Source organism: Acipenser ruthenus, chromosome 1, assembly GCF_902713425.1.
Source record: "Acipenser ruthenus chromosome 1, fAciRut3.2 maternal haplotype, whole genome shotgun sequence".
Taxonomy (NCBI): Eukaryota; Metazoa; Chordata; class Actinopteri; order Acipenseriformes; family Acipenseridae; genus Acipenser; species Acipenser ruthenus.
The window spans coordinates 107,701,514-107,837,470 of record NC_081189.1 but is presented as its reverse complement, the minus strand read 5'-3'; the positions used below and the strand labels follow the sequence as shown (position 1 = coordinate 107,837,470).

At 38.6% G+C, this 135,957-nt stretch overlaps 2 protein-coding genes across 3 annotated transcripts in view; both read right to left on the bottom strand.

The window, feature by feature from the left end:
• Positions 1-5,832, bottom strand: part of pcdh18a (protocadherin 18a) — a 5,904-nt gene extending 72 nt beyond the window's left edge. Inside the window, exons 1-4 of one of the 2 annotated variants that reach the window (XM_034034190.3) lie at positions 2,777-5,832; positions 2,326-2,381; positions 1,919-2,088; positions 1-1,261 (exon numbers count right to left, since the gene is read on the bottom strand). The exon at positions 1-1,261 is cut by the window's left edge and continues 72 nt beyond it. In XM_034034190.3, the coding sequence (XP_033890081.3) occupies positions 600-1,261; positions 1,919-2,088; positions 2,326-2,381; positions 2,777-5,266 (3,378 nt within the window). In that variant the 5' untranslated portion in view covers positions 5,267-5,832 and the 3' untranslated portion in view covers positions 1-599. Of the gene's footprint in view, positions 1,262-1,918; positions 2,089-2,325; positions 2,415-2,776 lie in introns of both variants that reach the window. The other variant, XM_034034189.3, reaches the window with a different exon arrangement.
• An 8,760-nt stretch (positions 5,833-14,592) lies between these two features.
• LOC131737052 (uncharacterized) lies at positions 14,593-92,490 on the bottom strand. The gene is made up of 3 exons (XM_059023476.1): positions 91,503-92,490; positions 88,096-91,151; positions 14,593-14,682 (listed from the first exon to the last, which is right to left on the bottom strand). The coding sequence occupies exons 1-3, from the start codon at positions 92,488-92,490 to the stop codon at positions 14,593-14,595; spliced, it is 4,134 nt and encodes a 1,377-aa protein (XP_058879459.1).
• Between the last annotated feature and the right edge of the window lie 43,467 nt (positions 92,491-135,957).

The following is a 135,957-nucleotide window of genomic DNA, read 5'->3' as shown; positions in this document are numbered from 1 at the left end:
TTTTTTTCAGTATTTTGTGTTACAATTCATGTGCAGTGTTTTATGGTCATTTCTAGAAATTCCAGCTTTCCACTGATTCCCATTTAATATAAATTTTTAAATGACTTTGTACATACAGCAAACACTTTGATACCAATTAAAATGATTGAGAAACTGCTCATGCTTATGTATTACAGAACAACATGCTATTGGAATCACACTCACTGAGTTCAACAAAGCTAACTCCCCTGAATCAGTTGCCTGTTATATACATTAATTTACAAAAACCTTTAAAAAGCAATGTAACTTTATTTTCTGAACATTTTTAAAATCAGGATATTTGTTATCCTTTACAACATGCAATAAGAATATAAAAATAGACTTTGATTAAATTTATATAATATAAATATAAGAGTACAAATGTATTTTTAAAATACAGAGATAATTACACTCACATTGTGTACACTGTGTACAGAACAAGAAAATACAACATATTCCAATAATTAGCATTCACATACACATTTACATGATAAATGCAACTGAATGGTAATTGCAGTTCTCTTTTGTTTTCCGGACTCCCATAAATATGGAAAAACATTTAAAAGGTTCAGCTGTCATGTCTAGCTCTGACGAACATCTTGTAAAAGTTTGTTAATTTCGGCAACCAACTCACTGGCATCCATTATTTCATGTCTACTGTCACTCCTGCTCACCTGGAGCTGGTTCAGGACGTTGTCAAAATCATCCTCTTCGTAGTTCTCTGGGATTTCCTCCATGGCTGGCAGCCACTTGGAGGGGGGCTGTGCACTCACGTGATTCACTTGAATCGGCCCCGTACTGCTTCCCGGGTTTTGGAAATGAGTGTTAGCTGCCCAGGCTGCCACCCCTTGAGGGTAGGCTAAAGATTTCCCTGGTAAATGCCCCTTTTTGCGCTCCAGGGAGCTCATTCTCTCCACCTCGTTGCACTCTGTGTAAGAATCCAATGACGGAGGTAGTAAGCGCTGGAAGACACTGTTCATTTCTGAAAGGAGAGAGGTGCTGCAAAGGTCTCCTGCCTCCTCGTTGCTGCTATTGGAGTCTTTGCCAAAAGTGGAAAAGCTCTTCTTTTTGTCATTGGAATCTGTGGACTGGCTGTCCTCTTCTACCGGAGGCTGCTGAGGGTCCTCCCCAGGTATAAACATGTTGCTTCTGTAGTCAGATGAAGCTGGAGAGGGCAACGGTGGCATCCAGCACTGGTCGGAGTGCCCGAGCACCCTGCATTCATCTGTGCAGAACTTCATAGCTTTAAAAAAAAAGAAAGAAAGAACAGTTTATGCACTTGTATTTTTCAAATAAAGAATCCAAATGACAGTATTAACCCTTTTGTATGTATTGCCATTTTCAAAGATAAATACTGTAGAAAAGCTTAATCAGTATCCCACAATTTCCAAATCAATGTTTACTCAATGTTTAACTGTGCTGTACTATTTGCCTAATCTCCCTGTCTAGCATCTTCATTTTATATTAAGAAACGTTTCAAGGAAAAGGCGTTTGATATACTGTAGAATACATTTCCACTGTGCTACTGTGCTTTACTTTTCTGAACAAAAATAGAAATTAATCTGCGACTGGTACAAGTAAAAAATAAAAGAGAGATTAAAGAGGCTAATTTGCAAATGGGATTTTAAAGAAGAGATGGTAATTGAAAACTGAATCCTATCTAGTTTCAGAAATAATTAACTTAACACATGATTATTCAGTCTTTTTTCATTTTCATTATCAACCACTGATAAGCAGCCTCAGAATGGTTTGGAAATGATCGCCTTATAATAAATGGTATCTGCCAAAAAAAATAAAAAAGCACAGTATTTAAGTTTTAGTACCATTTTGTATGCTTCATGTATTGCAGCCCTTTATGTTTTAAGCATGTTGGTAATGGTTGTATAGGAGTTTGACATACCTGGATGAAGTCTGTGATGGCCATCTGTCAGGAAAAGGTCACTGAATCCTTCACCAAGAAGTCTGTCAATTGGAGAGTCTCTGCCTAGATCATAATCGCTGTCCCCAGCCTCACTGTCTCCCCGACCACTGTCCTTAAGACTGAACTTGTCCATGTCTTGAAGGGCATATCTGTAAAAATACAGATATGAAACATGTATATGTTCATTTTATGTTGGCTATAAAACAAATTTCAAAAGAAAAACAAAATACAGTTTTGTTATTTTAGGTTGGCAAGGTCTCGGATTATTAGTCAAACAATGTTAACTTCATATTCCCAGCAATGGAGGTAACATCTTCTACCTGGCAAAAATGTATCACACAACAAAGCAAGCAGATGTTCGGGCATTTTCTTTAAATGTATCTTACCTGTAGCTTCTTGAATATTTATTCCCACGGAAACTTGGTCTTGGCTGGTACTGGCCCTGATGAAGCATGGACAGAAGCTGTGAGACTTGCTATATCAAAAATAAAATAAAATAATAAATAAACACATAAACAGGCAAACAAACAGACAAATAAACAAATACATAAACAAAAAATACTAACTTAAAATAACTTAAAACAACAGGTTTAATGACTCAACAGGCTACATGAAACTACACATACACTCTTCTTTCTTCACTGCAAAAAAACACACAGTATTTTAACAATGCCCATTATGAACAATGCATATACATGGCAAAGAAATGCAAAATGAAAAACAAATAAACAATAAAATTGACATTTTCTTTAAATGATACATTTTCACACACATATAGAGTTTCACACACAAATGCATTGGTTTTTTTTTTTTGTTTTGTTTTTTTAAGTTTCTTACCTCAACTGGTTGGGTGGTGTGTGCAAGTTCCAGTGAGAAATTCTCTGGTATGTGATTGGAAGAGATGGTCACCAAGCTGTTCAGTGATTGGCGGCTGTGATGGCTCTGTCTGCTGCTCATCTGGCCTCTCTCCATGGTTGGTGATGATGAGGGTGACCTGTGATGAGATCTTATGGGCAGTGTGCCATTAACAGTTGGCACTAGAGTGATGTCTCCTTTGTGTATCTGCCTTGATGGTTTCTTGGGATGATTTTGATAAGTGGATTCAGCCACCCTGCAGTTATATGATCTTGTATCTTTCTTTTCTCTGTTGCATTTGGTAGCAAAAATCACCATTATGACTAAGAGGACTGCACAAATGGCTCCTAAAGAAATAATGATAATCATAGAGACATCAAGAGTAGGCTGGCTGCTGGCTGTTGGTGTGGGCTGGAAAAGAATATCCAGGCTTTCATACAAAATACATTTAAATGTTGCTTTGGCATTAAGCTGTGGGCTTCCCTTATCTTGAACCACTACCACAATTTCAATTTCTTGGTGGGGAAAGTCTTCCATAGAAACATTGGTATAGATCTCACACTTCTTTGGGTCCATGGTGAAGATGTTATCTTCATTGCCATTTACAATAAAGCAGCTCAGTTCAGAATTAATACCAGAATCCCTGTCAGTGGCCCTAATGGCTGTGACTAGGTATCCAAGCTCAGCATATTTAGGTATGGAGATTTCGGCAGTATGATTGCGCAGTGCTGGCACAACAATAACTGGTGAATTGTCATTTTCATCTATTACTGTGAGGACCACTGTGGTGTTGCTGCTAAGCTGGTGGCTACCTCCATCTCTTGCTTGAACAACAAAAGCAATTCTGTTGATGTCTTCATGATCAAATGTTCTGAGAGCATAAATGGCCCCATTGGAAGGGTCAATGGTTACATAGGTGGTAATGGAGCTCCCCAAAATAAAGCTTTCCAAAATTGTGTAGGTAACATGTCCATTTTCCCCAAGATCTGGGTCACTGGCCATCACTGATGTGATATAGACTCCGGGGGAATTGTTTTCAGACATGAAGATCTCATACCTGTTTTTCTGAAAATGGGGTGGATTGTCATTTTCATCCAGCACCTGGACTGTAAAGTGTTTGATTGTAGAGAGACTGGGGATCCCTTTGTCTTCTGCAATGACAGTCAGACTGTATTCAGATCTCTTTTCTCTGTCTAATGTAGCATTGGTCAGAATCATGTAGTTGTTTTCATAGGTCTTTTGAAGCTTAAAGTGACCATGTCCATGTAGCTTGCAGACAACTTCCCCATTCAAACCAAAGTCCTTGTCTTGAACCCTTACTAAAGCCACAAAAGTGTCTTTGGCTGCCGCTTCAGAAATATAGGCCACTTCCTCCTTCCCCTGGGTCATTAAGTTGATGCTGATTTCAGGTTTGTTATCATTGATGTCTACAACTTTTATTATAATCTTGCAGTGAGCTGGGATTGAGTTCGGTCCCAAGTCTTGAGCCTGGGCATCAATCTCATAAGTCTTGGTGACTTCAAAGTTGAGTGGCTTAAGAAGAGTAAGGTGGCCATTCTCCGTGTTGATCTTAAATGTCTCCAGAATTTTAGGAGACACATGGCTACTGAAAGAATACACTACTTTCCCATTAGCGCCCTCATCTGGATCTGTGGCATTGAGATCTAGCAGCAAAGATCCCACAGGCGAGTTTTCTTGTAGATGGATAACATATGATTGCTCTTCAAAAACAGGACTGTTATCATTTGAATCAGAAATGCTGATTTTAAGAAGAGTAGAGCCAGATCTGGGAGGTACGCCAGTGTCAGAGGCCAATAGTTGGAGCTCATAGCTGGCCTGGATCTCTCTGTCCAGTTCTCGAACCACAATAAGTTCTGCATACTTGGCCCCATCAGTCCTGGTTCTTACTTCAATATCAAAAAACTCATTTTGAGACAAGGAGTAAGTGTGAAGGGAGTTTTCAGCAACATCTGGGTCAGTCGCACTGTCCAAGGGGATCCGTGTTCCCACAGCTGCACTTTCCGAGATCTCAATAGGAATAACGGACCTGGAGAACTGGGGGGAATTGTCATTAATGTCCAGAACCTCGACTTCAACGTGGAATAGCTGCAAGTGCTCCGTTGGCAGTGTAATCACGTCAAATTCGATTGTACAATTGAGGTTTTTCTGGCAGAGCAGTTCACGGTCAATTTTCGCCCCAATGCTGATCTCCCCGTCTTCCTCCCGGACCGAGAGCAAAGGGGTGCTCCCTCTCTGCATTGCTCGGAAACGGACCGAAAAGGGGCTAGGTAGTTTAGATAACACGTCAGCCACATCTTCCTTTAGTCTAGCAATCACAGTGCCCACTCTCTGTTCCTCGTATACTTTATATTTTAAAGTCTTACCTGCAGCATCCTGGGTTAACAGCATAACCACCAGCAGTACATTCAGAACAAATAAACACACATATATGTTTCCTTTTTTGCTGCACATTTTGATTCTGCTTCCAACAAGCGTGTTGTAAATGTTTCCTGGGAAAAGCTTAAACAAGTTGATTAAGTCTGTCTAGCACATATTAAATCCGGCAAGTTTGCGTAGTTCCCTGTCTGTTGAATCAGCTTCACTCACAGAAGTGTTTTCCTCAGAGTTTCTTTTAAGTTAAATTAACTTCCAGCACTGCAAAAGTCCCGTTTTCCCTTTACAGATGTGTAACAAAATCAAAACATCCAGCTGAATACTCTTATTGATTGAAAAGTATCTTAACTCGATTTAGAAGTATTGATAGCGCAGCCCAATGTGTTGCAAAACCTCATTCACAGAAGCATCTGTCTGTAGCAGGACTGCGGATTCTGTTAGCGCTTATGTCTTGTGTGATGCCTTTCTGCAGACTGACTGTCCCAGATCGCCCGCCCCTGCCTAAAAACTCTGCCGCACAGACAAAACGCTCCCCAAATCAAGTGCTGCCCCTCTAGCCAGACTCAGTGACCATTCAAAACAAAGCAGCTATTGATTTACAAAAGAAAGAGCGCAGAAAAAAAACCCGCCTTTCTGCATTCACTTTCAGAGTGTGCCTTAACAAAAGCTAAGACAAATTACTCAAGACCAACTTTTATTTTAGACCCATTGACGTTTTTTTTAATGATGTCTTCTGAAAACAGGGTTTACTCAAATGAAACACTTCAATGCAGTTTATTTGATCTTTATAGTCGTTATGATCGTTATTTTTATTCTTGGCATAAACCAGATTTGCATGTTTGGCAGTAGTCTACTGCATGGAATTAATGAGTCAACTTTTCATAACTTTGTGTTTGCTCTATTTTTTATTTTTAATTATCAACATGTCTTTTTAAGACATTTTCTGCCCAAAGTTTCTTTCCAGCTTTCATTCTCACTTGATCTCGCTTATGCAAGAATAACTAGATAATTCAATAATTAGATTCCACTGTAAAAAAAAAAGAAAAAGAAAAATCTCTGCATGAACTCTTCTTTTTCTTCAGACATTAGTATGCGTTTTATATGCCATTGTCTCTTCAATCTGAATCCAGCCGTGTGTCTAATCGCAGTGAAAAGAATCCCTCTAATGAATGTATTTAGTACTGGGTCACGCCGATGAACATTCTGTCACCACGAATAATACTGTTTTACAACTTTGGAGCCCTTTCAGATTCCTGATCCCTGAATTAGCATCCTATATGCAGGCTTAAAAAACAAACATGAGCAACTGGAGCTTTAGAATACCATGGCCATCTGGCGTGAGTCTCCAACAATCCAACCCAATAATTACATCAATTCAGCTTTGAGCAACCCCCTTTAAAACACCAAGAGAGAATTAGTGCCCATTGAGAGAGTGATTCAGAGATAATCTAATTCCATCAATTCACGCTCTGTTTCCAAGAGTTTTGATAAATCTTCCCAAAACACTTTTTGTAAACTTCAACAGCAACTTCTATTTAGCTCATAATTTAAAGAAATGGCTATTTTAACCCAAGTGTCATAAGATGACATTAACAGGATTTATTTTCACTGACAGCAACATGAGTGGAAACGGGATGTTCAGAAAGAGCAACCCCGCCTCAACTGGATTGTGTTTCCTTTATAGATACATACAGTAGTCCCTACAAAGTGTGTGACCATCATCAAGACTGCAGGTTTCTATAACTGAATAAAACAGTCTCAAATCACTCAGTGAGAAATAGGGCATATATGTGGTGTAGAGATTATTAACTGAATCTGTATTGGCTATTTCCCATTCTAACGGAAAAAGAATAACAACTAAGTGTGTTATGCTTCAACGGCTGGGACTTTCTAAGAACAATACCTTTCTAACAGTTACTGTTCCGAAAAGATAGAATTGGGGAACAACTGTGTGCTTACTCGAGCCATTGCCACCTTTGACACGGCAGACTTCAGCTGGACAAAGAAAATGGAAAGTACCACACGCGCAGCTACGTAGGCTTAAGATAAATGCTTTATTGCGCTTTCACTCAAGGCACGTGAGCGTTTCTAACTTTCTCTAATGCACAAGAGCTACCGCCCTGCTCCTAAAAGCACCCTCCCGATAAGGAACCTTCAAAGCATTTTACTTCACAGCACCAACGTCTTAAGTGCTTTCTTTTTGTATTCTAAAGCAAACCATATCCTTGCTTTTAAATGCACAAACCCTTCCCTTGGAGCCATAACATCCAATTACTGAAAATCCCACTCTGTATGCTGCTGTGTTTTGCTTCAAATACAGAGCAGTACATGCAATTCAATTACAAAATGTCCTCAAAATAATATTAAAGGGTATTAATACAATTTTCCCAGACATGCCCCCTTTAGCGCCTATTTCATAAAAAGGTACATTTATACGAATAGCTAGGATCTATCTATCTACCTAGCTATTACTTTGTAGTGTTTTTTGTATTATTTGAATTTACAGAGATGTACCAGACCACATGTTATGCTTGGCAAATCTTTCTTTATCATTGCTCAGGCATCACTTTCTTTAAATAGCGGGCCACACAGCTACAATACCGGAGCCTTCTGCTACAGTCTGACTCCTCTTTTCATACCAGCAAACTTGGAAATCAACAGCCATCTCTGATCAAACTTAACACAGTTAGATACGGACTGATGGTCTGAATCTTTCACATCTTGCCTCTAAAGCTCAGCGCGCTTGGAGCAGTAATGCAATTACTTTAGGAGCTGAGCGCTAATCACATTCTCCCCACAATTAACCAAAAATCTGCATGGATTTAAACAAGTTAGACAAGGTTTGGGACATCATTGTCCCCTGTTTTTGAAAACGTACGAATTTAAAACTTCTAGAGGCAGATGCAGTCTTAATACATTCAGACACGGTTCTCTCCAAATCAACGTTGTCCTGATCGATTTTCTGTGTTCACACGCTGAAAATGAAAAGGAATATATAGGCTAGCTTGTAATAGGCAGTACCGTTACTTTTTGCGAGAGCAGGTGCAGTTTCTAAATATGTTGTTCATTATTATTATTATTATTATTATTATTATTATTATTATTATTATTATTATTATTATTATTGGTGGTGTTGGTTTTGGTGGTTGAAGTTGCAGTAGTAGCTTGCTTGTGTTACCGTAATACACCGTATTCAAAGTAAACACACGTATGCTCTAACACGTACAACACAATGATTTGTGTCTGATGTAATCTGTAATACACGTCATCCTGGCTACAATAACCATTGTGGAATTTATGACCATAAACCGACGTTTTGAAAGACACTGAAGTTAAAAATAAATAAATACGCATATTTATAAATGTAATTAATAGGTTTTTCGTAGCCACCGGCTATTGCACGTTTGGTAACGTTACATTTCAGTGAAACGCTACAGCAGTAGAAGTGCAAGTTTGTTTATGGGTGGCTATTTCCTTGAAATCAGGTTTTCAGAATTACTAGTGTAATGTAAAACAGCAAACCCGTTATGAAGATATTATGACCGTTATAGGCCCTTCCCTTTATTATTATTATTATTATTATTATTATTATTATTATTATTATTATTATTATTATTATTATTATTTATTTATTTATTTATTTGTTTGTTTGTTTGTTTGTTTGTTTGTTTGTTTGTTTGTTTGTTTGTTTGTTTGTTTAAACTAACGTGCACGTTTCGCAGTTTGGCTGTTACAAGTGTTTAATTTTGACGTATCAGATCGTCCTTTGAAAGAACAGATATTTCTTTGCTGATGCCATAAAGTCAACCGTAGCAGGAGAACTTTGTTATGAAAACGATTTTTTTTTTTTTTGTCAACAATAGATCTAGCAGGTGGTACGTAGCTAAGATGCTGTTCTTTCCAACTGCAGGGTGCCAGCACATCACTCAGAGTTTGTGTTGCTGGAATGCGTCGATAGGATTGGTGTTGTAAAGGCACGCGAGCATCTGCTGCCTTGTCTGTCTCATTATCATTCATTCAATTAGCTCCTGCGGATCTCGAGCTCGGCAGAACCATTCACTCGCACTGCCCCATCGTGAGCCGACAACAAAGCTTATTGTTATTCATCCAGGCAACAACTTTCACTAAACTTGGTAACGAGAACGTTTTATTGGTTTATGGCACGTGTAGGACCCAAAAGTTCTTAGTGATAAAATAGTAAAGCATTTGTTTGGAGAGTTGTAACATCTGAGGAACCATCATTGGAAAGATGCCTTGCCAATTTGCTACCATATTTAGGTCACACGTTTATAGAAGACATTTTCTTTGAACCAATCTTTAACAGCACAGGACAGAATACAAATGATTACATCATGGTATTTACCTACAGCAACACCTAAGAAAATACAGCAATTATTTAATGCACTGTTCTATAATAGATGTTAGTAAACTTCCAACAGCTACTGCAGTGTAGTGCAATTATTTGCCATAGGTAGGTCACCGTGATTGTTTGGAATCCTTTAATGCCTGACTTGATAATGTGTTAGGATCAAACAGCTACTGAGGCATTTATAGCAATTGACCTCAGTATTTTTTTTTTATAAGGACAGTCTGTATTTGATTAATTACATATTCTTAGAACAATTACTTCATTACAATAATGGAAACTATTACAACAATTACTTTCAAAATAAAGTTTAAAGATTAAATACAAAATAATAATAAAAAGCCGCACCTTAAAAAACAAATTACTTTTCTGGTGGTATAAATACTAAATAGCTATTTATCATATTATTGGTATGAGAACTAAGGGTGACTTCATAACACACCAGGGCAAAAATGACAAGGGACACAACATATTAATAGATAGCATGTTACATTTACATACATAAAAAGGAAAAAAAAAAATTAGATCACATTTCATATTCCTGTTGGACAACTAAGGAATGCTTTGTAAGTAATACGGCAGTACATACTGAAGAGTCCATTATACTACATGCAATTTACTTCAGTACATTTCATAGTAAATTTTTGTAAGAGAAGTGTCCCCCCCAAATAAAAAGACCAATACAGACTAAATGTTCCCAAAGAAAGGAAATAACCTTTTCACAAGAAGTCAGACCTCTAGTTTAAGACTTGTTTCATTGTGTTTGTTTGGCAAACTTTAGTGAATTTGACAGCTACAGCTATTATACAGCGACAACTGTAATGTTCTAGCTTCATAATATATTTTCTGGAAAGTTAAGTGATCTTGCATACAGTCAGATCTACTTTCAAAGTTTCATTCTCTTTATAAAAACAAAGCTCGGATTGCAAATGTTTTTCTTTAACGTTGTATATGGTCTTTGAATCATAAGTGTAGATCAGGTTTTATGTGGACGGGTGACATTGCAAAAAGAGATGCATGAAACCCTAATAGGGCCTGTTATTTCTGATTTTCCCGTTTAACATATGTTTGACAGATATTTGATAACTTCTCTAAAGTACGATATCTTCTTTCTCTATTTTCCTATTATTAGATCAGATGTCACTTCTTGTGCACCATATTAATAACTGATACTTTCCTCTTTGTAATATATTCCTATTCTTTCAAGAGGATAACTGAAGATCGCCAACAGGTGCTAAGCAGAGAAAGACAATGGCAAGTAACATTGTGCATAAGCCTTCATCAGTCTTCATAATATCAAATAACCATATATATATATATATATATATATATATATATATATATATATATATATATATATATATATGAAAGAAAAGGTTTTTAAAAAATGTACACAAAAGGTTTAAAAGGTTAAAAAATCTTTTATTTTCAGGACGTTTCGGGCAAAAGCCCTTCTTCAGCTGTTTAAAAAGAAAAAGCAAACACTGCAGTAAACTTGTTGTTCTTCAAGAATTCTAATTATACAACAATTCTGTGGATGGTGTCATGATTATTAGAATAGAATGTTCATTCCCAGAGGTTCCAAAGTTCCCAGTTTGAAGAAAAACTCTTGTTTCTTTTTTTTCTGAGCAACATTTGTTCCATAGCACTGATTGATCACACAGACTGTGATGTCTTCAGCAGTGTGATCGTCACTGTTGAAGTGATGGGCTATTGGAAATGCAGTGGTGTTAATGTGAATGCTTCTTAAGTGTTGTCTGCTAAACGCCTTTTAGTTTCCCCAATATACAGTTTGTTGCATTTCTTGCAGATAATGCAGTAGACTGTTCCTTTAGAGGTACATGTAAAATGTTCATGAATGTTGAATGAAGATGTAATGCCTCTAATCTCAGTTTCAGAATGAATGTATTTACAGGTATTACATCATGGTCTATACATGGAGATGTGTCTTTCAAAGGTTCCCCAGAAGGACGAATAGCACTGTGTACAACATCTTCTCTTATATTCTTGTCTCTTCTATATGACATCAAGGGGAGTCTTGAAAACAGGCGCTGTAGATGGGTCTTGTTGTAAAATTGTAAAGTTTCTTTGCACAATTGTCTGGATCTTTCTGTTGGTCGGGAGGTAAGTGAGGACCAGAGGGATTCTATTATCTCTGTGTTGTATATTGTTATTATATAAAGCTTTTATTCTATTTATATTTGAAATGCAGGATTTAGCTTTAATGACGATCTTGTCGGGAAAGCCATAATTTCCAAAAAACACACACATTTCCTCACTTTTGGAGAAGAAATCTTGATCGTCGCTGCAAATACGTCTGAGTCTTAACAGTTGTGAATAGGGAATCGAGTCATGGCAAGCCTTAGGGTGTGAGGAGTCACACCGCAGATATGAATGAGAATCAGCTGGTTTGTAGTAGACAGTGGTGTTAATGGTGGAATTCAAAACAGTGATGGAAATGTCTAAGAAAGATATACTATTGCCTGTTTCTGGTATGTTCCATGTGAAATCCAGGGCTGGGTGGGAATGTGTTCCTGACTGAATGAACTGTTTTAAATCCTGACTGGAGTTGGTGGAAATTCCAATGATGTCATCAATGTACCTAAGATATAGTTTAGGTGTGTTTCCATTGTATTGCTGTAAAAATTTGTTTTCAACTGATCCCACAAAAACACAAGCATATGATGGTCCAAAATGGAAGAAGGGCCGTTGTCCCAAATTGGACAGCCCCTGGGTGGGCCCCTGCCGGATCCTAGAGCAGCTGGGCGAGGTGGTGTACTGGGTCCAAATACACCTCATAGGATGCTGCCTGGTCCTGCACCGGGACCATCTCGCCCCCTACCAGGTACCCAGCGCACCCCAGGAATCCAGCCAACCAGGGCAGGAACCTCGGCATTCTCCATTGGGGGCCCACAGAGGGAGGCCCTGTCATCCACAACAGTGGCCCCTGTGGCGGCATTCCACCGCTGGCCACGAGCCTCTACTTCCCTGAGGGGCCCCCCATCCCCCCAACCCAGCCGTCTCGCCTCTGACCCAAACCAAAGACCCCGCCTCCAGGTTCAGCCACCCCTCCGCTTCCGGGAAAGAGATTGAGCTTTCCGAGGGGGGTAAGCAGCAAGACGGGGGCAATGTAGCGGTGGGGCGGCTATCAAAGACTGATGCGGACTGGAGGGGGGGAGAGAGGGAGCGTGGGATAAACACATAGTTAGATGCCTTGTATTGTGTAGTATATTAGTAAGGTATGATTGGTGTGTGGGTACAGCTGGGTACAGCAAGATGTTTATTTCACATGTAGATGCTATGAGACATTATGAGTAATTACACAGTGTGCTATATTCTGATATTTCAGTGTACCCATAACAATTTAGTAACAGGACAATGGATTGCTCCCTGTCAACTCCTAGCCAAAATCGACAACTTGCCGCAAACAGGAAACGAACGATGATTGCATGACTCACCCTGCACTCCCAACGGTAATGTTTCTACGAGGTTAGTCACTGGCGTCTTTTTTATTTTATAAAAAATTAACTAGAACAAGCTTTGGACAGGCTCAAACGTTTGGTAGAAAAAAACTAATATTAACAAAGAAGAGCCAGAAAACATGGTAACCTCAAACGAGGAAGTGTTATAAACTACAAGGTGTTGACAAAAAACAACAAAAGCAGAATCGACCAAATAGAAAAGCTCACAAAAGAGAAAAGGGTAATACATTAAATCATACCTTGTATTATCTGATGTTTCAGAGCCCATAAGTGATATATTTGCCAGAATTTATTTTTATTGGGCCTAAGATTTAACAGCTTCATGATGTTCTGACTCCATCTCAGAGTGCCACATGTTTCCAATTTCAGTCTATTTCCGTAGAAACTTAAATAAGCTCAGGGATCAGTTTTCACTTTGCAGAAGAAAAACTAACTTTCATTATTTTGGTGTGGAGCACCCATAATGAGCTCAGTGCCTCAAATACATTTGCGTTCACTGCCTTGTTGCATTCTACAGTTCTTTATTTTGGTAACTGACTTGAGGTCAGTCACACTGATTACAACTAATATGGATCGAGAAAATCAAATAAAAGATCCACAATGTTTTCTAAAAATAAACAAGAAACACATGGTCAGCAGTTGAATATATTTGTAAATTACGCATTAAAATATAATAAAAAATAAGCTTTCCTTGTACTTTCTTAAAAGGGAAATTAATATATAACTGCTCACAATGCACTATGGAATAATTGCAATACATTTTCACAAGTACAATGAAACATTTTAAAAGACACCATATGGCATAATATGTATTTTAAATCAATTTTTAAAATATGTGGGTTTGGTTTATAAGTTACTGATCAGCTGCCCCTTTAATTTACTTTATACAAATGAAGTGTGCACCGCAACTGTTTACAAGCAGAAAAGCAGACATTTAAAAAAGAATTACACAGTCCATTTTTAGTCAGTTACAGATGATTTGGGGTAATGATTCAATTAATTAATATCAGTACTCATCTGAAAAAGAATGCACTCAACACTTTTGTTGAATAATTTTCAAGCCAAAGACATTTTATGTACAAACATTTCTTCAAGTCCCAAGGGTCTGCATGAGCATATTGATGTGCTATTCAAATGTAAGATGTTGCTAATCAACAACACTGTTCATTTACATTATAAAGTCAACATATACTTGCACCCTGTATAAATCAGTCCTTAGTGCATTTTACTTTTTTCATAGACCTATTAAGGACTAACTTTTTTTCGTCATAAAACAGAAGAGCTTAAACTTATAAATGTACACAGTGCCCCTACTGTCTGTGTAGGAATGTAGAGGTCAGTTTTCCCAAAATCAACAAATGACAACATTGGTGCTGTATTATCTAAATTTTAAAATGCAAACCTGAAAATGTACGTCTCACATCTGTAACTGTAGCTTATAATTTGGATTCTGTCTTGAAAATATGAGCGTATTAAGTCCCTGCCTTGTAGCTACAGTATGTTGTATGTTTTGACAGGAATATTTAAGTTAAGGAAACACATACTTAAAGGAATACTCAGAATTTACATTTGTTACTGTTTCTGCCCTCCTGGGTGTTTGGAACGTTTAACAAAGTCTTCAGCATGTTGTACTTCTGGGGCAGTCTCTGGAAAAAGGTAGAAGCCAGGATAAAACAATATGATCTTGCAGGAAAGGTGATAGCGATCTAGACCGGAAACATTATATTCAAAGCAATAGTAACAGAAACACTGTGCAGAACACCTAGTCAGTTACATAGATACCGGTAGTTTAATGAATACATTATACATGAATCTGATGGTGATAAATAATCTATCACCCTTGCAAGCATTTAACTCAGTCAGTTGCTTTTCTATTAGATTAGTGACAGATGATGATAAAGCCACAACACTGCCACATCAGTGGGTCAATCAATATCTCCACTACATGCTAATCAACCTCATAATTACACATGCCTACATATTGGAATGACCAATCAACATTTCTCATGTATTATACAATTCTCAGAATTGAACAATTCTTCAAGTATACAATGGTGATTTGTTATCACATGTTGTTATTATGTAAAACAATACTTTGGACTTTCTTTAAAGACTTTAATGAAAATCCATCATTTTGTTATTGTTTGTCATGATTGCAACACGTTATTAAGGTACCTTCACTGATTAGGTTAATCTGTATAAACTGATGATGCTGACAAGCAGTGATAGTTGTTATTGGTGTTGCGGTTGAAGAAATGATGTCCTTGTGTAGTGGTAAATGCAATATTTATCACTTAACACTCAAAATAACAATGATGACCATAAGAATATTCTGATTTTGGAACATTTACTTTGCAAAGACAAAATAAACTATGCAAACTCAAGCAAAATTGAAATAAATGCTTCTTTTCCATTCTCTCTTAAGGCCATCTCTTTCAATGTGGCTGATTAACACTTAAACAAAAGCTGAAGATGTCATTGCTCAGTGGTGTTTTATCATTGTTGATATGATTCTGCTGACTATGCTAATCAGAGCAATGTGCTGGCCACACTTTGCGACGTTGGGTGATGTTTAGGCCTTTGTTACAGCCTGAATGATCTCCTGACCTCTCCAACACTGGAATAATGACAGCAGAGACACTGAAGCAAAGGCAGCCTGAGAGGCATAAGTCTGAGCAGAATCAGATAACCTTTTCTTGGTGGGAGGTAGCACTTCTCAAACTCACTAACATGCATGTCTGTGAAAGGTATGATTAGGAACCGTGTTTAAATTAAGAAGAAGAATATTATATGACTTTTGAAACTTAAATCACTTAACAAGTTTATGAGCACCTTTTCTCAAACTTGTGAATAATCTAAGTCTTTAAATGCATCCAATTAAAGGCTTTAAATAAATCACTGACGCTTTGTGCATATGACCTTATTTGTTTGTGGACTTGTTTACTTCCAAATTTTGGAAAACCTTAAAAGAAACTACTAAGTGAAAACATGTTTATTAAAATCTGATGAATTAACTGTTCTGATGAACATACTATATTGCAGTTTTCTTCAATTGACAGACATACATGAAAATTGTGTGTGGAGTTCTTTCTTTGATAGTGCATGTTTTTTGTTGTGTGGAAAGGGAATTTGCAGTTGGGCTGGAATATGAAATAGTGACCCGCATCAACAAAACTGTGTACTAAATTCCCTACTGTACTGGAAATAAAAACATTGGTCAGAGAACAAAATTATATAAATATGTATTTTTTATGACCTGCAGGGGAATGCATATTCCTGGCAACAGTGACCTTTGTTTCTTTCACATGACTGACACCTAATTGGCTTATCTTTTGAAGACAATACCTTAGGGACTGATTTCATCAAACTATGTGTGTAGGTCATGGTAACCTTGTTAAATCTATTGACACCTGTAATGTGATATTTATATCTTTAACAGTAGATATTTATGTAACTTACATACCTTGTTTCCTTTGTGAGAATGGAGAAAACATATATTCACAGTCTGAAATTACACTCGTCATTTAACATATTGGGCTTGCTTGATCCTCTGCTACTTCTCTCTGAGGCATTTGCTGACTGACTGCTGTACACCCACGAGTTGCCTATTTTCCAGCCCAAGCCTAACTGCTGATTTTAACATTCCTACCCACACAACAGCATGCAGAATACATTAAAAAAAACACTGTTACTCTCACTTCCGCAAAATCTGCTACGGATTTCAACATGTGTGCCAACTTATATAAAAAAAAAAAAAACTATTCTGAGAACTGAAAGACAAGCAACAAGACTAACATTTTATAAAAACCTACAGAATTTAGAAAGTGCTATGACATAAAGGTACTTAAATCCAAACAAAATAGATTATCAATGGCTTTAATGTACAGAATAATTGTTTTGCTGTATGAAAATGTGAAAAGTCCAGCAAAGAACGTTACCAGGAACAGTGATAAAACAAATTAAGAAACAACTCTGGGATTGAATTAACCTAAAGAATAGAGAGTCAGATAAAGGGTTCTACCTCAATGTACAGAAAAAAAATCCCTCTCTAAGATAAAATAATTGGAAAATATTATGTAAAGTATGAAATGCCCACTGCTACAATACCATACAACATTGGCCTTTAGAGTAGAAAGAATATTAAAGTAATAAAATAAAATAAACAGTATATATATATATATATATATATATATATATATATATATATATATATATATATATATATATACTAAATAATTGACTGTGGCAATAGTTAAGCATCCTCAGCTGGAAGCAAGGTCAATTAATATTTGGCAGAAAATGGCCACTGTAGAATGCATTCATGCTGGGGTTGCCAGTCTATGTCTTTGATCCAACTGTGCCCTTAATTATTAAAACTGTATAATTAGATACTGTATAATTAGAAGCCCCAAAGCATAATAATTTATTTGTGTCTGGAGTCTACCTTTGTATTGTCAGTAAATGTTTAGTAAGATGTTGAGAGTTTAGTGTGTGTTGACACTACCTACACAAACACTGTTGCATGTCTAAATAGTATTCTTGTAGGCTAAAAAGTAAACCTGTTAGAAGACAGAAAAGTCCTTTCTGAGATGTTTAGGTAGTCTCTTCAGAATTCACATTACTGGAAATTAAAATAATATTTAATTCTTCCAGTGATTTTGTATTTATGGTGCAGAAGAACATAGACTTGAACCATGTCAGTATTTATACTTTGTTCACACCTTTGACTTCAGTGCTACAGGCAATGGCTGATGCAGAAGAACACCAAGGTCTTAGGCTTGATCACATTTAAGATGACTTAATTGGGTCACAATCCTGTCAGTTCAGAATGGAAGGTTCCTTCATCCCTGTAGGTAGAGGTCTGACCTGTACAGATCAATATAAAACCTAGCATTGATTTGTTTGTCTGACCACTACTATGTTCTCCAGCTATACATTTGATTCAGACTCATCTCTCTATACCTACAGTGCGTTTTTAATGTCTGAAACTGCCTTGTTGGATTATGCTAAAATAGCAATGAATTTGGAAATACTTTCTAAAACATACATACAAAAAAAGACAGGAAAGGCATCAATGCAGAATGCATACCTTAGACATAGCTAAATAGAGAATTATTATTATTTAATGTGCCCAATTATTTTACCCCTAATTTTGTCCCCAATTTGGAATGTCCAATTAGTTTTCCTCCTCCCCGCAGCAGTTCCCCACATTACTCAGGAGACCCGAAGGTTCAGTGGGCATCCTCCGATCCCACGACCAAGCCAGCTTCCTCGAGGTCAGCGAGCTACTAACCTCTGGAGGACAAAAGCCAGCCCAGCAAGTGTCCGCTCTGAGCTCACTGGGTGCCTGGCCAGCAGGGTTCGCTGTATTGCGATGAGGAGAAGCAGTCCCTGAAGGTTTTGCCTCCCTAACCTGCGGGAGCACAGAGCCAATGCGATGCTCCCGTCTGAATCCCCAGGACACAAACCTGCGTGTTTGACTCATCCTGCACACCACACGGCTGTGCTTTTACCAAGTGTACCACTCAGGACTAAATCGATCATTTTGACAAGTTCTTGTCTTCAAAACGATGCAAAAGATTTCAAGTTTATTTGACTGACTCTGCAGTAATGCTACAACAACAGGGACACTTGACACCTTCATTAACACTGTCTGTCAGAAACATGGCCAAATCAGCAGTAGCAGCAGCAGCAGCAGCATGGAAGCCATGTTAACTTCAACTTACTTAGTTAAAAAAAAAAAAAAAAAAATAAATAGTTATATAGCTGGGGTTTTAGTTCAGTCCATTCAGCAAATAAGGTTCAAACACATTTGCTTTATTTATTTATTTTTTTAGTTATCATTTTTTTATTTCAACAAATTTATCTGGAATGTTTTCCTTTTGTCACATCACACTGAGCTTGACCATCAGGAACATACTGGATTTCAGCTGAGACTCTAGGAGAGGGCTTAGGGGAAACAATATTTGCAAAATGCTGATAAAACTACAATCACAAAATGTTTGGTAATTAGTTATTTATATATTTAATTCATAGAAGGAAGTGAACAAGAAGATGTATGTCACAGTGATTTCTTTTAATCTAGAAACACATTTTGAGGCTTTTTTTGAAGCAAGTGCAAAGACAAATTTAAATGATTTGACAATATAAAACTGCCATACAAACAGCTCAGAAAAGTAATTTAACTGAGTGCTTTTATACCTAGCAATTGTTTTATTCTTCATGGATATTGTGCCAATGCATTTGCACAAGCTTCAAATTGAGTTGTCAAGCTGTACTACTTTTATTCAAATTCTACTTTTATTAAAAGCCTTACTGGTGTACACATAAGACACACATAAAAATAGGAATTCACAAAATGACAGTCTTTATTTGGAGAGAACAGAGAGAATTGTGAGAAAGAGTAATCAAAACCCCACTGAAATGAAAACAAAATATGTATTGAGCTCAAAGATGTAATAAAAAACAAGTTGATGATGGTGGTTTGATAAATGGAAATATAGAGAACCTTACTTGAAAGCAGTTGGAAATAGTTTTTACAGGTGTATGTTTAGTTCCCTATTGTGGCTTTGTTTAAATTGGTCAACAAAACGGCAGCATTTTAGTAAGTTAGAGCTACAACACAACAGTTAAGCTGGCTTTTTTGTAGTACTATTAATTATTCGGTACACTTTTTCTTTAAAAGAAAAAAAAAATCTGGAGGGCTGTTCTAAGAACAGACTGTTGGCCTGGCTCAGCGAAAGGTTTTATATTTCAACTCTCCACCCCCTTCTCTCTCAGTGAAAATAAATCAATTTCATCTGCTGCGGCTAGTTTGATTTTCTTTCTCTTTACTTCCATTGTGGGCCCCTGTCACTGGCAGGCCATATGGCAGCTGAGAGTGGACTGGGGCGTGATATGGGGTTTCACCTCCTAACAAAAGAGGCTGAGCTGTCAAAGAGGTTCATGAATACATGGGACACATTCGTGTATAAAAAGCAACTCCAATCCTGTCAGAGTTGACTTTTGGGGGAGGACGATCCACATGACATCACTGGGAGTAAATAAAAGGATGCAATCCCTCTCCACTGACCATTCCACCCCCCACCACCTACCTTTTCAGATGCTTTTTGGTCCCTTGCCAAGTGCTCATTAGCTTAATTTAAAAGCAAAGTCCAAAAGCATGTCAGAACACAGCAACATAAACTTAGTTCTCAGTTTGTTTGATAAGTAGCACTGAAGGCAAAAAGGATCTGGAGAAAAACATTTCAATCAACAGTGATTTATAGATTCTCTTGCTTACAAAAAGGAATAAACAAAATAAATTGACAACACATGGTGTACATTCCCCCCACAAATACAGTAATATATTGTCTACAAATAATAAATGTCCTTTATTCTCTACATAGATAGGTTTGACACCTTCATACAAAACTTATTTAAAAAAAGGAATTTGACTCATCTGTTACCATTTTCTCGACATTTCCCAGTGACAGCACAATTAAAAATGGTGTCTGTCCTTGCAGAAGTTGCATCTTGATTTTGAAAAGGATGGATATGAAAAAACAGGTTCACTCATCAAATGAATGTCTTCAAAGGGGTAGCAACTGATTTATATTTTCACTTTATACTGTATGAATTTTACATTGTTATTTAGTTTGCAGTGTTGATGCTGTACTCAATAAAAAAAAAAAAGTTTGTACATACAATAGATTGAGCTATTAAAACAATGCGTCTCAGTACAGGGTGCTATGAAACCACACTTCTGAATACATACTTTTCTATTTAATATCTAATTCTACAGCGAATAAATTAGATTGAACCAACTGCAGTTTTTTTTTTGCTCCATTGGATTCACTAGTGCCTTTCAGATCAAAGTAATAAAAATGTAGTTAACAGCAAAATGACAAGTTTGGATCCGGAAATTGCTGTTTCATAAACATATCACGTGATATGTTTTCTCATCTTCATTGGGGACCTCTGCTATGGCAGTTGCTGATCTTTTGTGCTTTTCTGCTAGAACACCGTCCCACTATTCAGAACAAATACTTGTCCAGGCTGTACTTGGATAGTGTTCTTGGGTATCAAATTGTATCTGACATCATGATGACATCCCTGTCTTTTTCTAGTTTTGCCATGTTTTATTTTCAACTGTATCTTTGTTTTACATGATCTGATCTTTCCCAATTTTTGTGTGTTCTATTTTTACCCGGAAATGTCTGTAGTGGTGTTTGCAGGGTGTAGAGCAGAGAGCAGTAATTATGCATCCCTCAACAGCTTGCAAGCTGCAAAGAAATTCTGTGCCGTGCATATTTACACAATAAGATCCTCTAAAGCAGGCAACACCAGCTGGTAAGTTCACCATAAGTAGTTTAATACCCAGATGTAACATAGCAGGACACTATAACAGTACCTTTGTTTAACTAAAATGACACTTGCAGTCTTAAAATAATAATAAAAAAAATATTTTACAGAAAATGACTTTATGGAATCTACTCTAAACGATTGCAGAGTTCTCTATCAGCAATTATTATATCTAGTTTATCATGACTTATACAACCTGTATTATACCTAATAGTATACTAACATACAAAATGTCTGACATGTTTTAAAGCTCCTAGTTGCAATATACTATTAAAACGAACTGCCTACAAAATTTTTTTTTTTTAATTAGAATCAGACAGCTGATTAGGCCAACTTGTAGTTTGACTGTTGGATTATGTGGCTGAGGTTTTGCACACACAACACATTTAATGTTATATGATATAATTTAGGCTAACTTTTCCTTAATTTCTTTTGCATTTGCAGTGGCACTACTATGGCAATGCTGTGGTTGTAGAAAAGGGGCTGCTACAGTGGAATGCATCATTGATAGAATGATACCAAATTTATTGGCATACAATTAATTAATTCACCATGCTTCCTGTGCTTTGCCAATGCCATCACTTTCACTAGAAACACTATACTATACTACAGTTTGCCACATTTTATACAGTTGTTATTTTTTCCAAACTTGTATGCAACTGCATATTGCTTTTTATGTCTCCCTAATGCTTTAAGTTCACAAATCCGATTTTACCATTCAATACCTGTGGGGAGAAAAACTATTTTTTGGTAATGCAGAAGTTTTGTAACTTGTAGTTGTAAATTAAATACAATATTGTTTAGTTACAGTTTAACTCCAGCAACCAATGTTTTAACTTTGCCCCAAAAACTTTGTTTTGTCCCAGAAGTAAAAGACAAGGTGTCTTTTTAGAACACTAACCCACACTACCAGAGTCTGACTTTTTACCCACTGCGTTTAGGCACCACACAGGTACATCAGATGCTCTGAAATACAGGTTTATCATGTAATGCATTATTTTATTACTGAGAGAAATGAATGCACTGAATACCCTTCTCCTTCTCTTCTTTGTTTGAGTAAATCTACCAACATCTGTACAATGCCAATGCAGAGCCAAATTCCTTTGTAAGAGCCCACTGAATTCAAGACGTCCCAAGGGGAAAATATAAAGTCAAATGTTTCTGTTGGAAAGAGTTGAAGCCAAACACTGTCTGGCTTTGTTGGCCTATGGCAGCCACCCTTATATCCTGAAACCGGTAGTTTGCCTTATTTCAAACACAGCCTTTGGAGTATGTAGCCGAACAATACAACCATTCACTCCCTCCTCTCTGAAGCCACATCTGTTTACATGGCCTGTGTCCACTACCCAGAGCCCAGGCCTCCCTCCTGTTTCTCAGCTACACAGTGATGAAAGGCAGTGATGCTGAGGCTTTTGTTGAGGGAAGATCTTAAATTATAATCTATTTTATCATGCACAAAACATTTAAGGACTATCTAACAACAACAGTTGGCCTTTTTTGTACTCTATTTCTTTTGAAATTCCTTGCAGGAGGAGGACCATGGCACATTGTTTTCATAGTAAACTTTTGCTTTGGTGAACCTCCTTAGGCAGTCTTGCAGAAATATGGGTGTCATTTTACTTTGATCTGTAAAGTTTTCAAAAGTGTTATGAAATACACAAAGACAATGGTCTGTTGACAATTTTAAAGAATGACTCATTATTCTAATACAGTATAACACAGATTTAGGTTACATAAAGAGAATATTGTTTGTATATGGCATTAAACATATTCAGGCAATATGACCTAGTGTAGGTGCTACTAGGCCCAGGCTTTTATATTTATACTTTTCAGAATAAAGACCCTTAAGAGAAAATCTGATGCCAGGGCTCCAGTTGTATGATGTATGGTTTACATTTATTGTGTATTTATAACTATAAAGCTACAATATTGTATCAATTGGGATGTCTGTAATGAGATATAGATCAGGTAACTTAGTCTGATAATTGATAATTATGAACGCTTAAATGCAGTTTGTTTTAATTTTAAACACAAGTTACACTAGCACTTTTCTATTCATGGAACCTTGTTGAAGTGGATCCCACCACAGAAGGCTTCAGATGCCTATACATTCTGAGACTAATAAAATAAAATACCAACCTTCAGGGGACAGATAAAATCAGGGATAGCCCTTCTTTGGCTTATGCACAGTTGATTGACAGATCTGCTAGGCATGTGATGGCAAAGAATGGTCCTTCTACTCAGAGATGCAGTAATGGAGTGTATAATCAGGAAGTATAGCTAGAAATGTCTCTGAAATGTCTTCTTCTCTGCATGGAGCGTCTTTTTAATTTAACATCAATTCGAAATGCTCTGAACAGCTCAATGTTTTCCACTCTACAGGTACTGCAGTGTTATTTACTTCTGATTGCACAATTACACTATCATAATATGTAACTTTATTCTTTGATCTTAGAAAGCTGCATCACTTCACTCTCCTCAAGCTTGTTTTGTGGATTTTTTCATTACACACACACACACAAAAAAACCCCAGATACCATGATATATTATTGCAATATCAGAGTAATACCCTGTAGAACCCTCAGACCAGTTTAGCTTGTGTTATCATTGTTCCTACAGTAAGTACAGGGCCACTGCATTGCCTTTTTGTAAAGGTATGGAATAAAAAAAAAGCTAAAATCATTTAAAAAAAAAAAAACGTACACGTTAAAAGGGAAATTCAAAACATATGTCGGGGAAATAGACTAATTGGAATAAGGCTGGTCCTGTATTCTAAAACAATCATGATATAATATATGTGGTTTGTTTTGTTTATCAGGAATTAAAATGTACCATCTTTGTAATGCTGCAACAGTAATTCATAAATAAGAAAAGTTGTCTCCAAGGAAACGACATTGAGAACAATGTTTCATTATGGCATTGGTCAGCAAGCAAAGTGACCTTCAAGTTAGGTAGTTAACTTAAGATGGATGATTCAGTGCAGTTTTCAGGTTTTATGTTTTTTATAAATTCCTGCAAGCCTTAAAGCCTGGAGTTTGGTCCCCAAAGGTTAGAGCCGTTGCTGCTGAATGTAGCAGAGCAGCATGAAATGTCTGACTTCCTGTCTTTTGTTTGGATTAGCTTGCCTGTGCCGAGGCCTAGCGTGCCGTGGTTTGGCTGTTCTCAGAAAGGTCTCTTAACAACCCAATGTGAACCATATGAAAATGATAAAGATGTGGCAAGGGGCCCAAGCGCAGACGAAAGGCATTGCTTTCTTTTGTTTAATTATTATTATTTAGGTTTGCTGGCAAAATCAATCCTCCTTGGAAATATTAGAAAATTCACTAACATTATAATTCTTAATAATCCCACTTTCTGATTTAAACATGGCTTTATGGTGAACTACTTTACCTTGAGTTGGTTTAAAAAAAGAGAAAGGAAAGTTGTTTAACAACTACACTGTTGTGAAACTTTAACTTAGACATTGGTGGCTTCTTAAGACAGGTGGCTGTTTATTTTAGGTGCCACTTTAATCTATGAAAACCTGTTTGGGATTTGGCTGGTAAGTGCTACTTAAGCCACTTTCACACACAAATGCTGCTACTGAGCCCTCAGAGATGATTTAAAAAATATATATTTAAAATACCCATTTACACAGCATGCAATTGCACAATCTATGCAGGTATAATACCGTCATAACCCTTTCACACAGCCAAAGGGATCATGTGAGTACAACTTTCAAACCTGTCAGTCAACAGATCGTTTTCATGGCAACAGCGATTCGCCCATAAATTACAGCATCATGCACTGTCCCTTCTATTTGTGAATTCACCTCCTCGCCAGCCTGTAAAGTTGACAATTCCTTAACTTATTTCAGAGCAATTACTACCTTGTTCTTGATCAGCCATTGCGTTTGACAAAAACAAAAGCGTGTAACACCGACAACAAAAATACCCAACACGTCTGGTATACAGTCACGTGGGATGTTGACTTTTCAATCTTTCAGTCCACGCCTACTATAGTGCTTCAGTGCTGGCATAGCATTTCACACAGGAGTTAAGAGGGTTCAGTGCCACCGACGGCATAAATATGACGGCTCTGTGACGGTATAGGCAATTTACACAGACCAAAATGCTGCATCACTGCCGGTTCTGAGCCGTCATAACTGGTCTGTGTGAAAGGGGTATTAGGGTACAATACAGAGTTTACTTTTTGAATTAGCATTGTAGCAACCTTTCCAAAGCCATCTGATACATTAACTTATAGTATTATGTTTCCACATCTTGAGAAAACAACAGTGACCTGGATATATACTGTATATTTTGTGTTCTGCATTTTCGGTTTTAATCTTTAAAAACAATTCCGGGAATTTTTTATTTTACATATATTAAAATAGGGATATAATCAATTAAAAAGTTTTTAATTGAAACATCGGTAAAAATTGGGGTAAAGAAATCTTGTATACACATTTTACATGTGTAATATGATGCGTAGCAGATCTTATTTCTGATTAAGTTTAATGTCCCTGGCATGTATCATGAAGCAGAATATGTGTAAGTCGAGGCCACATTTTCCCAAGTTAGCTGGTACTTTGCGAACGTTTGGGCAGTCGCTGTGCTGATGGAAATAGTATCTACAGAAGGTATGAACATGACATCAGCACAAAACAAGCCAGGTTTATTTGCCTTGAAATCATAAAAAGAAAAGAAAATTGACAGAACTGGGTGGTGCAAGCCATTGGGAGATGAGTCAAAAATCACACTGGACATTTCCATCAATGCATTCCATAAGTTTACCCACTAAAGCATCACCATTTTCTGTCAAATATTTACAATTAAGATTGTTGGCGTTTTAGCTGATGGACAGTACTGTCGCACGAAGTTACCAATACATACCTCTCTGCAATAAACAGTTTCAGTTTCTAACAGTGACAGAAAGAGAAAACATAACTGAACAATGTCCTTTTCCAAGTGCTGGGACTTGACTGAGACCCATCTGTGGTAGTGTGACAGGACGTTAGTGTTTTGTATAGACCTTTTGTTTTGGCCCTTGTGTCATTTTATTTTGTTGATGTGTTTTGTTTGTGTCCATTCTGTTTAGTGTTTTGTTTCTTGTATTAACTAAAGTGTGCATTAGCATGGTTTGAAACTGCAAGTTCTGTGTCTGAGTCTCCCTTCCTGGTCAAAACAACATTGCCAGTGACGCTGTCCTGTCACACCACCACATAAAGAATGTGTGCACTGATGAGAAGTAGATCATTGCCAGCATTTTTTTTTTTGTTATTTAGCTTAAGGACATTTTTTTGGGCCTATATTTAGAGCCCTTTCAGTTAACAGGATAATAGAGCCGTGTGTTTTATTTTTTCTGGTTTGGGAGTGGGGGAGGAAATTATTCTGTTAAATCCCACGACCCCTAAATCTCCAGTGTCTGCTTATTTTCCTGAGAGTTTATTTGGGGTTACTCAGAACACAACTTCCCATTGCTGAGGCACCTATTTTAATGAGCTTACTCTTTTGTAAAGATTCTAGCTGTTTGTATTTAAAACGTCTTACTGGGTGGAGTAGAAGTTACATTAATATTGATTTTGAAGAAAATATGATAAATAATTTAATAATGACAGGAAGAACTTCCTCTGTTGGGGATGAAGTACCTCTGTTAGGGGAGTTATGTAATGTAAAGTCTGTCATGCCCTGCCCACTCCATTCAGCAATGCCATTTTCAGTGGCATTTTAACCATGGCTCAGCAGGAGCACCAATGTTTTTTTTATGACACCAACTGCAACCAAAAATCCTTTCTGACTTATCTTCAGGTCTCTTCAATTTTCTCACACTGGGAAATGTTCCATATGATAGATACAAAAGTAAATTAGTAGCCACCATACAACAGGGATAAATAATGTGTTTTTTCTTTAGTGTACTCTGTATAACTATGACTAATGTATAGATTGTAGGAATGCAAGCATTGTTGCTGTATTCTCCACTATTGATACAGAGTACACACAAGAAGAAGAGTGTGGTTTGTGGCATTTCAGGTTGATTGTGTCCTCCCCTAAAGCAGACTGCTATAGAAAAGGTTCTCACCTAAATACAGTAAATTAATCAGACTAACTTGGGTGTCCTGCATTATTCCCTTGCTGCTAGAGTGATCTGAAATAACTAAACTCCTGAGTTGGACATTCATTGTGACAGTCAATCACCGCAAGACCTTGATTTTCCCAATTCAACTTTCCTAAAGCAAGTTGTTTTTATTGAGTTAGGTGCAAGACAATGGAGGCTGGTGACAAGAAGAGTACTATGTAATTGTCAAAATGAGCATAACAGTAAATTAGAGTATAACATTTAGACAGACTTTACAATATGTGTTACATTAGCCCCATGTTTAAAATGTTTAACAACATCAACATGTTTGTGTTTTTCAATTATGTTTCTAAAGTGCTTAGACGAGAAATAACTAACAATTTACTTTATTTTTACACCAACCCAGGCTGAATATCGAATAACAGCAAAAGAAAACTACTCTTCTAATCATCTTTACAGAATTTTTGCTTACAATTACTTTCTGTATAAGCTATGTGTTTTAGCTATTGATTATAAGAATAATTTTTATATTGTAATATTAAAATCATCAAAGCAAATACTTTGATAGACAGCTTATGCAAAACGGGTACTTACCGGTACTGTTACCACCATCAATGATCACAGGGGTGATGACCGCAGCATCAGACATAAGGTTTAAATATATTGCATTTCTACTTTTGCATTCCGAGTGTTTAGCTTTTGTACCTAAAAATACTTGTATGAAAATATCCATTTATTAAATTTGTATATAAGAAAATGTATAAATATTTTAATTGAGAAAACATGAAGAGTTGGAGTCCTTGTTTATTTTCTCTCAACTCAGCCAGCACTTTAAAAGTCAACCTCCTTGTGGCAGACCCACATCAAAGCAGCAGTGTCATTCCTGAATTATGTAATAACCATTCATCATGCAATGTTTCGATCTTTCTCACACAATAAACAAGCACACATCTAAGCTTATGAGAAGACGAAGAAGAAGAAACCGGTCACTGTCACTATAGTATATTCTTTCTTTGAGATAAAAACTCAAAAAAGAGCCCGTAATTAAACACCACCGACACGATGAAGCTGGTAATCGAAACCACCGGAAAGAAAACCCGACATGAATTAGAAATCTTTCCAAAGATCCAGTTTTTTTTCTATCTGGATCAACACTGAGCAGGACATTTACAGGTAGCCTTCTGAGCACAGCATGGGTACTGCAACTCAAAACAAACATCCTATGATAGTTAATATTATTGGCATATTGAAATGTTCAAATATGACAATTCAAACGCTACTTTTAGGATGGTTATATCCAGCAGTCCAGATAAGCTGCTTACCTGCCGCTTTTATACATTAAAACATCTGAAATACGCACTACATTTCTATGTAATGCATAAACATATGCATTCAACTTAAATTTAATGTGTAAAAATATGCATTGTAATTTTGCTGCACAGCTTGGATGCCTCCCCTCCCACCTCCCTTAAAACCTTCACTAACAACTACATCTCCCAGAATACAATGTCTTCAGTTACTAGGAAACTGTACACAAGAAAAACCAACCCGACAAACATTATCCTGGCTAGCCCTGCTGTCTTTGCAGCCAATCAGTAAGAATAAGAAAAATTCTACAAACCTACACAGGTTGAAGCGTAAACACCCCAGTCCTTCTACAAATCCAACTGGAACCATCGTCAGAGGCAACCGCTAAAAAAAAGGTGCCTATAATATTAAACAAACTGTTTCATAACTTATTAATGCATTTCCTTATTTTATTGATCTGTATGGCTTTATATTGAAGTTTTAGCATGTTCACTGAGTTTAAGAATTGTTTGTTAAAATATAAGTAGCATAATTAATTTGCAGTCAGTGTGATACCTCAAAAAAAATTCCATGAGCTGATAAAGAACCTTGTAGAACATATTATTTATTTATTTATTTATTTATTTATTTATTTATTTCTTAGCAGACACCCTTATCCAGGGCGATTTACAGTCATAAACAAATACATTTCAAGAATCACAGTACAAGTAATAATACAATTAAGAGCAAAATAAATACAATGACTTTGGTTCTAGCAAGTACAAGTATGACAAAATACGATTCAGTAATGGAGCAGATAACAGTGTCAGTGATAGTTGCATCAGGATATAATTAAATACAAAATACTACAGATTAAATAACACTTGACAGATTACAGTAGTCTAAAGTACAGGATTAAATGCAGTAAAATAGGGGGCAGATAAGAGCAAGTAAAGCGCATTTAAGGAAGAGTGATAAGTGTCCAGGGGGGAAAAAAGAGGAGTTCTACAGGTGCTGTCTGAAGAGGTGAGTCTTGAGAAGGCGCCGGAAGGTGGTCAGGGACTGGGCAGTCCTGACATCTGTAGGAAGGTCATTCCACCACTGCGGGGCGAGGGTGGAGAAGGAGCGGGCTCTGGAGGCAGGGGAGCGTAAAGGAGGTAGTCTTCTAGTGCAGGACAAGCGGATTGGGGTGTAGGGAGAGATGAGGGTCTGGAGGTAGCTGGGTGCAGTCTGGTCAAGGCATCTGTAGGCTAGTACAAGAGTCTTGAACTGGATGCAAGCGGTGATCGGGAGCCTGTGGAGTGAGCGGAGCAGTGGAGTTCCGTCGGAGAAGTGAGGTAGTGAGAACACCAGGCGAGCAGCGTTCTGGATGAGCTGGAGCGGACAGGTGGCGGACGCAGGGAGGCCAGCCAGGAGGGAGTTGCAGTAGTCTAAGTGGGAGAGTACCAGGGCCTGGACCAGGAGCTGGGTGGCGTAGTTGGTGAGGAAGTGTCGGATTCTTCGGATGTTGCTCAGGAAGAATCGGCAAGTGCGTGCCAGAGTGGATGCGTGGTTGTACAATTCGGTGGTTCAAAGTAGCATTGCAGTTAAAATGCAAGGCTCTTTTTTAATGCCTACCCCATTACCATTAAATATTGTACAGTATTTATCGAGATTACTCATGACTTCATACCTAGTTTGTTTATGAAGATCCGATTTAGTATTCACTTGCAAACAAACTAAAATGTTGCAATTTTGCTTCAATTGGTTTCACACTAAAAGATCTCAAACGAACTGCATTTTTTCTCCGAGCGAGTTCAAGTTCCCCTTCTCGACTGTGCTCACACCAGAATGCTTGTTTTCACACTGCAAAGTGAATCTGATTGTCTGGATTTGTGCACATGACCAAAATGATACCTTCCTGTTAATGCCCAGACGGATGTTCCTTACTAAACATTGAGGGTTCCGCCCGTGCAAGGCCTGCGATATTAGTACCATGTACATACATTTTGTGTATTCAACATCTGCTGGTAGAATGTTGTCATGAAAGCCGGATAATAAATATTGTTGAGCAACACCAATGTTTTCGTGCTGCATTATGTGCAATTATATATACAATGGGTTATGCAGTACATCACCACCAGTCGGTTCAGTTTCCGTTGCATTGTGAATTCTAACACGATTGCTTGCACACTGGATGACTTTGAGGGGGAAATGCATTACAGTTCCCCCTCAATTGAGCCAAGACCACCCTTTCAGGTGAATCCTAGTCCTCTTCTTTGGTGCGCACTCTGATGCGAAACTAATATTTTTGACGTTTCACACCTGCACAAATGAAACAAACTTTGGTGTTAACTGAACTGTAGTGCGAATTATCCTCTCCAAACAAACTAGGTGTGAAAGGCCCTTTAGTGTTAAAATTAGAGGGTAAGTTACTCCCAGACCCAAAACCTTATCTGGAGCACTGGTTATACCAGTTGTAATGTAGTATGGTAGTGGCTCCCATATGCCCCTTAATGTCTTTCCACTACCACTCTCCCAATTATAGCAGAAAGGGGTAGCGCATTAGTTTTTTGCTTTTCATTCCCCTCCATAACTCACAATGGAAACAAAGTATTTTCTTCTTCTTTCAGATTTCAAATTGGCAGGTTTCTTGTTAAGTTATCTTGCCCAGCTTTCCTCTCTCATGCTTACATCCTGCAGCGCTAGCTCTGCATTATAAAAATCTCAGGTTGTCATATCTCTCAAAATCTTCCCTTTACCTGCCATGTCTCATGTTTAAATCCTGTCGCTGCTGGACAGACTGCTGCTTCGCTTCATAGAAAGTGCCTGAGGATTTACTTAAAGAGAAGCAGTCATGGATGCATACCTGACTACAGATAGTTGCATACCTACCTTTGACAAACAAAAAGGCTTACATCCATTGCCAGTGGTGTCCTATTTAAAATCCAAAAGTGGCAATTCTTGTTGACGCACATTTTCACTTCCTACTTCATACTTCTTACTTCTTTTTAAACTAACCACTATATTCGTCTATTGATATACAGACGTGCTCAAATTTGTTGGTACCCTTACAGCTCATTGAAATAATGCTTCATTCCTCCTGAAAAGTGATGAAATTAAAAGCTATTTTATCATGTATACTTGCATGCCTTTGGTATGTCATAGAATAAAGCAAAGAAGCTGTGAAAAGAGATGAATTATTGCTTATTCTACAAAGATATTCTAAAATGGCCTGGACACATTTGTTGGTATCCCTTAGAAAAGATAATAAATAATTGGATTATAGTGATATTTCAAACGAATTAGTTTCTTTAATTAGTATCACACATGTCTCCTATCTTGTAATCAGTCATTCAGCCTATTTAAATGGAGAAAAGTAGTCACTGTGCTGTTTGGTATCATTGTGTGCACCACACTGAACATGGACCAGAGAAAGCAAAGGAGAGAGTTGTCTGAGGAGATCAGAAAGAAAATAATAGACAAGCATGGTAAAGGTAAAGGCTACAAGACCATCTCCAAGCAGCTTGATGTTCCTGTGACAACAGTTGCAAATATTATTAAGAAGTTTAAGGTCCATGGAACTGTAGCCAACCTCCCTGGGCGCGGCCGCAAGAGGAAAATCGACCCCAGATTGAACAGAAGGATAGTGTGAATGGTAGAAAAAGAACCAAGGATAACTGCCAAAGAGATACAAGCTGAACTCCAAGGTGAAGGTACGTCAGTTTCTGATCGCACCATCCGTCGCTTTTTGAGCGAGAGGGCTCCATGGAAGAAGACCCAGGAGGACTCCACTTTTGACAGAAAAACATAAAAAAGCCAGACTGGAATTTGCTAAAATGCATATTGACAAGCCACAATCCTTCTGGGAGAATGTCCTTTGGACAGATGAGTCAAAACTGAAGCTTTTTGGCAAGTCACATCAGCTCTATGTTCACAGACGAAAAAATGAAGCTTTCAAAGAAAAGAACACCATACCTACAGTGAAACATGGAGGAGGCTCGGTTATGTTTTGGGGCTGCTTTGCTGTGCCTGGCACAGGGTGCCTTGAATCTGTGCAGGGCACAATGAAATCTCAAGACTATCAAGGCATTCTGGAGCGAAACGTACTGCCCAGTGTCAGAAAGCGCTGTCTCAGTCGCAGGTCATGGGTCCTCCAACAGGATAATGACCCAAAACACACAGCTAAAAGCACCCAAGAATGGATAAGAACAAAACATTGGACTATTCTGAAGTGGCCTTCTATGAGTCCTGATCTGAATCCTATTGAACATCTATGGAAAGAGCTGAAACTTGCAGTCTGGAGAAGGCACCCATTAAACCTGAGACAGCTGGAGCAGTTTGCTCAGGAAGAGTGGACCAAACTACCTGTTAACAGGTGCAGAAGTCTCATTGAGAGCTACAGAAAACATTTGATTGCAGTGATTGCCTCTAAAGGTTGTGCAACAAAATATTAGGTTAGCGGTCCCATCATTTTTGTCCATGCCATTTTCATTTGTTTTATTATTTACAATATTATGTTGAATAAAAAATCAAAAGCGAAGTCTGATTTCTATTAAATATGGAATAAACAATGGTGGATGCCAATTACTTTTGTCAGTTTCAAGTTATTTCAGAGAAAATTGTGCATTCTTCGTTTTTTGTGGAGGGGTACCAACAAATTTGAGCATGTCTGTATAAATAGAAAGCAAAGCGTGAATATCTGTGTAATTACATTGTAATAATTCGGTAAATACCGCTTCTTCCTGCTCCTACTTGATAACTGCTATGCAATGTTAATGGTCTTGCAAGCAGGTTGTTACCAGATGTAATTATGAGGTGATTTCCATGTAATTATACACTTATTCCACCAGTAAGTTCCCATGTAGAATCAGAAACCATGTCTAGTTAACCAGTTATTACAATGCTACGGTGTGGTTATGTATGCTCTATGTATCCTGTATTTAATGCTGCTGCGCCTTATCAGCCCAACATATGATATATTTATTTGCAGTAGTATAACTTGTACCACATATTTCAGTCACCTCTAAGGTGTCCATATTAGGACATCGTGATTTCTCACGTCTCAGTCTCAGTTATCAGGAATTTCTTTGTCATGGATCATTTAGATTTGTTGATCAGTCGTCATTTCTCAATCATTTTTTCTGTCATCCCTCGTGTTTTTTTTATGTCAGCCATTATTTGTATCAGGTATCATTTGTATTTTGTGTCCGCCGTCACTCGAATTTCGAGTCATGTGGCAATACTAACATTTACTTCAAGTTATTTTTTTTGTCTTCATATTTTAAATTCATGAAAGAGGTTTAAGCTAGGGTATTTGTATATATTCAAATATATTAGGCTTGTAGCAAACAAATAAATACATAAAATACAACCCACAGCTAATAACTAATCCCCTCCACGTGTAGAAAAGTTTTTGTTTTCAGTTGATTGACATTCGCAGTAGCCAATGAAATTATAGGATATGCAAACTTAGAAATGTGATTGGCTGTTACGTTAAGTCCCAGAAAAAATGCTGTCTGATGGTTGACAGAGAATTTCATTAACAGAGGTTTTCCATGACTCGAAATTTGAGTGACAGAGGTTTTCCGTGACTCGAGGTTTTCCGTGACTTGAAATTCGAGTGACGGCGGACACAAAATACAAATGATACCTGATACAAATAATGGCTGACATAAAAAACACATGAGGGATGACAGAGAAAATGATTGAGAAATGACGACTGATCGACAAAACTAAATGATCCATGACAAAGAAATTCCTGATAACTGAGGCTGAGACATGAGAAATGACGATGTCCTAATATGGACACCGTACACCTCTTTGCCAAATCAATTCCATTTTAATGTAATTGACTGTATTCATTTATATTCTGGAGATTACTTTTATTACTCCAATTATTCTTATTCTCTGCACTGAAGGTCGTGAATATCCCTGTGTTACAGAAAGTTTATTGGATATGGTTCTCCACTATCACGCTCTGCCAAGGATTGCTTTCGTATAATTTGTCATTGTTAAAAACTGTGAGGCCTTCTAGATCTATTCTGGCCAGAAAACACAATACATTTAGGAGCTGTTTATCAAGAGAACCCATATACATGCTCCCATATTCAGCCCCCTATTCTATACTTTTTTTATAATCATTAAAACCTTAAAAAAGAAGAAAAAATCATGGCATACAATAGCTATGAAACATCTAGCATAACTCAGGCTGCCTTCCTTGCTTGTGTTATCTCCTTGTACATGCGATACAGATTGGAGTTATTGCTTAAGTATAATTTATTTTGAATGTATTTTTTAACAATAAACAGAAAACAACAGACAACAAAAATAAACACATACATTAACAAATACACACCAATACAATCTCATCAAAATTATAATTTGAATCTCTATTAAAGGCTGGATTGGTACCATATTACATTAGGCAGATTTAGATACCTAATCTGGATGTTATACTGGTGTAACATTTAGTACTTTTAATCATTTTAGTATTTTAATAAAAGTTTAATAATCATTTTAATTGTCTAATTTTTCTCTCTTCTGAAATACTATAATTGTGCAAATAGAGTACCGGATAGCCACAAATGGGCTATTCAGTGAAAAAGTATAGATATGAGCTTATGGAAACTGGCTGTCTTTGATAATTCTCATGCAAGGAAACATGTTTTTGTGAAACTTGTATATTAAACCCTTAGAGTCGAGGGCGATGCACAGTAGAAGAGGTAATGTTTTTTGCACAGTAGAAGAGTTACTGACTGCCTGCCAAGTCAAAATAGGCTGGAGCATATTCAAGGTCTATTTTGGAGACAGGAGAGATAATAAATGGTACATTGAATAATGGGAATGTGAATCTGGAGAAATAACTGAAAGGTCACTGCAACCCGCTGCCACCTGTTGCTTTGTCCCAGCCAATATAGTGCCTGAGGAATGCGCAACTAAGACAGAGAGATGGGAGATTTGGGAAGAATTGAACACTTGTCCACCACCTCCATTCCAGATAAGAAGGAAGGTGCTTACCACTGTGCTCTCCCGCCTATAGACTGGGGTAACACCATTTTATGGCGTTATGCTTACTGCTAACATAGCTTAATTGTTTATGTGAAGAGTCAATAAAATATTGTAATTTACCTGAGACCTGTTTGGGTTTGTGTTCACACCTTCGGCACACCTTTGGCACACCTTTGGCACCCTTTTATACAAACATAAGGTGACGGTACCGCTTATGTTACAATCTTACACAGGGTAATTATAAAGTCAGCTGGACACTTTGCAATGCTGTAGTGGAAAAATCATTCATTGCCAAGCAATGAAACTTGGCAGGTGGAGGCAGCATGTAATTTGGGCGCCATTTGTCTCAAGGAAATTTTGATCAACAAGAAAACATTGAAAACAGCATTAAGCAGCACACTTCCTCTTGATGGATTATAACCTTTAAAACTAATGTTTGTTTGCTTGTTTTTCTGTAGCAGAATTGCAAAGTGGCCAATTGACTTTATCTTGCAGCTCCTCAGAACACCCTTATTCATTCAGATTGTTCATTCACCTACTCAGGCCATATTAAATATTGAGGGATTTTGTACAAACACACATCACTGACAAATCTCAAATAAAAAACTGCAAGTTAAAAAACACACGTTATTGTTTTTTTATGCTTTCCCACAACATATGAACACTAACCTTGAATTGTTCGTTTTGTGTGATTTATATATATTTAAAAAACCAATATTGCTGGTATTGGAGCATTGTTTTTAAAGTCTCCAGTGAATAATGTATTGCCGTTCTTTCACAAATTAAAAAAAACATCCCACACAACCATTTACCTAGGTAAGAGACTAAATAACTATGACCATATTTAATTATTTTCTTACAAAAGTGTTTCAGAAAGTCATCTTTTTAAAGATCAAGAAAGAAGCATTTCTAAAGATCAAGAAGGAAACATTGTTTCATTCCTTTAAGATATATTACACTATCTGCATTCGATACAATATCATCTTCCTAATTGAAAATCTTAAATCTCAGGTGGATCTGGATAAAATAGTAGTAGATTTATTTTATATAGCACCTTTCATTACAGAAATCTCAATGCACTTTACAGAAAGATTAAAACAAACCTAAAAACAATAAACACATTTCAGCACACAGGCAATAAAAATCTACATTATAAATACCATATGGGAGATACTGAAATTGAAGAAGGAACCTATAAAAATGATCTAGGAGTTTATGTTTTCTCAGAAATGGCTTCATCTAGACAATGTGGGGAAGCTATAAAAAAGGCCAACAAGATGCTCTGATATATAGTGAAAAGTGTTGAATTTAAATCAAGGGACATAATGTTAAAACTGTACAATGCATTAGTAAGACCTCATCTAGAATATTGTGTTCAGTTCTGGTCACCTCGCTACAAAAAGGATATTGCTGCTCTAGAAAGAGTGCAAAGAAAAGCGACCAGAATTATCCCGGGTTTAAAAGGCATGTCATATGCAGAGAGGCTAAAAAAATGAATTTATTCAGTCTTGAACAAAGAAGACGACGTGGCGATCTGATTCAAACATTCAAAATCCTAAAAGGTATAGACAATGTCGACCCAGGGGACTTTTTTGACCAGAAAAAAGAAACAAGGGCCAGGGGTCACAAATGGAGATTAGATAAAGGGGCATTCAGAACAGAAAATAGGAGGCACTTTTTTACACAGAGAATTGTGGAAGTCTGGAACCAACTACCCAGTAATGTTGTTGAAGCTGACACCCTGGGATCCTTCAAGAAGCTACTAACGACCAAACGAGCAAGATGGGCCGAATGGCCTCCTCTCATTTGTAAACTTTCTTACGTTCTTATGTTCGTAAAAATGCCAGTTGATAAAAATAAGTCTTTAGTCCAGATTTAAAAGCCTCAATGGTTTCACTGTCCTTCAAATGTCCAAGCAGGTTATTCCAGAGGTGAGGCGCCACAGAACAGAAGGCCCGATTGCCCAGAGTGCGCAGCCTTGTCCTGGGCACAAGCAGTTGGGCACTACTAGCAGACCGCAAACTTAATGACAGAGCATGTCCTTACGATAGATTGGACCAAGGCCATGTAAGGTTTTAAAAGTCAGCAGGAAGATCTTGTAATCGATTCAAAATTTTACTGGCAACCAATGAAGAGATGCTAAGATTGGAGATATGTGATCATGCTTCCTTGATCTCGTCAAAACCCGTGCAGCATTATTTTGCACATACTGCAGCCTATGAATTAGTTTTGAAGAAACAACAGTAAGCAGAGCATTACAATAGTCCAACCTTGATGAAATAAAGGCATGTATTAGTTTCCCGACATCAGGCACAGATAAAGATTATCTAAGGCAAGCAATGTTTCGTAAATGAAAGAAGGACACTTTGAAGATGTTCTTAATGTGAGCCTCAAAAGAAAGGGTAGAATCTAGCCTCACGCCTAGTTTAGTAACTTCCGAGGTTGGACTAATCTCACGCCCATCAATAACCAATTTAAAATTACCAGCTGTGCTAACCTGATGGGCAGAACCTAATAATATGACCTCTGTTTTATTACAGTTTAATTGCAAACACTGTTTTTATATCAGCTAAACATTTATTGAGTACAGAAACAGCCAAAGAAACATCAGGTTTAGTCTGTAGATAAATTTGTGTGTCATCAGCGTAGCAATGATAATGAATGCTGATTATTTGACCAAGTGGAAGCATGTAACTATTGAATAATACTGGTCCCAGAATGGAACCCTGCGGAACATGTAGACAGAACTGACATCAGACTTAAACCAACCTAAGGTAACAAACTGCTTTCTATTAGACAAGTAGGAAGTAAACCACTGAAGGACAGTACCAGAAAGACCAATAAAGTCCTTTAAACGATGTTAAAGAATATAATGGTTAACAGTATCAAAGGCCGCACTCAGGTCCAACAAAACCAGAATAGATAGTGAACCTCTGCAGCCATCAATAAGTCATTTACTACCTTAACTAAAGCAGTTTCAGTGCTATCTGCTGATCTAAAACCAGATTGAAAAGGTTCATGAAGCTGATTAAGCACTAGATGAGACTGAAGCTGAGACTACCATCCGTTCTAAAAATTTTACCAAGAAAGGTACATTTGAAATTGCCCTTTAATTACATAAAGCTTCAATATCTAGATTTTTTTTTTCAGTACAGGAGTAATAGCAGCCAATTTGAGAAGTGAGGGCATAACACCAGATCTCAGTGATTCATTAATTAAGCTAGTAACAAAAGAACACAAAACTGAGAAACAAGTCTTAAACAAAGGGGTTGGAACACGATTAGAGAACTGGTGGTGGAATTCATTTTAACAACTAGCTCAGATAAACATAAAGGAGTAACCTCTACAAAATCAATTAAAACAGTCCCAGTAAAGACAGCAAGATCAGCAGTTAGAGCAGCATCCATTTTCTAATATTGTCAATTTTATTTTGAAAAAACTCCAGGAAACCATTACACTGGTCAATAGAGGGTGGTAATGAAAGTGTACATGCTGGCTCTAACATACGATGAATAGTAAAGAAAAACAGCCTAGAATTATCACTACCTCCTTCAATAATGATGATCTAGCTAATTTCAAGGCAGTGCCATAGGCTAGTTGATGTTGCTTATAAGATTGAAAATAAACAGTTAGACCTGTCTTCCTCCACAAACGCTCAAGCTTGCGTCCTACTGCTTTCATTGTATGTAACTCCTCAGTGAACCAGGGGGATGAACGGTAGAATGACGCAAAGCAGTTTTTTTCAGAAGCAAAATAGTCCAAGGTGTCACTCAAAGAGTGATTGTATGACTCAACCAAATCATCCAGGGAACACAGCTTGAGATCACATAGAAGTCAAGCAGCAACTACATCCGAAAACACAGCTGTATTAATTGATTTTAAATTACAAAATTTCATGAGACGCTTAGTGTTAGACATAGGTAGAGGAATAATCAGATCCAATAAAACAACCATGTGATCAGAAATGGCAAGCTTATGAACATGAAGGTCAGAAACTGGCAAGCCACCAGTGATAATGAGATCTAAGATATGTCCATGATTATGTGTAGGGACATTAACATGTTGAGCAAGACCAAAGCAGTTCAGTAAACTCAAATAGTCAGCAGCAAATGTACAGTTCGTGGAATCCACATGAATATTAAAATCATCTAACAAGACAATTCTGTTAAAGGTCAGGCACAAAGATGTAAGAAGGTCAGAAAACTCAGTTAAAAAAAAACTATTAGGTCTAGGAGGGCAATAAACTAAAATTACAGCGAAAGGATGAGAGGAACTACATTTAAAAACCAAACACTCAAACAAGCTCACATCAGGAACAGGGACTAAGCTCAGTTCAATATCTAAATGATAAGACAGCTAGACCCCCACCCCGACCAACTGTCTGAGCTTTTTCCACATAACCATAACCAGGTGGCACTACTTCATTTAGAAAAAGATAATCATCTTGTTGATGCCATGTTTCTGTTAGACATAAAAAGTCAAATTTCTTATCAGATATAAAATCGTTAAGAATAAGACTCTTATTTGTTAGAGATCGTCTGTTAAAAAGAGCTAACTTCACAGATTTTAATAATGATGAAATCCTAGATTGCATTGCATCTTGAAGGTTACTCAAATAATTTAAATCAAAGGTAATTCTAGTATTACTAGTAGTAATCTTATAAATGAAACCACATCCAGACACCATATGTTGGTATGTATGCCTACTTAATATTCCAAACCTATGGCAGAGGTCACGTAATTCTTTAGAAACATTGAAATGTCTTAAACTTATTAACTGAGAAGCAGAATAAATCAACATGATCAATATAATCAAAACAGACCGTCCTTTCCACAAAACCTTTTACTGTACCGTCCAACCGCTAAATATTTTACACTGTAGCCGATTCCACACCAAGCACACGCAACTCCCAATCCGCAACCCAATAATCCCAATAATCTTCCAGAGGTATTTTTTGTCATAATGTACAGTGTCTAACTTATCCTTTAATGGAAAGTATTACTTCAATGTCCCTTATAAGTAATGTATTATTATTGAATTAAATAAACCTCTGACCAGGTCCTATTAAACGTGGTACTACAGGACTAGAGTTCCCTGCCCAGAAGTCATTAGGAACTGGACACTGAATACAAACTCCTCTATAAAAATATTATTTACATTAAGCAGGGTTTAATGATGTATGTAATAGAGATATCATATTCCTTGTTTTCATCAGGCACTGGACACTGGGAACTGGAATTAATTGGAAAAGGGAAAATAAATACATAAAAAGCAAACATCTAGGAACTGAAATAATTATACTGTCAGGGAAATGTTATGAAACGGAATTAATTTAGAAGTGGCCATTGTACAAAAAGATGGTGTTCTTCATCCTCTTAAGCTACAGGTAGTCAGCATTCCACATCAGAAAATGAAAATGAAGTTTGATTCTGGAAACAGCAGAATGGCAGGCAAAAATATCAAGTAGTAGGGCTCACCTTTTCTCACCCTTCATCACCCAATTGGAGATCCTGTCCCAGAAGACAGTTAATGCAGTCATTACCTTAAGATGAACTAGAAGAGCAAAAAGCTTCCCTGCTGTGTCATGCCAGTCCAGCTAAAGATGTTAGCATAGCTAACATTAAACTTGAATATATGAGATTTGTTGATGGAGAAAACCTGTAGCTCAATAGTTCAATAGTTCATGACATGAGTGAATATGACAATTGTTTGAAACTTAAATGATTCAGAAACACAGTTAACAACTAGAATCAATGCCTTAACAGCTTTTTTGACTGTATGTTCATGGTGTTATTTCTGCTATAGTCAATCCTTTATTTATTTTTTTTGAGTAGCGTATGTTTCAAATATATCAAACATAAAAACTTTCCATGTGCTGTTCATTTTAATGAATACTAAATCTCTGTTAAAATACAGATAAAATCAGCTAAGCTTCTAATGTTATAACTAAACAGACAAAATAGGAACAATTTCTACATCTGAAAGTATATAGCTCAGAATTAAAATTGGCAAAAATGAAATTTTACTCTGACATCATTGTAAAGAGTCAGGGTAATCTTTGTGTTCTTTTTAATACTTTTGACAAGATCTCGTCTTGCGTTCCCATGACCTCTGATCGTTGTGAGGAGTTTGCCTCGTACTTTAGTAAAAAAAATTGAAATTATAAGGACATCATTTCCATCAACAGTGAACACCTCTGATTCATAAATATTGTCTGATCCCGTTATCTCTGTTCTTTCAGATTTCTCACATGTCTCTTCCACAGATACATGCGGGTTGATCACTAAGGCCAAAGATTCCACCTGTTATTGACCCGTGGCTCACAAGCACTGTTAAACTTTGTGCTGATACTCTGTCCCTTTACATTACTAATATAATTAATCTGTCACTTCTCAAAGGCTTTGTCCCTACTGCACCAAAACAAGCCATTGTTAAACCAATTCTGAAAAAAAGCTCTGCTGGATCCAGCAATGGTTGGAAACCTTCGTCGTATATCAAATCTCCCTTTTCTGGCTAAGCTACTTGAGCAAGCTGTTGCCAACCGGTTGCTTTCTCATCTCTCACAAAATAATGTAATGCAAAAATTTAAATCTGGGTTTAGAACATCACATGAAACTGAACTGCGATGATTAGGATTGTTTTTTTTTTTGTTTTTTTTTTTTTTTAGTCGTCGCCAATTATTTATTTTTTACCCCGGTTTTCTCCCCAATTTAGTATGCCCAATTATTATCTGTATCCTCGGCTCTCCGCTCGCAACCCCCCTGCCGACTCTGGAAACAGTGGCTGGAACACGCGTCATCCGAAACGTGCTCCTGCCAAGCCATCATTTTTCGCACTGCAGATCCACAGCAATGCCACCAGACCTATAGTGCCGGAGGACAACACAGATCTGGCGGCTCCACTGCAGAACCACAGGCGCCCTATTGGCCACAGGGGTCGCTGATGCGCGGTGAGCCGTGGATTCCCCTGCCGACCTAAGCCCTCCCTACCCGGGCAGCGCTCAGCCAATTGTGCGCCGCCCCCTAGGAACTCCCGGTCACGGTCGGCTGTGACATAGCCTGGATTCGAACCTGCGATCTCCAGACTGTAGGGCACATCCTGCGCGGAGCGCCTTTACTGGATGCGCCACTCGGGAGCCCCGATTAGGATTGTTAATGACCTCCTTCTTAATGCTGATAAGGGTACTCTCTCCATACTGGTTCTTTTGAACTTACTGCTGCATTTGACACCACTGACCATCACATTATCCTGAAGTGTCTTGAAAATCTGGTAAATGTGAGGGGGACTGCTATCAAATGGTTCCACTCATATTTACTGGACTGACATCAATATGTCTCTTATGCTGGCTATAATTTCTCTAATGCTCACCTTGTTCATGGAGTTCTGCAGGGTTCTGTCCTTGGACCTCTCCTTTTTAACATTTATATGCTGCCATTGGGTGATTATTATTATTATTATTTATTTCTTAGCAGACGCCCTTATCCAGGGCGACTTACAATTGTTACAAGATATCACATTATACATTATTTCACATTATACAGATATTACATTATTTTACATACAATTTCCCATTTTTACAGTTGGGTTTTTACTGGAGCAATCTAGGTAAAGTACCTTGCTCAAGGGTACAACAGCAGTGTCTCCCACTGGGGATTGAACCCACAACCCTCCGGTCAAGAGTCCAGAGCCCTAACCACTACTCCACACTGCTGCCATATGACAACAAGAAGTCCACTTCCATTCTGAAGCAGTTGTATCTCTTTGTTTGGCAGATGTACAAGCTTGGATGCCAAATCATTTTCTGAAATTAAATACTTGAGCTGTTGATAATGGGATCTAAAACCCAGCTCTATTCTTTTCCTAGGTTTTGTTTTCTTGCTCTTTTGTTGATTTCACTGTTGGCGCCTCTTCGGTTGTCCGCAGTTTAGGTGACCAGCTAGACCCTAGGCTATCATTTGAAAACCATATTTCTACAGTGGTAAAGGCAGGGCTTTATCACCTAAAGAAAATGTCCAGAGTTTGTTGTTTTCTGTCTCCCAGGGATGCAGAGATCCTCGTGCATGCCTTTGTAACCTCTCAATTGGATTACTGCAACGCTCTTTTTGCTGGTCTTCCTTCTCGTTCTCTGAATTGTCTTCACATGGCGCAAAATGCAGCGGCAAGGGTCTTGACAGACACTAGGTGGACAGAACATATCATCCTGGTCCTTATGCATTTGCATTGGCTTCCTGCTCATTCTCGTGTTGCCTTTAAGATTCTGTTACTGACATACAAGGCTTTGCATGGTCAGGGTCTTAGTTACATTATGGACCTTCTCAGCCCTTACATCCCTGGAAGACAGCTTAGATCGTCAAAGTCTGGACTTCTAAAGCCTTTGGTTCCAAGATGTGTTGCTTTTGGTGGGCGTAGTTTTAGATGTGTTGCCCCTTCTCTCTGGAGCTCTCTGCCCGGCTGCATTTGAGATTCCACATCAGTACTGATGTGGAACCTTTTTTACAGTGATTCTGTGGACTTGTTATTAAAACTTTTAATGTTTTTTTTTATAATTATTGTTTTTATGATCTGGGGAATTGGTTTTTATTTGTATTTTACCTGTTTTTAATGTATTTTTGAATTATTATTATTATTATTATTTATTTCTTAGCAGACACCCTTATCCAGGGCGACTTACAATTGTTACAAGATATCACATTATACATTATTTCATATTATACAGATATCACATTATTTTACATACAATTACCCATGTATACAGTTGGGTTTATACTGGAGCAATCTGTGTAAAGTACCTTGCTCAAGGGTACAGCAGCAGTGTCCCCTAGCTGGGGATTGAACTCACAACCCTCCGGTCAAGAGTCCAGAACCCTAACCACTACTCCACACTGCTGTCTAATTGACTGTTTATTGGCTGCTTTGTTGTATTATTGTTGTTATTACTATGTTCCTGATTTTGTTTTTTCATATTGTGCAGCACCCTGAGACACCTTGGTGTGAAGGGTTCTATATAAAATTGAAGTTATTATTATTATTATTATTATTATTATTATTATTATTACATACCAAAAAAAAAAAAAAAATGATAAACTAGATTATATACATATAGAAATATTACCAAACAATACAACCTTTTCACATGGGAGAGAAATAAGAAACGCTCTTGGGTACATGCAAAATTGCTAAATAAAAGTAGCCATTTATCTCCCTTGAAATGCAAGGGAGATATAAAGACAGCCTTGATAAATAAAGAAGAGATAAATGGTCACATTCACTAACTCCTTGTTTACCCTCACCATACACTGAGGTGCATCCCAACCTATTTATCACATGGAACTAAAGCAGCTAGACATTTTCACAGGAGCTGACACGGTCAATATGCTTTATGAATCTTCCTCACAGTAATAAAATTAGACAAACATTCAACAAAACATTCTGTGTCAATGGGGCAATTTTCAAAGTGTATTTTTTGCTGCTTTTTTCTTTTGTGTTTCTTTTTTTAACATGGATATACAAACAATACATCTCTGTTGCAGTGGTGTTGTTAACTAATAATATTTAAAAAATAATAATTTTAAGAATTTTATTTTTTGTTGCAACAAGGTTCTATTGACAAAGCAGACAGTGAGTTTCTCTGTTTCAAACATGTATTCAATCTTAAAGTAATGTACATAAGTCTGGTATTAATCCAGCTGAACAGGAAGTATAGTTTAGGAGGCCTGTTTTTTATTTCGCACTGAGGCTGTTCTATGTCTGGACTGCAGATGTGCCTGATTACGAAGGCCGGATACCAATAATAGTCTCCTGTCTAAAACACTATTTAAGGGGCATTATTTCATTTTTACAGCAGAGATCATGAATTATTCCAACTCTTGTGGGATTTGTTTTTATTTTTTTTACTTGCTGTACCAGGCTGTTAGTTCTATACATAAAAATGATCAAAATTCGATACAAAACATATCTGTCCTTTCTGTACTAGGGTCACTCTCTATCAAATACAAGAGGTATACACAACTAAATTAGAAAGATGGTTGTTTTAAAGTAGTTGTGATCACTTCTCTATCAGGACACTCCCATAGAATTCCAGAATCCTTCAAAAGCTTTTGTTTTTCTTGCTGTGACTTGCTGTGGTGACATGATGCATGGAGTCATGCAGCCCATTGTCACTCATTGCCCGAAGAAGAGAACACTGCAAATGTCGCCAGCTGCTTAAAGGATTGTAAATAACATACTCTGCTTTGGGTCTTGTAATGCTTGGATCCTTTCTCATCTATGATTTATCTACAAGGAACACACCCAATGACCAGTGCAGCCAGAGTAACAAAATCCACCCTCAGCTTACAACCTTCATATATAAAAATGAAAAGGATCATGTTGATTTATATAAATATATGCGATGAACCCCTTCTGAATAGAGACTACTGCATCTGAGCTTTACTTTATTGCTCTACTTCTGTGCTGGGTATTATAAGAGCAGATGAATCTCTCTGCCATTCACTTTCATTGTCCTTCCAAATCCTGTTATCCTGTGATAAAAGAACACAGTACACTTTGGACGAACACATCCTCTTTTTACATTCTAAGGCCCTGTACACACTACATAATCAATCTCGAGAACCATGCTCAAAAACGTTTGAATCAATCCAGCTCAAAGCATCCACACTAAAGTGCTGTTTAATGTTTAGCTGGGCTTGATGTGTACAAACACTATTAAAATAGTTTGATTACAGTTCCTAGCAGCGCAATGGACTCTTGGACTTAATATGACATTATCCCACCATGCACTGTATTTTCAGTTTACAACCTGGCAAATATGTATCCGGTGCCGATGGAAGACATAGCACTTGAAGACATAGCACTTGGAAGACATAGCATGAATGTTATGGCTTTGTTTCTTAAAAACACAAGGTACATTTTATTATAATGTGTGCATTTCGTTTTGAACTCGGAAGTTCTCATTGACCGATTTAATCGCTCCAGATATCAATGTGCCTTGATTTCGGCATCTGATCACGTTGCTCCATGATCCACCATTTTACAACAAGCTTCAGAAATTGTTTACGGTACAGCGGTATTGATAGTTGTTCTCAACTCCTTCAGGCGCCTGTTCTGAGTACTGTATTTGTAATCTCAATGCGCCAAAACATATCAGAGATATTGGAGGATACACAAAAAATGTATTTCGGTACTACAGCAGTCCAGACTTCTGACAATCCGCACTACCTGACGCAATCTAATTTAGAACCGGACTCGAGACTACCCTCTGAGGTGGTTTTGAGTATGGTATTAAATGCTGTGTAGTGTAGACGCTAAGCGTATTTAGCACTTTTAAGCTGGTTTAAAGGCATAATGGGGACAGGACCTAAATCACCTTCATTCCCTAGTGAACTACAAAGTGTTTACTGGTATAATTAAATTACATATGAAACCAGTCCAATCCAGATCACTGCACCAAACATAATCTAATAAAGCTGTGATTGAATCCACCAAAATTACATTCACTAACTAGTTTCAGGCCTACTAGAAATGTCCAATGACAGCCTAGCCACAGCAGCCTGTTACAAAACCGGTTGACTAAAAAAGCTGCATGCTGAATTTTACAATATTTAAAATTTTTGATTAAAAAACAGGACCTTAAAAAAGGAAAGTCCAAAACAGTTGTCATGTAATAGCTATAACCAGAGGACACATTGTGTATGTCATGTAAATAGCTAGCATAAAATCTGGTCTAGAAATTTAAACAGTTATCTCATTGTAAAGCGATGAAAGCCTGTAGTTATGGCGAAAATATACTGATGCACAAAAGAAACACAACAAATGATTTGGAACAAATAATATGGGGCCGTGGTACTACAGTAGATTTACCAGTGTGCATTGGTTCATGCCATACAGTACATTTGGAATGTCAACATATCACCATAGTAATATTACCAATGATTTATACCATAATAGCTGCCCTGATCGGAAACTGCAATTATTGTAAACTTGTGTGATATTCAGGGGGCATGAGCAACGGCTCCTCCCAATGACATCTGCTAAATCCCCTATTTAAGCCCCAATCTTTGAGTTGCTCTCCGTCTTGCGTTTTTTGTTTCTGCCTCACTACTCAGCCTGCAGACTCAAGAGTACTGACCTAAGACTAATCTTTGAAAAATGACTACTTACATCTGTCCTCCCCATCGGAATTCAGAATTTTCGGATCACATCAGCATTTCGATGCTTCCACCCACCATTAAAATAAGGAGAAAATGTCTGAAAAAATCCAACCATCCTACTGCTCCGTCTTCACCCGACAGCGTCACTGACCCATTCATCTTGGCCTCCATTGAACCCGTTGCCTCAACCTCCGCTGATTTCACCATGCCTGCTTCTACTGCTCCAGCTATCCACCAGCCAACCCACCGCTCTAAACGCCTGCATTCTAGAGATAGTTCTCCAGCTCATCCTTTTCTAAAAGACTGGCCCATCCATACACTTTTGAAAGCTCTATTCAAAAAAGGAGTTCCAATACCAGCAAAGAGTGATCGAAATTCGCTGTTTAACTTATATTGCCAAACGATGTCATCAGAGCCTGTCTCTCCTCCATGCTCAACAGCCACAAGACCCAAAAGCACCAGCCGTCGTTCCACCCCTGCTGTAACAATTCCAGAGCCAGCTCAAGCTACTCACCTCTCTATGCCTGCCGTTCTTTCTGAACCAGCGGCTCCTCTCGACTCTTTTTCCGACCTGCGTCTACAAATAGCCAACGACATAAAACATCTTATTCAACCTGTCAACTCCACCATTTCTTCAGTCTTCGTCACTGTTTAGTTCACCTGAAATTCTTCACACTCGCATCAGCTACTGCTCCCGGCCCTCTGCTTCAGGGATCCATAGACATGCAACATCATTGAAGGTAAAGACGTTAACTTGGTCTCACTTCTAAAAGCATTACAGTGGCAAACTCTTGTACCGTATGTGCTTCCACCACCCACTCTGCATCTCTCTGCCCCAAGGCCGACGCCTCTTCGTCATCTTTGAATTCTCCATTACCGGCTTCCAAGACACCTCCCCACTTTAAGAACCACATCTCGGAGCCATTCACTACCTCCAACTACTTCCACTGTCAAGGATATAATGGGCTGCCCAATGAAATAGCATTCAAGTATATCATAATTTCAATGCTTCATTCTGCACAGCCAAACAATGCCGGTTCCTGCACATATGCAGCTTCTGCGGTGACGCGCACTCCTGTTCCATCTGCCCGATTTTCACCAAATGTCAATCAACATCCTCATCTTATCCCAGGCGCTAAAAAAACACCCTGATTACAAATTAATTTCCTACCTCATATCTGGACTTTCCAGTGAATTCTCTACTGGTCTAAAATACATTCCATCACCCTCCTTTCATTGTAGAAATCTACTCAAAAGGAATCAGAAATCGTTGACTCCCTCATTGCTTCAGAGATCACAAAAGGATTCATGGAGGGCCCCTTCCCGCAATTCTGAATCAATACTATCGGTGTTGCCACAAGGAAAATTTCAGGCAAGCGACTTATAATTGACCTCTCTGCCCTTCATGGCACATCAATCAGCAGCATTAATTCACTCATTCCCTCTGACCAGTTTTGTTTGCATTACATCACCATTTCTGATGCTTTCCATTCCATTTAATCATCGGGCCATTGATCCTGGCTATCCAAAGCAGACATTTCAGATGCATTTAAAGCCATGCCCATACATCCCTCCCTCCACCATCTCTTCAGGACCTGTTGGAAGGGGAAATTCTTCTTTGCTACTCAGTTAATGTTCGGCTGCCGCAGCAGCCCCAAGATTTTCGATTCGTTCTCCGAAACCCTCTGCTGGATTTTGCTCAACACATACCGAGTACCCTTCCTACTGCACCGACTGGATGACTTTCTTCTCATTTCCACAATCAATGGTCCTCCAATACATGGCCTCAGGCAATCCAACATCTCGCCCATCAGAGTAAATCCACAGCACTCCTCGAGCTATTTCCTATTGTGGTCTGGGCCCCCTTCTGGCGGAAAAAATCCATCTTGTTCTTCTGTGACAATCAAGCCGTTTGTCATCTCCTATTGTCCGACTTTTATGGATATTGGTTACCAACAACTTCATTCTGCAAGCTCGGCACCTCCCAGGTATCAACAACAATGCCACTCTTTCTTGCCTACAGACTCCCAGATTCAGACAGTTGCTTCCCAAGGCTCATCTATCCCCACTGCCAGTACCTCAATTCTGCAACCTGATTTTCAACCGAATACAACTGAAAGTGAAGCTTACTTCCCAACCTTAGAAGCCCAGCCACCACTGGATTCTTCCTCCGCAAGGAAAGTTCTATATTTCTATATCTCTATATTTTTTACTTAACTTTAAATTGATGGTGTTTGCACATTATTTTCACATTTGTCATATGCATTATTATTATTATTATTATTATTATTATTATTATTTATTTCTTAGCAGAAGCCCTTATCCAGAGCGACTTACAATTGTTAGAAGATATCACATTATTTTTACATACAATTACCCATTTATACAGTTGGGTTTTTATTGGAGCAATCTAGGTAAAGTACCTTGCTCAAGGGTACAGCAGCAGTGTCCCCCACCTGGGATTGAACCCACAACCCTCCGGTCAAGAGTCCAGAGCCCTAACCACTACTCCACACTGCTGCACAGTTAAATTAAATAGTCTGATAATATGGCTCACATTGGGGTTTGCTTGGAACCTTGCAGGTCTTTGTGTTGCTTTTCTTTTAACCTGGCTTGCCTTGTTTTAGGTCTTTGGTATGTGAGGTAGGGGCTATAAAAGAAGTTCGGAACATGGCATCTGCTTGCAGGATGGAAAGTTGCAGGCCATGAGCCTATGGATAGAGTGGGTATTTTGGAAGGAAGGAAGGAGAGGACGTAAGGGCAGGCACTGCAAAATAACTATGTTTCCCCTAACAACAAATCATATCAATACTACAGCAGCCAGAACTATAATACATTCTAGTTTTTCATGTTGTAAGAAATATAGGAAAAGATATTCAAAAAGTCTATAAACTGCAGGCTACATATTTACTTACAAACTACTTTTTGATAAAGTTAGAGAAAAACAAACCTACTATTATTATTCTAATCATCATATCTAAATAATTGACCATAACACTAACACCACATGTCTAGGTCTTAAAAACCGCTCACCCAATTTTCAAATTTTCATTAAACTAATAATTGCCATTTCTTATTCTGTACCATTATTTTCATATTAGTGATAGCTAATTAGATTTTTCTTTAGATTTTAAAGGCATGGTAAGGGATGTATATTACTCACATAGGTATTAGATCAATAAAAATGTTTGGTGCATTAATGCTTTGAAAACTGGGTTGGGCTGGTTTCAGATTGAATTTGAGTAGTGAAAATGTCAGGCAGCACTTTGTAGTTGACTAGGAAAGGAAGGTGGTTTTCACAGAAATGGAGAATACTACATCAACTCTTTCAGTTCTAAGTACCTTTAGAATGATAAATTAGTTTCAGTTTCAATATCTTTAATAAAGAATATAAAAATGGGTATACACAAGATTAGGTTGAGTGTTCTATGACCTCTACAGAAGTCTTGAGTTTGAAAGAGTTAAAAAGTTTGTGATAACAAGGTGAACATTCTCTAAATGGTATTGTTGTTTTATGATTTCAAAGGGCAAATAATTTTTTTCAGGTCAGTTGCAACCTTTGTTACCCGTATAAACCCTTTCCTTTTCCAAACACAGCCTTATTTATATTCATAAGAAATTAATATTTTATTGAGACAACTGGCTGGCTATCCTACAGGGATAATCCTTTTTACAAACATGTTCTTCACTAAACCCAAAGAAAAAGAGCACACTTGTCACACTGATGCTTTTAATCTTATAGGTAACGGCAGCAGGCCAGTTACAATTAAAACAAAGTAAAGAAAACAATGAAGAAAGCCAAACAACACAGCATAAGTAAAAAAAATAAAAATAAAAATCTTATCAAACAATGGCACTCTAATTAAGATTATAATGATAGTTTGTTTGTGAGGAAAACTAAAATAACCTTTACAAAGAATGCAACATTACAGATCGGATTAAACAGAAACAAATGGCTAAGTGCACCACATGCATATTTGTCAAATTATTAAATAACGTATTCATTAGACTCCGGAGCCAAATAAAGTTGGCCATTTGTGCATATTATAGTTAGGATAATTGAGACCAGCTGTTGTTCTTCAATATTTCTGGACAAGGTCCAATACTGCGCATTAACCAGACATAGATACATGGAGACACAATGTAGAATTCAAGGCTTGTGTATAAACCAGTCGCCAGCTATGACTCCTCAAGCTGCTCAAGGGAACAGTTCATGATTCAATACATGTCCAGCATTGATGGCAGTCCCTGACAGCAGTGAGTCAGCTGCAGCTGAAAAATCCCCTGAAAGAAATAGATTTTGCTTGAGCTATGGAAAACAGCCACAGCGCTTGCCAAGTTACTTGATGAGGTCCGTAAAGATGACAGCAATGTAAGAGGTTGTCGAGTTGAAACAGAAAATTACAAGCAGGAGAGCTGTTAGTAATTCAAATTCAATAAATGATTTCCAGTTACTATGCTTTTGGATGCTAATTTAGAGTTTATCATGCTGTACCATACTTCTCGGTGATTAACCATGCCTCCAATATATTTTATTCATCTTTTAGATGCTTTATTTATGTTTCCTGGGAGTCTATTTTAATGGTCTTTAGGGATGTTAATAAAGTACACCCCTAGCAGAAAACACCAGCACGATTAATATGGAGTATGCAGTATTTAGATCTTCCTGTCTATATCGTTAAAATAGTCACCTTACATACATTTTACTAAAAGTAAGAAACAAGTTTGGTTTCTTCTTACTTGTTTAGCTGATCTGTCCCATTTTGTCTGCAGATCTGCCTCAAGCTTGCAGTTGTGTACAGTACAATTTGCATTCTCTGCAGATCTGTTGCCATTTGTTATTATTGCTAGTATTGCATGACAGAATAGATTGACAAAATTGACATTGACCAAGATTTCTAAACCCACCTATAACCTACTGGTAGATAATAAATCAAAGAGAATAACTGGCAAGGAAGAACACATTTCTACTCAAACACAAAGGCATTTACCCACAATTGCCTTTGAATGCTTTGATTCAATGCTGAAACTCTTTTTGCCCATATTACAACAATTGGTGTTTTTTGTTTCCCAGAAACAAAATATGTTTGTGAATGCTGATTAGCAATTGCATAGCCCTTTTCTACATGCATTCCTGAATGTTAGCAATGCATGTAAAGAGTCATTTCCTGGTCTCTCTGTGAAAGGGAGGACCTTTTTGTTTAGCTTTTTGGTTTGCTTTATTAGTAGTTAGATTATTGGACCCATATATGTGCATCTGTATGGGAACCTGGCACTGTTACAACACTTTTATTGACTTTTTTTGCAATTTGAAACTGTGGAATGCCTCAAAATTAGTAAACCAAAACTGTTTTGTCAAAAACACTAATTGTCAAGTGTACTAAACTATTGTGTACTATAAACAACTCAATCTGGAAACACCCAATGTAAACCATTGCATATTTCAGATTTGTGGCTTTAATGATATTAAATCGTGTACTGTAATTTACTCTTGTTATTAGCTAAACCTGCATTCACTTGAACCACTGAAGGGTGAAATAGTTACCATGACATCTACAGTTACAAAAAAGGCATTTCAAAGGTAAGAAAATATACAAGATGACAGTGTTTGTTTTAAAAAACAGTTGCAGGATGAAGGTTTACAACCAACCTACAATTATGTTTGGATGAGGTAGGAATCCATTTAGAGACTTGAGTGGGAAGTCAACATCACATCCAGAAATGAAGTACAGAATTAAACTCCAACGGTGAAGCTTTTATTTTCCAGGTACAAGTGAGTAAAGCCTTTTGTATGACCAATCTGTCTAAATTTAGGTTTCTAGTAAGACCAAAATAAACTGAAAATTCATCTCCATACCGGTCACATTGTAATATGATTGCTTTAAAGAATATTATGTTAAAAATTGTCGTCACCCCTCCCCCCCCCAATAAATAAATAAATAAATATATAAATAACGCATGGGAATATAGACTAATTATCTTACATGGTCTAAAACATTTTAATTGTTGCAATAGTATATGGTGCTAACAAAATAATTCCAGTAAGTCTTATCTAATATATGTTGCCTTCATTTTGTAGGTCTCACACTTCACTATAAGAAAAATGCACAATTATGGTAAAAGTTAATTTTATTTTTAAATGATAATTTAAGAAGAAAATGTATTGTACTTCAGTCTCACACTTCCAGTCAACCTCAAGAGGCTGCATGAATGAAGTCAACATTAAAAGCACGTCAGTCAGGAAAAGCAGCGATTGGCAATCAAATGTGAGCCAAAGTTTCGAAAATTTTGAGTTCCTTTAAAGCAAACGAATAGAAAACAATTCATTAGTGTGTTTTTTATTTACCGTATGTATTTATTTTTCTGGAGAAATGTGTATTTAAAAAAATACACTTAGGAAGAGATGTTGTTTTAAAAAATAATGTAAACATGGTTGCTTTTCTGGAAGGAGAATCCACCCCTAACCAACACGTCATCAGCAAGTGCATAAAGGCTCCGTGTGTTATTCTCCTATGTTGCTTCGTTTGTTTCGGCCTCTCAGTCACGCGCTGGGAAGCTGAAACGGGAGTCGACCGCTTAGAGTCTAGAGGAAGGGCCACCCTCAGCCACAGATTCCCAGAGGTTTCCCCCTACATCAAAAATAAAAAATATGTGAGTAGGGGGATTTTCCTTACCTGAGTGCTGAGCGGTTCGTATTTAGTTCTGTGGGGTGAGTGGTCGGGCTGGAGAGGCTGGGCTCTTTCCCCCAGCGCAGTTATGCTCTGGGGGATGGGCTGTGTTTCAGCTGCTCATTTTCATTAACTTTTAGGGGGTAGGTGGCAGTGCGCCACTGTGGGGTTCGTTAAATGTTAACCTATTTGTGGGGTTCAGGGGCGGAGCTAGGCACCAACAACCTATCATCTGCTGTCATCAATTAAATCTACCTTATTTAAACATTAGTCACCTCTACCTCGCTGTCTTGTGTTTTTCGTTTCCTCCTCCTCCCTCCTCCTCCTCTAGCATCTCAACCGCCTTTGCATCGGTCTCCTCTGGGGGGTTAGTGATTCCACTTTCTCCAACCCTTTGTTAAGCTCCGCTTCATTTACCTCATAGAGGAGGGTTCTCCAAGAGTCAGAGGGGACCCCCGGCCAAACCCTTCCATCTGCATGTATGTTTCTTTTGGGATTCTTCTTTCAGGTCTGATGCCTCTATGTGAGGGTCCCCAAGCGGTGGCATCCCTCGTGTTTGTCGGGTCTCCTCAAAGACGGTGGCCCCTCTCCTGTTTGTCGGGTCTCCTCAGCGACGGAACCCCCCTTCTATTATGTTGGGCTTCGAAGAGGCGGAACACCACGCATTATATGTTATAACAAATACTAACTTTATGTTTTCTTTCTGGTTCGCGAGCCTCTTCGTATGTTGGGTAACCTCAGAGACGGTGCCCCTCTTGGTATGTCGGGTCACCTCAAAGACGGTGGCCCCCCTCCTGTTTGTCGGGTCTCCTCAGCGACGGAACCACCCTACTGTATTTGTTGGGTCAGGAAGAGCCGGAACCTCTTTTGTGTTATTAATACTAATTCATGTTTTTCTTTCCGGTTTGCGAGCCTCTTCGTATGTCGGGTAACCTCAGAGACGGTGCCCCTCTCGTATGTCGGGTCACCTCAAAGACGGTGGCCCCCCTCCTGTTTATCGTGTCTATCGATCAAGTAAATGTTGGGCCTTGAAGAGGCGGAGCCCCTCTCTCCATGTGTATATGTTTACTAACTCTGTCAATAAACACTATCAGGTGGCATAGCTCTGCCCCGTGAATTATTATTATTTTTCCATCATGGTTTGGCGGCCTCGTCTTTTGGGGGGAGGTGGCCCATAGCCACTTCCTATCTGCGCCACTGGGATGAATGTAACTGTTCATGGTTTTCCAGCCGGCGCAGGTAGCCATCGAGTACCCACAGACGAGGCCTCCAGCCAAGTTTATCTTTCACTCGAGCCCAGAGCGCCTATCACAGTCATCAGGCCCTGAGCGCCCATCACAGTTCATTAAATCATGTGCAATTGCAATCAATAAATCATTCACTCATTGCAGATTCTCCGTGCTAAAAACAACATTCTAAAGTGTTTTTATTTTTTCTACAAGAACTTATATTTCCAGAAGAAACTCACATGTGTAAGTCTTCATTCCTTCTATGGGAAGTACAGCACGGAAAAGATGTTTGTGCATTTTTTTGTTTACAAATGCTATGAAAAAAAATACCATTAAGAAATTAAATACAAGTTTAACATAATTTTGCATCTTCCATATAGGAGAATGTGAGAACTATGGAGTTATGGCAATACATACAATTTACTAGAAATATTTTGTTAGCTGTGTGTAGTTATTACTATGTCCCCTAAAAGAGTTGTTTTATTTATAAAACAAATTATGCACGTATCTATAATAATAATAATAAAAAAAACATTGCCAGCATAATATAACTGCGATTATAAGGTATTTCAACAATAAAAGTCACAACAGTTGGTTCAGTAGTTCGGGACAAACACCAATCACAAAATGTTTTCGTACAAATATTTATTGTAGAGAATGCGGAGTATGCGATTTTACAGAAAAGTATGCTGTATATACACATTCATTTGGCATCAAACCTAACTTGGTTTGAGGGTTCGCTGCCTGGCCGACTGGACGAGGCTGAGACCCCCATTGATAAAACATAAAAATTGTTATTAAGAAAGGTGGAGATGGGGAGGTGGTGGGTTATGATGAAATCAAAACGCAACTGAGAGATAAGTGAAGAGGGTATTTATAGTGCTAACAATTTAATTAGCTAATGTGTAAATTGAATGATTCAATTTGGTGACGCGGAGATTGGTGTCTGACCCTCCTCCCAAACTTTAATTATAAATTTCATTAAGACAGTTTCAAGTATGTTAAGACTACATTTGGTGAATGTAAACACACTTTCTTGATAAGGAAGAGTGCACATAAATTACATGTAACTACAGAAGCTTATTAGAAACAGAGATAAATTCATTATTTTTAAACGTACAACACGGCATATATAAGCCTTTTAGAAATTAGAAATTACTGTTCGAAGCAGCTAATTTTTACTTAAGGTCAATCTTTTGTAGTACTGGGACTGTAAAACATTTGGTCGATAAACAGCTAGGGGCAGAGATCCACACAGTATAAACAACACTGTATAATCACAAGGGATCAAAGCAAAATGAAAAATTAGGAAACCGGGAACTTACATTCTTTTGGCATTAATAAATTCCAGAATTTTTCCACTGTACTGAACCTCTGTGGAGGGTCAAATTTCACTCTTCCATTCTCACCAAAATGAAAAAGCATCAGTTCTAAGCTTGTCCTTGGCCGATGGACCATTTTTTGTTGTAAATCATGTACAGGACATTCTTTACAGGCGTCAGCAGAATCGTTGTTCATGCAATGTTCAGTGGTGTGCAAGCTGAAAATGGACTTTTCAACAAAGAGAGCATGGAGGACTTATTAGAAGGCACACTCAAACAGGAAGGGGAGGCTGCTTTATATTGCTGTACCTTCAGAAGAACGTTTACATGAGATTAGCAGTAGGTTTATTTTTAACATTACTCTCTGATTCAGTGCATGATATATTTCTAGATTTGGAAAGGCTGCAGAACCCCTGCAGGTCAGTGACTGTCATCACCACCCACTCCTTGCCAGCAGCCAGCCAGGCAGTAAGCAACAGGTTCCTGACATTTTAATCTATTTTGTTCTCACCCCATTAAATGATCAACTGTGCCTAATTACCAGGTTTACGTACTTTAAGGAAGTGCCGCAGGCCCTGCACAGGCAGACCCTCAGAATAATAAATGATTACACAGTTAGGGTAGAGGGGATATTTAAAACCATGACACTAATGCTATGTTTCTATTTGGGAGATCGAATCTGGAATTAGAGAACATTGGAGGTCAATAAAAAGTACAGTATTTCAGTTTTGCAGTGGGGAGATTGTTAGTGGGCTTCTGTGTAGAAAGATACATACTTTTCAATACTACTTTAGGCTTTTTATTCTAGTTGATTCTTATTGTAAAAGGTTGGATTACAATATATTGTTATTTCCATTCCAGTAGGTAGTAGCAGGAAACAAAAAATGTCACATGGGTTGCTAACCTTTTTTTTCTTTTTGATTTAGAGAAACAAAATATACTTGGAACATATTTTAAATGAACGAGTCAACAGCTCTGATTTCAAATTTAAAGTAATAATATTTATTAGTTCACACTTTTTGTTGAGTCTGTGACAGCTTCATGCTGACAAACACTCTTGAAGTTTCTGAAAGGCTCAGGTCATTGCTCTGTACAGTAGCTACTGCAGTACTCAAGTTAACAAATATATCTCTATGTCTAGTATTTGAACCACTTGTAAGGCTTTGCTATCACAAGATAGTACATACTTGCAAATATGGGGAGGATAGTTTATAAATATTCTCTTAGTGTTTTGAAGAATTAAATTAAGTTTCAAACCCTCTGTAAACATTGAGGAAAGATTAAATAAACTGCAAACTTGATTTGATTACAATGAGATTTATAAAAACAACCCTTAACAAAACATTCAAGGATGAAAAACACATTCAATTCAGATTCCTGGGTGAAATATAATGATACACTTGGTTTCAAATGACCATAATTATGAGCTTAATTTTCAGTTGATGGTGAATTTGTTGTCCATTTTTTATCCTGAAAAAAATAAAAGGCTTTTTTTTCTACTATTATTATTATTATTATTATTATTATTATTATTATTATTATTATTATTATTATTATTATTAATTATTAATAATGATAATTTAATTTAGATTTCCATAGTGCCTGAGATGTCATATTACTAGTTCTGAAGGGTTGAATATATTTCATCTAATGATTTATGAAAATGTATTTATTTAGTTATTTTCATTAATTTGTAGTTATGTTACACAAATTCTCATCCGAAACATTATTTTTCAGTGTAAATACAGGGTTGTTTAGAAAAAGGTAGAAACAATCCCTCAATAACAAAGCAATAAAACCAAAGAAATAATTTGCTGTATTTATTAACCAGCAATGATGCCCTTTTGTCAGAGGGGACCAACCCTAGTGATACGGCTCAGTTGAAGAGTGGCGACCTCCGTGTATTAAGCCACATGTTGTTTCAAATGAAGCAATAGATTGTGTAATTTAATATGCAGAATGCCACAGTATACATCACAGTGATTGTACACAAGAGAATTTGGTCATATGTTTTATGACCGCTTGCTCGTTAAGCAAATAAATCAATATACAGGCTGCTGGTTGATGCCTGCATTTTTTTCCTGAGAAAGGTACAGTATAGTGTGGTTTTATATACCAGTTTGTTCCAAGACAAACACCTGAGCAACGAGAATAATGAGTCTCCCGGGCAGACCTTATAAAACAAGGACACAGTTCACTGGTAGGGAACAACATTGTGGGTCAGTTCACCACACTATGCTGATTTTGGCTCACTCAGCTGGATCATTGCCTAGTGTGACTGTAATAAATGTTCATCCACATTAAACCTGAAAGTGCTTTACTCATGTAATGTAACATCAGACCTCACACATATGAAGAGCACAAATTAAAAACTTCATATTCATTAGTCTTTTTTCTTTTTTTTTTTTTTGAGAAACAAAATGAATAAAAATCATCTAGAAATGCAGTTATAAAATCCATATTTAGTAAACCAAAATAGGTAAAATAATGAATATCTTCTTTAAAAATGGAGATGTGGGGATGTATGTACAGTACTGTTATTGCCAGCACAGCAGTGTGGCCTATGGCTTGGGCAAACTAATAAGAGCAATGATTTCTTAGTGTCAAATCCCAGCTCAGGCACTGACTTGCTGCGTTGCTTGGGGCAATCCACAGTGCCTTATGGTGTCTCATTCAAACACAACTGGGAGAAAAAATGAAATTTGACATCTAGGTTTATCTTTCCTAGATCAATAAATAAATAATCAGGCTGCTAGGTATTATACTGTTGTTCTAAAACATGCTCATTGTAAATGATGTGACATACTGTACTGTGTGTAAGACATGAAAAGATGCCTGTAGTGCCAGGATTCCTACAGGAGTGATATCTATATTATTAGGAAGACAATAGTATTTTGTCAATAGATTACTTTAGCATTTCTCCACATGGTCGTAACCAGTCATTGTTCTTTGCTCTGTTTTAGAAGCACAAATAATAAACTGTGTGCCACGTATGTCAACAATTGAGCTCTATATTGTGTGACTCAAGTGCTTGACTCAAGGCCATTATAGCTATTGTTTCCTTTGTAGGCTATTTAATGTAACCACCACTACAAGGTTTTCTGGGGTCCTCACACCCCGGCAACAGCGGAACAAAAGAGCATAGTAACAGACTTCACCCTGAGGCTCCTCTGTAAGCACACAGATTGAACGGGGGAGTGATTAAAGAAAGCAGTTGCCAGTTTTGCATTCTGTGATGCATAAATGCTAAAGGGAGAAGAAGAATCATTAACATTATAACATAGAAAAAGGTTCAATATGTTTGATTACTTGTTTTATAAGTTATATTGTACTCGACTGAAAACAGAAAACATTGCTCTCAAGCATAAGGATTTTACAGTTTAAAGTTCTTTAAATTTCTTTCATTTTTTTTAGCTTTCACTGGTGTATGATTGGCTCTACTTTTTGTGTTGGCTTCTTTCATTTCTATAAATGTATCTTGTTATGTAACACTAAACGGTGTATTATCTACTTGGGTGAATTCAATCAAAAACTACAGAGCTGCTTTATATTCCAAGTTATTTCCGTGTTTTATGTCAACATGTGATAAAATCTTTCAGACAGGCAATGAAATGTGTTTAAAATGACCATCTTACTAAATATTGACACTGTCACATTTTTTCCAACATTGTCTTTGAACAAGATATTAGCACTGTAATAGCTTTTTTGATGCTGTTTATGCAAATTCCTATTTGATCTTTCATGCATCCATAGCTTCAAACAATACATTTTGTGGCAAAACTATAAGAAGCAACTGTATTAGTCACATAGACAAATGTTTCAGCTAATTCCTTCATCAGTCCATCATTCTTTTATGTACAGTGCCCCAAACGTCCCATGTCTTATTTATTAAGACAATAAACTGCATTCTTCTTGTGATATGTGTGAAAGTATTTTTCTTTTATTTGGTGGTAAGAAATGCAAGTTGGTGATCATCTCCGCTAGTTAAAATAGAACACACACAGACCCAGAACTACACACAAGTCTTAACAATTTTATGGTTTAAGCAATACCTAAGCTTTTGGGTTATGAGAATCTATTGAACTGGTAGTGTATTCTTTATGTTTCTCAGTTCCCTGTCATGCAGTCACTATACATTTGAATTGGAGAGACACCTTTTGTTGGATCTGAGCTCTAACAGGATTAATACTGGGTGGGGAAGTGCCCCCCCCCCCCCTTTTTTCTCACAGATGTCTGAGAAATAAAGAAAATTGTTTAGTGTGTGTCTCTGTAAATGAATTTGATCATCCCTAATTTCAATTGGTTACAGTCTCAGCGAATTTGACGTTCTGCAGACACATTCAGATAACTATTACTTTCTTCTGTTGGAAACCATTATGGTACAACATCTCAATTGCACAAACCATACAATACCCTATTCTTTGTAAAGATTTTCATGCTACAAATGTTGGCAATATTTTTATGGTTGTTGAATCATCTTGTCATGTACCGTTTTTTAAGTAAAGATCCATTGTGGTGTATATTTGGAGGGTTGTGAGCCCATATTGAGATAAATTGTATTACAAATAAATAGCATGTATTTTTATCACTAATAATTACTAATACTTTGTTATTATAAAACAAATGAATCGTATGCCCTACATGCTCCAATAGGGATTCCTTGTCTATATAAGATATACAGACCCAGTATAGAATCAGTCTATTTTGCGGCTGGTTCCACATTGTGATTAGCATTAAACATGGACTACCTAATGTTACCCTACAGGTTACCCTGTAGGTAAAGTGGTCCAGGGTGAATGCTAATCTGGCACTTCTAAAACCTTAGCACAGCTCAGCCTCAGACTACCGACACCATTTTAACTGATAATTTAAGGATCCTGTACTTTGATTTGATATCCATCTCTGCTTGATTGCAAATCTATAATGCAAATAAGGAATTTCTAAATATTCTTTCGATTTCACATTAAGAAATGCATTTTTTTTATTTTTAATCTGAATGATAAAGTACCAGCGGCCAACATCTATACAATTTCAAAAAAATTGCCTATCGTTACCTAAATTAAAGTGTAAAACTTAACTGATTTATTTAGCAAGCTTGTGCTCTTTATAGATTTTTAGGTGAAAATAGTGCTGCTTCACTGATAGAATGAGTAGAAAACGAATGTGTAAGTGTCTGCCTTAATGATTTTCTTTTTATACATTTTTCATTACTGGTTCTTTGGTCACAATGGCTTGTGAAGCTAGGTCTTGAGAAATACACCCTCAAAGGGATTGCTTATCCTGAAATACAGAATGGACCCATGAATACATACATGAACAAGTACTGTACAGTTGTGAATTAAATACTGTATTACTGTTTATTCATGTATCAGTCTTAAAACATTCCAGAAATATGATGTATTATCAACATTGTATTGTAATTATTTGTTTTTAGAATGTTCCAGTATTCTTGTGTAATGGATATGTCACACTTGAAAAAAATTATTGTATTTCTTGCTCTTATTGTATGACCTTTATTGTAACACTTGAATGTATTTGTATTTGCTTGCGATTGTAAGTCGCCCTGGATAAGGGCGTCTGCTAAGAAATAATAATAATATGGCATGTTGCCTTTTTACTGGTGAACTGCTGTATTAGATGGCTGTAAGCTCTTACCTTAATTGCTAACAACATAATGTTATAATGGAAACATGTAAGTAGATATGACAGAGCCTTCTGGAAAGGGCATTAGTGAATGAAAGTAGTTTACAGAGATTCTATGGAACGCTACTATAGACCGTGTGGATGCAGTAGCTTGGATTCAATTCAAAATTGGAGTAATATAACTCAGAACCACTCAGAATGATCATAAACATCATAAATGTAAGGACATGTAAAATGAAATAAATAATATATTGATGAACCTACTTGCCCTTTAAATATTTCTTAATCCAATCTCTTAATCTAAGAACTGGCCAGGGTACCACATATTTGATGTGTTTGTTTCTGCTCAGTTTTGTGCTTTTGTTGCGTCACAGTTTGGTACAATAGATGTCACCGCTCTTTCAAGAGCTCTTTTAATATGGCAGGGCACTGTACATAGTGGCCCCCCGGGCGCTACCCCCTGTGCCATTCGATGGCAACAAGAGGATGGCCTTTTACAACCCACCTGTCCACATTCAGGGGCTTGTAGGTTATTTGTCCATCCTCATTGAAAGACCATAGTACTCCATGAATGTGTGTTCTCTATGTGTTTTCTTAATATATGTTTTAAAGTTAAGATATAATTGAGGTATGACAAGCTGTTTGTTGATTCAGCTGGTAAAAATACTAAGTGAACATCTTCAACACCAGGAATTTGCCTGCACCATATTTTCTACAAATAAATGTTACACTTCTGAAAGCAGAGATAGATTGACAGGCACCCGCTTCCCAAATACATACAGTAGCTTTAAGCGTTAGTTTACTGTTGCGTTGTTGTATGCATTTGAGTGGCGATGGAGGGGGGGGGGGTTAACTCGCTGGGCTTCCAATGTATTGAACTGGCTTCGCTTGTGTTGGGAATATGTTACTTTTTGTTTTGGAAGAGTGTGATTAACCCAGTCATTAGGGAGACATTTTAGTGTGTGTGAAAACATTAGCGAGACACATTTAATACACATCTTATTGTGGACCAGAGATAATAAGATGGGCGTGGAGTTAGTAATCATTAGTATAGAATGCATTGAAGTAAATTAGCCCACTGTTCTATATATAACATTTAAAAAAAACTGACAACAATAATTAAAAACTAGCATAATGAAATACATCATATTTTAGACTCATAGATGAATGAACAGAAACATGGAACAAACTGGCAGTTGAAAATTTTCATTACCCAGGGAAAATGAACTCACCCTTGAACACCAATAACTATCCGTGGGTTACACTGTCATTATGTGGTGTAAAAAACAGAATGTTTATTATTATTATTATTATTATTATTATTATTATTATTATTATTATTATTATTAAAAGCACCTAGAAAGATGACATTCATTTATAAACTCCATTAAAAGGCATTATGTATTTGTTACAACTGAAATTGTGAAAATTAGAACAGTTATCTGAGCGAATGGTTTCCTGTTTAAAACAATGACACAGGCTGCTTTACACAAGATTTCTCAAACTTGTAATGTGACTGCTAAAATGTAATTTTGTTACCTTGGGAGTTCTCAGTAGTTTCTGAGAAGTTAAAAACTTTAATGATTCATTTCCATCACAGTAAGCTCTCACTTTAACAGGCACTTCCAAATTTTAATGAATAAATCAGTATCCTTCCTGTAGATCAGACCTTTTATGCTTTAAGCTGGCAATATCTTGAACAGTGAGCAAAGCTCATTAGTACCAAACTGGATTACATTATAACATTGCAACATAAGTGTACTATATTTTTTAAATAATGTACACGGTATACACTATGAAGATTACTTTAAATTGAGACCACACACCGCATTACAGTTTATTTATTAGTGTTACACACCAAAAGGAAATCTACAACAGTACTGTTCCTCCATTGTAGGCTAAACTGGTCTCAGGACAAATTGAAAAACACATTTTTAGTCTTTTTACTACTAGCCTAACTGAAAAAGTTGAGAATATACATAAGCCCACAATGTGTAGCTCCTGGTACAGATGTGCCTTGTCCAGTGTGTTGAACGTTTCTGGGATTTGGGCCATTGTAGCATCTGTTTGCTTGTAACAATATGTTGCTCATGTATGCAGACTTTTGGTGGATGTTTTCTGCAAGCATTGCTGGGACACTTTTTTAATGGACATGTTGTTTAATTCAACCAATGCATTAAGGGACGAGCCAGCTGCATGGGAACTCGCAATCAAAGATATCCTTTTGCTTTCCTATGAGTGTTGCTGAACAGTTGCAGACTAACTCTCACACAGGCTGTGTGGTCCAGTGGTTAAAGAAATGGGCTTGTAACCAGGAGGTCCCCGGTTCAAATCCCACCTCAGCCATTGTGTGACCCTGAGCAAGTCACTTAACCTCCTTGTGCTCCATCTTTCGGGTGAGATGTAGTTGTAAGTGACTCTGCAGCTGATGCATAGTTCACACACCCTAGTCTCTGTAAGTCACCTTGGATAAAGGTGTCTGCTAAATAAACAATTAATAATAAACAACTAGTGGATTGGCACATACATATGTATACATTTTCTAATTTTACTCACATTTTCCAATGTTTTGGTCTGTCAATGTACATGTCCTCAAAACACATGTTGTCATCCTAGAAAATGTAAAACACTCACAAAAAAATAATGTCTGGCTTAAAAGAGACTAAGACAACTAAGACGTAGCTTTACAGTAAACTAATGTGATCCATCTGTGTCTCTATCCATTTGCGTTTCCTTCCATATGGTGATGTAGATATCCTTCTGTCTGGTGTTGATGGCTGAAGTGTAATGCTGACTCCAGGGATCAGCTTATTTGCCTCCCTGGTGCATCAGCACACACAATGGCTGCGATGTTGGCTCCAGGGATCAACCACAGTGTGGTCTCCCCAGTGCATCAGCATGACAACCGTCTGGACTGAGTGAAGTAGGGTACATCTCTGGGGTCTTAAAGTGGGCACCTTCCATCCTCTGTGTTTCGTCGACTAGCCCAGGACACCTCAAGAGGGCTCGACTGTGATTCTGGCATCCCAGCATCACCCCCCTCCGTCCCCCACTCAACTCAGCCCAGCTTACTTACCCGTACATCAGCGTTTCTTTCTTTCTATTGTGCTTGAGATCCCCAGCCAGAATCTTTCCGTCTCAACCACAGCCAGTTGCTGCTCCTCTCTGCTGCTTCAGATAAGTTCTTCACTGTTCGACGCAACTCTTGGCCTCTTGTAGTGTGCTGAGTCACACAATCTCAGGATTTAGATAACTTCAAAACCTTCGAGAGCAAGGCTTTGCCAAAATATGAGCCCATTGACGGTTTTAACACCTTGTAAAGCACTACAAGCCGGCTTATACTCTATACTGTTATAACAGTAAATGCAATTGTTCCTGTCTGTTATGATGTGCTAGATACTATAAAAGAAATATACGTGGATGGAAGAACAGGTAAACACAAAAGCATAACATACAGCAGACTGCATAGAAACGTAAAGAAATTATTTCACGTTTCATAGACCTACATGACTTACACAGATACTGCACCATAAATATATAGTACTTTCACCTTATCAGGTTAATAAACATGAGGATTTGTTGACAGCATTAAAAATGTTTCTGGAAACAAAGTAGAGCCCTGCTTTGTGTTTGAATTGTTGGTTGAATGTAAGTTTTGCAATTTTTTTCTGCCACCATGCTAGGACCCGCCTTGGTAAGGAGATGATTGTCTCAAGGTTTTTTTTTTTAATTCGGGTTAAATAAAATTAAAATTGAATTGAACTGAATTAAACAAAAACATAATTATTGCTGAATCAAACTAATTAATTACAGTTCAGAAATGGCAGCTCTGAACTTTGCAACCACCAGTGCTGAATCTCTATTATAACATTTTCCTGGCTAGAATCCCAGCCTGTTCCACATTGGGGGATCACCCAAACACCTGTGGTGACAAACACAGCCCAGCAGTACAACTCTCAACATCCCTCAGCATGAAACTTGGTTTTCTAACATAAAAGAAAAAAGCCTTTCAATCTTAAAAAACAGACAGCTCCCTGTAGTGCTTCCAAACTGCTCTGATTCCCAATGCAAATTACATGTCCCCCGAAGCAAATATATATTAATTCATTCATTTATTAATTAATGTTTACAAATTTCATTCAACAGTATAATTAACCGTTTTTGCTTAAAACATGCTTTTTTAATAAAGCATTGTTCCCAGTAAAATAATAATGATAATAATATACTGTAGCCACATCACTATTGTAATGGGTATTAGTTTAGACCACACACATGGGGAACACATTAATTATTTTATCCCTACACCCCCTCTCACCCCCTCCGCTGTACCCCTCCTCCGCTCTCCCGCTTCCAGAGCTCGCTCCTTCTCCGCCCTTGCCTCTCAGTGGTGGAACGACCTACCCACGGATATCAGGACTGCTCATTCCCTGACCACCTTCCGGCGCCTCCTCAAGACAAATCTGTTCAGACAGCATCTGTAAACCTCACAACTCTTGACTATACTGGACTACATGGCACCCAATTGTATCAGTACTTGCATCATACCACTTGTATATTATAACTGCTCTTATCTGTAATGTGATATTTTGTAAGTCACCCTGGATAAGGGTGTCAGCTAAGAAATAATAATAATAATAATAATAATAATAATAATAATAATAATAATAATAATTATAATTATTAGCCATGAAACGTTCCCCATAGCCCCCCCCAAGTAACAAAAGTAATACAATTGTCACTTTTAATATAATACCAGTTTCTTTTATATTCTACTGTATATCATATGAGTGTTTACAGTTATGGAGGATCTCTGTAGAATTAACAAGAATCCATATTTTCTCATTTTGGGAACCCATGGAATGCTGAAGCTTAAAAAAATAATGAGAACTAAAAATCTGCAATAAATTGTGGCAAGATAAATACCCTGGCCTGTAACCTGATGCTCATGGTAACCAGCCCTCAAAGGTGAACATGGAAGTGCAGGATTTTTATGGTATCTGTGTAAGTCATAAACAGTAAAACATTGTAGACTTTCTATAACAGATGGTTGTGTTTAATATACCTGTACATCTGGTGCAAAATTGCTTAACACATTGTTATTTTATGTTTGAAAACATAAAAAGCAATACCACAGACAATGTAACAACGGCAATGTATTCAGCAAGACCAAATCTGACCAAAACATGTCACATTTACAAAGACAGCAGTTTGAAAAAGGAATCAGAAATACAAATGTGATGCAGAGAGCAAGCTTAATTAACCAAGATATATTGGAGCCCTTTCTACATCACATCTTTATAAGACTGGTCCTTTAAAAAAATAAATAAACATTCACCATTTTGTAAATATAACATCTTTATAGGGCTATTTGTTTTGTTTTTTTGTTGTGAAAATAATACATTTGAGAAACTATCCTGTGCTGTTGTTGGCTTCTTAAACAACAATAAGAAAAACTTTATTTTAATCGTGAAAGCAGCTTTGTACAATACTTTAAATCAATGTATTTACAGTTATACATTTACTGTAGTCTCTCTGTGGAAATTGTCTATCCAGATAAGCCTGGGGTCGAGCTGTGTTTTATGTGTTACCTTGGGTTGGCTCTTTGGGGAAATGCCAGACCTGCTTTGGGAGTGGTAAACAATAATTGAGAACCTGGTTGAAAGTCATGTAATGAAATGGACTTGAAGAGCCAATGTAGCCTAATCCTATTGTTTTAAATTATATGAATTTCATTAAATGGTGCACATATGCAAAATCTTTTTTTTTTTTTTTTGCCTGCTGTTTTTATTTATTTATCTTGCAGGCCTTGATGTTGTATATATTGTTATTTGTGCCATACAAAACAATAGAAATGTTAATATTCTGGTTTGACAGTTCTGAGACTAGCCAGGGTAAGTAATTCCCCAACTAACTCTAGCCTGGGAGTAGACTGCTGGGCTTCACTGTTTAGTAAATACTAATCTTGTGAAATGCCTAGAGAAGCATTTGCATTCTACTAATCTCCTAAAAAGCTGTAGATTTTGACAGTATCAGACATGGGGTGTATAGGCGTGAAAGCTGGGGGAACGAATCACTCAGGTGATATGTCTCCTATTTATTTACAGTATCGGGTGGCTATGACTGGGGCATATACTCTTGTTCTAAACAACAGAGACTGGTACTAATTTTCTTCGAAACTGTAGTGATCCTATTGCCAGAATGCAAGGGAGGTAACGCAGTAACTTCTTCACACATGAATAATTCAGTAGAGCTGTCTGTGAGCAATTGAAATGCAGTATATGTATGCATTCTGTCATTAAGCAGTGTTCCAGTCTTAAACCACAACAGTACCAGCTGACAACACAACACCAATGTCTCACCATAAAAGATTAAAATCTATGCTCTGTGAGATGTTTTAGAGGACCTTAAATCAGCTTGTTGATTTCCTTTTCTGAACAGACTGCAAGAGTCTGGGGACTAATGTCTTTGCATCAAGATAGGAATATTAACAAGAAACCTGCTTTCCTCGTGTCATTGCAATCAGCTATTAGGATACCACCTTTTTCACATACTGTTTGAATTTATTTATGATATTATTTATTATTCTAGATAACCTCATTTATTTTTTCAAGGCATATGAACTAGTATGACTACTAATAGTCACATATAACTATATACTTAAGTTAGCTGACCATAACATGGAAAGAAGTGAAGACTCAACAGATTCAACTTGTCAAATGTCTGGAAGACAACTATTGATGGTGACTGATAGGAGAAGATGGCGGTTGTACAGGGTTGTCTGAAAAGTGACAACCAATACACACACACATTAACCCAATCACAAAACAGTGCAAAGAGTTATACAGGATAGATATCCACTATGTTCTTTTAATAGTTATGTGGGCTTCTGTGGTCTGTGGTAAACCCACACTTGTCCAGCTAGCCCATAAACATTTATTCTCAAATTAAATGCGTTGTTTGCAAGATGCAATGGTACAAAACATCCCAACATGTTTAGGGTCTTCTTGCATTTAAAGTCTGGATTCATTTTTCCTTGGTATTTTTGTGACATAACATGAAACAGTTGAACTCATGAAATATCTCAGTTTGGGTTCTATTGGAGTGATTCTCAACCAACTGAAGGGAACAATTTCAAGATATAAAAGGCCTTTGTAAAATTAAATTGCAATCGGTGACAGGAACCTCACAAACATTTTACATGAATGCAAATTAGCAGAACCAGCAAAGAGGTGTTCCAACTCTTAGCAAATGTAATTAAACCAAAATGTTTACAGTTCCTCTCATGAATAGAGCCTTGATAAGTATTAACAGAATGATAAGCATCTCATAGACACATACATTCAAAACATAACATTATTTAATAAATCTGCCATTATCTAAAATCCAGTATCTGTGTGCTAGACTTGATGTACCTGCAGTCTCTTTTAAGTTTGAGTTTGTAACCCTGTTTCTTCTGCTGTAAACTCATGCATTATACTCTGCCATACTTGACCAGAATACAGTAGAAAAAAAAAAAAAACAACAAAATAAAACATGTTAAGTAATTTTATATCAATTTTCTTTGATGCACTTCAGCGCTTTAGTCCTTATAAAATACAATTGATTGTGTTTAAACATCCCACATATTTGTGTCACAGATGTATATACAATAAATATAAAACTAGTATATTCTGCTGTATTTGAGGAAAAACTGAAAACAAATAAATCCAACATATCCTTTCTAAATAAATCCCATGCTTTGTTAGCAACATCTTCTCAGGATTATTCAATTTTTACAACCTCAGAGCATGGAAGACTAAGATGTCACACTGGCAAAACTTCTCACAAAATTAAAGTTTACAAGCAACACAGATACTAAATTCAGGTTTTGAACACATAACAGAAAAATAAAAGCCTAGCCTAATTTAAAATCACAGACTACAAATACTATTGGAGCTTAAAATGCTCACATCATAGGAAACATTCAAATACAAGTATATACAGTACATTTTAAAGCAATTTTTCCTCATAATAAATCTGCAGATCAAAGTGTTTTACTGCTTCCGTGTAAATGTTATAATTAAAGGCCCTGTCCACACTATGCCTTTAAACTGTATTAGTTGCCTTAAAACAGACTTAAAAAGTTAGTGTCTACACTATGCAGCGTTTAATACTGTACTTGAGAACCGGACTCAAGACCACCTCATAGGATACTATTGAGTCCAGTTCTAAATTAGATCGTATCAGGTAGTGCAGGTTGTCAGAAGTGTGGACGCTGTGACACTGAACTACATTTTTTGTGTATCCTCCAATATCCCAAAATGCTTTCTGATAAGTTTTGGCGTGTGGACATTACAACTACAGTACTCAGAACAGGTGCCTGAAGGAGTTGAACGACTATCAATACTGCTGTACCGTATACAATTTCTGAGGCTTGATGTAAAATGGTGGATCATGGAGCGACGTGATCAGATGCCGAAAATAAGGCACATATATCTGGAGCGAAACATACACAGTATGATAAAATGTACATTGTGTTTTTAAGAAACAAAGCCATAATGTTCATGTTAAGAAGCTCTATGTCTTCCATGGGCATGGGCTCCATATTTGCCAGGTTGTAAACATAAAATATAGTCCATAGTGGGATAATGTCATATTAAGTCCCACAGTCCATTTCACTGCTAGGAACTGTAACCAAACTATTTTAATAGTGTTTGTTTGCATTAAGTCTATTTAGTGTGTACTTTAGTGTGGATGCTTTGAGCTGGATTAATTAAAACATTTTTGAGTACAGTTCTCGAAATCAGTTATGTTAGTGTGGGCAGGGCCAAAGTTTACATTTTCTTAATAAAGTCACTTATTTACTTCATGAAGAAAATCTACATTCACACCGTCATAAAGTAAAGAATACTTTCCCAGATTTCCTCTGGCATCTATGCAGCAAAGTCTGCATATTGTTAAATTGTTTTTATATCAGATACTATATGCTGGGATGTCACAACTTTCATTCACCATTACTAACTCCAACCCAAACATGAGGTAAAACTAATATATTGAATACTATGCAGGGCCTCTTTGTATTATATATATTAATTTATGATTTATTTGAAAGGGGAACGTTTCCACACTAGCAAGTTGCGTCCTGATTATTGACTGTTAAAAGTTGTACTGATTTGTATTTCATTCAGATGCCATGAAGATCATGCTTTATTTATTTAATTGACTGCCATACCAATACAACATATCCCTGTTCCCCGTGCCCCCCCACACACCCCTTGAGTTGCCACAGTAATTTGTTTGGCTTTGGTCCATTTCCATTTTTAAACTCATTCATCCTCCTCCTGAATTCAATTACAGGTCTTACACATACCTGAGTTAAGACCATTTATCAGCACCTCTTACCCAAGTCTTTCTTTTAACTCTGAGTTTCTGCTCAATGAAAGCCCTTGCTAAAACAATTCTATCTTTATCATTTTGAATGCTCTTCCTTTTCTTTTACTCCTCACATGTCTTTACCTATAGTGCACTTCTAGCTTAATTGCATTGGAGTTTAGTTTTAGTTCACAACCTTTTAAAAACATATTCCTTTGTTAGTCTACTGTTCTCCATCGTTTTAATTTACTGGTATCACAAGAGTAAGAGTGTTAATAGTTATTATTGCCCTAGCATTTTCTTGCTGGGAATCCCAATGGACTATGAGCTGGAAGGCTAATGCTCTTCATTGCTAATATCTCACCTTCAAAAGCACTTTTTAATATTGCTAAATGAATCAGGCCCAGTGTCTTCCAGCGCCACTCACCTTTCTTGGTTGATTCTATCAGCTTCCTGCTACTCCTTAAATGAGGAGCCGCGCAGAAGCCTGTCAGCTTGTTATTAGCCGTTTCACACACATACTTATAGAGGTGTTGTTCATTTTTAAAGCTGCATGTTTTATACTAAAATGTTGTTTGTTGATTAATTATTATGTTCCTCCATATTTGAAACCATGTTGGCTGTCATGTTTGTTTATATAATCTAAAGGTAATTTCAGCTGCACACAGACTTCACCTCTACCTGCAGCATCAATGTGTTATGAATAGCACTCGCTAGCTCCACTGTGGATTAGGGAAGCAAAACACCAACAACAACAAAAACTGGGAACCTGGGTTTGAATGAAGCTTACAGGTGGAAATACATCAGAATCCTACCCCACAATGCTGCAAATTTCAGCAAAACTGGTAGTGAACAAGCTTGTTTAGGTCAGGGCCGAAGTGCAATGGTGCAGTACTATGAGAAAGACCATAGAAGAAGAAGAAGAAGAAGAAGAAGAAGAAGAAGAAGAAGAAGAAGAAGAAGAAGAAGAACATAATAATAATAATAATAATAATAATATTATCAACCTTACTTTTGTGTTACACATTTATAGGAAACATGTATTGTATTTGTAATGCGTGTATGTACTGTATGGTATTTATTGTTGTTAAAATAATACAGTGTGGTTAACTAATATGAATTGCCTTGGAATACCTGTTCTTATGGTGCACCACTTGAGTTAATTAAGAAACCGTGGTCCTTTTTAGTTAGATAATAACTACAAAACATAATGTATTCACATACAGGTACAGAATTACTCCTATAACATTTTAATGGAATTTATATAAACATGCAGTCATTAGTTTAAAGAATTACTTAAATAAAATAATTATTCATTTTAGATCTCTGAAGTTTGTGACACACATTGGAAGTCTGGGTTATTGAAAGGGTATTGTTTTTGACAGTATGTGTCATTTTTGCAGCCCAACCCCCCCCCCCCCCCCCCCCCCACAAATTGCTATCCTTGGAAGTGTTGTGATTGTTTTGATGGTCAGAATTCTAAGAGTAATATGTAGATGTCAAGCATTTAAATAGCTTTGGGTCAATCCCAGGGTCTGTGCACACCAGATGATACTTGATTCTAATGAGAGATCATTAGGTGCACATATTGAGTCCGGCAAGGCATAACCCCAGGTAATATCACCACATGCTGCAGGTATCATTTAGCTTTGGGAGGATCTGTATCCAGACTAGCCATCTGTGGGAAAAAAAAAATAATAAAAAAAAACCAGCCACCCGATGCTAAGAAAAAATCTTGTTTTTATGCATATCTAAATATTTCTTTATAAATATATAACGCAAATTAAATGTGAAAATGTGTTAGACACAATTTCCTCCTTTTTATCTTTATCCTACACACAAAGAACCCATAAGCCATTTAGAAAATACGCAGTGAATAAACAATGCCAAATAAGAATGCTTTTGTTATGGTTAAGAGAGACAAAAAAAGGGTTGCTTCTAAGCAAGCTACAAATCAAGCTTTCCAGGTTTGCACTCTTCTCAAAAGGTTTCAGCCATCAATAGTCAAGCAGCTTAAACAGAAAAGCTAGGCTTATTTTAATTTGATTGAAATACGCTGTTGGAATGAGTATAAGTAGAAGAGAGAAGCAGGACAGTGCTTATTCAAATTCGGGTGCTTCTTAAAGGCTTGGAAAGGCCAACTTCATAATGAATCCTAGTAGTTTGACTGTCTTGTTAATTTAGCTCCACCAAGAGTTTTATCTTAATGACCTGACTGATTTCATTTTTGGAGTGTACCAGGAAATGTACCTCTAATAAAAGCAAGTCATAGTCATTCACTTTTAAAAACAACACAAAGTAAGGTTAAAGCAGTATAAAACTGATTTCAAAATTTGAAATACTAAAAAATACATGTAAAACATTTTGGCTATAGAAGTGACTTTTAACTGGATACATCTGTTAAGGCTGGCGGTAGTTATTATTAATGCCAGTATTATTATGCATACATTGGTTCAGTAAAATCTTGTGATGTTATTCTGTGTGCTGTCATGTGATTGAACAGGATTCGATTTCCTTGCGGTTAGCTTCAGCAGCTATTAGCCTGAAATAAAAAGTGTATACTTAAAAAAGAAAATCATAAAACGTCTTGTAGACTGGGATGCCTTTTCTGCTAATGTTGAGTGGTGAACCAGGCAGAATCTAGCAGCATCCATTTGACAGACAAAAAACAAGAACTTGCACAAATTTAACCCCCTGGCCATGGGAACAATATAATAAATGTCAATTATGCTTCTCATTCAGTAACGCTAACTGCACTAGGGGCCAGTTTTACCTGCTTCCTGTTTCTGTTATCCAGTTATAATGCTAACCATGGTTCAATGATTCTGTTTTACAGCTGGTTGTGGGTTATTGTTAAGCCCTTTCTGAGCCTACAGTCTTAAAGTGAAAAATATTGGACAAAGGATGTCATTTCTGGGAGGTAAGTAAGTAAAAAAGATGATTTGGTCACTCCTGTGTAATGATCCCCAGAGTAAGTACAATAATATATACTATGTGACTGCTGAAAATACATTTATAGCATCTGGATAATTCAGACGCTGCATAAATAAATATGGAAGGTAACACACTGGATTTGTTACAGTGAATCTAAAGCATGTACATATACCAGTGCTGTTGCCCTATGAATTGAGATTTGATTGTTGACCATGTCTGTTTTCATGGTCACTCTGACCATGGTAAATGGTGAATCAGTTAATAGATCATAGATAAACTATGAAAACAAACACGGTGTGACATAGTTTAAACTTGATACTAACATCTGGGAATTTACTTACAAGTTAATATAATTGGTATTCTTCAACTGAAAAACAAAAGTGGGAGTTATAGGATAATTATGTTTGCATCAAAGCCATTTATTACAAAAGCTGTGAAATTAACACTGTGATAAACACTTCTAAGAGATTTCCTTTTGAACAATTCAATTAATGTTGATTTTGAAAAAAAAAAAAAGAAAAACTGTGATCAGAGCTCAGAGACATCATACTGGAAATGAAAGACCATTCCATCAAAGACTAAGAAGTCAAAATGAAAGTCGCAAAAACAGTTTAATCGATTCATCAAGCAAAGCATCAGGAAGAAGAGGGAGCTCTACCAAGGGTACAAAAAAGACAACAGCACAGCACAAGAAAAATGTACAAGTGATTGTACAGGTAAAAAAAAAAAAAACTAAGATATTACACATGCAAAAGAGATATAGAATTCCATATTTTTTTTTACATTAAACATAACAGTTCTTGTAAAACCACAATGGCAAAAGAACGGTCACGGAAGAATGCAAGAGCATAGGGGACAACATAAGGAATGTAGTGGCAGATGATAAAGCAATTACAAACATATTGAATGACTATTTTGTACAAGTTTTCACCTGCGAGGATGTCAACCACATGGCCCCCGACACAGGCACTCCTCAAACAATCCAATCGAACTACTAAGCGGACTGAGGGCTCTCAAGACACACACACACACCCTGGTCCAGATGCTATGTACCCAGGGAGGCTTAAAGAAGCAAGGGACGTCAACACCAAGTGACTGGAAAAGATTCTTCACTGATCAATCAAGACAGGAGATGTCCCAGTTGACTGGTATGTTGTAAATGCAGTATCATTATTTAAAAAGGGAGATAAGGAAGAACCAGAAAACTTCAGACCCATCAACCTCACCTCCATAACATGTACAATCATGGAATCAGTCATAAGAGGGAAACTAGAGGAGTATCTATAGAGCAAAGACACCATAGGGTGACAGCCAGCACACCTGTGTGACAAACCTTTTAGACTTATTTGATGAAGTAACTGTAAAGATGGACACAAAAAGAGCCTATGACATCATATTGTAGACTTCTGAAAAGCCTCGGACAAAGTGCAGCATGAAAGTAAACCTGCAATCTGGGTGAATACAAGGAAGTACATGCAATTGAATACATAACTGGCTAAAACATAGGAAGCAGAGAGTATTTGTAAGAGGGGAAACTTCTAGTTGGGGCCATGCACTCAGTGGGGTGCCACAAATTAAACCGAGTGTGACGTAGCAGTGGGCATCTACCATCTGATAAAAGCCTGCTAGAGCTGGAAGCTGATTGGCTGATGGTACTAAATCGTTTTCTCATGTACTACAGAAGATGAATCACAAAAGATATTGCCCTAGAGAAGTCAATAAGAAGCTGTGATCATTTCAATATATCAGATTTAAAATAAAGATACACTAAATGGGTGTAAAGACATGATTAAGACTTTCATGTACTAACAGTGTTTTTTTTTTCATTTAACCTATAAAAATGGTAAAGACATATATATATATATATATATATATATATATATATATATATATATATATATTGTCATTGGTAATTACAGTATGTATTTTATTAACTAGCAATAGTACAGTACATTCATACGGTTAAATCAGTGATTGAGATCTGAAACTATCCGATGTCAATACTTCCTGCTCATCACTGAACTATAGAGGATCAAGTGCCAGTTTGTTTCAAACTGGTGTGGCAGAGCAAAAGCCTGCCTGTGTTTTTGCCGGTGATTCACTGTGTGTGTGGTGTAATTTTGTAGTGCACGGGTGGGTGTCATGGCAGTACCCTAAAAAACGACATATCCCAGAAGCGTCTAGGGCTGAATGGGACTCACTTGGGTGCACTTGGGGATCTTTTAAATTATTTACTGTTTAAGTGTTTATAATTAGAGTGTATAAAAGCCTGTCATTGTCTGTGTTAGTGTAGGTGAAGTAGGAGTTTTTGGTGAAGTCTGTGTGGTAAAAACTGTAAGTACTGTGTGTACATGACAAACAACTGTGTGGTGTAAAATCCGTAACCGTGTTGTGGAAACAGGTAAACCGCTTAGCAGTCCCGTATTACTAGTTAGTTGGAGAAAAGTATATCTAATGCTCCAGGTGGGAGCTAGGCTTTAAGCATGCAGAAAGTGCTGAACTTTCAATTTCTGGGTCTGGGTCTGTAAAAAAGGTGCAAACAGACCTTAAATTCCGTGAAATCTTTCACACTCTATATTTAGGTATGCTTTCAAATCACCAAAAAAAAAATCTTTGTTTACTATTTACATATATTGACCAGCATGACTTATCATATTATAATGTCTGACACTGAGATATTAACTCTAATGACCCTTTAACCCGACTGCCTTCTCCTTTTCAACATTCTGTAACCATGAGCGGCTTAAACCAGCTAGTGGGCTGCAGCTACAAACAGCATAGAACTTAGCAGAGGGGACTGGGGGGGTATACCATACTACTCATGCAAACTCAGATGAATCATATGCCAGTTCAAGCAGCTGAGCAGTTCCCACTTTCAGGGTTAAATCCCAGCATTAATCGGCCCTGTCAGTAAAGCAGGTGCTTTGACTGCCTTCACAGTTCATTTTCATGCAGAGGGGTGGCGGCATACAGAAATCACAGGGGATCAAGAATAAACAGCACTGACAGAACTTATCCCACCAGGCGTGGAGGTCAAAATGGAACTGTCTTTCCACATTTTGAAATATACCTCGCCGCTGCCTCCTTAAGCCGCGCTACTACAATGTGCTGTCTGTGAGCTCTGATTTTTTCTTTAATCGATATGCCAGAGGCTTTTTTCACTATTCTTTCATGATGAATGGGCCCGGCAGCCAGAGTAGCTATGGAATATTAAAAGACCAATACCCAGGCTCACGAGATTGGACACAGAGATTTGGAAGTGCTATATACACTTTCATTATAACCATTGATAATCCGATTTTACTGCGGAACCATTCCAATTTATTTAAAGTATAAAAAATAAAATTAGTAAACGTCTCTGCAAATTGCACAGAACAATGGGGGCCCCTATTAAAGCCAATCGCGTTCTTTAAATGGTACAAACGATGAGAATTTTGGTGGTTATTCAAACCCCTTGAAGGATTCCCAGTTTGATCCTATTTAAAAGGTTTTTTGTATTTATTTGTTTTATTTCCCTGCAATAATTCATTGTGTTATTTTGTGCATGTGTACTGTTTTCCATACTTCCATCTGGGTTTTATAAACGGAAAAGGGGAACGCTGCCATGTAACTGGTAAATTTGTAAAAAAAAAAAAAACACTAAGAGTATACCCATTATTATTATTTAAATCTCTGACATGCTTATTCTCTTACATTCCTGGCTCATTGTGAAAATTCTGAATCTTAGCCATAATGCTTACTGTGTATTTTATTTGTTTTTTTGTGTTTGTTAAGATGAACCAGATGTATTTGTTCTGCTGAATTTAGGCCTGTTTTGTTTTATACAATTGGTATTATAAATAGAAAATCAAACATATTTGCCTTGCATTTCTTATTCATATCGTTTTGGGTTCTAAATCCCAAATCTGGTTTCCCTTGCAGATTTTAAAGTTGTCCATAATTATTTTTGATTTCCATTACAAAGAGTAGGTGTTAAAACTTCATGCTGATTGTGGCAGAGCAGGGCTCTGCTCTTAGAAATACTGGCAGGGAAGGAGTTACATTCTCCTTCCTGCCCAGGTTGATTGTGTCAGGTGGGAGCAATCAGTCAATTAATTATTCAATTATGGACTTAGCCACCTGGCATAAAAGGAGGCCTCAGCCTCCCAGTTAGAGGGAGAGTTCTAGAAGGAGTAGAGTGTTTTTGTGTGTTTTGTTGTTAGTTTTTTGTAAACCAGTGAAGGCAATGCCCAGCCTGGAATCCTTATTTGTAAGTTTTGTTTTGTGTTTAAAACCTTTTTGTCTGGCCCTTGTGCTGATTTATTCTGTATTTTTGTTAATTAAGAACTTTATTTTGAACTTTAAACTGTCTCTGAGCCTTAACCTCGGTCATTCCTTGTCACACTGATATTGGACTCTCACCAAGATGAGCACCTACTAAGACATAGCGTATTTTACTGTAAACTGCATTCCCTTCCTGCCTAGTGTTGATGGCTGAAGTGTAATGCTGGCTCTAGGGATCAGCTTATTTTGCCTCCCTGGCGCATCAGAACACACAACGGTTGCAATGCTGGCTCCAGGGATCAACCAAAGTGCGGCCTACATAGTGCATCAGCATGACAACCGTCCTGACTGAGATGAGTAGGGTACTTCTCTGGGGTCTTCAAGTGGGCACCTACCATCCTTGGTATTTCATCAACTAGCCCACAGTACCTTAAGAGGGCTCAACAGTGATTCTGGTATCCCAGCATCACCCTCCTCTGCCCCCAACTAAAATGTAAAAGTAAAAAACTTGGTCTATTCTGAAATACATTACCTCTGTTGCTAAATCCCTTTAAGAAATATTGAAAAAGCACCATAACAGTTTGTTTGTTTATTAAATGAACGTGCAACATAGAGTTGAAATCTGTTGCAGTTGTTACTTTCTAGGTCATTTCATCTCAGCAGTGTCTTCTTGACAAGCATGTTACTGGCTGAAAGCATGTCAGTCAATCGGATAAGCAAGTGGTTAGAGAATGACAGGAAATAAGCTGTTGAATGGCTGGGGACAATTTGACCAAGGAAGTGCAACACTATATGAAAGCATGGCTTAACAACAGAGATTTATTTAACCTAGCATAGTACCAGATATTATGTTTTAAAATAAAAAATACATGTTTCTTTCAAAACTGCACATTTCAGAATAAAATATAATGAATGGAAGCGCACAACAAGGAAAATGTATGGAATTCTTTTTGAGGTTCAATCACTTTATTTATACTTCATATAAATACTGCTGTATAATAACCTGATGAAAGCATGAGCTGAAATGTTTCTCTACTTTAAGGCCTGGTCACACGGGTGACTTTTTTTGACGGCAGCAAGAGGAACACATTTGTTGCCTGCGTGTTGCCTTGCATTTTGTGGTGGTCACACGAGAGACAAGCATGCGGTTGACAAGCTGGCAACACACAGACAACAGGATGAAGGCGTCTGCTAAATTAACAAATGATAATAACACACAGGCAACAGCGTAATGCAAACCAATCATAATGCTGTTTTTGTCACGAGTCATAAACATGCTGCGAACATAGGCTGCTGCTGCTGCTTTAATACCAATGTCAGATGAGGAAGAGGAAGAGAGTAGAAAAAATAAAGTTTTGGGTTCGGCTCCGGGTTATGAGACGTGAAGAAATATTATTGTATTACTTGTTTTTAAACTTGCACAACAAACAAACCTTATGACATTTTTTTCTAAAATGCGGTAAACAAGTAGTAATTTTCTTTGTAAACTGTTACAAAAACACAACCATTACAACCTTTTAATTTTTTATGTCATGAGCAAAAAATAACATTTTTATTGTCTATTGTTTTCATTTATTGTTAAAAATAAAATAAAATACAAATTGAAGATGGCCTCCACGGGAACCTTTTATTATCTTATATGTAATTATTTCTGAAACCAATATAAAAATGCAAAATAATCTATTAGCTTCACTGAAAAATAGAACACTGTTCTACAGTGGGAGACACGTCGCAGGGGTGTTGACCAGGGTGGTCACACGAGGTGACAATCTGTTAACAGCTGTCGTCCCCTTGTTGCCATCCACAAAAGTTGCCCATGTGACCAGGCCTTTATGCTACAACGTGTGCCTTTCTGTCTGACTGTTTGTCTGTACATCACATTAACCCTTATATCCTGAAAAACACTTTTGCAATTATGAAGAAAATGTCTTGGACATTATTTAGTTATTGAAAGTATCAGAACACTGAGGTATATGTAAGCATATGTTTGTTTGTCTGTATGTAAAACCTAACATTTTTCATGTGCAGATAGTGGACTATTTTTTCAGCTGTGGTGGGGGTGGATGCCACTGCAATGGCTGGTGTAAAGTGCCGGAGAACAGATAAATAATGCATGTATAAAACAGATTGATAAAACTACTTTTTGAGGTATTGTTTGCAACTTTTGTACTCTGAGGTTGTCTCACAGAAGGAACTGCATAAGTCCATTGGGTATTGCATTGTATAAATTATGGAAAATGGGTAATATTTTTAAAGAACAATGGGATTACCTCACATCAATATTTCTGATACAGCAGCCCAATCATTCTGAAATAATGCACAATTGATTATGATATGAAATAACATTTTAGTAGATGTCATTCTTTCGCTTCTGATAAATTAACTTTTTGAAGAGGTCGATTCTACCACACAGCAGTACTCAGATATGAGTTTTGTACAGTATCTGTAAACCAGCTACCATACCATACCATGTATTAGTTAAAAGGGCCACACCTACAGTACAGTAAGTTAGCACCTCGAATTAACCTCAGGTAAATGAATGAACAAATGATCCAGAGCCGAGGTTTTGTTTAGCCCAATATCTGCCTATATATGTGATGGGAGCACTATCAAAACATGCATCTGTGATGTTAATCACTTAATTACCAACACTCCAGAAATTGTTGATTGGAACAATTGATTTGATCAACCCAACCACAGGGGTGAGCCACAGCTGGGTTATTTAAATTTTTTGGAGAGCTTTACAGTACCAGGGAATCCCCCTGAACCACTTTTGAGGGTTAATATTGGATAAGCAGTGTTAGTTGAAGGTATCAAAAGTGATTTTTCAGTGCTGTAATATTCCCCAAAGAAATCCAGATGTAGTTTATCCGGGCGTGTTACATGTTGATCAAATCAACTCCTTAATTATCAAATGTGTTAGCTTGTGACTGCTTTCATCTGCATAAATATTATACTTTTAACATACAGAAGTAAGACAGGATATCCGTCCATTAAAGAAAAAGCAATCGAGGCTGTGTGGTCTAGTGGTTAACCCTTTGCGGTCCATTTATTAAATGCGTGTCAGGCACGCCAGGTCTAATTTATTTTCACACGCGCAGTTAATTTTAGACGCGCTGTTTAAAGGTATTTTTTTTCACAGTCAAACGGGTTTAAAAGGCCCTGCATAACAACAAAGCACTCACTAGGCATCTCCAGCCCCGCCCCACCCTTTCGTTCGCTATAGCTTTCACCTATGTAAGAAATAAATAATAATAATAATAATAATAATAATAATAATAGTCGTACATACCGATCAATCATCTCCTGATCACTCGTTTTATCACCAAACTCCTCAATAATGCGATCCAAGTCATTATTTTATTGCTATAACATCTCAAAAAAGCTCTGCAAATGTCCGTGTTCTCTGTGCGCTGACGCACTATCAGCCAGCTTGTTTACTTATGACCGCCCCGTTATCTGATACCAGGGCCATGTATGACTATTCATGAAATATGCCTTTTTTTTTTTTCGACTTGTCTCGGCTCCTGTCGTTCCCACTCGGCCATTGAATGGTTTTCTCGTCTTTTTCCGGAGAAAAAACGTCTAAAACCCGTTTTTTTCTATAATGATGTCGGACAGGGTCCGACAATAGACCTGATAGGAATAATTGCAATGTCGGACCAGGTCCGATAATGGACCGCAAAGAGAAAAGGTCTTGTAACCAAGAGGTCCCCGGTTCAAATCCCACCTCAGCCACTGACTCATTGTGTGACCCTGAGCAAGTCACTTAACCTCCTTGTGCTCTGTCTTTCGGGTGAGACGTAGTTGTAAGTGACTCTGCAGCTGATGCATAGTTCACACACCCTAGTCTCTATAAGTCGCCTTGGATGAAGGCGTCTGCTAACTAAAAAAAAAAAGGTTTTACATTTTCTAGTTTTTAGTTTTACCCAAAGAAGTCAAGTAAATATGCTTGCTGTATTGTGAGGTCAGGAATTACGAATCAGGTCAAGTTATGAAGGTTACCAAAAAGGTTGTGGAATTCCTACTATTTACACAGCACAGATGTACTATGACAGGGGTCAGCAACCCTCCAAAGAAGAGGAGTCATTTGTATTGCACTAAGATAACATAGGGCTTGGAGATATCTGATTGCCTTTTATGGATTTGGGGACCGAACTATGTTGAATATAATTACAAAACAAATGTTTCCAGAAAATAAACATTACCTCCATCCCTTACCCAAGGTGAGTTGCGTATTTGGATCCACCCCAAAAATTGTTGGAGTAATAAGCAAACATGTATTCTAAACATATAGAATACACACAAATCCATTTTTTAGCATTCAAAAGACACAATGGAGAACTGACATAACAAACAAGAAAGACTACTAGACCTGAGCATATTTTTGATATCTATTTTTACAAATGAGTTTCTTCATCATGATATATTATTAAACATTAAAATTGTATTTAAAGCTTAACAAGGCAAAACCCAAAGATACTTAATAATTTTACAGCTTTTTAATTACATCCTGCTGTAAAATGAATGTTAAGCAAGACTGGCACTGTGCTGTCAGAAAAAAAAAAAGATTCTATGTTTCAATGGGGTTCTGCATATGCCTTATTTCTTTTAAATTTGATGGTGCCAGTTCAAGCAGAATGCTTCAGTCACTCTGCGGCTGCTTTGAACCACATTATTTCTCAGTTCTATGCTGCTATTCAATCAAACTTTTGGACATCGGAGGACACACTTTTAAGAAGTACCCTGAGATAACATACTCAGTTCCCTAGCAGGATTCATGAATGTCTGATATGTTACAATAAAGAGGGAAGTCTGCTTGTATACACATTATAATAGTAATACATTACTTAACCTGATTTTACGGTGGCCCATTAAGGACAGGGTAATAAATAAATACATTTTAAAAAGATTAATTATCTTAGAACTGTTTTAGATATGAATCAAAGTTGATTTTAAGACATTTTTACTTTTGCATATTCTTCTAAATATAATGAAGTAACCATTTTGAGAATGTTTCTTTGAATGACACATAATTTGAAATTCAACATCTGTCCGATTTACTAATACTAAAGTAAAATTCTCCTAATGAGATTATATTTGATTCTGTTGAAATTCTCTCACGCATGGAGCTAATAACAGGCTTCATTAAACATGGATATCCTTTGCAATTAGGAGTTCTTTGAAGAGTCAAATTACAGTTTTAGTCTTAATGTTTTCTAACGTATGTTCTGGCAGATGGAATCTTGTTGGTCATTGCTTTCCTGTTTCCTACAGTAAATTGTACTGTCACTAATAACCTCCTTCTACTGTCTGAAAATATCATTCCAAGTTTCCAGATGCCTAAAAATGTCAAACATCTTTGAATATTGTTTGATTTGTTCTTATTAATGTTCAGCATATTCTTCTAAATATTTTCTTTGCAACTGCTGTTTTTTTTTCTTACTTATTAATTGCTTTCATGATTAACATTACTAACCAATACGTCATCTCCAAGCGCATAAAGGCTCCGTGGGGATTTCATTCATGTCATTTATTTTGTTTGGCCTCTCTATCACGTGCGGTGGAGTCGAACAGAGAGAATGCTGTCTTGAGAGCCTGGAGGAAGGGCTACGCTCAGCCATTGATTCCCTAAGGTTTCCTCCTACTAGTTAGTAGGGTTTTTTTCCTTACCTGATTGCTGAGTGGTTTATATTCAGTTCTATGGGGTGTGTGGCAGGCTGGAGAGGCTGGGCTCCCTCAGTGCAGTCATGCTCTAGGGGGCGGGCTCATGTCTCAGCAACTATGTCAAAGTCTCCAGCCAAATTCATCATCGTCATTAATTTGTCTGTTCAATTGCAAATCAATTGATTCACATTGCGGATTCTCCGTCCTGAATACCGTGAAGAAAACCAAGAAAAAACAAGCAGATCACGTATTGTCTGAAATGGCGACATAGTACAACAGACTGGTGTTCCTGATATGATTACTGAGTAAGGACCATCTGAAAGAGCAAACTGAGTTTCTGTCTACACTGAGGTAGCTATACTTTAAGGGTCCCATGCTACTAAAGAAGACCACTGAAGTTAACCCCAATGTCCAGGCTAAGTCTTCAGTTTGCTTAAATACTATAGGTGCTAGACATGGTTAAACAAGGTGTTGCATTTCAGTGAACCTATCCAACATATATCCAAATACATAAAAGTTGTGTATATAACAAAAGTGTTTACAGGTCTAGGAGGAAAGAGTAGATAGAGGGATATGGGGATAAAGTAGGAATTCATTTAAAAAGGGGAACAGATAGTTGGGTCAAATTACCTTTTTCCTCTTTCTTTAAAACTTCCTGTGCTCTAAAGTTTTTTGGTAAATAAGCTAGGATTTCCTCTAAAACTTGTTAACAGACTGTGTTGATTAAAGGGTGAAAGAAAACAAAAAACCAAACATCCTAATCTGGAATAATTTGGGGAAGATTTACAATTGAAATCGAAGTTTAAACAAGATTTTCAAATAGATTACATTACTTAAAGGTATTCTCAAATATTTATAAGTCACTCAAATATTAAAGACATTTTAAAATGTATTTGAAGTATTTCTAAATTACTTTTTTGGCTAGTTCCCTGGCCAAAGTCTTGCATATTGGAAACGTTTGCTTGAACTCAGTAACTGAATCTTTCCAATTGTCCTTGTGACTGGTATCCAAAAATATAAATGGAGTCTGATTTTAATAACATATAGCTTTTTATAAATTCATAAGTTTAATGAGTACATTAAGTTTGCTGTGGTAAAGCAGTGCAGTGTATAAGGGGAACATTTGACTCTACAGTACTTTGTAGTGAATGTGTGTTAATGTCCGAGGCTATGGTTTGATCCTCAATCGTTACCTCTGTTGTGTTAATGATGTTGACGTATCTTTCTTTCAGTTCCTTACAGTAATAGTGAATGTGGGTCCCTGGTCAAGCGTATCTAGGGCAAATTGTTTTATTATAAAAAGAACAATCAATTCAAGACATCATTTTCTACAGCTTTCAAGTTTTAGGGGTTGCCCTGAACTACTGTTTAAAAGTTACAAGCTCCCTTTTAAAATTGTCAAGAACCCTTATTCTGTATTCTAAATCTTTTAAGAAGGAAAATGGATAACAACAAGGGTCATATAAGTCAGATACTAATAGGTTTAAAGAAGTCTCAAAGGAAACAATGTATTTAAAGAAAAATGCAGGGGCAGATCCTGTGGGTCAAAAGTGATCTGCAAGGAGGGGATGTTGAAAGCCTGACAAAGAGTGGATAAGAAAAGCTATAGAAAGACAACCAGAGACTGAAGGACATTCAGAAGTTTGCTACTTCAGTTAGTGTTAGTTGTCTGTCAGTCTTCTTTTATTGAAGATTTATTGTTCCGTGTACAGCATATAAAAATAGCTGACTTGGTTTTCAATAAGTACTGTGAAGCGTTTGTACTGAGCATGTGAAATGTATACATTTGTAGTTCTCTAAGCATGTGAAATGTATACATTTGTAGTTCTCTAAGAAGGATTTCACATTTTAGATGCAAATAAGGTATTTCGTATTGTGTGCATACTTTTTTCCATGCAAGATATAGCAATTACTTGAAGGGCAATCCTCGTAACACTGAAAACAAACTCTATTTCAAGTTCCATCAGTTTCAGGAAAGTATGCATGGATTCCATCAGGCATGAGGATGACATTTCCCGGATCTATGGCAATTATCAAAACAATACTGCATTAATCCTAATTTAAATTACCACAGCCAACCTTTATTAACCTTTATTAACCTTTTTACTTTTTTTCAATTTTCATTGGAGGCGTACAGTTATTTTGGTAGCTTTTAATCTAATTGTTCTGCCTTATTCGGTCTCTACAGTATATATTTAAATTGCATTCATATATACATGTAGTTTATGGATAGTATTTTATTATATAACATGAGTTATATTTTTTTTCTCTTTTGCAAGTTTTTTTTTTTTTAGTTAATCTTGTAACTAAAAATCGGGCACATTTTTACTTAACAGGAAGTTCATATAGTACAGGTTAAAATCCACATATAGGTATGTACCACAAGACATCCAACAAACAGGAACAAAACTCGTTTGAAAAGAAAATCCACCTCTCAAAAACTATGAAGCTTTTTAAATAACACCCTGTGAACAGGATGTGAGTGGTGATAATAAAGGCAATGTCCAGACCAGAGTTCTCCCAAAACGTCTGTGTTTTAATTTCAATAATTATAATAAATAATAATAATAAACCCCCCCCCTTTTGCCAGCGATGGTATCGGGGGGAACACGGCAGGTTTACAGTCCTTATTAACAAAAGAATGACACTCCTGAACCACAATCCTCCGTGCACGAAACTGTGCTCTTTCTTCCGGGGTCGTGGTGAGTGCTGGTGCTGTGCTGTGTTGTGCTGTGAGGGACGTGCTCCGGGTCTAATGCTGGCTCCGCGGCTGCAGCTCCCGACTCTCACTCCTCCTCTGTCAGAGACAAAACAAAACAATAACAGAGACACAGGCTCCGGCTGGATACCGTCATCAGCGCAAGGGGGCCGTACTAACGTAACTGCTTCCCCTTTGTACCCAGAACCTCCTCCTTGCAAACAACCCGTTGCCATGGTTTCTCCAATAGGGGCCCGCCCCGCAGCTGATTGCAATGGAATCCTTCCAGGTACATGCAACTACGCGCTCCCCCTAATATGGTCACCTTCCGGTTTCCGCCTACCGTCAAGGCAGTCCATCTAGGAGGAAGCATACGATCCACCTTACCAAGCGCCTTCTTTGGTTGGGAGGGAGATTTACAGTTTGAATTCTTTCTCTCTCTGTCACACATCTCAACCCTCAGAGTGATGCCGAAGGCACACTCGGCCAATTCTAAGTTCCCCAATGGGCCCCCCTCCCTTGAAAAAAAATCTGCATTTTGATGCTCCTTACCCGCACGATGTTTCACTGTATAGTGGAAGGGTTGCAGCGCCAGATACCACCGAGTTATCCGAGCGTTATTGTCCTTCATCGTATGCAACCACCTTAAAGGAGCATGATCAGTGACAAGAGTGAAAGAACGCCCCAGCAAGTAATAGCGAAGGGCATGAGTGGCCCATTTGATGGCCAAACACTCCTTCTCAATGACGGAGTAGTTAATCTCCCGTGGAGCCAATTTTTTGCTCATGTAAATAATCGGGTGTTCTACCCCGTCAACTTGCTGGGACAGGACCGCCCCCAGACCAATCTGGGAGGCATCGGTCTGGAGGATGAACTCCTTACTGAAATCTGGTGAAATAAGTGCTGGGGCCTGGCATAGTCTCCTCTTAATCGTGTCAAAGGCCCCCTGACACTCCCCTGTCCACTTAACTATTTTTGGAGCCGTCTTTTTGGTGAGCTCTACCAAGGGGTTAACTATGGTGGCATACTCGGGGATAAAGCGGCGATAATAGCCTGCTAACCCCAATAGTGATCTCACCTGCGGTTTGGTTCTCGGGATCGCCGTCTCCACTAGAGCCTGGACTTTAGAAGCGATCGGCTTTACCCGCCCATTACCCATAAGGAAGCCAAGATACTGGGTTTCTTGTTTGCCGAATGCACACTTGCCCAGGTTAGCCGTCAGCCCCGCCTCCCTCAGAGACTGTAGGACGGCCGAAAGTCTAATAATATGCTCTCTCCAGGTAGAGCTGAAAATCACCACGTCATCAATGTATGCAGCGGCATACTGCTGATGGGGCGCTAGGACCTGGTCCATCAGTCTCTGAAAGGTGGCCGGGGCTCCATGCAACCCAAAGGGCATGGTCTGGAAATGGAACAAGCCACCCGGGGTAGAGAAAGCAGTTTTCTCTTGCGAACTCTGGGTCAGTGGAATTTGCCAGTATCCCTTCGTCAGATCCAAAGTCGAAATCAACCGCGCTCCTCCCAGTCGGTCGAGGAGCTCGTCTACCCGAGGCATGGGATATGCATCAAACTTGGAGATGGCATTAACCTTTCTGAAATCCACGCAGAACCGAGTGGAGCCGTCCTTCTTAGGCACCATCACTATCGGGCTGCTCCACTCGCTCCGGGAAGGCTCAATGACTCCAAGCTCGAGCATATCCCTCACCTCCCGGCCAACGGCACCCCTGCGACTCTCCGGGATTCGATACGGTCTCTCTCGAACCCTGACACCTGCGGGAGTAATAATAGCATGTTCAATCATATTAGTTCTGCCAGGCAAGTCAGAAAAAACATCACCAAATTGTTTCACTAACCCACGGAGTTCACACTTCTGATCAGGAAGTAATTGTTCCCCCATCGGAATGTTAACTGTAGCTGGTGTACTGACAGAGGGACCAAAATCCTCTTCTATACTGTCATTGGCTATAAACAGGGCCTCCCTTTCATTGTAGGGTTTTAATAAATTAATATGGTAAATTTCAGTTTTGTTCCGGCGATCGGGTTGTCTGATTTCGTAGTTTACATTACCAATTGCCCGCATCACCTCATATGGTCCCTGCCACTTAGCGTACAGTTTAGACTCCGAAGTGGGAAGTAGCAGCAGTACCTTATCTCCTGGCCGAAAAGTCCGAATCCGTGCTTGTTTATTGTACTGCTGCTCTTGCCGATGCTGAGCCTGTTTTAAGTTCTCGTGTGCCAACTGACCAACCAATTGCAGGCGATCTCTCAACATAATTACATATTTCACTATGTTTTTAGCATCTTTATTTTGCTCCTCCCATCCTTCCTTTACAAGATCAAGGACCCCTCGTGGCTGTCTCCCGTACAGCAGCTCAAAGGGAGAGAACCCGGTCGAGCTCTGAGGCACCTCTCTCACTGCAAACATCAGGTAGGGAAGGAGTTTAGCCCAATGTTTTTGCTCCTGGTTGACAAACCGCCTCAGCATCTGCTTCAATGTCTGATTAAAACGTTCCACCAAACCATCCGATTGCGGGTGATAAACGGAGGTCCGAATGGATCGAATTTGTAATAATTTATACAGTTCCTTTAAACACCGTGACATAAAATTAGTTCCGTGATCAGTCAGAATTTCTTTGGGGATCCCTACTCTCGCTATGATCTGCACTAACTCTTTTGCAATCGCTAATGCACTAGTGGACCTCAATGGTACTGCCTCTGGATATCTGGTCGCGTAGTCCACCACTACTAAAATATGCGTATATCCACAGTCAGACTGGCTCAATGGGCCCACTATGTCCATTGCAATGCGTTCAAAGGGGATATTGATCAGGGGCAGTGGAACCAATGGGGCCGGGCGAACCCGCCCCGGCGCTACCTGTTGGCACTCTCTACAGGTCGCCACATACCGCTTCACCTCACTGTACACTCCCGCCCAGTAAAATCGAGCCAATATTCGTTCCTGAGTCTTTTCGCTACCTAAGTGGCCCGAACAAGGGACATCATGAGCCAACCGCATGATCTCATGTCGAAAAGACTGAGGAACGAGTAACTGTGTTACAGTCTGCCCTGTGCTCGGGGCTCGGGATACTCTATACAGCAAATGCCCAAGCACAATGTGGTGAGGGTATGTGAGCGGCCGATTGCCATCTACTTCCTTCCCCTCGATAGACCGAACCTGCCCCCAGAGGTTAGCCAGCGTAGGATCATTTTTTTGCTCGTACGCTAGATCAACATCTCGGTCCCAGACTTTCGGTATATCGAGCGGGGATATGGTAGCCTCAGCACTAGGGGTCTCAGTAACTCGGCCCGGTCGGTCACACTGGATCCCAGTTCCCTTTCCCTGGCGTTTATCAGACGTGGAGGAGTCTCCTACCAAACCCCAACCTCGTGTCATTGATGCGCCCTCCCATTTTTCCACCCTTCTCTCTCGTTTAGTTTTTTTTGGGCGGAACCGAGAGGGGAACAGATCAGCATGCAGCGGAAAAATATCTCCAATAGTTTCCCCCGCTGCTCCTATGGCCTTACCGGAGACTGGCTTTACCTTTTGGTTTATAATTGTTTCGAAACATGGCCAGTCTCGACCTAAAATAACAGGGTATGGCAACCTTTTTGCCACCGCCACAATTACACGGCGGGTGTGACTACCAATGGTCACATCTAATTTAGTGAGGGGGTAGTCCTTGTTATCTCCATGGATACAGGAGATGACCACTAACCCACGTGACCACCAAGGTACCCCTTCTAAGAGAGTTTCCGAAATCAAGGTCTGACCACACCCAGAGTCCACTAATGCGTGGGTGCTCACATTACCAACCCGCACATCAACAATACAAGGTCCCTCCCAATCATTACCCCTGGACTTACCTGTCGCCGGTACCAAATAATGCGAAGCCGCACCACACTCCATTGCTGAGGGGCAATTCCGGGCAAGGTGGCCGACCCCATGGCACCGGTAACATTCCAGAGGGAGAGGCGCCCACGGAGCCTGATTGTCCCGCTGCCGACCTGACAGCGGGGAGGGGGCCCCTGTTCTACCCCAGCTGGGGGTTGACCTCGGCCTCCAGTGTTGTGGAGCGAGGCCACCCGTTGGGGAACGTGAGGGTGCTGGTCCAGACGTGAAGGGTGTGTGTGGGTGAAGGGGCCCCGGCCTTGGGCCCGCCATCCTGGGTCTGATGAAGGTCGGCGTGGAATGTATCGGGGTGGGCAGCGGTGTGGGCATAGAGTCCTCGTACCCCTCAGCCAACCTGACCACGGCGTCCAGCGTGGTGGGCCGGTGCCGGCTGACCCAATTACTGGCTTCTGGCCCCAGCAACTGTATAAATTGTTCAATGGTGACAATCTCAGCCACCTCCTCTGCTGTGCGTTCACCAGGGCAGAGCCACCGGGTCACCTGGTCCACCAACTGCTGGGCCATTACTCGGGGTCGGACTCCTTCTGGGCGTTGGTACTCCCGGAACCGGCGGCGGTGCGTCTCCTCCGTGATGTCCAGTCGCTGAAGGATGGCTTTCTTTACAAGATCATAATCCATGGCTTGTTCATGGGTTAAACCGTGGTAGGCTGCCTGGGCTTCCCCGATCAGATTGGGTCCCAGCTGGGTAGCCCACCACTCCCGAGGCCATAGGGCTGCTGTCGCCTGCCTTTCAAAGGATGTTAAATAGGCCTCGGGATCATCCTCCAGCGACATCTTCACCACTTTAGGTTTCGGAGGCGCTACTGCTGGTTCGGCCACCGGTTCCCTCCTCTGGTTGGCCGCGAGGAACATGGCATTCATCCTCTCCATCACCGCTGCCAAGGTCTCTTCATGCCTACGTGCCTGAGCCTCCATCATGGTGTTCAGTGCTGCAGGGTCCATTGTAAAATCCCGTTTCTGACACCACTTGTGAACACCACTTGTGAACAGGATGTGAGTGGTGATAATAAAGGCAATGTCCAGACCAGAGTTCTCCCAAAACGTCTGTGTTTTAATTTCAATAATTATAATAAATAATAATAATAACCCCCCCCCCTTTTGCCAGCGATGGTATCGGGGGGAACACGGCAGGTTTACAGTCCTTATTAACAAAAGAATGACACTCCTGAACCACAATCCTCCGTGCACGAAACTGTGCTCTTTCTTCCGGGGTCGTGGTGAGTGCTGGTGCTGTGCTGTGTTGTGCTGTGAGGGACGTGCTCCGGGTCTAATGCTGGCTCCGCGGCTGCAGCTCCCGACTCTCACTCCTCCTCTGTCAGAGACAAAACAAAACAATAACAGAGACACAGGCTCCGGCTGGATACCGTCATCAGCGCAAGGGGGCCGTACTAACGTAACTGCTTCCCCTTTGTACCCAGAACCTCCTCCTTGCAAACAACCCGTTGCCATGGTTTCTCCAATAGGGGCCCGCCCCGCAGATGATTGCAATGGAATCCTTCCAGGTACATGCAACTACGCGCTCCCCCTAATATGGTCACCTTCCGGTTTCCGCCTACCGTCAAGGCAGTCCATCTAGGAGGAAGCATACGATCCACCTTACCAAGCGCCTTCTTTGGTCGGGAGGGAGATTTACAGTTTGAATTCTTTCTCTCTCTGTCACACACCCCTACAGATGAGTGTGATCATCTTTTCTCACAACCGCACCCCTTCAGTCGGGTATTTGATCCTTATTAAAGGTATACAAATATTTTACATATATAACTGAACAACTGGTGCAGATATACTATAATGTTTTATTAAGATAATGAAATAAAACAGGTGAAATGTTATGCATTTAACCTACAGGGAGGCAAGCTCCACTGCAATACCCTGAATAGCCATTACTACAGTAAGCACTTTTACAGGCATTGTTCCTGCTGCAGCCCGGTCTAGTTTATTTATGGAAAGTGGCATAAATATGTACATTATATATATTGTAGTTTGTGGGAAATGAAGGCAGCCTCACACAGGTATTTCAGGTTCTCGAATACAGTGGTTTATTAAGCTGGGACTCCTCTACACTGGACAGGGTAAGCGTGCTGCTTTACCAGCCGGGGACGCAAATACAGCTGAGCAGCGGAGTGCTACTCAGACTGTGACAACATAATCAAATAAAAGAAAACAAAAGAAAAGAATGTCCAAAGCACACTGTTATGGCTGTGTGCTACAGCCAACTAAGTGCAGTCACTGGTTTCTTCCTTGGTTCTCTTTAGTCCTGGCTCTCCTTGGCTGTTTCTCTCCAATCTTTATCTCTGTTCTGCAGCTCTCTTTCGTCTCGCACAACCAGTTCTCTCAGCAGCCCCCTACTTGTCCCCGTCCAGGCCATGTCCCCAGTGCACCAGCCACCAATCCCAAGCATGCACAGCTTCCTGCTCTCTATCCCTAGATTGTTGCAACATCTTATTGCCTGATTTGTGACAACAATGTTGCAACTGGGTCCCGCTCGCACAGCCAGCCAAGCTTCTGATTGGTGGCTAATCTCCCGTCTATGACGTCCCTGAACACCTGCCGCAGTTCTATCTTTGACTCTGGGTCACAGAACCTTCCCAGGGTCATTGCAATATACACCTGCATTCAGTTGACTATACATAGACATAAAACAATACCTAAACATAGAGGAATACACATTAGTGGACCACACTCAGTACACATAAGTACTAATAGACATTTCCCTTTTTGATTCTTTCATTACAGGCAAGTAATATATGTATTTATTTATGTCATACATTAAAACAGTCAACTCAAGGGTTAACTAATAACAAGGCTGCTTTTAAAACAGTCTCAGCAGTCTGTCGGGTAGGTTCCTATCACAGCACGTCAGAGCAGTTGGTTTTTTTCCTTGAAAAGTCATTGATATTTTCCGCAACTTTTTAAATTATGCCCAGAAACAAGTGATTCAAATCAGTCTCCCATTCATTTGTACTAAAGTCTGCAACTAATGAATGGATGGTGCATCCTGCCCAATAGAACTAATGGAAACTAGTCTATATTAAAAAGAATAAAAAAGAAAAAAATACTGGAATATTGGCACTAATTGGCACTTAATTTGCCAATCTCAGTATGCAAGGCCAAAAGAAACCATGGAAAGAAACTTAGAAGCTATTAAAGCTACCTCTCTGAAGGTAAGGACGGGGTGGTACAAATGAGACCATTGAAAAAAAGTGGTGTCAGGGCCCTGCCTGCATGGTGACTCTCATTACTTCTGCACAGCGTCAAATATTATGTAAAGAGTTCTGGAAGCTACACGGAACTCACATTGGAATTCACTACACCTTACGAGGAAACTAAATTGTTTTTCACAGAATTGAATTACTCTTTTTTTAAATGTATGAACAAGACATGATTAATCCCTCATGTATTTTTAAAATACATTTTCTATTACAGTAATTAGTTGTTTATTTTCTGCCCAGAAAGAAATCCTATTATGCCTCATTTCAAATATTCATTTATTGTGTGATGTGGTTCTTAAAGTCTGCAGATATTAAAGGACTAACATCCACTATCCTGTAAAGTACAGCTGTCCAGTACAGCTAAAAGAGCCATACCATTTAGCAGGAAGTTCTTTCAGACACATGATTATATATATATATATATATATATATATATATATATATATATATACAGTTGTATGCAAAAGTTTGGGCACCCCTGGAAAAAATGTATGTTACAATGAATCTTTCAGTGAACAGAAGTTGACCTGACCTCTACATGGTACAAAGTTAAACATGACACCTTTCTGCAAATTTTAATACAGGATTACTATTTATTTGCATTTATTACAGATTCAAAATAATAAACAAAAGTGAAAATGGCGCATGCAAAAGTTTGGGCACCCTTTTGGACCATTCTTAATTACTTCTTAAAAAGATGATTACTAAGGTCCAGAAAGGTTGATTCACTCGTTAGGGCTTCAATTAGTCAGGTGAAGTCAATTCCAGTGTTGAACTATTACTCTGAAGTAACTTCATACCTTCTAATCTGTCAGACTGTGATGGTTGTTCTGCCTGGTTTCAAAAACCATGGGCTCCTCTAAGCAGATGTCTGAGGACCTGAAAATGAAGATAATTGACTTTCACAAAACAGGAGAAGGCTATAAAAAACTCTCTCAACGCTTCCAGCTAGCAATTTCAACTGTCAGAAACATTGTCAAGAAATGGAAGTTAAATGGAACGGTTAAAGTCAAGGCAAGATCTGGAAGACCAAGAAAAATATCACATAGACTTGCCCGAAAACTGGTCAGATCTGCACAACAGAACCCACAGGTCACTGCAAAGGACCTTCAGAACAGTTTAGCTGACACTGGAGTAGTTGTTCACAGGTCCACAGTACAGCGTACCTTACACAACAAGGATCTGCATGGGAGAGTTGTCAGAAGGAAGCCTTTTCTACGACCTCATCACAAAAGTCAGCGTCTAAAGTATGCAAAAGAAAACCTTGACAAGCCTGAAGCTTTTTGGAACAATGTTCTTTGGACTGATGAAACGAAAATTGAACTGTTTGGCCACAACCAAAGAAGGTACGTTTGGAGAAAAAAGGGTGAAGCATTTCAAGAAAAGAACACCTTGCCAACTGTTAAGCACAGGGGTGGCTATTATGCTTTGGGGTTGTGTGGCAACCAGTGGAACCGGAAATATTGTGCGGGTGGAAGGAAGAATGGATTCAACTAAATATCAACAGATCCTAGAAGCTAATGTTCTAAAGTCAGTCAGGACACTGAAGCTGAAAAGAGGTTGGATATTTCAGCAAGACAATGATCCAAAACATACCTCAACATCAACCATGAAATATTTACAAGAAAGAAGGAGAAAGGTTTTGGAATGGCCGTCACAGTCCCCAGACTTGAATATTATTGAAAATCTGTGGGGAGATCTCAAACATGCAGTGCATGCCAGGAGACCTAAGAATCTTTCTGAGCTGGAAGAGTTCTGCAAGGAAGAGTGGGAAAAAATTCCAAAGGCAAGAATAGAAAGACTCTTGGCTGGCTACAGGAAACGTTTGGAAGCAGTTATATCTGCCAAAGGAGGTGTTACCAAGTACTAAGTGACAGGGTGCCCAAACTTTTGCACGCGCCATGTTCACTTTTGTTTATTATTTTGAATCTATAATAAATGCAATTAAATAGTAATCCTGTATTAAAATTTGCAGAAAGGTGTCATGTTTAACTTTGTACCATGTAGAGGTCAGGTCAACTTCTGTTCACTGAAAGATTCATTGTAACATACATTTTTTCCAGGGGTGCCCAAACTTTTGCATACAACTGTATATACAGTATATATATATATATATATATATAGTAAATATGGGTCTGGAGAGGAGGGCTATAGTAAAAAATTATTGACCCCAGGGAAGACTGTTGTTACCGACAGGGGTCTATTATTCCCGAAGCCGCAGGCTGAGGACATGCAGCCTGGAGGTAATAATTGTCTTCCTGAGGGACATTTAATTTTCCACTATGCAGTACATATTTAATATATGAATCAATCAAGAAAATAAGCAAGGCAAGGTTAGGGTTAGGGCTCCACCACGCACCAGGCCACCAGCCACGTTATACGCCAGCGTCACCAAGGACAACGCAGCGTCTCGATAGGCCCAAAGCTGGAAGGAGCTACAGCCTGCACAGCCGCCCTCAGGTGCCAGCACTCACCAGCCAGCATGGCCCAGGGGAAATCGGCCCTACCATGGGCCGCAACACTCGCCAGCCAGCAGGCCACCCTCAGGCTGCAACACTCGCCAGCCTGTACAGCCGCCCTCCTGCAGCCCCAGCGCAGCCCAGGGAACGCAACCCAGCTCTCAGTGCAGTGCCTGCTGTCTGGCTCCAGAGCTGCGAGGGGCTTTGCCCGGAAAAGTGTCGCCAGCTGTCGGACAGCATCGCCTCCCGGGTAATTTCCAAGACTTTTTCCTTCCCTCGGGGACGGACTAAGAGGGGAGGGGGGGGGGGAGGAGGGGGGCTATGTAACGACCCTGGCGATGGCGGCATCCTGGACATTGTGTTTGTCTTGTTGGTTACGTCCCGTTTAATGGTCTGTGTATTGTGAGGGTACGGGGCACGCCGTTAGTGTGTGTATGTGTGTGAGTGTAGTGGGCAGGTCCCCCGGAGGCTATAAGTGGGGGGGGGGCGGATAGCCGCGAACGTGTGAATGCGTGTGGATTTGACTGGAATGAGACTGAGAGACAGAGTGAAAGGAGAAGAGAGTTTGTCTGTGAAGCAGTGCGTGATATATATCACCAACAAAGGAAATAACAGTTTGCTTCAATAAAAAGCTGACTAAAGAGTAGCAACAAAAATTAATTCATATAATTATTCATGCTGGGGGTACTTTTTTACCCCAGTATGTTTTTTTTTGTTGTTGTTGTTGTTGTTGTTATTGTTTTTTTTAATCTTCAGAAACTTTCAAGTAAGTAAATGTAGGAAGTTGATAAGGTTTATACTAACCTAGAAGTCTTTTGGTGGTATACTAAATAGTATTTTCCTAAATATTGATATCATTATTATATATTTTTAACTCTTCCACTGTGTCCACCCCTAGAAAAAAACAAACAAAAAACTTTTGGATAACATTATAATCAGGGGTTCACATAACTGGTACGCAGGTACGCATGCGAGCTAATAAAGAAAAATGCAGACTTCCATATTGTTATTTAAGACGCAAAGGCGTACCTTCAGTACATTTTTAACAGGAAAGAATTTTTCATACAGGCAGCGAGGGTGCTCCATACCTGCAAGGTGAGCCATACCTGCCTAACCTCTGGAATTATCCCAGAGACCTGTCAACGATCTCCGGGAGGGTTCCAATTTACAGACCCTCCCTGCTAGCGCTATCATTGGCTGCTTCAAGTTTTTATTAAAAAATGGAGCGCAATAGGTGGAACCACTCCAGTTCATAAGATCAATAATTTATCTTTTAATGGGCACTTGAAACAACCATTGATAGCAGGGATCTCTATTAAACCGTTCATTCAGAGAAGAGGGATGCAGTTACGAGGAGTGGCATTAATCATATCCTGATGTAACTATCACTATTATCTGCTGTATTATTGAATTGTGGTTTGTCACACTTGTACTTTGCTTGAACAAAAGTTATTGTATTTCTTGCTCTTATTGTATTACTTGTATTGTAACACTTGAAATGTATTTGCTTACGATTGTAAGTCGCCCTGGATAAGGGCGTCAGCTAAGAAATAAATAATAAAATAATAATAATAATAATGAAGCACGCTGATGCTTGGGGTGAGAGGAGGTGTCGATGTTTGAAAGCTGTTACATTTAAATGTGAGGTTAAAAATATACATTTACTTAACCATTTTACTTAAAACAATATATTTTTGCCCTCAGTTATATCCTTACATAAATACCATTGTGCCATCAAGCTAACATGTTCAACAACACTTATAAAGTGTTTGGGTTTTTGCTTTTGCATTCCCAGGGCGGCAATATGGTGGTAGGATATTGAAATAATTAGAGAATGCGTGATGATTTGTTAAAAAAATGTAATAAGTAGCAATCCGGACATTCAGAAACTATTGTTGTGGTCTCTGACACTGCCATCCCAATTGTTTGAACTGTCGGAGGAGGAGGTGGAGGAGCTAGACTTGGATGATGACTTTTGGTGTGTACCAAAAAATTTCTAATGTTAAAAGTTATGTGAATCCCTGATTATAATGTATTACTACTCTGGTCAAATCCTATGTAAGAGCTGACCATGGACCATGCTAAATTTGCACAGTAATTTTGCACTTTTCCAATGTTTTCATTGCTATGCATTTGCCATTTTACCATGCTTTCTATACCTGTTTGTGCTCTGCTTTCATGTGCTTTACTATGTTTATACTAACACTATACACCTTTGTATGCTTTTATCATTTTTGAAGGCATCAGTTAGTTCATTCCATAGGTCTGTCAACATATGAACATGACACTTATACTGTACCATGTCATACCATTGTACTTGCCTTAATAAAAGACTGTTGAATTGACATTGAAGATCTTTTTCTAAAAGCACCTTTCATTGAACCACTGGTTCAATGAGTACAGATGAGTAACTACCCTGAGGTTGCCTTAGGCAGAACACCTCAAACTTATCCTTTTCTAGAAAACAGCCTGAAGCTAAAAGGACATTGTTTATTTCACCTTTTCTTTACATCAGGTACTTCTGTTAGAACTTTCATTTTTACCACCTAATTTATTTCTCCTTTTCTATACTCTTTGCTACATGCCATTGAAGGAGGAAGTCACATCTGCTTTGTGTTGCTCCCTTTATCTCTCTGGACTTCCCAGGTCACTCTTTTTTTAGCTGCATTTGTTTGTTTATACTTAAAACCGATGGTCCCAAAGTCCCACATACCACTCAAGACAACTCACTTGAGAGAGTTCTGCAGCAAAGCTGTTATTGTTCCCAGGAAAAAAAAAAAAAAAATCTTCCATTCCGATAAACTCAGGACCCCCTTTCTCTTTTTGAACATGAGAACATGGCTTAGCAGATGTAACCTTTCTGCTCTCGCTCCCTAATTTGTTTGCATTTGTCTCTGGTTTATAGTTCATAGTGCTCTGGCCTTGTGGTTCATGTCAAGTGAAAAAGCTTGTTAAAGAGGCTGTGACTACTCAGGCATCCATGTGCATCAGGGGGGCAGATGATTCATCCCCGGAACCCCACAGGAGCCCTGGGCAGATGAACAGAGCCAAAACCCCTTCCTGCCAGTTTAAGGGCTCTCGCCCACAGCCAGTCGCCATATGCTCCACTCTGAACCGTGGTAAGCTCCGCAGATATGTGCAGAATGCAGATACAATACAGTGACCTCTCTGAAGCTTTGAAGGCTCACAACAAGATGTGACAACTAATTTATATGCATGTCCTTTTTTTTCTCTTGCTTTGAAAACTGGAACTATGCTTTTCAAAGACAAGGATGCCGTGTATAGCAATTTTTATTTGGCTGTTTGTTTGTCATGGTTTAATTTAAAGCAGATTAAGAAAAAGACTACCCCTTGCAAATTATGCAAATTTTTCCTGCAAATTATGCTATCCTCTTATTTATTTGTTTCATTGGATGTGGCTTTCTTGTTTTGAACATTCAGTCCAAGAAAAAAAAAAACATAATCATATATATGAATATAAGGATTGGCAGACAGCTGTACATATGACACCTTGAGACACAGCCACTCATACCAAGTAAGTATTTGCTAGGATATAAACTTTCTTAATGGCAATGGGCTTACCCTGTTTGTGGCAAGCTGGTGCAGTACAGACTGAAAGAACCAAAGTCAAGGTCTGTCCTGTGTTCAGTAACAGAACATTAGATTTCAAGAAAATCATACTCTTTATTTCCATAACAGTGAGGTCATATGTATAGTTTTATTATTGCCAAACGATTACATAAATGAAAATGCAGTCCAGTTGAAAATGTTTTCTGGCTTGTGTCGGTCAAATAGCAGGCCACTGAGACCAGATCTCATGACAGACATCTGGCTTTAAGCCACCAACAGATGGGGAATCTGAAACATTCATGGAAAGCATGTCACTAGTTTGAAGGAAGTATGGGTTTTGAATATGTCAAGCCATATTATAATGACATTATGTAGATATACCCTTAAAACTAAATAAATGAGACAGCTATTTTAAAGGGGGTGGTCCATTTGACCACTCGTATTGCAAAAGAAAACAATTTGATTCTAGACTTTTTATTTAGTTAGTTATTTATTAGAAGTCATTTATTCAAGACGAATCCCTGGTCCAGTGGTTAAAGAAAAGGGCTTGTAACCAGGAGGTCCCCGGTTCAAATCCCACCTCAGCCACTGACTCATTGTGTGACCCTGAGCAAGTCACTTAACCTCCTTGTGCTCCGTCTTTCGGGTGAGACGTAATTGTAAGTGACTCTGCAGCTGATGCATAGTTCACACACCCTAGTCTCTGTAAGTCGCCTTGGATAAAGGCGTCTGCTAAATAAACAAATAATAATAATAATCTAATTTGCAGGGACAGCCTGATGTACATACATTCTTAAAAACACATGATAAATCTAAATCAAGAAAAGTCTTCACCATTATTAATTGCAACTGACTGCAATATTGCTTTTAATAGCTACCCAAGTGCCAAACACAATGTCGGTCTGCCTTGGATTTCTTTTGGCATGTGAAACCTTGCATTTATCCTTTATCAATGGAGAACAACTGGCTTAGGGTTGCTTATGGGTGGCCAATGACCTACCGCCATTTTCCTGAGATAGAACATCTTCATTCAAGTTTCATAAGACCTTCTCTGTGGTTATTAAATGTTTTTGTTCTCCTTTCTCCTTGTGTGGTTACATATAAAACAACACAAATTTAAATGTCCAGTTTAATGAAAACATTTCCATGCAACATGTTGATTTGTATGCATAAAAAACACAAACATATTTACAGCATATCAAGTATCTTATTGAACAGAATCTCCTAGACGTTCTTTGGTACAGTGTTTTAAATTTCTATAGTTATTATTTTTTTATTATTATTTATTTCTTAGCAGACACCCTTACATTGCAGATAACAGTGTCAGGATACAATTAAATACAAAATACTACAGATAGTTAACAGTGGCAGATGAAGCAGGTACTTCAATTATTAATGCTCTTGAACCCAATCAGCACCCATGACAAAACATGTAATAATATCTCATTTCATTTTTGGCTTGGTCACTCATTTGTTGAACTTTTGAATTTCATGTTTATTGGCAGCTGTAAAAAAAGGAAAAAAATCTTACAGCTATATTTCTTCAGTCTATGTAAATTAAGTGCCTGCAGCTTATGAGTTTAGTTATATCTTCCTTTCTGCCAATGGTCATAGAATGTTCAGCAGCTGCAGAAATAGATAAGGCTGGCTGTCAGGAATTTCAGAAGATTTTGTATGAGGGCTGGCCCATGTTGTTTCTTAATGTTTTTCTGACCCCTTACTATTTTATTCTTCAGACGAGAGTCAACAGAGAACTATAAGGTTTTAATTTTGTTCTCTCCCTGAAAGTCAACAAGCAAATTCAAATTGCTGTACTGTTGGGTGCTGTACTACACATTCATAATTTCTGTGACCCTTGCTGTGTAAGAAGCCCCAATAGGTTCCTCTCAGCTTCAATAATAATAATAATAATAATAAACATATTAAAAAAATAGCAGATTTGGTTGTGAGATAATTTCTATGTTTTATAAGTTCCCTTTCAATTCGAAGACGACCACTAAAACATTACGTATGGGATATGCCTGCCTGTTGGTAGGTATTTTCTGAACTGCCGATGGGCCCCTTCCTGGGCTGATGCCCTCTGTCCCGCCTACAGAGGGATTAAATAGTCAAACCACAGAAGCCATGTTCTCTTTTTGCCTCTCAAGACGGTAAGGTAAGACCCTCTGTGTTGGTATCTGAGTGTGTTGTGAAAAAGAGCTTCTGAGTCAACTGCATTTCCCTTGCCTTTCAGGCTGAAAGCTGGCTTGCCACTTTCACGGAATCAGTGACTCCTGATTCAGCCTTTTTCCTTCTATCTTTCTTCAGCAAACTGCTGGCGTTGCAGGCAGCTGCTTTCCTATCTGTGGTACGTGAGTCGACTGCCTGTGCAGTATTGACAAGAGACTATGCTAGTTGCCGTGTGGCAGTTTGAATGTATATAAAAATATATATTTGTTATTGTTGCTGGCTAAATACCTTTGCTGGCACAAGTGCAGTGTGCACACGGTACGCCCACTTGCCTGTGTGGTGCAGCAGCTAGGTATAGTGCCTCGGTGCTCTTGGTGCGCACATTGCCCAGAGCACGCACATTGCTCGGTACCAACCACTGATATATATATATATACCGAGCATCAAAAGAAAATTATTATAACACATTTATTTTCGAAAATAAGGTATATAAATGATGGACATTGATAAAATGTTTTTGGTTCTTTTTTAATCACTCGATCATTCATCCTTGACCATGACACACTTGAGTGACTATGACTGAAGCTGATTGATTGGACACTGGATATGGAATGATTTCAGCTGTTGAATTGCAAGCTTGAATAAAAGCAATAAAGAAAATCACAGAAAAACACCAATATGCCACGTCTGTCAAGAGAGCAGCGCCTTTGTGCAATCAGCATGTTGGAGGCTGGAGTAGGGCAGTGTACTGTGGCTCGCCATCTTGGGTGCTCACAGCCAGCAATTTAAGACCTGGCGAGACGGTATAACCAGACACACTGTGTCAATGACAGACCACAAACTGGGAGACGTGTGGCTTCTAGGGGTTGGAGACCACTGAAAAGGCAGATGCTTATCCAGGCACTACAAGAGGAATGGGCCAGGATTCCACAAGACAACATCCGAAACCTGGTGCAAAGCATGCGGCGCAGATGTACTGCTTGTATTACTTCCAACAGTGGCCACACACGCGACTAGCCTGTGACTTTCACAGTATACCGAATCTCCCCATAACTTTACGCAGTAAAATGTCAATTGTTAATCAGCACAATAAAAAGTTACTGCACCTGCTCTAAAACAGAGCTTGTCATTTTTCAATCACATTTAGTGAATTTTATCCAAATATAAGTGATAAGTTTCTTTTGATGCTCAGTATATACAGTTGACTCCGCATAATTGCATGGGCTTGGGACCGGTGTGAAGTCATGCTCATAATAGGAGAGAGGGAATACAATGGGATACAATGGTAATAGGTCATAGGTGCGTGTATATGTATATATGACTAATTTTGATCAGATTCATAACTTTATTTTTCTGTTATATTTTATTACAAGTAACCCAAAATACTGTACAAGTTCAGAAAAATAAAACAACTTGAAATACGTTATGCGCTCAATACTAACAACACTATTCTCTGGCAACGCAAGGTATGACAAGTAAAATAATGTACAGTATATAACAGCCGGCATAAACTAAGTAATACAGTGCAGTTAAACATAAAACTCAAAACATGTGTATGCAGTACCTTAATGTAGATCTTGTGAGTACAACGGAGCAAAAACACATAAAAAATTGATGGAAGTATGCACGGTTTCTGGCTGATCAAGCTGATAAACAAGTGAAAAAGTTAAAAAATTGAAAGACTGACAACCATTTCCCTCCATGAAGGCTCGTGCCAAGAGTTTTACAAATCAGCTTTGCCATTTTCTGTGTTTTTCTTGCCGGCTTTTCCCACTGTCATGCCGTTGCTATGCTGTACGTCACTGCTATTTCTGAAACGCTCAAACATTCTTTTTTTTTTTTTAAAACACTCTAACATTGTTTGCATTATGCAATTATCTGAAATAAAATGCAATGTACAATTAAGAGAATTATGCATTTAGCCGATATGCATTTAACTGTATCATACAACCATAGAAAATGATGCACAAAAAAATGGGACCAGCTGCATGTTATGCAATTAAGTGATGTATGCAGTTAACCAGTATGCATGTAAATGGAGTCAACGGTATATATTAATCTTACTAGCCTAGTATAATGGTTTTAAATTCAATTTTCTTATTGTTGGACTCCCCCACTGTTAAGGAATATGAAAGGCTAGACATCACAACAATTTAATGTTTAGAAATTGTCATTATTTCTGGGTGATTATATTTCAAGATGATGATTGAGTTCTATTCATAAGGGTGAAAAAGTTCCAAGAAATAAAGAAACAATTCAACTGGCAACTCCCTACTAGGATGTGTGTTTTTTCTTTTTTTTTTAATGGTAATTGCCTAAAGGTAACAGTTGATCACCTTTATAATCTTTAAAGAAAAAACTCTACAAACTGCGTGTAAGCCTGTGCCTTTTAATGTCATGGAACAGTATATTAAAACTACAAGTGTATTTTTAAGAAATATTAATAAAAACGCCACAAAACATTTTAAAAAATATGTGCCTGCACCTTTAAGACAGGCTGGGAATTTTGGAAGGAGATTGTTTTTGTCACAATTATATCAAATTATTCTTGTTGTCTGTACCACATGTCGAAGTGAAGCCTTGCTAAAAGTCGCTGTAAACATAGCCATTGTCAGCGAGATGTTTTAGCCTCTCAAAGATCGGGTGATTACATTGGGTGACTCATACCAATCAAAAGCCTTAAATCATGGGCTGAGATGACACATATTAGTGTAGATGGCTAAAAAGAAGCCCTATTCAAAACTGGCAGAACACTGAACAGGCATGAGAAGTGAAAAAGGTCTGCTCAGGGTCAATGCTTGTCAACACTGTATGCAGTCCTTTCATTTCCAGCATGTTATCGTTGTCTTCCTGGTAGTGAAGACAGCTATGTCTCAGATTGTACTGGTACTGGCCTCTCCCTCTCAGGAATGATTCATGCCTCTTTTAAGATGGATGGAGTTTCCAGCAGGCTCCACAGAACAGCTGGGAGGTGTAGGCCTCATCTTAACAAAAGGCCTGTATCTCCCCTCTGTCCCTCTAATATTGAATCATTCCCCTCAGATCTCTGGCATGACAAGAGGTGTTAAATGAGTGCTCTGGCCACACATACAAAGATAAACTGCCAGGGGATGGTGCAGTGTAAAGTTTTAAGAAACAACAAAACATTCATGTGGCAAAGTGGTTTGCAGTGCGCAGGTGTAGTGGTGATGCTGTGCTCAGGAATGATGGACACTAATAAAGTTCACGGTCAAAACACAGCTCTTAATTAGTGGGGTTGCTGGTTTGGCAGCGTTAGATAATAGTACGTGGCTCTACACAACAGTGTGTATTGTGCAGATAAAAACACAGGGCACAGTCCCGAAATAATAATGCTGTTCACACATCCTTTATACATACACGCTCACAAGTCCAATAGTGGGTGCTGCTTGTACAAGTGGTGATTCAAACAGTTAATGGTGACAATAATGCTTTTAGTGACAGCTCCTGGATTAGTTAGCCATCTGCAAATGACAAACTTAACAGTTAGTAGACAATACAAAACAACACAAAACACTCCCGGTGCTATTCTCTCTGTACTCCTTTACAGGCCCTTTCGTAACGATAACAAAGGAACAGATCGCTCGGCCACATTCCCTGATATACCTTCAGTCACGCCCCCTTTGGTAGCGAGTGCAATCACGTCTCCTGACACATCGCCTACTGAGGTAAGGAGCTGACTTCTAGTATTGTGGCTTCGCCGACCTTTTTGGATGGCCGACTTCCAACTGACCCTGGAATTAACTTTCAAACCATCCAGTTTGGCACACTGTTCCTGTTATACCGTGCCCTCACAGGTTGGGAGGGAGATTGTTGACTCGGATTCATTCGCTGTCTGTCACAATTAAGTATCTCATTCAGCACATATAATTATTGACAGTAAGCTTGTTATGTTCTTTTTGTAACTACTGTGGGATATTTCAATCTGTTACAACCAAACAATACTGCATTTGCAATCTACTTCTGCTTACTGCTAGATTTCTTGAGCCACGGTATTACCACTTATTTTCTATAGAAACCATGGGCATATTTATTAGATTCATATAACTGTCAATGTGCATAATGTACTGCAAAAGCTGGTCAGAGTAAAAAGTGCATGCAACACTTCCTTCACTGTAGAGTTCCCAGAGGCAAATGACTGTTCTCTAGAGTTTGTATTTAATTGAGTTGTTGTACATCTGTGCTGCATTTTTAAAACTTGTTTGTATCACAAAAAGATCATTAAACTAATTTGGTACAATGGTTCTGAAATCTCTTTATTCATAAAGTCCCCCAGGTTCAGTGGTGGAGGAAAAGAAAGATGGGCCCCTGTGCAGTACCTTATTGTGGGCCCCGACCTTTATGTAATATGTTTATAAACATAAAACATGCCAAGTCAATTGTTCAATGTTTAATAATATTTTATTCTCATAATGTTAGCATGTATGAAACGGTATATGACTACATGTAATAAGACACTTTTCTACTCACCTACTTGAATTGCATTTTGTTTGCAACTTTACTGCCAATACTGTACTATTTTTAATCACAAGCTAACCAATTTAAATCACCAGTCCTTCCAGGATTCCGCAGAAATTCACAGGTCTTGCACAGAATTATTATTTTTTTTTTTCCAATCAGAAATACAAGCATGTTAATTTGCTTTTGGTTATTTTGGTACCCAGCATCACCCGTTAACAGCTTCCGCCTAAACTACAAGATGAATTGTGCACAGAACAGAACTGCAAAAGACTGCTGAACAGCACCCCAAATCCTTCCACGAAGGCAGTAGGAAATTGTTTTGCAATTTTGAGAGACCACTAGGCTAAAGTACAAGTGGTCGCAGAGTTTGAAAAAGAGACTCCATCGAAACATAAAACAGTGCCTCATACCAGCCTCCATGCAAAGACAGTTACGAGGGAAGAAAAAAAAGTTAGAAGCTAATTTTAATTCAACCATTTTTTAAAAACATAAATTAACAGTACCTGATAAAACGAGGAAGAATAAAAACATAATTACTGGCACTGGTAGCTACAATGATATGAATATGATGGTAACATCTGCAAATATAAATGTGAAGGATATTATCATTGTTAAGTGTTTTTTTTTTTTTTCAAAACTTTCTGAACCCTGTAGAGCCCTCTGAGTGCGTGGGCCTCTGTGCCCTATTCTTCTGACACTGCCCAGGTTGAGGTTAGTATAAGTGTAACCACATCCCGGCAAGTACAGCCAGTCAGTTTAAAAATAACAATTTGGTCAGTTTAAGTCAGTGGAAATTCTGAATTGACTTTCTGCTCTCATGTCCTCAAGGGTTTTTGGAAAATAAATGTTGGGTAGATATTTTAAGCTCCTTTGGAGAGCTGCATTGAATTTATAGAGGAATATGTCAAATTAATAACAATTTGAGAAAGAAAGTACATCATGTCTCAAATTAATTGCACATGTGTGGCCTGGCATTCTAATGTTAAAAATATGTTTGGGCTTGCACGATAGTGGAACGTCACAGTTTTCAGTAACCCTGTGTAGTGCTTTGTTATAAAATGGCCTTTGGTGAACAGAGTGCTCTGGTTGGATGAAGTGAACTCGTTGGATCTCCTCATTGCTAAACATATTAACACATTTCTAAACAGCAACAACAACAAAAATGTTTCCTTTACTAAAAACATTAATTTAACATTAGTAAATAGTTTTTTATTTTATCCTTTTTAGTTCAACGAAATGCTTCCTTAGCATAAAGATTCTAAAACCTCATGTCAAGGATTCTAAAAACGTCTTACTCTCTTACATATCTTGCAAATAACTTAAATCTTTCATCTATAATAATAAATACATTATTATTTTAATACATTTATAAAAAAGTCAATCATTCAAAGAGCTTTTTATTTTATTTGTGCTCTTATGTTCCACAGGTTTCTTATGCCTGACATACCTGAAAAGGCAGTTAATTATTGTGATTATAGCACTGACGTAAAAGTCTGAGGGGCAGATATACTAAAGTGTTGTGCCTGTCGCAATAGTCGCAAACGAGTCGGAAGTCTACGGTGAAATGTACTAAACAAGCCAATGCTATTAGCAACCTTTTAGGGAATGCTTTGCGGCAGCAGTTTTGCTTTGTGGTTTATTATTGGCGTTCCTGCATAAATTCGCAAAAAGCAGGTGTAGATAGTCCAAATATTATAATGAAATGTACTAAAGCTGACGGCAATTGCAACACTTACAATTGCATCAATTTGTTAAGAACTTTTGAAAGTATGTTTTAAGCAGTCGCAATTAGCAAACCTTTAAAAGGCAGTATGAAAAACACTATTCCTTAACCATGGCTGCTGTGATTGTAACAAGAAGGAGACATGGTCTTAAGCAAAAAAAGTGGTCAAACTATTGTCCACCCTGTATTATCTTGCCTCTAGGTCCTTTCAGAAGACTGTGGCAGCTGTTGCTATCATTTTCCAGTCCGCTTTTTCTCATGTGTTGCCAGTTGTGCTCAATGGATTTTTGAGGCGAACACCCAAATACCTATTTTTCCCCTAAAAGCAGTGTGTACTTACAAGCCTTGAAAACAAATATCTATGACATTTCTGGTTTCCCCAACGTATTGGGAGCAATAGACTGCACACATGTACCGCTAACCCCTCCAGCTCATTCTGACATCTGAATAAGAATAGGAAACACACCTATTCTATTAATGTGCAGGTGGTTTGTAATTGTGCACAATTTAGCACTGCACCACTGACTAACTTAATTAAAACTGGACAGTATACATTTGGCTTATAGGCTACTCATGATAATTAGTGGTATAATGCAAAGTTTTTTGTTGGTCCCTTCAAATTCGTATAAACGAGAATTGACTGTCCTCCTGTAAGTATCATAATTTGTCAATGCCGCACCATGATCTATTTTGTGTTAATTGTCTACACTAAAAATAATACCCCCCCCCCCCCACCCACCCACCCCACTAAAATCATTGTACATCAATGTGCAGCAGCATGGTTTATTTTGTGTTGCAAAAGAAAGTGCATTTGGTATTAATTTGATTTTACTACAGTACTGCATACTGTATAGGCATACTGTACAGATTTATATATTTTTTTCATAATGTAATGTGTAGCCTACCCAAAACACATCAGTTTTATTTCAGCGCAATGATTTATACATTTTAAATAGTGTAACGACCCCTGGTCTTGAGGCTCAAAGCAGGAGACGGAGACGGGATTCAGGGCTAACAAAACTAATTTATTAGTTTAACAGGGTCTCTGTTTGGGTCAGGACCACACCACTAAAATAATTAATCCTTCCTCCTGTCTCTATCCAGACACTTTCTTATATCCCATCGCTTCCCCGCCCCTTACACCAGACTCCCTACACGCACACAACCACACCACTTACACTACCCAAACTAGTGGTATGGTCCCTCCCTGGAACAATACAGATAACTTGAAAAAAAGACAAACAAACGAGACAACACAAAAGTCCTGCCGACCTGCACTGACCAGGTCGCTACAATACATTGAGCACTATAGATGTATACGTGTGATTTTATTTAAACCCGACACCTCCTTATGTCACACAAACATGTCCGGTTTAGCGAGGGGGCTACTGTATGAGTATGAAAAGCTTTTTGATAGAAACACATTTTTTATTTGGGGGTGAAGGTGGGAGGCCCACTATAGAATCTGATGGGAATAAACTGACTTTTATTATTTATTCAAAAAAAATGCAGTGCTAGAGATCTCGCTAAGATGAAGTAAGAAATATTTTAATTAGTATATTGCGGCTCTCTTCATTAATATATTTTCTCTTATTACATACAACAAAATGTATCATAACGAAAATGCAAATTGCGGTATGTTTGCGCTGCGACTGGCCCATCTTAGTATATCTACCCCTGAATCTCCTGTGCTCAATTCCCAGCACAGTGTTGCTCAGCTTTAACCATGTCATGTGACAACATCCAGCTGTAAAACTACATACAAACAGGGTGTTACTATTATACTGTTGTAATGCATTTGGTATATCTACCGAAAATGATTTCTGAATAAATCAAATACTTTTTCAGGGTTGATTTTTGTGAACATGCCAGGTATTGTTTTCTATCAAAAATGACACAAATTAAATTAATAAAACATTATTTAATGTACAGTATGCCCACTAACAGTCTGATACACCATATAAACTCTGTATGATCCCACATTTAAATTGGAAATGTCTCATCTCAGAATGCATTTGTTCTTTTCTTTGTCATTTTTATAGGTTTTGACTACTGCCAAGCCTACCTTTGAGAGAAAAAAAAAGATCTTAAGGGGCTTAAACTGAATCTTAACTTTCTGAAATCTTAAAAGACTTGGAGTCAGATTAATATTTCATTGCAGCCACCCAGGGATGGAACTCATCTCCCACTACAACCAGGCGTTTTTTAATTCTGATTTTTTTTTAATTCAATTCCACTTCATAACTGTCCTGTATTCAGGCCTATATCGTTTTAATTGGTCGTCCGTACCTGTCATGATTAACATAAACAGGCCACTTCAATATACTTACACATTTTACACATTTACAAATGGTACAGTATTCTTTTTTTGTGTAGTTAGTGTAACTGTAGTCACAGGACGTGCAGGCATTCTAAATATTTACAAAGTTTATCACAGTTAGGCTTCTAGAGTTAAGCAAAAACTAGGCCTTTTTCCTGTAACTACATAACTGAATTTCTTTTCAATTCCAAAACATGATTACATTTTCAGTCCCAAATAAGTATAAAAGCACTCTGACATGTTTCTCAAGTCTGTGACACAATAAGCAATTTAATTGTGCTTGCTTGCATGTGAACCTGGATCGAAAACAAATATTTTTTTAGCTTACTCTTGTATTTTTCTGGCTGGAAAATGGAGAAGAAACTACAGGGGTTAATTCCAATTCTTGTTAAAAGTTAATAGTAAGTTCTTAATGCGCAGACAAAGTATATACACATTTGTTGCGTGTTGCACAATAAATCACATTCTATATAATGTACACTGTATAAACATATGGTATTGTATAATTACAGTACCATGATTACTTTATATTCACTTTGTTATTGGTCTATTTTCCATTTATCTCTGGGGGCCTTAAAACTAAATTTGCTTTTCTTGATATGGTAGTAAAAAGAAGCAATTTCCTAGCTACATTTATGTAGAGAAAAAGAGCAATGGCTGTTTGCCAAATAATTAATCTTTTCTTTGCTGAATAACAAGTGAAAAAAAAATATAATCACACCAGCTTTGTATTAGTGAAAGCAATCACTAAAGGTCTATGTCTAGTATTGTTGTTAGATAGTTACACTGCTTGATATATGGCCAGATATGCAGTATCAGTCTGTTGTCCTTGTTTCAAACTCTTTTCAAGTTCTAATCAAACAATCTTATTACAATCCACAGCATGCAGAAACATCAATCTATATCAAACCAGCAACTGTGTTCTATTGAACCGAAAGCTTTGAAATATTTAATGAGCGATGTTGTCAAAACCAGACTCCCTGGTGCCTCCACGTGGGCCTGTAAAAACAAGCTACATACTAGCTACAAAATAGAGCAATGGATTGTGTACCAAACATTTTCGATGTACGAGTGTAAAATCGATTGGAAGGCTGGGAAATATATCAACCCAAGACAGTTTTTTTTTTTTTTAAGTTCATTGTGGATTGATCTGAGCAATATTGTGTTAGGATAGATAAAAATGACTTTTTTTGGGTCACTGCTGTCATTTCAATCATTCCAGTGTGTGAACTTGGCTGGGGATGACTTGATTATACAGCCTAAAGAAAGTGAGACCAGAGCAAGAAGAACATCTTTCCAAGGGAAGACTCAAAGAATGCCAGCTGGTTTGAGAACAAATGTAAAAACTGCAACTGACTAATTGTAATACATAGAGAAGGTTTGTATATTATGTATAGTGTTCCGCATTTCTGATTTATTCCAAATTTTACCAAAAATTACAACATTGTTTAACTGATTTATACCAGATTTTTTGTCTACTATTCAATGATTTCCATGTACTATTTTCTAGGAAATACACAATAATTTGATTAAAATGCAGTTGTCAATTGTTAGGTTTAGTAAGTACTAGCATGATCAAAAACTAAATTTAAATAGACAAAAATTTAATATTTTTCAGTGGATGAGGAATGGGGAGAAAACGTAAATTAGTTTATGAATGCTCAAAAGAAAACAAATGTTTCAAAGTATACAAAAACAGCAGAAGTGGGTCAGATGAGGCAGAGGATGTATAGCATTGCAAATACTGCTGCATTGAGATGCATGTTCGTGCTGACAATAAAAAGATACTGAAAAATAAGCGGCACATTAAACTAAAACAAGTGAACTGAGAGATAAGCAATTCATTTATGCAGCTTTTACACACGCTTTATTAAAAGAGAGCGCAGAATGATTGTGTTAATGAATTTGTCAGAGCTCTGTGCTTTGCTGGACAGCCACTGTTATTAGGTGTGTATTGGTGACTTTGTGCGACAGTACTGTCCATCAGCTGAAACACTGCCTAACGCCGACAATCTTAATCAGAAATATTTGACAGAAAATGGTGATGCTTTAGTTGGTAAACTTATGGAACGCATTGATGGAAATGTCCAGTGTGATTTCTCCCAATGGCTTGCACCGTCCAGTTCTGTCAATTTTCTTTTCTTTTTATGATTTCAAGGTGAATAAACCTGGCTTGTTTTGTGCGGATGTCATGTTCATACCTTCTGCAGATACTATTTCTGTCAGCACAGCAATTGCCCAAAATGTTCGCAAAGTACCAGTTAACTTGGGAAAACGTGGCCTGGACTTGCACAGATTCTGCTTCATCATACATTAAAGGGACATTAAACAATCAGAAACCAGAATTGCTATGCATCATATTCCACATGTAAAAGTGTGTATACTGAGATTTTTGTCCCCAAATTTGACCAATGTTTCAATTAAAAACAATTGTTTACCGATTTTATCCCTATTTTAATATATGTAAAGATAAAAAACAAAAATGCGCAACACTAAATACATACAAGAATTTTTTTAACCTTAGAAATTTTGGGGGGGGGGGGGGGGGGGGATAGTGTTTGTTCAGTTGCTGATTAAAATGTAACCTACCATAATCTTCTTTTTGAGGCAATCTTAGACATAACTGGAACAAATGATATTATCCATTACACCAAAAGGTAGTTTGTCATCAGGCTCAAAATGTAACAAATGGGAGGCTGCCATGATTCTAGGGGTGAGGCTACAGTGCCTCCCTATCATATTGTCAGATAGTTTTAAATTTAGTGCTTACTTTTTACACAATGTCTGGAGTTTCTTTCTCCTCCTCCACCTTACCACCTCCTTTGCAGCTGTATCTTTCTTTAGGGGGGTCGATCGGTCCCATCACCCAGCCTTGGATGCCCTCTGACCGCTGTCAGGGGCTCACCCCAAAAGAGGGTGGCTCCTGTCAGCAATAAGGCGAGCTCCTGGGCCACAATGTTGTAAAATCACACTACACCTTATACATTATTTATAATCTTTATCTGAGCTGTTGCCTCGTTCATTAAAGCAGATTTCATCAGAACCCCTCAACTATGTGGTTAACCCATGTACAGTACATGTTTTCTTTTTCTTAAAAAGGGCCTAAAGGCTAAATTCCCAAAGCCATGTACCTAAAATTATCAGCAAAAACTACAACTTTAAAACAAACCAAAATATGCATGTGCATACATAGGGCCCTCATAATCCCCTCCTAATCGCACAACACCTGAAAGGTTAACATTGTTTGTATCAAATACTATCTGAAACGTTTATTGAAGGCTAGGAGTGTATTGTTGAACACGTGTGCAGACAGAATGAGGACCCTAAACAGCATAAGAGTAATTATAAATTAAATGTATATTTCAGTTTTTTTTTTTTTGTTTTTTTTTATTAGATACTTTTTTCTCCCTATCTGAAAAAAATCTGTTTATGACAATTTGGAGCAAACAGCTTTGAGAATATAGCCCAAAGCGGCTAAAACTGGAATAGGATACACGTACAGTGCCTGAAGCTGGCATCATCTGAAACAGAAGACAGAAGACTTGGAAAGAAATAAAAAAAAAAATGAAGTTGTGGAATTGAGACAATATGTTTTATAGATTATGTATTTAATCTGATAGTTACCACTCAATATTTGTAAGTCATGGTCCACCCTTTACCACAGTAAAAAGCATAGCAAATTGTAATAAAGCACTGTAATAGAGTGGTATGACAAAAAACATATTTAAAAATATGGGTAAACCATGGTAAATCAATAATACAACCATGGAAAAAGCATGGTAAAATTACTAAAATATCAAGCATAAAATACTGTGGTAAACTTTTATAAGGGAGTCTGAGAACTCATTTTGCCAAATTATAAGTATAGTTGTTGTTAAAGGTTATATTGGTGTGTCACAAAGACGGCCGGAGTGGGTGGCGTCAGACCAGAAGCAGGAAATAAACAGACAGAGAGGTGTGGTTTGGTGAAGCTGAGCGAATGCTTTCGCTCAGCATTTAATAAACAGAACAGAAAATAAAAGGTTTTAAACACAAAAACACAGGACACGGCACTTGCGCCAAAATAAACAGACAAACAAAACGGACTACACAGACAAACACGGTGAGCAGATTTAACTGCTATTTCTATTACTAATATTACCTCCGTCTCCTATCCCGTTCTCCACTCACCGAACACACAACCCCGATTCAATGAAATGTGCATCTATATATACTGTTGTGCTAGGATTCAATTACTAATTAATTATTCACTTGAATCCCAGCACGTGAATTAATTCTGTGCAACCCCGTGCTCACATATTACATTTAACCAGCACGTGAAGTGATTTGTGCCCTCCTCGTGCCTAAATACAAATCTACCTTTTTAAATCACACGTGAAACACAGACCCGTTTATATCCCGTGTACCAATCTATACACCAACATTAACACACGCACGCAACATACAACACATAATATGCACACAGGGGCGGGGCACATTGCCACATATACCCCCCCCTGTGCAAAGCACACATGGCCTCAACGGCCACCTCCCCCCTTAAAAATCCAGCAGTCCCGGACAAAGTCTCGGGCTGGGAAGGGAGGCTTCAATGGGCCCATGGCTGGCCATGCTGTCAGCACCCCTGCCGGTAGTGGCACGGCTGACAGCCTGCTGGTCCACGCCTGCAGCGAAATTGCTGCGGGGGATGCTGGTCTCCTGTCCTCTCCCCCTTTCTTCGTAGCCGGTAGCTCCCTCTTCCGGGGCTCCGGCCACAGTATCTTCTGCAGCACAAGTGCTGCAGTGGGAGCAGGTCTCCTGACTTCCCCCACGATCTCCGGCAGCGAAACTGCTGCTGGGGTTGGTGGTCTCCAGACCTCCTCCCCCTTCTTCGTGGCCGACAGCTCCCCTTTCTGGGGCTCCGGCCACCGTACTCCCTGTGGTGGAGGTACGGGAAGCAGAGACAGCTCCTGCTGTTCTGCTTCTGGCAGCGGCGGAGGCAGAGGCAGCTCCTGCTCCTCTGCTCCTGGAAGTGGCAGAGGCAGCTCCTGCTCCTCTGCTCCTGGCGGTGGTGGAGGCAGAGGCAGCTCCTGCTCCTCTGCTCCTGGTGGTGGTGGTGGCGGAGGCAGAGGCAGCTCCTGCTCCTCTGCTCCTGGCGGTGGTGGAGGCAGAGGCAGCTCCTGCTCCTCTGCTCCTAGTGGAGGAAGCGGTGGAGGTGGCGGAGGCAGAGGCAGCTCCTGCTGCTCTGCTCCTTGCGGTGGAGGCAGAGGCCATGGGGCTGATGCTGGCCACTCAGAGGGAGGCTGTGGCGGTGCTGGCTCCCTCTGCTGTGACGGCTGGGCTGGTGTGCGCCGTGCTCCCTTCAGCAGCATAAATAGAGGCTGCTGGGGGACACCAGCATCCTGCCCTTCTCCCCCCCAGAAAAATTCAGGGGGTTGAGCCTGTAATTCCTCCCCTTCTGGCTCTTGGGACGGCAGCGATGGCTCCTCCCCCTTTAGCTCTCGGGATGGCAGCAGCAGGTGAACCAACAGGCATGCTTCCTCTGCTGGTGTAGATGGGGACAGCAGGCATTGTTCTTCTGCTGGTGGAGGTGGAACCAGCAGGTATTCTCCCTCTGCTGGCAGCTTGGGTCCTAGGGCTGTGGAAGCCCCGACTTCCCTCTCTTCGGGCTGTGGACGCACCGACTCCTCCCTTTTGGGCTGTGGACGCACCGACTCCTCCCTTTTGGGCTGTGGACGCACCGACTCCTCCCTTTTGGGCTGTGGACGCACCGACTCCCCCCTCTTGGGCTGTGGACGTTCGGGCTCCCCCCACTCAGGTGTAGGACGTTCGGGCTCCTCCCACTCAGGCGTAGGACGTTCGGGCTCCTCCCGCTCGGGCTGTGGACGCTCTGGCTCCTCCCGCTTGGGCTGTGGACGCTCTGGCTCCTCCCGCTTGGGCTGTGGACGCTCTGGCTCCTCCCGCTTGGGCTGTGGACGCTCAGGCTCCTCCCGCTCGGGCTGTGGACGCTCTGGCTCCTCCCGCTTGGGCTGTGGAGGCAAAACCAGCAGGCATTCTTCCTCTGCTGGTGGAGACGGGGACAGCAGGCATTCTTCCTCTGCTGGTGGACCTGCTACCTGGGCTGCTGTTCCATTTATAACTGCCTCCAGGTAGCTGAGGACCAACTCCACACCTTCCTCCCAGGTGCTTAGAGTGTGTTCCCTTGCATACGCCTCCCATCGCTCTCTGTCCATCAACCGCAGGAACCGGACGGCTACTGGTATAGACTGGGCCTCCAGCCCAGCATTTTCCAGGATCCAGTCCCGCACTTTGATGGCGTCTTCTGCCATTTTTTTTTCCTCTTTTTTTTTTTTTTTTTTTTAAATCCAAAAATGCGGTTCCTGCTCTGGCCTGAGTCCTGGCGGCGCTGTAGATCCCACGCAGGACACCACGTGTCACAAAGACAGCCGGAGTGGGTGGCGTCAGACCAGAAGCAGTAAATAAACAGACAGAGAGGTGTGGTTTGGTGAAGCTGAGCGAATGCTTTCGCTCAGCATTTAATAAACAGAACAGAAAATAAAAAGTTTTAAACACAAAAACACGGGACACGGCACTTGCGCCAAAATAAACAGACAAACAAAAGGGACTACACAGACAAAACACGGTGAGCAGATTTAACTACTATTTCTATTACTAATATTACCTCCGTCTCCTATCCCGTTCTCCACTCACCGAACACACAACCCCGACTCAATGAAATGTGCATCTATATATACTGTTGTGCTGGGATTCAATTACTAATTAATTATTCACTTGAATCCCAGCATGTGAATTAATTCTGTGCAACCCCGTGCTCACATATTACATTTAATAAGGCAGCAGTGTGGAGTAGTGGTTAGGGCTCTGGACTCTTGACCGGAGGGTTGTGGGTTCAATCCCCAGTGGGGGACACTGCTGTTGTACCCTTGAGCAAGGTACTTTACCTAGATTGCTCCAGTAAAAACCCAACTGTATAAATGGGTAATTGTATGTAAAATAATGTGATATCTTGTAACAATTGTAAGTCGCCCTGGATAAGGGCGTCTGCAAAGAAATAAATAATAATAATAATAATAATAATGATTTAACCAGCACGTGAAGTGATTTGTGCCCTCCTTGTGCCTAAATACAAATCTACCTTTTTAAATCACACGTGAAACACAGACCCGTTTATATCCCGTGTACCAATCTATACACCAACATTAACACACGCACGCAACATACAACACATAATATGCACACAGGGGCGGGGCACATTGCCACATGGTGACATAACTTTTATTCCATCTTCTTTAAACTCTTTATTGGATGGGCTCAATGTTCTCCCTGTGATTAAGCCACACTCCACTTTTATTTTATATCACATTTCCTGGAAGTAGCCCAGTGTGGCGTCAGCGCATCCAATCAATCTGTTGCCATTTTCACTGTCCAGCATCGTAAGCATTCCAGTGTTCAATATCAACTTGAGTGGTTTTTGTTGTGGAGATAGATCAGCATAGGTTAGCAATTCATTCGCTCCTGCTAGTCAAAAATCTGCTCTACTATAGACTCAGAATATGCTATGCAATGCAACATATGTCATTGGTTTTCTTGGTATAAATCTGTATTTTCATCAGTAGCCAAATTTTAGATGGAAATTTGTAAAGAAAACAAAAAAACATTTGCAACAGTCTAGATAAAGGCTATTCGGTTACAGTCAGCACTCGCATATCCCACCCTATAAAATTTTGACATCAGTGATGGTTAAACGTGTGTGACGCATATCGGATTATTTCAATTTGGCCCGTTCCAACCCTTGTATGTTTTTTTGTGTTCCCTGACAAACTGACAATATCAAAAATACATATCTGAAAGGACTGTGTTTTAAAATAAGTAGGCTTCCATGTAGATGTACTGTATTGGTTTTGTTGGTACAGTACTACATTTTTAACAGAAGTAGTATTTTAATTCAGAACGATATGATTCTGAAAATATCACTTGCCAAAACTAAAGAGACGACACGTTAACTGTAATACAGTACATATTGTTAAAATCTGGTACGTATTGTAGCAGTATGTAAAATTCCCCATTAACGACCCAACAGCAAAATAAAATCAAAATGTTATCTTTGCACAGAACTTGGTAAAACGTAAAAGGCAATACAATTTAGCAAAACCAAAATATTAAAAAAGAAAAAAAAAACAACAATACAGTTTCCAGAATTCAAAGAGTATCCACAGTCAGTATTCAAAATTGCAGAATATAGTGTTCGACAAGGCCCTAATGTCACAGTTCACTTGCAAATGAAAATGCACAAAAACAACAAAAGAACACAGATAAAAATAAAAATAAAATACCTCACAATATCTAAAACTGTTTAATGATTAACTGTTACATTACCCTAGCTTGTCTCATTCGCTTTGTTTTGGCTGCATTTTCGTCAGGTGAAACTGGAGGAAGCACTGTGTAACTGCACAATATCAGACAGACTGATTTGGCATTAGAGAGAATTAAAAAAAATCAAAATAAACGCGGGCTGTGACGGATATCCAGATAAATTGTAACATTGAAGAGATGGGCTTTGTGTCAGAAAACTTGCGATGGAAATTGCGTGTCACGGGTAATTTTGTTACATATATATATATATATATATATATATATATATATATATATATATATAGGGGATTGATTTTATTATTAATAAAAGGGCGGTAAAACACGACTGACGTGTATCTGGGTAATGGATATCCATTGCCTGTATTAAATATTCGGCTGTATTAACCTATTAACAACACATTAAACCATTGTTTAACACCAGTTTTTATGGATTAAATAACGTTGGGTTTTCCTGACACATTTGAGACTATTGCTAAATAATCTAACAGTAGCCTGGAACTGAATATCATAAGCCACTGCGGTCATCTTCTGAACTGACACAGATATAGTTCAAGCTACATGTGTGCTAACACTCTATGTACAACCTAAACAAGAAAGAAAGAAAGAAAGAAAGAAAGAAAGAAAGACTAAGCAGCTTGGCAACACTCACCCACTCCATCTGTACAATCAATATCTTCACAGCAACCAATTCCTCGCTCCGGAAAACTCTGTCTCCTGTGGGCAATGAAGGGTTTAAAGTTACACAATAGGTACATATAAAAAGGATGGAAAAGTGCATTTTAAATGTAAAACATTTGCATGTATGACCCTCAACAGCTGGCCCTGCCCAAAGTGAGATCTTCCGAATCACCTTACAATCTGCTCCTTGATACAAGAGAAAAATACAATGTTAGAAACTCATTCAAAGAACACCACAATAGCAGATTCAGTTGAAAATACCATGAAAAGCAACATTTCAGCTTTAGAACATTGCATTGGGCAGTGATAAAAACATTGCCATCATGTCTTTGGCCTGCAGTCATTATAGTATAAAAGTATTATTAAACAATAGTTTCCAGGCTTCCAAAATGTAATTTCAATGTTTTTTTTTAATAAAAGTAATTATATACATCTATTTTATGAGACCGAAATCATGTTAATAATAAACCAAAGCCTACAACAATTTTAACATATTCATTTACATTTTAAAAATCATATGTTTTCAGGAATCACAGATAGAACTTTTCAAACCGAATATATTTTTTCCAGTTTTATTTTGCGAAGAATCCCACCTTCTGCTGTTTCCTGCTGCTCATGCAATGCTGCTTGTTTGTTGTGGCATGTGTTTGTTTGCATTATTGCTCTGTCACGGCAGACACCGCGTCTCTGTTAATGACATGCTGTCTCGCTGGGAGAACCTGTGTAAGCACAATCAATCAATCAAGCGCTCAGCCAAGCAATCATTGTGGCTATTTAAGAAAACAGTTTTTCTAGAATTCTGTTCATTTAAGTTAGCTATAACATTTTATAAGTAACCTGAACTCTGCAACTTTTTAGGAGTTGAAAACAATTAAAAAAGTCTAATTAAGCAAATTATCAGTTCAATTAAGGGTCTAGTTAAGTAATTGAGAGCTCAGTTGGAATGAAAACCAGAAGACACAGGGGGTTCCCTAGGACCAGGCTTGGGAACCAGTGGTCTTGCAGGGGTCTCCAATCCTGGTCCTGGTGTCCCTCCTGGTTTTTGATCCCACTGTACCATTAATTAATTAATTGGACCATTTAAGCTTCTAATAAGCACTTAATTGGTTCAATTAAGTAATTTAGGGTACAGTTAGAACAAAAACCAGGAGGGACACCAGCCCACCAGGACCAGGATTGGAGACCCCTGGTCTAAAGGATCTCAAGTCTTTGCTCACATAATTGTTAATTTATTTTGAGCTGACTCTGGATTCTTCATCCAGATTTTTCATGCATGTTTGATCATATTTTGTGATCCGGCACAATTCTCCAATAAGGAACTAGAGAAGGGGGTTCACGATTGTGTAATTTGGGTTTAAATTGCTTACCCTCTGAAACGTGTGGACTTTTACAGGTTTCATGAAGATTCAATGAACAATTGAAGTCAACACAAAACAAATTAATATACAGCTCATCAAAAATATACACTGAAAGAGTTCACTACCGAGTAAGAATACACTGAGAGAAAAGAATTACGAGGTGTGGACAGTAGACAGAGTGCAAGGGGGAAAGCGATAATCAACGTAGCCATGAATCAACTACAGATCGTCAAACATACATTTCTGCCCTGTGGTCACCTCACAATTTATTACATGGCTTTACCTAATAATTGTATTTTAATCATTTGGAATCACTTCTTTCTCTCTATATATTCCTACCAACCCCACATAACTACTGGATTTTAGAATCATCTCAGCTTTTGTAAGGATGAAGCTGGTTCACTTTGGATTATTTGTATATCTCATACAGCACAGATAGAATATCAACATTCTGAACTACACTGGTCTAATACTGAATCTGTTTTTACACACCACTTTCATAACTCAGAATTAGAACTTTAAATCACATTTCAACTGCCTTTTTATACTGACGCACTTCCTCACTTCCTCACAATTTACCCTTTAAACATACAGCAGTCCATCAACCCATTAAACTAATGGCCTGGTCTATAAACAGAATACATAAATGGGTCTTGATCAAGCAGGCTTTTCTCACTTGTCATGACAAATCTGATATATTACAGAGCCCCATAATGTATCCTCTATATACTGTACACACATTAAAAATCATTAAAAAAAATACCTGTACCAGTATGAAGAGTTGATGAATGATGCAAGAGATAGAAAGAGGCAAGAAATTATGAAGAAAAAAATGCAAGGATTAACCATTGGCTAGACCCTAATCATCACAGGAATGTAAGCAGTTCCTTAAAATGACACATAACACTACACATTCCAGAACTGAATCTGGTCTTTAGCGTCTGCAAAATACAAAACATAGGCCATCATTGAATATTTGATATTATACCAGATTAAATCATCCTCAACCAATCACATGAAAACTATAAAAGGGGAATTTATATAAAAAAAAGGTCATCCCTTTAAAGATGAAATGTAAAAGTGTTAAATAAGACACAATTGGTGCAATTTGTTTTCAGTACTGTACGAACTAGTAGCAACATGAATAATAAAGTGGGGCCTAGTTCATCTCAATCCCTACAAGCATGCCTAGTTTCTTGAAGATCTAAATTAATTTACTTTGTGTTCGTCTTATCAGCAAGGATAACAAGAACAAGTCATCTATCAACAGATTTTAAAATATTGTTTTGTATTTGATTTTAGAGTGTTTAAAACTGTCCAGAAACATAATCTGAATGGCACTGAATCAACTGGGATACATTGTCCTCCTTCCTTTATTCTAGCATGCCTGAAGTAAGTACTGTGACTTACAATAAATAAACAAATAAATACATACAGTTTGATAGGTCACTGTGGGCTACCTAGTAACACACAGTCACACTACCAATTATAATGCTATAAATCTAGCAAGAAACAATTCAAAATCACAATTTAACACCCCTGCAACTAGCTTGAAAAATTGTATTTTCGAAACACAGCTATTTCTTTCCAGAATTCCTCAAAGGCTTGTAATGGTGCCTTCTGATAAGTCATAGCCTGAATTAAATTGCTGAAGGTTAATATTTCTGTCCAGGAGTCCTGGGCATTCTTGGCTGTGCAGGTGGGTCAGAGTGTAAGATTCAACTCATCATTTGCAGCACTGCAAACGATGCATCATCCCTCCAGTAACACTTCAAAAGGACATAATGCCTACACACTGTTCAAATGTAACTGGAGCAAAGGAGAAATTAGATAGCCTGGTTGTTAACTTGCTTTGCTTAACCAACTTCAAAAGCAGCCTTTAAGAAATGCAATTCCAATCTGGCAGCCTAGTGAAGGACAAAGCAGAAGTACACGAGTAATAACAAGCGTTTGAACAATACTCCAGTGTATGGGAAGGAGACGTGGTTTTGGCTTGGCCTTCAAGGGTATATAAAGATGATTCTACCACACAATAATTTCAACAGAATAGCTGTTATTCTATTCCCGATCAAAAATAAACTATTTAATCAACTGTAGTTATTTTAGTACAATGTATTGGGGATCGGCATTATTCCATTATTTTGGTCTGTGATCATAAAGAGGTACCTCCTCTCTCTCTATTTCTTCTTTTATTTGAGCTGTATCAAATGAAAATTACTTTTCGTAATACAAGACTCTGGCACTCTCCAGCACTGTTTAGTCAGCTTTAACTGAATGTGACTCACACTGTAGATTTGCTGTAGATGATATCTAAGGTTAATGGGGGAAGAGTGTAAAGGGTAGCTTTTTAGTGATACATTGCTTTTATGGCTGTTGCATATTTGACAGGTTTCATGATATTTCAATAAAGAACCCACGTTGGCTCAAAAAAAATAAAATTTGTCAAAAATATATACCAAAACGTTCAAGCCTGGGCTGGATGTAAAGTGACACAGAATGTTTCATTGTGCTATCCAAGTTTAAGAACCTGCAAAGTTCATAGGCAGTGAGTGCAAGGGGGAAAACGATAATCAATGTAAGCAGGAATCAACTACAGATAGCCAAAAATTATTTTCTGCTCTGTGGTTACCTCACAATTTATTCCATAGCTTTAACTAATCATTGTATTTTAATCGCTTGGAATAATTAATATATTAACATATAACTTTCTATATATTGTGGCAGAGACGACGGTGGAAGTCGGAGGGAGAAGAAAAATTGTAGTCCAAGAGGGGTTACAGGGAATACATTTCCCAGAATGCACAGGACTGCAGGAAATAGGAAGCACCTGAGGCTGATTAAAGCCTCGATAAAGGCAAGGGAAACCCAGCTGTAAGCAGTGTTGCCAGATTGGGCAGGTTCACACCAAAGTGGGCTTGTAATTTTAGTATTGTGCGTGAAAAAATGGCTTTGGGCGGGTGCCTATTTTTTGGGCTAGTTTGGGACATTTGTGTGGGTATTACATTTGGATATTTACATTTGGATAGTTTTAAAAATATTTACGATATTTTAGGCAAAATACTAAGCTATATGATACACAACCCTTAGTGTTTACATCACTGTTGCAAAAACATTGTAACAATAACACGCATCAATATCTGTCATACGACGTACATTTCATTATTACTTGGGGCTACAAACGGAGCACTTTCTAAAAGGCACAGTCTAGTAACAGGCGTTATTGCAAATGAGAATTTGTTCTCAAGGATTTTACTTGATTAAAGGAATGATTGAGTTATATGATTTGTATCAGCGGTATTCCACAATTAAAATAAAAGGCTAAAACTGAGTGCTCCCCACGTCACCTTATAAGATACGCAAACACAGCAAGGCTGGAATCGGGCAGATTTGTCTTTGTGAAGGACGCATGAATCAAGCCAAGTACAAGGTTGTCCTGGAAGAAAACTTGCTTCCTTCTGCTCTGACAATGTTCCCCAACTCTGAGGATTGGTTTTTCCAGCAGGACAATGCTCCATGCCACACAGCCAGGTCAATCAAGGTGTGGATGGAGGACCACCAGATCAAGACCCTGTCATGGCCAACCCAATCTCCAGACCTGAACCCCATTGAAAACCTCTGGAATGTGATCAAGAGGAGGATGGATGGTCACAAGCCATCAAACAAAGCCGAGCTGCTTGAATTTTTGCGCCAGGAGTGGCATAAAGTCACCCAACATCAATGTGAAGGACTGGTGGAGAGCATGCCAAGACGCATGAAAGCTGTGCTTGAAAATCAGGGTTATTCCACCAAATATTGATTTCTGAACTCTTCCTAAGTTAAAACATTAATATTGTGTTGTTTAAAAATGAATATGAACTTATTTTCTTTGTATTATTCGAGGTCTGACAACACTGCATCTTTTTTTGTTATTTTGACCAGTTGTCATTTTCTGCAAATAAATGCTCTAAATGTCAATATTTATATTTGGAATTTGGGAGAAATGTTGTCAGTAGTTTATAGAATAAAACAAAAATGTTCATTTTACCCAAACACATACCTATAAATAGTAAAACCAGAGAAACTGATAATTTTGCAGTGGTCTCTTAATTTTTTCCAGAGCTGTATTATATATATATATATATATATATATATATATATATATATATATATATATATAACACATGCTCCCTTGAGAAAGATATATACAACATATTGAAACGTTGGTCAGCTAGCTCTTTGAGCTAATATATATATATATATATATATATATTGTAATATAGCGGGTTGTGAGAGACGGCAGGGAGGGGGTTAAAACCTCCCTGCAAGAGAAAACATGTGAGAATGCACCTTTTGGTTAATTGTTTGATTATTAATTATCATCCGCACCTGGGCGTTATTAGGAAATTAGGTCCAGGTGCGGGAGTTTAAAAGGAGAGCAAGCAGTCTGCTCGGGGCTGCTGAGTAGAAGGAGGCAGAAGAGGTGCTCTGTCTCCGAGTAGCCAGAGAAGAAAAGTAAGTGCGGTGTCAAATCTGGGGTTTAAGTTTGTGGTTTTTGAAAAGTCGGGAAAACAGCTTAGCTGTCCCGTGTTAGGAAGGGTGTTCCCGTGTGTAAGTTAGTGCTCGTACAGAGCTAGGTGTTTATTTTGTGTATTTGTTTTATTTTGTCTTTATTAAAAAAATTAGCGCAACCGCGCAAGAAAATCCATTTCTGTGTGCTGGGTCGTATTTTTAAAGGGGCACGAACCCGAGTGAGTGCGAATCGTGTTACAATATATATATATACACTGTATATATACACATACATATACATACACACACACACACACAGCTGTAACGATAACAATAATAAATCAAATTTATAGATTGGAACCACACGATAACAAATCGATAATATTTTAATGAAATCGAATATTCCATGAAATTAAAAACGTATCTTGTATATATTAAACTTGCTGTGAAGAATGTAATCTGTGTTGTTGCTTCTAAAAGTTACTGAGAACATGCATCTGTGAACAAATACAGGATGATGATGATGCAGCAGAGATAAAGCGTAACCTGCTTTGTTAATGTATTTTATACAGATTATTTTGTTTTAAATCAGTCCCAACTGTAGCCGTCTGTCTTGAGTGAAACAAATCATATACTGAACAAAAATATAAATGCAACAATTTCAAAGATTTTACTGAGTTACAGTTCATATATAAGGAAATCAGTCAATTGAAATAAATTCATTAGGCCCTAATCTATGGATTTCACATGACTGGGAATACAGATATGCATCTGTTGGTCACAGATACCTTAAAAAAAAAAGGTAGGGGCGTGGATCAGAAAACCAGTCAGTATCTGGTGTGACCACCATTTGCCTCATGCAGCGCGACACATCTCCTTCGCATAGAGTTGATCAGGCTGTTGATTGTGGCCTATGGAATATTGTCCCACTCCTCTTCAATGGCTGTCCGAATTTGCTGGATATTGGCGGGAACTGGAACACGCTGTCCCAGACATGCTCAATAGGTGACATGTCTGGTGAGTATGCAGGCCATGGAAGAACTGGGACACTTTCAGCTTCCAGGAATTGTGTACAGATCCTTGCGACATGGGGCCGTGCATTATCATGCTGAAACATGAGGTGATGGCGGCAGATGAATAACACGACAATGGGCCTCAGGATCTCGTCACGGTATCGGTGTGCATTCAAATTGCCATCGATAAAATGCAATTGTGTTCGTTGTCCATAGCTTATGCCTGCCCATACCATAACCCCACCGCCACCATGGGGCACTCTGTTCACAACATTGACATCAGCAAACCGCTCGCCCACAGAACGTCATACACGCTGTCTGCCATCTTCCCGGTACAGTTGAAACCGGGATTCATCCGCGAAGAGCACACTTCTCCAGCGTACCAGTGGCCATCGAAGGTGAGCATTTGCCGACTGAAGTCGGTTACGACGCCGAACTGCAGTCAGGTCAAGACCCTGGTGAGGCCGACAAGCACGCAGATGAGCTTTCCTGAGACGGTTTCTGACAGTTTGTGCAGAAATTCTTCGGTTGTACAAACCCACAGTTTCATCAACTGTCCAAGTGGCTGGTTCTCAGACGATCCCGCAGGTGAAGAAGCCGGATGTGGAGGTCCTGGGCTGGCATGGTTACACCTGGTCTGCGATTGTGAGGCCGGTTTGACATACTGCCAAATTCTCTAAAACGACGTTGGAGGCAGCTTATGGTAGAGAAATGAACATTCAATTCTCTGGCAACAGCTCTGGTGGACATTCCTGCAGTCAGCATGCGAATTGCACGCTCCCTCAAAACTTGAGACATCTGTGGCATTGTGTTGTGTGACAAAACTGCACATTTTTTAGTGGCCTTTTATTGTCCCCAGCACAAGGTGCACCTGTGTAATGATCATGCTGTTTAATCAACTTCTTGATATACCACACCTGTCAGGTGGATGGATTATCTTGGCAAATGAGAAATGCTCACTAACAGGGATGTAAAATTTGTGGGGCTCCTGAGTGGCGCATCCAGTAAAGGCGCTCTGCACAGAGTGCAGGATGTGCCCTATAGCCTGGAGATCGCAGGTTCGAATCCAGGCTATGTCACAGCTGACCGTGGCCGGGAGTTCCTAGGGGGCGGCGTACAATTGGCTGAGTGCTGCCCGGGTAGGGAGGGCTTAGGTCGGCAGGGGAATCCACGGTTCACCGCGCATCAGCGACCCCTGTGGCCGATAGGGCGCCTGTGGCTCTGCAGCAGAGCCGCCAGATCTGTGTTGTCCTCCGGCACTATAGGTCTGGTGGCATTGCTGTGGATCTGCAGTGCGAAAAATGACGGCTTGGCAGGAGCACGTTTCGGATGACGCGTGTTCCAGCAGCCGTTTCCAGAGTCGGCAGGGGGGTTGCGAGCGGTGAGCCGAGGATACAGATAATAATTGGGCATGCTAAATTGGGGTGAAAACCGGGGTAAAATAATTGGCGACGACTAAATTTTAAAAAAAAAATAAATAAAAAAAATAAAATAAAATCAACAACGTGCAAGTGGAAACCTTATCACTACCAAACGTTAACTATTCTATTTCTGTACACACTCGAGTGAGATCTCATAACCAATGACGACCTTTTTCAAGTAAGTAGTAATTATACATTATTTATTGCAAGCTGGAGTCGGGTCCTGTACAGGAGATTAATCACAAAACATTCCTAATACAGAAATAGCCTACATAAAAACACGATAAAACAATTGGGGACATATCAAGAATGGAAGCTAAAACACATACAAACTATACATCGGGGGAACGGCAGGCTGTCAGCACATTACCAGGCCTGTGTGGTGGCCCACGAGTAGCCGGCCACGTAGCCTAAGTAAACAAACTTGGTGTTTTAAAACAATATTTGTAAGGATTTCACAACAACCGACGAAGGTTGTAACTGACTAGGAGAGAATAACCAAATTGGCTTTCTCACGTCGCATAGCCTACTTCAATATTACTGCCGCTACTCGCAGACCACACACACAAAATCCTTTAAAACACCGCCATTGCACAGTGGGCCGATACCGCCACCGTCCCGACAGCCTCCCGTTCCCTTACATTCTGCTTTCTATTCCGTTCCTCCTTTGCTGCAGCGAAACCAGCCTTTTAAAGAGCCAGGTAAACGAATCACCATTCACATTGGCGCGTGGGAGGGACAAAAAATAAGGGGGCGTTTAAAAAGAAAGTAAATCCAAACAGTAAACAAATACAAAGTAGCGACCCGCTACATTGAATACCGGTATATTATGATTATCATAATTAATCATTGTATTCTAACAGGATGTAGTCTGATTAAACACATTTATAGAAATATGTTTTTCAGTTTTATTCTTAATTTTTATTCTTAAGTGTCATTTAGGCCTAATAGCTAAGTGCTGCATTACCATCAGGATAAAAACAATAAATAAATGCTCCACTGAGGATAAACTACAGTTAATATTTTTTTCAAAAAAATCAGTCTCTATGCAGTTACAGTTTAAACTTAGGCCTTATACAGGTCAGCATTTATTGACTGTAGGCAGACAGCTGAGAACAAAATCAGCCCAGTAAGACTGGACTAGAATCATTTTCTCGCATCTCTGTATTCATTGCAGTGTGTGCTTCATTGTTTCTTGTTGAAGCAGATGGCAAGGACTAACCAGTGAGGTGAAAATTGGAAATAATAACATATGTTCCCAAAACCGACACACTGTTATACGCCATCACTTAAGATTACCAGGTGGAAACTTTTCAAAATCTCACTTGTGAGACAAAGTGTCGACATTTCATAACAAGCTAAAATGTGTGTGACAAAACACCTCAGTAACAGCATGAATGACTGTGTAATTTCTAATTTGTCTGTGGAAACTGGTAATGTCACTCTCACACACTGCATGTGAGGTTCACTGATCGCAGCATAAAGGGTGGTTTGACCACTTTACCTGAACTCATTTGGTTTGGCATTGTTGAGCTTAGGGTTCAAAATTCGGCAACAAAATTAATTAAACATTATAAGGGAGGGGCATCCAATTTAGTTTAAATTACCGTATTTTGTGTATTATCTTTAATAACAGTGTGAAGCCATTTTAACAGAAATTTGTAAACCAGGGAAGCATGTGTTGTGATTATAGCTAACTAAATAAAAATTGAGCAATTGCTTTCAGTGAAGAGTGCATTTTACTTAAATGGTAACATTAACTAGATTTAAATAAAATAATAACATACATACCGCAAAACTTCAATTATTTACAATATTTGCCTTTGAGACCGGCATTTATATTAGATCTCTAGCTTCACATGCTTCATGCGGTCATTGAGAAGCCGCTAACACACAACCTTGTAGCAACATCGTAACTCAATTTAAACATCAGTGGGAACTAAGTAACAGCTTTGTTTTATAACAAAATTGCATTGTATTGTACACCCTCAAGTATAAAGTGAAAGTATTATTACGGTCTTTTTATATGCACTGGTTAACAAGGATACGGTATGCAAAACATTGGAAAATGAACACGCAGAAGTATGAATTTGTATTTAAAATGGAATTAGATCTACCATTGTTAATAATAATAATAATAATAATAATAATAATAATAATAATAATAATAATAATAATAATAATAATAGACAAAGACCCAGCGTTTAGTAGAGACCCGGCGTTTATTTACAATATTTGCCAGCAGACCCGGCGCGTATTGGAGACAGGCGAGTATTTGAGACCCGGCAATTATTTGAACTTTTACAGTATATACAGTCACCTCCAAAATTATTGGCACCCTTGATAAAGATGTGCAAAAAACATTGTATAAAATAAATAATACCAGTACTGAGCTATGTTGTAATTTTCCAACATAATATATTTGACTTTATTAATGATTCAATGGAATCAACCAAAATTATACATTTCTCAAATTATAAATTTATTTCCAAAAAAAGAAGTGTCACAATTATTGGCACCCTTGTTCTCAGTACTTTGTGCACGGATAATGACACTGAGTCTTTTCCTATAATGTTTAATGAGATTGGAGAACACATTGGGAGGGATCTTAGACCATTCCTCCATACAGAATCTTTCCAGATCCTTGATATCCTTCGGTCTGCGCTTATGCTGCCCTCTTCAATTGAAACCACAGGTTTTCAATGGGGTTCAAGTCCGGAGACTGAGATGGCCATTGCAAAATGTTGATTTTGTGGTCAATTAACCATTTCTTTGTGGATTTTGATATGTGCTTGCCAAGTTTCAGCCTCCTGGCAGAGGCAACCAGGTTTTTGGCTAAAATGTTCTGGTACTGGGTAGAGTTCATGATGCCGTTGACCTTAAAAAGGGCCCCAGGACCAGTGGAAGCAAAACAGCTCCATAACATCAAAGATCCACCACCATATTTTACAGTAGGTATGAGGTTCTTTTCTGCACACACATCCTTCTTTCGACACCAAACCCACCGCTGGTGTGCGTGGCCAAAGAGCTCTATTTTCGTCTCATCTGACCATAGCACCCGGTTCCAATCGAAGTGCCAATGCCGTTTAGCAAACTCCAGGCGCTTATGTTTGTTGGTTGCTCTCAATAAAGGCATTTTTCTGGCAACCCTTCCAAATAGCCTATTGGCATGGAGGTGGCATCTAATTGTAGATGCAAGATGCAATCAAGTTCTGTAATTCTCCAACTGTGGCCCTTGGATTTCCCTTTGCCTCCCAAACCATCTACCTCACTGTGCGTGGGGGCAAGATACACTTGCGTCCTCTACCAGGCAAGTTTACCACTGTTCCAGTGGTTTTGAACTTCTTAATTATTGCCCTAATAGTGGTAAGTGGTTGTGGCAGAGCAGGGCTCTGCCCTTAGAAATACTGGCAGGGAAGGAGTTAAATTCTCCTCCCTGCCCAGATTGATTGCTTCAGGTGGGAGCAATCAGTCAATTAATTATTCAATTATGGACTTAGCCACCTGGCATAAAAGGAGGCCTCAGCCTCCCAGTTGAGAGAGAGTTCTGGAAGAAGAAGAAGAGTGGTTTTGTTTGTGCTGTGTTATTGAAACCAGTGAAGGCAACGCCCAGCCTGGAAGCTTTATTTTGTAAGTTTTGTTTTGTGTTGATTGTTTTGTGTTGTTGAAACCTTTTTGTTTGGCGCTTGTGCCTATTTATTTTGTATTTTTGTTTATTAAAAAGCTTTATTTTGAACTTTAAAACTGTCTCTGAGTCTCAAACCTTGGTCATCCTTGTCACAGTGGTATATTTAGTTTTTTAGCTATTGTTTTGTACCCTTTGCCTGATTTATGAAGGTCAACAACCATTTGTCTCTCTTCATTCGTGAGCTTTGCCTTTCCCCATGGTGATGGATGACAAATGGATTTCATATGCGTGTTACCTCATTTTTATACCCCAGTGAAACAGGAAGCCGTGGAAGGCCACAATATAGTTCCTTAAGACTGAGATGAACTTAAAGAAGTAGAAAGTTAATGCAGACTTAATTTTGTTTGATTTTATTTATAAGAATCTTTAGGGGTGCCAATAATTCTGACACCTATCTTTTTGAGAGTTTTTTATTAACAAGTAATACATTTTTTCTCTGAGCAATTGTATTAGAATAAAAGAATATGGTTTTCCCATATATTTGAGCATAAAATATTGCTCATCTTTATCAAGGGTGCCAGTAATTTTGGAGGATATTTTTCATATGGACCTAAAGCTAACGACATGACCGCCTGCTGTGTGTTATGTATTATTCTATAAAATATCCTTTTTTAGGTGTCTTATGCAGAGCATACGTAATACGTAGGTACTGGCAATGAAGATTATTCTTTTATTTTTTTTCTATCGTCTCACCTCAAGCACTGTATGCATACTGTAAATGGGTCATAGATTGTGATTTTGTATTATTTGTCTACCTCCCATAAGATGACTGAGTGCAGATTATTATTGTAAATCAATTATCTTAATTTGCACTCAAAGCCCACATCGCCAGCACTGCCAGCCATCCACATTTAAAAGGATCCAGTATCGACCTTGATTAGCACTAGCCATAGATTTCCTTTTCTAAAGTATAGTTAGATAGTAAAAAACTAGTGTAAACCCTGGTCTGTGAAACCAGATGATAGTGTATGAACTACCTTATATCCTTGACCTTGATTTTGCATTCGTTATATAAAAAAATGTACTGTATTACTGTTATAGGTTCACTAGCTTTCGCGTAAGTGAGCAGCTGTTATGTCATTCCCCCAATACAACTACTGTTATATACCTGAGAAAATGAATATATATATATATATATACAGTGCCTATAGAAAGTCGACACCCCCTTGAACTTTTTTCACATTTTGTTGTGTCAGTGCCTCAGAGTTTCATGCATTTAAATTAGGATTTTTTTCCACTTATCTACACATCATACTCCACACTGTTAAGGGGAAAAAAGTTTTTATTGAGAAAAATATATATATTCAAAATACAAAACTGAAAGATAATAATTGGATAAGTCTCCACCCCCTGAGTTAATACTTGGTGGAAGCACCTTTGGCAGCAATTACAGCTGTGAGTCTGTTGGGATAGGTCTCTACCAAATTTACACACCTAGATTTGGCAAGATTTGACCATTCTTCTTTACAAAACTGTTCAAGCTCTGTCAAGTTCCTTGGGGAGTGTTGATGGACAGCAATCTTCAAATCATGCCACACATTTTCGATTGGATTTAGGTTGTGGATCTGAACTTTTTGTTCCTTAGCCACTCCAGTGTAGCTTTGGACATCAACAAGTTGAGTGTGGCTATTTATGGTCCGGTGCACAGTACTTGGCTACGGAGTACACAAGGGCCATCACTGATGTCAACAGCACTGATGCTGATGCTCCCCAGCTTGTGCTTGCCAGTTTCTGGACCAGGTTGCCCTTGTCTTCATCTTGGCAGCTACCTTCTTCAGGTGGTCGTGGAAGGTTAGTGTGCGGTCCAGCTTCACTCCGAGATAGGTCGAAGTGGGGTGATGTCACAAAGTATTGCCACAGAAGGTCACTTTTAGGTTGTGCTTAACGTTCCTGTTATCAAGATGGAATGTAGTGACTGTTGTTTGGTGGGTGTTTGGCTTGAGCCTCCATTTCCGGAAATATTGTCGTTGAAGGTGGCTACTTGCGTTGCCAGGGCCAGGTCATCCGCATATGCAAATTTGCGTGACTTCATTGGCGGCATGTCGTTCATGTAGACACTGAAGAGCACTGGAAACGGGGAGAGCTGACTTTGTCGCCCAAATGGACATGCTCAGCATTGTCCATAGCAGGCATAGTGTTTAGAGGCAGGAAATGATCCCTGCGAGCTTCAGCATCAAGCCTTTAATCTAGATCATGTCGTAGGCTGATGACAGGTCTACAAAGGCTGTGCCGGTGTTGGATTTCTTCTGGAATCTGGCCTTGATGTGCATTGCAAGGGCCAAAACTTCGCACCATCTGCGTTTAGGCCGGAATCCCGCTTGTTCTTCGGGGATCAATTGCTCGACAAGAGGGCTGATTCTCCGGAGGATGATGCATTCCAGGAGCTTGTAGGTCGTACACAGGAGTGATATCGGCCTATAGCTTCCTGGGTCGTTGGTTGGTTTGCCCAGTTTGAGTATGGCAATGACTATCTGGCGTGTTGCCTGGCCCTGAAGAGGGGTGTTATGGTGGCTTGAGTTGTTGCTCTGAAGACTGGAAGATCATTAATCAATGTTTAGTCGCCGGGTTGATGGCATTAGTCGTGATTTCTCACTGAACAGAGTGGGTCGTGTGAAGGCTGCCATCTTCCACTTATATGTGCAGCATAAGCAAGTTCATACCGCATAGTTATCAAAGTTTTTTTTTTTTTGGAGTACAGCTCTACGTGTGACTTGCTGACTGCTGCATAATCTAGTTTATATCCCGTTGTCGAGTTGAATTTGTTCGAATTTTTGTTTGAAAAGTCAGAAAACGGTGACAATGACATTTTAATCACAATTTTAGTGTTTGGAGCATCTTTCTTTTGTAGTATGCTTTTGTGATTAATTTTCTGTTAAGTCACAGAATCGTTGTGTGTTCTGCAGGTCTTTCACTTTCAGCCATTTCCTCTTATTGTGAGGAGTGCAGGGGAAGGGCGTTCCTTTGAAAATAGTTCACATCACTGTCAGTTCCGACCAATCACACGACAGATGTAGACTATTGCCCTGTGGTGTAGGGATATTAGGGCAATAGTTAAATCTACTTTTGCGCTTATGATGAGGTTTTAATCAATCACAGGCCAGAATCTCCAAGCACTGATTCATTATATATATATATATATTGAAGCATGAGATTGGGTAGAAGAATTCGAAGTAAGTTCCAGGCCTTCTAGGAACCGGGTTACCTAATTCCTGGAAAGGGTTAATTACACCGTTTTTGCCCCCAAAGCACTACAAACTAATGTGCGTGTGTTTGTGGCTGTAGGTCAAAATAATCAAGTTTGAAAGTCATGTCCGGAACAGGGGAAAAGGGAAGGGAATGCAAGCCAGCTGAACGCACGCATTTCTGTGTGTTCTGCTTTCACATTTTTTAAATGGTCAGTTTGAGAAATAAACTTTGTTCAACAGCTGACCCTGCTTTTAGTACAAAGCTCACGCTACATACTG

Bases quoted from the DNA above. Each gene is read 5' to 3' on its own strand.
- LOC131737052 (XM_059023476.1), bottom strand. From the start codon at position 92,490: ATGGACCCTGCAGCACTGAACACCATGATGGAGGCTCAGGCACGTAGG. The intron at 91,152-91,502 runs GTAAGTCCAGGG...GTAAGGCCATAG, and splicing joins TTATTTGGTACCGGCGACAG to GAGCAGCGGGGGAAACTATT. The intron at 14,683-88,095 runs GTTGAGATGTGT...ACCTTTTTCCAG, and splicing joins CCTTCGGCATCACTCTGAGG to AGACTGCCCCAGAAGTACAA.